The sequence below is a fragment of the Triticum aestivum genome, chromosome 5A (genome assembly GCF_018294505.1).
Source record: "Triticum aestivum cultivar Chinese Spring chromosome 5A, IWGSC CS RefSeq v2.1, whole genome shotgun sequence".
NCBI classification, from domain to species: Eukaryota; Viridiplantae; Streptophyta; class Magnoliopsida; order Poales; family Poaceae; genus Triticum; species Triticum aestivum.
Window position 1 is genome coordinate 437,258,063 of NC_057806.1, and position 142,533 is coordinate 437,400,595.

The following is a 142,533-nucleotide window of genomic DNA, read 5'->3' on the forward strand; positions in this document are numbered from 1 at the left end:
TATAATGCACGCAGATGAACCGGCAATGGATGTACGGTGACAGACACACCCGCGAGTACATTAAGGGCGTGCATGAGTTTCTCTATGCGGCTGAGGCAAACAAGCAGAATGGTTTTATGTGTTGTCCATGCACTGAATGTGGGAATACGAGGTCTTACTCTAACCGGAAAATCCTTCACTCCCACCTGCTTTACAAGGGTTTCATGCCACACTATAATGTTTGGACGAGGCACGGAGAAATAGGGGTTATGATGGAAGACGGCGAAGAAGAAGAGTACGATGACAACTATGTGCCCCCTGAATACGGTGATGCTGCAACGAGGGGAGCTGGTGAAGATCAAGAGGAACCAGACGATGTGCCCAATGATGCTGCCACGGGTGAAGCTGCTGAAGATCAAGAGTAACCAAACGATGTGCCCGATGATGATGATCTCCGCCGGGTCATTGTCGATGCAAGGACGCAATGCATTAGTCAAAAGGAGAAGCTGAAGTTCGATCACATGTTAGAGGATCACAAAAAAGGGTTATACCCCAATTGCGAAGATGGCAACACAAAGCTCGGTACCGTACTGGAATTGCTGCAGTGGAAGGCAGAGAATGCTGTGGCTGACAAAGGATTTGAGAAGCTACTAAAAATATTGAAGAAGAAGCTTCCAAAGGATAACAAATTGCCCGACAGTACATACGCAGCAAAGAAGGTCGTATGCCCTCTAGGATTGGAGGTGGAGAAGATACATGCATGCCCTAATGACTGCATCCTCTACCGCAGTGCATACAAGGATCTGAACGCATGCCCGGTATGCGGTGCGTTGCGGTATAAGATCAGACGAGATGACCCTGGTGATGTTGACGGCGAGCCCCTCAGGAAGAGGGTTCCTGCGAAGGTGATGTGGTATGCTCCTATAATACCACGGTTGAAACGTCTGTTCAGAAACGAAGAGCATGCCAAGTTGATGCGATGGCACAGTGAGAACCAAAAGAAAGATGGGAAGTTGAGAGCACCCGCTGACGGGTCGCAGTGGAGAAAAATCGAGAGAAAGTACTGGGATGAGTTTGCAAAGGACCCAAGGAATGTATGGTTTGCTTTAAGCGCGGATGGCATTAATCCTTTCGGGGAGCAGAGCAGCAATCACAGCACCTGGCCCGTGACTCTATGTATGTATAACCTTCCTCCTTGGATGTGCATGAAGCGGAAGTTCATTATGATGCCAGTTCTCATCCAAGGCCCTAAGCAACCCGGCAACGAAATTGATGTGTACCTAAGGCCATTAGTTGAAGAACTTTTACAGCTGTGGAATGGAAACGGTGTACGTATGTGGGATGAGCACAGACAGGAGGAATTTAACCTGAAGGCGTTGCTGTTCGTCACCATCAACGATTGGCCCGCTCTCAGTAACCTTTCAGGACAGACAAACAAAGGATACCACGCATGCACGCACTGTTTAGATGACACTGAAAGTATATACCTGGACAAATGCAGGAAGAATGTGTACCTGGGCCATCCTCGATTTCTTCCGACCAACCATCAATGTCGAAAGAAAGGCAAGCATTTCAAAGGCGAGGCAGATCACCGGAAGAAGCCCGCCATGCGCACCGGTGATCACGTGCTTGCTATGGTCAATGATTTACACTATGTAATCTTTGGAAAGGGTCCCGGTGGACTAGCTGTTCCGAATGACGCTGAGGGACACGCACCCATGTGGAAGAATAAATCTATATTTTGGGACCTACCCTACTGGAAAGACCTAGAGGTCCGCTCCTCAATCGACGTGATGCACGTGACGAAGAACCTTTGCGTGAACCTGCTAGGCTTCTTGGGCGTGTATGGGAAGACAAAAGATAGACCTGAGGCACGAGAGGACCTGCAACGTTTGCACGAAAAAGATGGCATGCCTCCGAAGCAGTATAAAGGTCCTGCCAGCTACGCTCTTACGAAAGAAGAGAAAGAAATCTTCTTTGAATGCCTGCTCAGTATGAAGGTCACGACTGGCTTCTCGTCGAATATAAAGGGAATAATAAATATGCCAGAGAAAAAGTTTCAGAACCTAAAGTCTCATGACTGCCACGTGATTATGACGCAACTGCTTCCGGTTGCATTGAGGGGGCTTCTACCGAAAAACGTTCGATTAGCCATTGTGAAGCTATGTGCATTCCTCAATGCAATCTCTCAGAAGGTGATCGATCCAGAAATCGTACCAAGGCTAAGGAGTGATGTGGCGCAATGTCTTGTCAGTTTCGAGCTGGTGTTCCCACCATCCTTCTTCAATATCATGACGCACGTCCTAGTTCATCTAGTCGACGAGATTGTCATCCTGGGGCCCGTATTTCTACACAATATGTTCCCCTTTGAGAGGTTCGTGGGAGTCCTAAAGAAATATGTTCGTAACCGCGCTAGGCCAGAAGGAAGCATCTCCATGGGCCATCAAACAGAGGATGTTATTGGGTTTTGTGTTGACTTCATTCCTGGCCTTAACAAGATAGCGGTATGAGGGGAGACTGACTGGAAAAGGCACTCTTGGAAGAGACTCAATAATATGCAGGGACGGATATTCTTGGTCTCAAGCACACTACACAGTTCTACAGAACTCTACCTTGGTGACCCCGTATGTCGATGAACACAAGAACAGTCTGCGCTCCAAACACCCGGAGTAGTGCGACGACTGGATTACATGTGAACACAGGACTTTCAGCAGTTGGTTGGAAACACGTCTCAGAGGTGACAACACTGTTTGTGATGAGTTGTACTTGTTGTCCAGGGGACCATCTTTGACTGTATTGACTTACAAAGGATACGCGATAAATGGGAATACATTTTACACGATCGCCCAAGATCAAAAGAGCACCAACCAAAACAGCGGTGTCCGCTTTGATGCAGCAACCGAGAGCGGAAAGGACACATATTATGGTTACATAGTGGACATATGGGAACTTGACTACGGACCTGATTTTAAGGTCCCTTTGTTTAAGTGCAAATGGGTCAATCTGTTAGGCGGCGGGGTACAGGTAGACCCACAGTACGGAATGACAACAGTGGATCTGAAAAATCTTGGGTACACTGACGAACCGTTCGTCCTCCGCAATGATGTGGCACAGGTTATCTATGTGAAGGACATGTCTACCAAACCGAGAAAAAGAAAAGATAAGGAAGCGAATACATCATACGATGAGCCAAAGCGCCACATAGTTCTTTCAGGAAAAAGGGACATCCTGGGAGTGGACGGCAAGACAGACATGTCTGAAGATTATGAAAAGTTTCATGAAATTCCTCCCTTCAATGTCAAGGCTGACCCAAGCATCCTGATAAACAATGAAGATTATCCATGGTTACGGCGCAATAAGCAAATGACACAAGCGAAGAAAAAGTGAAGACTTTCTCCCGCAACTATTATGATGATACCATGCCAAATTTGTAACAGACGAACATGCTACCATTGTCCGTTTTATACATGCACATGCTATGTGGGTGAAATTATGATACCATGCCAACTTTCAACCTTTTCAGAGTTCATTTTGAAATGCTTTCCAATTTCAGAGTCATTTACCTCAAATAATGAATTAATAGCAAACAGAATGAACTACAAAACTTTTATGAAAATAAAAACAATCAATTAAAATATTATGTTATGATCAACTAAAATAAAACTATAATATTGTTCAATAGCAAAAAGAATATAATTTTTGTGACCTAAAATCAAACTATAAGTATTTAATTGTAAGTATAAATAAAAAATAAATAGCAAAGAAGAAAAAAAATTCTATTTTTATAGTAAAGTTATTCATAAACTAGTGATTCACACAAATTTTATAAAATTCAAATTTAAACTATTCAAAATTTTAAAAGTAATGGCACTAACAGAAAGTTTATAATTTTTGTGACCTAAAATCAAAAAGAAATCACTAAAAAACTATAAGTATTTAGTTGTAAGTATAAATAAAAAATAAATAGAAAAAAAATTCTATTTTTATAGTAAAGTTATTCATAAACTAGTGATTCACACAAATTTTTAAAAATTCAAATTTAAACTATTCAAAATTTAAAACTAATGGCACTAACAGAAAGTTTATAATTTTTGTGACCTAAAAGCAAAAAGAAATCACTAAAAAACTGTAAGTATTTAGTTTTAAGTAGAAATAAAAAAATAAAAAACCAAAAAAATGTAGAAATAAAAAAGAAAAAAAGAAAAAAATGCCACCTACTGGGCCTCCACGGCCTGAATACGACTAGAAACCCTACATGGGCCAGGATTCAGGCCCGCAGAGGCCCAATAGGCCCACAGGCAGTAACAAGTTTAGGCCCGAAAGCCTGCATTAGAGAGGAGCTCGAATGGGGAGGCACAGCAGCGCTTATAAACAAGTAGTGTATATGTGTATGTATGTATATGTGTGTACCAGATAACTTCGACATGAGGGGGGTTGATATACCCCCTCCCCGATAACTTCGACATGATGGGATCGAGGGGGCGAGGGTCGGGAAGAAGAGGAGAAAAAAAGAAGAGGAAAAAGGAGAAGAAGAGGAGAGGAAGAAAAGGAAGAGGAGAAGAAGAAAGGAATAGAGAAGAAGAAGAAAAAATAGAAATTTTTTTCTATTTTTTCTTCTTCTCCTCTTTTTTTCTTCTTTTTTTTCTTCGATCTTCTCCCCCTCCCGATAGGAAAGTTTTATATAGAAAGTTACAATTTTAGAAAAGTTTTATATATGCAAAAGTTACAATTTTAGAAAAAGAAGGATAGGAAAGAAGAAAATAAGAAGAGGAAAGAAAGAAGAAGAGGAGAGGAAAAGAAGAGGAGAAATAAATAAGAAGAAGAAAAAAGAATAAAAAGAAGAGGAGAAGAAGAGAGGAATAGTGGAGAAGAAGAGAAAATAGAATATATTCTATTTTCTCTTCTTCTCCACTATTCCTTTCTTCTTCTCCTCTTTTTTTCTTCTTTTTTTCTTCGATCTTCTCCTCTAGCTATTCCTTTCTTCTTCTCCTCTATTGGTCGAGGGTCGGGAACTAGGGTAGAGGGTCGAGGGTCGTTAAGGGGTCAAGGGTCGAGGGTCGGGAAGTAGGGTAGAGGGTCGAGGGTCGTTAAGGGGTCAAGGGTCGAGGGTTTCAGAGCCGTCGAGGGTTCGAGGGGTCGAGGATCGCCTAGGGGTCGAGAGAGGTTTCCTGGTGTCAAAGTATTGAAGAAATCCATGCCTTCATCATTAGCCGGAAGTAACCAGGGCATGTTGGTACGAAGTTGTGCAAAGTTGTTCTGGAATGGAGTCCCGGATAGAATAATCCGCCTTTTGGTACGAATTCAGCAAAGGCCTTCCAAATAGCGATATTCGGAAGTCTCTTGCTGAACTTTGTACCAAAAAGCGAATTATCCTATCTGGGACTCCGTTCCAGAACAACTTTTAAGAGCTTCGTACCATCATGCACATGTTACTTTCGCCTAATGATGAAGACATGGTTTTGTTGAATCCTTTGACACTAGGCAACCTCCCGACCCCTCGGCAATCCTCTCGAACATGAGAGGAAGAAGTGGGTCGTCTAGGGGTCGAGGGTTCCAGGGTCGTCGAGGGTTCGAGGGGTCGAGGATCGCCGAGGGGTCGAGAGAGGTTTCCTAGTGTCAAAGTATTGAAGAAATCCATGCCTTCATCATTAGCCGGAAGTAACCAGGGCATGTTGGTATGAAGTTCTGCAAAGTTGTTCTGGAATGGAGTCCCGGATAGAATAATCCGCCTTTTGGTACGAATTCAGCAAAGGCCTTCCAAATAGCGATATTCGGAAGGCTCTTTTTGAACTTTGTACCAAAAAGCGAATTATCCTATCTGGGACTCCGTTCCAGAACAACTTTGAAGAGCTTCGTACCATCATGCACATGTTACTTTCGCCTAATGATGAAGACATGGTTTTGTTGAATCCTTTGACACTAGGCAACCTCCCGACCCCTCGGCGATCCTCTCGAACATGAGAGGAAGAAGAGGATAAAAAAAGAAGAGGAAGAAGAAAAAAAAGAGGAGAAGAAAGAATAGAGGAGCTCTTTTTTTCTTCTTCTTCCTCTTTTTTTTATCGGGAACGAGGGTCGTCGAGGGACATAGATGTAGTGTCGTCGTTGTCGATATATACCCCCTCCCGATAGCTTACTATGATTAGGTAGCTAGTTCTACGTTTGGCACTAATATATCCATCTGTCATGTTTGAATAATAATTGCCATGTTGTAAATATTTGTAGAAACTATGGACACCGCCCTAGATGAAGCAACAAAAGAAGCGTTGTTGAGGGACATAATCGCAGAAGGAAGTGATGCCATCTCGTTGTTTCTCAACGAAACCGATGGTCTGGAAGGAGAGGGTGAACAAGCTAGCTACGGTGACCTAATGCCGGTGCAAGAAGAAGAACATGAGGACGGCTCCGGTGAGCCAATGCCGGTGCAAGGAGACCGTGATGACGGCTCCGGTGACCGAACCGAGTCCGGCCAGGTATATATATTAGTTAAGCCTATGCTGACTAGCTGATTGATGCATTCATTGTTTTGGTATGTACACATATTAATTAAGTCTTTGTTCTTTTTTCTAGCCCTCCGGATCGAGCACAACTTCGATAAAGAGACAAGGCCCGAAGAAAAAGTTGAGCTCGGATGAAAAGTTTGAGATCGTAGCAATCGCGCCCGACGGCCAACCTATTGAACCCCTCCGGACAAAGAGCGCATTTGTTGCTTAGTGCGGGGTTCTGGTTAGGGACAAGATCCCGATAAGCATCCAGCAATGGTTTAAGCCGGCTACAGAAGACCCTGAGGTGTCTTATGTCAATGATATGCAGAAAAATGATCTTTGGACTGAGCTGAAGTCAAATTTCACCCTACCGCCTGAGGATAATCCAGAGAACCCAGTTAAAGAGAAATTAATCAAGTCTTTTGCTCTGAAGAGGATGGCAGAACTATTCAGGAGGTGGAAGAAAGAGCTGAATAAGTCTGTCGAAAATAATGAGACACCAGAATTCAAGGGCAGATATGAGAAGATCAGAGATCACTGGCCCGCATTTGTGGCCCACAAGACATCAGAAAAGAGTAAGAAGATGTCGGCGACAAACAAGCAAAATGCTGCGAAGAAGAAGCTTCACCATCGCACGGGGTCAGGTGGCTACCTCGTAGCCCGGCCTAAGTGGTCCAAGACTGAGAATGATCTGGTTCATAAAGGGATCGAACCAGAGACAATTAACTGGCCAGACCATTGCCGGACTTGGTTATTCGGGGCTGGCGGAACCCTGGACCCTGTAACAGGGACGTGCATTTGGACAAATGATCAAATGGACATACCAGTCAGTAAGCTTAAGCAGTATATCGAAGCAGCGCAGGAAGGGACGTTCTTTCCAGATAGAGAGAACGACGAGCTCACAATGGCCCTTGGGAATCCTGAGCACCCTGGACGGACACGAGGCATGCCAGGCTCCATTCCGTGGAAGGTTGGGTTTCCGGACGCAGGCAGTTACAAATCCCATGAGAGGAGGAAAAAAGTGCAGCAGACCCAAATGCAGGTGCTGCAAGCAAGGGTAGACGTGATAGAGGAACGAGAAGCAAATCACAGCAAATGTACTACCGAAGCCTCCCCCGAAGCTACCCCGCCATCTCAGCGCAGAAGCAGCATGGCTTCCACCGAGCTGCTTCAGCCGGAGCATGCCTTGACGGCTCCTGCTAGCTATCCCGTGGATGCTATAACGGAGCCTCAAAATTGCCACCTTATGACGCAATGGATGAATTTGAAGGTCAAGGCGGCTGTTGGCTCTGTTTATCCTACTGAACCTGGCGCAACTTTTCACTATCGGCCGATTCCAGAAGGATATGCTAGGGTGATGGTGGATGAGATAACGGAGGGATTTGAGGACCTCCAGCTTGACCACCCTACCGGTGAAGGGGAGACTCGGCTGGGGTCTGCTCTGAAGACTCCATGCCTATGGCGGAAGGAGCTCATCAACCTTCCGAACTGGACGCCTCCGCCTCCTCCTCCTCCTCCGGCGAGTCAGGGCACTCCGCCTCCACCGCCTCCTCCTCCAGCGAGTGACGATCAGGGCCCTCGGCCGGCTCCTTCTCCGGCGCGTGGCGGCACTCCGCCTCCTTCTCCGCCTGCGCCGACGCGCCCGAGCAGCCAGCCTCCTCCTTCTCCGCCTCGTCAGCAAGGGCGGAAGAGACCTGCCGCCGCTCCAGCTGCTCTGGCGCGTCGTAGTCCTTATCCTCCGCCTCTTAAGCAAGTAAAGAAGACAACCGCTCCGTCTGCTCGGTCGGCGTCTAGCATTACAACCAGAGGCGGGAGGACATACAGATTCGGTCCTTCTCTGAAGACTCCAGAGAAGTTACCATATGAGAGGACCCTGGAGGAGAACGTCGAGATCGCGCGAGAAGAAGTGAGGAACTTCTTTGAAGGGGTGAAAGCAAAGAAACATCCACCTCCGGAGGAGAAGGTAGATCGGGTGAAAGTGAAGCGCACTCTGGCTGCCCTGACAAAACCACCGAAGTCTGATCCACCGAAAGGAAACTATGAACGCATTATTGGAAAGGAATTTGCCGAAGCGGAGCGGTCGGTAAGTACTGTCAGTGATCAAAGGCTGAAAGAACGACAAGCTGGGAAACAAATTGCCCAGCTCGGCGAACAAGCGAAGCAATCGTGCCCCCCGCTCAAGGTGCCTAGCCACAACGTCGCTAATGATCCGAGGATGGTGCCCGGTTATAGCAATCTTGCAGATTACCTGCCCGACGAAGTACATTATGAACCCATGGACATCCAGATACAAAGATACGAGTACGATAAGCCTCTCGTCAAAGATGAAAGATCTCAATCAACGATGATGCGAAGATTGCATGATTGGTACTTGAAAATCTGCAGAGACTCTGGGGGGAGGAGTACTTTGTATGTGAAAGTTAAAAAGGAGCATGACCTCGTTGGAATTGATCTGTTGCCTGTTCCATTTGAGGAGTTCTATCAGTTTTTCAATCAATTGGCCCTCGATAAAACAACGGTCGCCTGCTACTGTCTGTAAGTAGTACTACTTCTGTCATTAAGTTTCTCTATATAGCTTAGCTCTTTCATTGCATGTATTTATAATCATCCTCACTATATTATGCAGATTGAAGATCGCCGAATTGAAGAAAAGACAAGTCGGTGATATTGGGTTCATTAACACATATCTCATAGATGCAACTCAGGTTAAATTGCATGCCGCAGATACCGAGGCCAACTTGCTACGATCGTTGGTAATAAATCAAAACAAAGATATAATACTCTTTCCTTACAACTTCAAGTGAGTGTTACTGTCTTGTGCGTATTCGGTTTCCCTTATATATTAGTCAAGGTTATAGTAATGTAATTGATGAGTTATGCATGCGTGTGCAGTTTCCACTATATTCTCCTACATATTAAGCTTGAGCAGGGACTAGTAACCGTCTTAGACTCAAGACGAAAAGATCCCCAGGACTATGCAGACATGACTCAAATACTCGAGAAGTAAGTTAAATCGATCATTATCCACCATATCAGCAACTTTGTTCATTTCCTGATATATCAAGTAATTGTTTTCTTTCTCCGGCAGGGTTTGGAGAAAATTCACCAGAAAAGCTCCGGGACTGCCGAAGGAGCTGCAATTTAGACACCCGAAAGTAAGTACTATAGTAGCATTTTAAGTGCATCTACTAGTCATTCAAGCGCTAGTTTCATCAATACCATTTTGCATTCTTGCTTATCAGTTTGATTAACCTCTATTTCTTGTAAAGTGGTTGTGGCAGGAACAAGGGAATGATTTCTGTGGATACTATGTTTGCGAGTCCATCCGCCACACGACCTGTGAGCGGGGCTACACTGAAGAACAATATGAAGTACGTAAATAACAGCATTCACAATTTTATTATTACCATCATTTGTGTTGAGTTTCATTCATTCATATATATATATATATATATATTGACCCCCTTCTTTAAATTAGATGTTTCTGAAGCGGGATGAACTCCTAGCACCAGCTCGCATGCGAGCAATTCAAGAGGAATTGGTGGCATTCTTTCTTGACCACGTGATCCCTGAAAACGAAGAATTCTATGTGGACCCTGAGTCCGTATGATTATATTTGTAAGAGATAATTATTGTATATATGTAGCCGGTAGTGTCAGATAGATATACGAGAACTTGTTGTTCGACCAATCTCTCGGAGAAAGAGAGGTGGTCGATATCACTTCTCTCTGTATGCATATATGTTCATCACGATCTTCTGTTTCCTTCGTTTGCTTACTAGCTAGCCAGCGTGTCTAGTCCTCTCTATACATATGTATAGTATGTAGCGTCGACCAAGCACGGACATAAGAGAGGACACTTCTCTCTATTAATTATAGCTAGCTAACACAATATATGAAACACCTAAATTAACCCCCCAAAACCCCCAACCCCCCCCCCTTTCAAAAAAACAAAAACCCCAGCCACAGAAATGCTGACGCGTGGATGCCTATTGGTCCCGGTTGGTGCCACCAATCGGGACCAAAGGGTCTCCTGACTGGGCTCTGCGCACTGCCCACGTGGAGGCCCATCAGTCCCGGTTCTGGATTGAACCGGGACTAAAGGGTCGGGGCATTAGTACCGACACTTTAGTCCCGGTTCAGGAACCGGGACTAAAGGCCCTTACGAACCGGGACTATAGGCCCTTTTTCTACCAGTGATGCTAATACTACCAGGACTAAGTTCATGATAAATTAAAGTTCAATTAATCATATTACTTAAGAACTCCCACTTAGACAGATATCCCTCTAATCCTCTAAGTGATCATGTGATCCAAATCAACTAAACCATGTTCGGTCATCACGTGAGATGGAGTAGTATCAATGGTGAACATCAATATGTTGATCATATGTACTATATGATTCACGCTTGACCTTTCGGTCTCCGTGTTCCGAGGCCATATCTGTTATATGCTAAGCTCGTCAAGTTAAACCTGAGTATTCCGCGTGTGCAACTGTTTTGCACCCGTTGTATTTGAACGTAGAGCCTATCACACCCGATCATCACATGGTGTCTCAGCACGAAGAACTTTCACAATGGTGCATACTCAGGGATAACACTTATACTTTGATAATTTAGTGGGGGATCATCTTATAATGCTACCGCTGAACTAAGCAAAATAAGATGCATAAAAGATAAACATCACATGCAATCAATATAAGTGATATGATATGGCCATCATCATCTTGTACTTGTGATCTCCATCTCCGAAGTACCGTCATGATCACCATCGTCACCGGCGTGACACCTTGATCTCCATCGTAGCATCGTTGTCGTCTCGCCAATCTTATGCTTCCACGACTATCGCTACCTCTTAGTGATAAAGTAAAGCATTACAACGCGATTGCATTGCATACAATAAAGCGACAACCATATGGCTCCTGCCAGTTGCCGATAACTCGGTTACAAAACATGATCATCTCATACAATAAAATTTAGCATCATGTCTTGACCATATCACATCACAAAATGCCCCGCAAAAACAAGTGAGACGTCCTCTACTTTGTTGTTGCAAGTTTTACATGGCTGCTACGGGCTTAGCAAGAACTGTTCTTACCTACGCATCAAAACCACAACGATAGTTTGTCAAGTTGGTGTTGTTTTAACCTTCGCAAGGACCGGGCGTAGCCACACTTGGTTCAACTAAAGTTGGAGAAACTAACACCCGCCAGCCACCAGTGTGCAAAGCACGTCGATAGAACCAGTCTCGCGTAAGTGTACGCGTAATGTCGGTCCGGGCCACTTCATCCAACAATACTGCCGAACCAAAGTATGACATGCTGGTAAGCAGTATGACTTATATCGCCCACAACTCACTTGTGTTCTACTCGTGCACAACATCAACACATAAAACCTAGGCTCAGATGCCACTGTTGGGGAACGTAGTAATTTCAAAAAAAATCCTACGCACACACAAGATCATGGTGATGCATAGCAACGAGAGGGGAGAGTGTTGTCTACATACCATCGTAGACCGGCAATGGAAGTGTTGACACAATGTAGAGGAAGTAGTCGTACGTCTTCCCGATCCGACCGATCCAAATACCGAACGTACGACACCTCTGAGTTCTGCACACATTCAACTCGGTGACGTCCCTCGAGTTCCGATCCAGCAAAACGTTGAGGGAGATTTTCGTCAGCACGACGGCGTGATGAAGGTGATGATGTTTTACCGACACAGGGCTTCGCCTAAGCACCGCTACGATATGACCGAGGTGGAATATGGTGGAAGGGGGCACCGCACACGGCTAAGGAACGATCACGAGGATCAACTTGTGTGTCATGGAGTGCCCCCTTGCCTTAGTATATAAAGGAGGGAGAGGGGGAGGTGCGGCCGGCCCTATGAGTGCACCTGGAGGAGTCCTATTCCAACCGGGAGTAGGACTCCCCCCTCTTGCCTTGTTGGAAAAGGAAGGAGGAAGGGAGAAAGAGGAAAGGGGGGGCGCCGCCCCCCCTTCCTTGTCCTATTCGTACTAGGGGGAGGGGGCGCGCGGCCTGCCCTGGCCGGCCCTCCTCTTCTCCCTTATGGCCCATGTAGGCCCAATAACCCCCGGGGGGGTTCTGGTAACCCCCCGGTACTCCGGTAAAATCCTGATTTCACCCAGAACATTTTCGATATCCAAATATAGGCTTCCAATATATCAATCTTTATGTCTCGACCATTTCGAGACTCCTCGTCATGTTCGTAATCACATCCGGGACTCTGAACAACCTTCGGTACATCAAAACACAAAAACCCTAATTACGATCGTCACCGAACTTTAAGCGTGCGAACCCTACGGGTTCGAGAACTAGGTAGACATGACCGAGACACGTCTCCGGTCAATAACCAATAGCGGAACCTAGATGCTCATATTGGCTCCTACATATTCTAAAAGATCTTTATCGGTCAGACCGCATAACAACATACGTTGTTCCCTTTGTCATCGGTATGTTACTTGCCCGAGATTCGATCGTCGATATCTCAATACCTAGTTCAATCTCGTTACCGGCAAGTCTCTTTACTCGTTCCGTAATACATCATCCTGCAACTAAATTATTAGTTGCAATGCTTGCAAGGCTTGAGTGATGTGCATTACCGAGAGGGCCCAGAGATACCTCTCCGACAATCGGAGTGACAAATCCTAATCTCGAAATACGCCAACCCAACAAGTACCTTCGGAGACACCTGTAGAGCACCTTTATAATCACCCAGTTACTTTGTGACGTTTGGTGGCACACAAAGTGTTCCTCCGGTAAACGGGAGTTGCATAATCTCATAGTCATAGGAACATGTATAAGTCATGAAGAAAGCAATATCAACAAACCAAACGATCAAGTGCTATGCTAACGGAATGGGTCAAGTCAATCACATCATTCTCCTAATGATGTGATCCCGTTAATCAAATGACAACTCATGTGTATGGTTAGGAAACATAACCATCTTTGATCAACAAGCTAGTCAAGTAGAGGCATACTAGTGACACTCTGTTTGTCTATGTATTCACACATGTATTATGTTTCCGGTTAATACAATTCTAGCATGAATAATAAACATTTATCATGATATAAGGAAATAAATAATAACTTTATTATTGCCTCTAGGGCATATTTCCTTCAGACGGCGACGAATCCCCCTTCTCAGGAGCCCCGAACGGACTCCGGATCAGCCCTCCCGAGAGGTTTTAGGGCTTGGCGGCGGCTCCGTATCGTAAAACGCGATGATTTCTTCTCTCTTATTTTTTTTCTCTCCGAAAGCAAATATGTAGAGTTGGAGTTGGCGTCCGAGGGTTTCCAGGGGGCCCACGAGGTAGGGGGCACGCCCTAGGGGGGGCGCCCCCCACCCTCGTGAGAAGGGTGTGGGCCCCTGGTCTTCATCTTTGGCGAGGATTTTTTATTGTTTTTTCTAAGATGTTCCGTGGAGTTTCAGGTTATTCCGAGAATATTTGTTTTCTGCACATAAAACAACACCATGGCAATTCTGCTGAAAACAGCGTTAGTCCGGGTTAGTTCCATTCAAATCATACAAGTTAGAGTCCAAAACAAGGGCAAAAGTGTTTGGAAAAGTAGATACGACGGAGACATATCAGCGGAGTCCGGGAAGTGAACACGGTTCTTGTGTTATGCTTGAACGTAAGTAGTTTCAGGATCACTTCTTGATCATTTCTAGCTTCACGACCATGCTTTGCTTCTCTTCTCGCTCTCTTTTGCGTAAGTTAGCCACCATATATGCTTAGTGCTTGCTGCAGCTCCACCTCACTACCCTTTCCTACCCATAAGCTTAAATAGTTTTGATCTCGCGGGTGTGAGATTGCTGAGTCCTCGTGGCTCACAGATACTTCCAAACAGTTGCAGGTGCCGATGATACCAGAGCAGGTGACGCAACCAAGCTCAAGTGGGAGCTCTATGAAGATCTTGATCGTTGTTTTGTTTCGTTTCCTGTTGATCAGTAGTGGAGCCCTGTTGGGACGATCGGGGATCTAGCATTTGGGGTTGTCTTCCTTTATTTTGGTTTTGTAGTCGGACCTTGATTGTATTCTGGATGTTGTATGTTTAACTTGTATTGTGTGAAGTGGCGATTGTAAGCCAACTCTTTATCCCTTTCTTATTCAGTACATGGGATTGTGTGAAGATTACCCCTTTTGCGACAAACCTACCATGCGGCTATGCCTCTAAGTCGTGCCCCGACACGTGGGAGATATAGCCGCATCGTGGGTGTTACAAGTTGGTAATCAGAGCCTTCCTCGACTTAGGAGCCCCCTGCTTGATCGAATCGCTGACGTTGTTGAGTCTAGAACAAAATGTTTTGAGTCTTATAGGATTATATATATCGGATAGTAGGATTCTTTTTACACCTCGGTCCCTTCGTCGCTCTGGTGAGGCCTCCTGACGTAGAGTTTTGACTCTTCTCTCCTCAAATTTCACGATTTTTTTAGGATCACGTGAGTATCTTGGAATCGTTCCGATGGTTTTGTGATGAGAACATTGTTCTTGGTGCCTCCTAACATTTAGGGGTTGTGGCAGTGTCCCGGGGAGTTGAGCTCCAAGGTGTTGTCGTCACAATTTTATCGATGCAGTTCTGGAATACCCGAGTTTCGTCGACATCGAAAATCTCTTTTATGCAGTTGTTGGTGAGATAACCTCGACGCCACCCAGTACTGGGGCGGAAGTTCGGGAGTATTGCCATAACTCGTATAACGGATGCTTTTCAAAGGTTGAGGTAAATGATTTTCGAAGGTTTCTTGGTTATGTGTTGAAGGATGGATACAACTGGATGTAGGATTTGTTAGTTTTGGGTGAGATATTATGCTTCCCCTGTATCCCCAACACCTGATTGCATAACCAGAAAGTTTTGGGAGTTTATAAGTGGGAATTCAAGTATATCATAGGATATCTTTCCAACAGACACATGATACGATATGGGGTCTATCATATGTTTGTTTCCGGCTTATTTTGCAAGCCAATCTTTGTTTGTTTTGTTGTGGTATTCGAGTTGCTTCGAAGTCAAGTGTTGAATCCATACATTTTTTCTTAAGCGGTGTTCTCACATTTCCATGTGAATACCAATCCTTCTTGATAATCGAGATTGTCATGTCAATCCTTTTCAACCGGCGTGTTTCTCTTCAAGTGGATCCGATCATTTTTTTCCCATCCGCAAGATCAACTCAAAGTCTTCTCAATGTTATTTGTTTCATTCGTCCCAAGTTGCCTTTGTTTTACCCGCCCTCCCACCCTTTCTCTTCAAGGACTCAGATTTCTTAATCAAGTATCATGTTATTGATGGGAAGTCTCTCCATTTTTTCTTTCAATGTTCTTATCCGGTGATTCTCATGAAGATACTAATGGAGCTTCAAGTTCATCATTTTTCGTTCTCTTTCTTCTCCAGTGGAGTCAATTCAAGCCTTGTCGATCATATCATTTCCTCGTTTCAAATGTTTTCTCATGCCGGTGCACCTCTTAATCATTCCCCGCTTGCTATTCAATTGTTCTAGAGTGCTGAAGATATCTCAGGAGATTCACGTTTCCATTGCTAATTCGCTTAAGCTATCTCGAGGTTGTTATCTTATTCAAGCCATTTAATTCAACCAGCGCAATCTATCTTTTAAATTGTTCAACAATGTTTCTTTTGAGTGGGCCCTAACCCAAAGGTCTTTTCCCAGGATCTTACCCAACTCTTCTATTTTCTCGGAGCTACTCTCAAATTATTTTCATAGTTTGACGTAAGAATGAATCATCATCAGTCACATGACTTCTCCAAGATCGCTCTCAAATCATTTCATTGTTCGTTCAATCTCTTCGTTTTTCATTCTCCCGGAGTATCTCAACAATTTTGGTGGTGTTTCTCATCGTCATTCTTGGGTTTTGAAGACTGAAGAAGAGTTTCTCTCAAATCTTGGTCTGTTCTCTCGAAGATGCGTAGTTCAAGCTTGACGCCATCCTCTCATAATTGTTTTTGATCTGAGAATTCTTTTCAACCATCCGGAGCAATTTAGGAGTCTTTTCAGTTTGATTCTCCGAAGACCACCATTGCGGGTTTATTCATTCTCAGCTTTCAGCTCTCATTCTCCAAATCTTACCAGCGCATCATTCAAGTATTCTCAAATCACCTCGTGATCTCTTCGTTCTCATGTATCTAAATCCCCTCAAGTATCTTCATTCGTTCTATAATTCTTACCGGTGATTCACCCCTTAACTTCGTTTGTTTTTCCATCCTTACGGTGGTTCGTTCAAGATTTCTCTTTCTTCATTATCATATCAATTCATTCGCTCTTTCCAAATCATACCGGCTGTTCATTGAAGTCCTACTCAAGTTTGCGCTATATCTCTCTTAATCCTTTCTACCGGAATAAGTTGTATGCAATCTGTTGCGTGTCATCAATTTAAATTGGTGAAGGATACGCATAACATAATTCTTACTCTTGCTTCATCCTAATGATGGATTCATTCTTCCGGAGTTTGTTCACGATGAGTAAATTCTTGGTTCAAGTGCTTCATACTTTTCCCGGAGTTCCAAGATCTCTCAACTATATCACCACGAAGCTCCATCTAAATCTTCGCAAGGCTTCACCTTGTGTTTTCAACTTCTCTTTCTTTTTATCATCATTTTGTTACCGGACTTCTTCATGGAGGTTCTACATGGTGGTTTGTCAAGGATTCATTCCATTCTTCAATTGTTCTTTAAGATTTCTCTCAGAGCTAAGATCCGCCAAGCTATACTCTAAATTAAACATGGTGCTCAACACATGTTTTGTTTTGGAGGAGTTCAAGTATTCTTCATCATGCATTCCAAAGTGCACTTCTTCCTACCTTATCTCTTGAGGTGGTGTTATGTCATTCTTGACAATTTCCCTTCATGTTTCATGATTCGCAAGTTGTTAAGAATGAGATATTTAAACCCATCATTTTCTTCCTTGGAATTATCTTGGGTTATATTTCACCTAAAGCTTTCCCTAAGGATTGTTGCTATCTATGGTGCTAATAAATGACCCAAGTTCTTCATCTATCCTCCCGATGAAATAAGCTTCTCGTCTTCTTGTTGATATCAATCTAATCTTTTGTTTCCATAGTGGCAGAATTCCGCCTCAATTTTGAGAAGTTTTCCATAAGCCCACTACAAGTTTATTCGTTTCGTTGTTTTTTTCCAACAACTCCGTTACAACCTTCTTGGAAGGGTGTTATCCAAGCTCTTTTGTGGCAGAAGTTGGCATTTTCTTCTCCATTCTTTCATTCCAATGATCTATCTTCTATTCTTTCTTCCGGAGGCATTGTGATGATGCTCTCTTCACTCTTCACTCATCATCTCGTATTGCGAAGATCATGTTCTTTCTTTTACTTATGCATTCAACCAAAGTGCGTGTCCTTCATTCTAGTTCTCTCATCTTATCAAGTTTTGCCTCCCTTCTCAACCGGAGTGCTGTCTGAAACCTTTCTTACCCCTTGTGCCATTCTTCCAATAGTTCCGGAGGCAGTGTGTTGTTGTTTACGTCAAGTATCCTCTCATCTTGTCAAATTCATGTTCAATTCCTTCCATTTACAGTCGGAGTGCTGCCCAAATTATATCATTCTTATTCCTTCTCTATCTTGTTTTAACCGGAGTGTTGTGGCTATCATTCCTCTTTTAACCGGAGTCTCATCCAAGTGCTTTTGTTTTGCCAAGCTCATATTCCTTACCTTCCATTTCCAACCGGAGTGTTGTTGTAATTGGTCTTTATCGTCCCTTGTACATCTCGTTTCAACCGGAGTGCTTGCATATACTTCTTGTCCATTGTAACCCTTTCCTTATGTCTTTCAACCCACAAGGTTCTAGTAATGTTCCTTGTTCCTCTTTTCTAACAGAGTGTTTTCAACTTTGTCCATCTTCATTGCATTCTTTCTTTCAATTTGTTCAACCTCTCAAGGTTCGTGGTTTCACTCATTTGTCCAAGAAGTAAATTAGTTTTACCTCTTCTCTTCCTCTTTCGTTTTCCCTCCGGTGCCATCCTAGATCTCGGGACGAGATCCTCTCGTAGTGGTGGAGTGTTGTGACGCCCCGTGACCGATGCGCCAGGTGTCTTCCAGTTATTCGCTGTTGTTGCCTTGTCATTTGTTTGCGTGTTGCATATTACCATGTCATCATGTGCATTGCATCTTCATGTTTTCAAAACTTGCATCCGTCCCGGTCTCCTCATTCTCCCCGTTGTCTGTTTTGAGTCCAGTCACACTTGCATGCGCCCGCGGCACGTCCAAAATAGTATTTTATAAGTGGCCGAAAAAATGTTCTCAGAATGGGTTCAAAGTTGACATGCGGTGTTTTTATAGTGTAGATAGAACGCTTGTCAAATTTCATCGCATTCGGAGATCATTTGATGCCCCAACGGATAACTATAGCGGCAGTATAGCCGGTCTATCGTCGGACATTTTTGGTCTTCGGAAACCGTTGTCGGGCTGCTATTCTCTTCTCTCCTCTCAGCCCGAGGCCTTCTGCACAACCACATTCAGCCCACCTACTTATCCCCTCTGCTCCGGACCGTCGGATCGAGATCTGATGCACTGAAACGGAGCAAAACCCCTCCTAACCCTAACCCTAACCTCCCTTTCCTATTTAACCCCCTTGCCATTTTAGGCAGCAGCTAACCTCCCCTCCTCTTTTTCCGCGCCTCCACCTGCCTCCAACAGCCGCCAGCGTCGTTTTTAGTTTTAGCGCTGACAAGCATTGCGCCGCCACTTGGCGTCGCGCCAATGGTCAGCCGCCACTTAGCCGGCGCCCCGGGCCAACCGGAGGCCGCCACGTCGCCTCACCACCACCTCCCACCGCCGCAGCCCTCTAGAGCCCATCTGGAGCCCGCCCCGAGCCCATCTGGGCCCGAGCTCCTCCCGAGCGCCCCTGCCTACAAGCGCCTTGCACCGCTGCATGCATGCCTCCGCCACGCCGCCTCGTCGACCTCGCCGCTGCGCCTACCGCGGTTTCCGCACTCCGGCGAGCCCCATCGCCGACGACCACAGCCCAGGTCCTCTCCGGCCTCCCTACCTCTCCTCCCTCTTAATTTGTTGGGGTAGTTTTCTCTCTAACCTTTAACCCTCTCTCTGCCATGGAAGCCCCGCCATGGGTGCCCGAAGCTTGGTCTGCCACCATAGTTGTTCCAACTCCGGCCAGATCCGGCGCCCCGAGACTGGATCTATCCTTTTCCTGCACGGATCCCGCCGTCACGGCCTCCTCCCCGACACCGGGACCTCGTCGTCCCTTGCCATGGCCGCTCCCTTCCTCTACTCGTGCGAGAGGATGAGGAGCACGACGAGCGGCCTCCCCGCTTGCTCGTGTGGCCCGGCCCAGCTCCAGCGCGTGGACGGCCCAGCAATCGGCCTGCCTGGGCCTCTCCACCAACCGACTGGCCCTGGCCCAGCTGAGTGAGCAGCCCCAGCCCTCTCCTGTGCACTATGGGTCCGGCCAGTTTCGGCCCATGTTGTTTTTTTCCTGAACGAATTTGTCTATTGTCGAGTGAGCTGCAGTTTTACAGATAGGTCCCTCATATTCATGCATATAATAACTCCACAAGCGTGCATCGGATCTAAATAAATTATATATGTAACTTGTTTAGAATTTTGTCTAGTTTCATAATTTGCCACTTTCATCTATTTTTAAAATGTTTAAATGATGTTTGCATATAATTTTCCTATTGCCATGTTAAATGATTTAATTCATAACTAAATAACCGTAGCTCCAAATCTAATAAACTTTATATGTAAACGGGGTATAAAAATGCCTAGTTTAACATGGTGGCATCATCTTGTATGTTTAACAACTTTAAAATTGGGTTTAGAGAAGAATAGTACCAAATTCATAATATGCATGTGGGGATTTTCCGGAATTGTTGTTTGTTATTTCGGCCTCATTTAAATTTGACTAGATAGCTAGTTTACTTATGCTTCACCTCTTGCCATGCTAACCAACATTTAATATTGTTGAGTACTTAAACGGGAGAGAAATAAATAAGTCATGTGGTGTTTCGTCAATATGCAACTCGTTGCATATTGAGCTCCACTTAATTTGTAGTTTTGTTTGTGCATATTGCCATGCCATGTCTCATTAAACCGGACATGCATCATACTTGGTTGCGCATCATGCCATGCTTATGTGATGGTTGTTTACTATGTTGTTTGCTTCTTTCTAGTGTTGCTTCTTCGGGTTAGTTCCGATAACGTCGCGTTTGTGAGGATTCGTTCGACTTCGTCCGTTTGTCTTCTTCATGGACTCGTTCTTCTTCCTTGCGGGATCTCAGTCAAGATGACCATACCCTCGAAATCACTTATATCTTTGCTTGCTAGTTGCTCTCTCTATTGCTATGCCGCGATACCTACCACTTGCTATATCATGCCTCCCATATTGCCATGTCAAGCCTCTAACCCACCTTTCCTAGCAAACCGTTGTTTGGCTATGTTACCGCTTTGCTTAGCCCCTCTTATAGCGTTGCTAGTTGCAGGTGAAGATGAAGTTTGTTCCATGTTTGGAACATGGATATGTTGGGATATCACAATATCTCTTATTTATATTAATGCATCTATATACTTGGTAAAGGGTGGAAGGCTCGGCCTTATGCCTGGTGTTTTGTTCCACTCTTGTCACCCTAGTTTCCGTCATACCGGTGTTATGTTCTTTCATTTTGCGTTCCTTATGCAGTTGGGTGTTATGGGAACCCCTTGACAGTTCGCTTTGAATAAAGCTCCTCCAGCAAGGCCCAACCTTGGTTTTACCATTTGCCTCACCACCACCTACTTTTCCCTTGGGAGTCGCGCTCCTGAGGTCATCTTTATTTTAAGCCCCCTGGGCCAGTGCTTGTCTAAGTGTTTGTCTGAGCCGAGTAGACTGCGGGGCCACCTCGGGGAAACTTGAGGTTTGGTTTTACTCGTAGGATGTCTCATCCGGTGTTGCCCTGAGAACGAGATATGTGCAGCTCCTATCGGAATGTCGGCGCATCGGGCGGTCTTGCTGGTCTTGTTTTACCATTGTCGAAATGTCTTGTAACCGGGATTCCGAGTCTGATCGGGTCTTCCTGGGAGACGGAACATCCTTCATTGACCGTGAGAGCTTGTGATGGGCTTAGTTGGGACACCCCTGCAGGGTTTTAAACTTTTGAAAGCCGTGCCCGCGGTTATGGCAGATGGGAATTTGTTAATATCCGGTTGTAGAGAACTTGACACTTGACTAAATTAAAATGCATCAACCGCGTGTGTAGCCGTGATGGCTCTTCTCGGGGAGTCTGGGAAGTGAACATGGTTCTTGTGTTATGCTTGAACGTAAGTAGTTTCAGGATCACTTCTTGATCATTTCTAGCTTCACGACCGTGCTTTGCTTATCTTCTCGCTCTCTTTTGTGTAAGTTAGCCACCATATATGGTTAGTGCTTGCTGCAGCTCCACCTCTCTACCCTTTCCTACCCATAAGCTTAAATAGTTTTTGATCTCGCGAGTGTGAGATTGTTGGGTCCTCGTGGCTCACAGATACTTTCGAATATTTGCAGGTGTCGATGATACCAGAGCAGGTGACGCAACCAAGCTCAAGTGGGAGCTCGATGAAGATCTTGATCGTTGTTTTGTTTCGTTTCCTGTTGATTAGTAGTGGAGCCCAGTTGGGACGATCGGAGATCTAGCGTTTGGGGTTGTCTTCCTTTATTTTGGTTCCGTAGTCGGACCTTGATTGTATTCTGGATGTTGTATGTTTAACTTGTATTGTGTGAAGTGGCGATTGTAAGCCAACTCTTTATCCCTTTCTTATTCAGTACATGGGATTGTGTGAAGATTACCCCTCTTGCGACAAACCTACCATGCGGCTATGCCTCTAAGTCGTGCCCCAACATGTGGGAGATATAGCCGCATCATGGGTGTTACACGATAAATCCAGTGACCGACAAGAGTTAGGGGAAGAACTCTACAACAAACAAAACCAATGATGCGCGTGTGGCGGGCCTCCTAGGGGGGTCTCGCCAGGCGCAATGAGTCTACTCGTGTGGAACTGTCGGGGGGTTGGCAAGCCGGCGACAGTTTGAGAGCTTCGTGACCACACGAGGCAATTTTCCCCCTCTATTTTATGCATCCTTGAAACTCAAATAGAGGGTAGTAGAGTTGAAAGTCTAGCTGGTACTTTAGGGTACAATAAAAGTTACGCTGTTAGTAGCTCTGGTAGGAGTGGAGGCCTTGGAATATTCTGGAATGATGAAATAAATATTGAAGTTTTGGGTTACTCGAAATATCACATTCATGTGCTTGCTAATGAACTTGTGGACTTCCCTGCTCGTTTCACCTTTGTCTATGGTGAAGCGCAAGTGAATGAGAGGCACTTGACTTGGGATATGCTCCGAAGTATTGTTGGAGCCAATGACATTCCATGGCAGTCATCGGAGATTTTAATGAAGTACTCCATGGTTATGAGCATGATGGAGTGGGGAACCGGAGTCAGGCGCAGATGGACGGATTCCGTGATGCCCTTGATACTTGTGGGCTAACTGACATTGGGTATGATAGATGATACGTCTCCAACGTATCTATAATTTTTGATTGCTCCATGCTACTTTATCTACTGTTTTGGACTATATTGGGCTTTATTTTCCACTTTTATATTATTTTTGGGACTAACCTATTAACCGGAGGCCCAGCCCAGAATTGCTGTTTTTTTGCCTATTTCAGTATTTCGAGGAAACATAATATCAAACGGAGTCCAAACGGAATGAAACCTTCGGGAACGTGATCTTCTCACCGAACGTGATCCAGGAGACTTGGACCCTACTCCAAGAAGTTTCCGGGGAGGTCACGAGGGTGGAGGGCGCCCCCCCTGGGCACGCCCCCCTGCCTCGTGGAACCCTCGGAGCTCCACCGACGTGCTCCTTCCGCCTATATATCTCCACATACCCTAAAAACATCCGGGAGCAACATAGATCGGGAGTTTCGCCGCCAGAAGCCTCTGTAGCCACCGAAACTCAATCTAGACTCGTTCCGGCACCCTGCCGGAGGGGGCAATCCTTCTCCGGTGGCCATCTTCATCATCCCAGTGCTCTCCATGACGAGGAGAGAGTAGTTCTCCCTCGGGGCTGAGGGTATGTACCAGTAGCTATGTGTTTGATCTCTCTCTCTCTCTCGTGTTCTTGAGATGATACGATCTTGATGTATCGCGAGCTTTGCTATTATATTTGGATCCTATGATGTTTCTTCCCCCCTCTTCTCTCTTGTAATGAATCGAGTTTCCCCTTTGAAGTAATCTTATCGGATTGAGTCTTTAAAGACTTGAGAACACTTGATGTATGTCTTGCCATGGATATCTGTGGTGACAATGGGATACCACGTGCCACTTGATGTATGTTTTGGTGACCAACTTGCGGGTTTCGTGACATTGGGAACCTATGCATAGGGGTTGGCACACGTTTTCGTCGTGATTCTCCGGTAGAAACTTTGGGGCACTCTTTGAGGTTCTTTGTGTTGGTTGAATAGATGAATTGAGATTGTGTGATGCATATCGTATAATCATGCCCACGGATACTTGAGGTGACATTGAAGTATCTAGGTGACATTAGGGTTTTGGTTGATTTGTATCTTAAGGTGTTATTCTAGTACGAACTCTAGGGCTGTTTGTGACACTTATAGGAATAGCCCAACGGATTGATTGGAAAGAATAACTTTGAGGTGGTTTCGTACCCTACCATAATCTCTTCGTTCGTTCTCCGCTATTAGTGACTTTGGAGTGACTCTTTGTTGCATGTTGAGGGATAGTTTTATGATCCAATTATGTTAGTATTGTTGAGAGGACTTACACTAGTGAAAGTATGAACCCTAGGCCTTATTTCCTATCATTGCAATACCGTTTACGCTCACTTTTATCATTAGTTACCTTGCTGTTTTTATATTTTCAGATTACAAATACCTTTATCTACCATCCATATTGCACTTGTATCACCATCTCTTCGCCGAACTAGTGCACTTATACAATTTACCATTGTATTGGGTGTGTTGGGGACACAAGAGACTCTTTGTTATTTGGTTGCAGGGTTGCTTGAGAGAGACAATCTTCATCCTACGCCTCCTACGGATTGATAAACCTTAGGTCATCCACTTGAGGGAAATTTGCTACTGTCCTACAAACCTCTGCACTTGGAGGCCCAACAACGTCTACAAGAAGAAGGTTGTGTAGTAGACATCAAGCTCTTTTCTGGCGCCGTTGCCGGGGAGGTGAGTGCTTGAAGGTATATCTTTAGATCTTTCAATCGAGTCTTTTAGTTTCTTGCTTTATCACTAGTTTAGTTTATAAAAGAAAATTACAAAAAAAATGGAATTGAGTTTGTCTCATACGCTTCACCTTTTTAATATCTTTTGTGAGTATGATGGAAAGGATAATTGTGCTCAAGTGCTAGAAGAAGAAATCTACAAAATGTTTGGCACTAAATCTTTGAATGATGAGCATGATTGCAATGTTGTTAGTACGAATTCTTTGAATATCCATGATGCTAATGATGATTGCACTAGTTATGATGAAAATACCTCCTATAAACATGTCAATTTTTATGGAGTAGATTGGGTTTGCAAGTACACACCGAATAGGGAAGATAGATATTGTAAGAGGCATAAGTACTTAGAAACTAAATTAATGCAAGAAAGTCTAGATGAATGTGCTGAAAGATTCAATATTTTTCGTGCCCCTTGTGAACTTTGCAATGAACATGGTCATTTAAAGCTCCAATGCTATTTGTTTCATGATCAAGTCGTGTCCAAACATTGTGATAATTTGATTACCCTTGAGCATCATAAAGAGCTTAGCCTTCTTTGGGTTATGAAGAAATGAAACGTATAACTGAGGGTATTTCAAAGTTTAATATTGATAGAGTTCTTGATTTTAATCTAGAGAATATTTATATGTATTGTGCGGTGAATTGCATTGAAAATCCTTATATTGCCAACTACATAAAGAAAAGGAAACAAATAGAAGATGAAGAGAATACTAATGAAAGGGAAGAGACTTCCCAATATCCTCCTATTATCTCTTATGATGAATCAGGCAACGAGGAGGAGCCTCCTATTCAACCAATCTCATTAATAAGGAGCTCCAAAAAGAGGATTGAACCCACACACGATGTGGTAAAGAAGAAGAAAAGAAAAAGGAAGAGAGGTAAAAAGGTATCTCTCCCAAATAAAGTTGCTCCTATTATTGCTGTGCCTCATGAAAATGAAGATGATACACTTGATGATGATCTCGTTATGCCTATTGCTTATTGTGATGATTATGATTGGGAAGATAATGATACTTCTTATGATCTTGAAAATCTTTTTGGCACATGCTTGGAAGAATATAATAATTGCTATACTATTGGTGCTATCCATGCTATTAATGATGAGAGTGATTATGCTTATGATACGAAAAGGCCCAAGCTTGGGGAAGCTATGTTTGATGAGGATGACATATTTGAGAATATATTTGCTGCAATTAATGTCTGTCCCAAGCTTGGGGATTCTATGTTTAATAATGATGATATTTTTAGCCTTCCATGTTTTGATATGCAAAGTGATTATGATGAGAACAAAGTTGCTACTTATGATGATTATTGTGATGAAACTTATGCTATAAAAAGTAGTGATGATTATATTTATAAAACTTGTCATGATTATGATTACCCCTTCTCTGAACATTACTCTTTTAATATGGAAACAATTTATAGTATTCGACTTTCCTATGATACTCCCACTATTCCGAATGAGAAGAATTTTGCCTATGTGGAGAGTAATAAATCTTCTATGCTTGTAGATCATGAAAAGAATGCTTTAGGTGCTGGTTATATTGTTGAATTCATTCATGATGCTACTGAAAATTATTATGAGGGAGGAACATATGCTTGTAGGAATTGCAATAATATCAAGTTTCCTCTCTATGTGCTTAAAATTTTGAAGTTATGCTTGTTTTACCTTCAATGCAAGTTGATTCTTGTCCGCACAAGTTGTTTTCTCACAAAATACCTATGCATAGGAAGTGGGTTAGACTTAAATGTGCTAGTCATATTCTTCATTATGCTCTCTTTATGTTACAATTCTTATCTTTTATGTGAGCATCATTGAAATCATCATGCCTAGCTAGGGGCGTTAAACGATAGCGCTTGTTGGGAGGCAACCCAATTTTATTTTTGTTCCTTGACTTTTGTTCCTGTTTAGTAATAAATAATCCATCTAGATTATGTTTATATGTGGTTTTATCTTTTAATTAGTGTTTGTGCCAAGTTAAACCTATTAGATCTTCTTGGAAGATAGTTACTTGATCTTGCTGTAATTTCCAGAATCTTTGCGCTCAGTGCCCGAATTGTCAAAAATCACCAGAACGTGATAAAATAGTGATTCCAATTGCTGCTGATCAACAAGTAAATTTCCCAGGTTGTATAATTTTGGTAGAATTTTTTGGGTTCCAGAAGTTTGCGTTAGTAACAGATTACTACAGACTGTTCTGTTTTTGACAGATTCTGTTTTGCGTGTGTTGTTTGCTTATTTTGATGAATCTATTGCTAGTAAAGTAATTTATAAACCATAGAGAAGTTGAAATACAGTAGGTTTAACACCAATACAAATAAAGAACAAGTTCACTACAGTACCTTAAAGTAGTCTTTTGTTTTCTTTCTCTAACGAAGCTCACGAGATTTCTATTGAGTTTTGTGTTGTGAAGTTTTCAAGTTTTGGGTGAATTCTTTTGATGGATTATGGAACAAGGAGTGGCAAGAGCCTAAGCTTGGGGATGCCCATGGAACCCCCAAGCTAATCCAAGGACACCAAAAAGTCAAAGCTTGGGGATGCCCCGGAAGGCATCCCCTCTTTCGTCCACTTCCATCGGTAATTTACTTGGAGCTATATTTTTATTCACCACATGATATGTGTTTTGCTTGGAGCGTCTTGTATTATTTGTGTCTTTGCTTGTTAGTCTACCACAATCATCCTTGCTGTACACACCTTTTGAGAGATCCATGTATGAATTGAAATTTGTTAGAATACACTATGTGCTTCACTTATATCTTTTGAGCTTGATAGTTTACTCTATGTGCTTCACTTATATCTTTTTGAGCATGATAATTTTTGCTCTAGTGCTTCACTTAGATCTTTTAGAGCATGATGGTGGTTTGTTTTAAAGAAACTTGATCTCTCATGCTTCACTTAGATTATTTTGAGAGTCGTTAATAGCATGGTAATTTGCTTAATGTTAATATACTTGGTATTCAAGATATGTGAAACTTTATTTTTAGTGGGTTGAATACTAAGATAAGTTTGATGCTTGATAATTGTTTTGAGATATGGAGGTGATAATATCATAGTCGTGCTAGTTGAGTAGTTGTGAATTTGAGAAATACTTGTGTTGAAGTTAGCAAGTCCCGTAGCATGCACGTATGGTTAAAGTTGTGTAACAAATTTGAAGCATGAAGTGTACCTGGCTTGTGCATCCTTATGAGTGGCGGTCGGGGACGAGCGATGGTATTTTCCTACCAATCTATCCCCCCAGGAGCATGCGTGTAGTACTTGATTTTTGATGACTTCTAAATTTTTGCAATAAGTATATGAGTTCTTTTGACTAATGTTGAGTCCATGGATTATACGCACTTTTACCTTTCCGCCATTTGCTAGCCTCTTCGGTACTGTGCATTGCCCTTTCTCACATTGAGAGTTGGTGCAAACTTCGCCGGTGCATCCAAACACCGTGATATGATACACTCTTTCACACATAAACCTCCCTATATCTTCCTCAAAACAGCCACCATACCTATCTATCATGGCATTTCCATAGCCATTCCGAGATATATTGCCATGCAACTTCCATCATCATCATGACATGCTTTACTTTTGTCATATTGCCATTGCATGATCTTGTAGTTGACATCGTATTTGTGGCAAAGCCACCATGCATTATTTTTCATACATGTCACTCTTGATTCATTGCACCATCCCGGTACACCGCCGGAGGCATTCATATAGAGTCATATCTTGTTCTAGTATCGAGTTGTAATCATTATGTTGTAATCAATAGAAGTGTGATGATCATCATTATTAGAGCATTGCCCAATCAAAAAAAGGGAGAAAGGCCAAAAAGAAAAAAAGAAAGGCCCAAAAAAAGAGAAAATAAAAAGGGCAATGCTACTATCTCTTTTTCCACACTTGTGCTTCAAAGTAGCACCTTGTTCTTCATGTAGTGAGTCTCATATATTGTGCTTCAAAGTAGCACCATGATTTTCATATAGTGAGTCTCATAATTTGTCTTGTTCATACTAGTGGGAATTTTTCATTATAGAACTTGGCTTGTATATTCCAATGATGGGCTTCCTCAAAATGCCCTAGGTCTTCATGAGCAAGAAAGTTGGATGCACACCCACTAGTTTTCTTTTGTTGAGCATTCTTAGCTCTAGTGCATCCGTTGCAAGGCAATCCCTACCCCTTGCATTAACATCAATTGATGGGCATCTCCATAGCTTATTGATTAGCCTCGTTAATGTGAGACTTTCTCCTTTTTTGTCTTCTCCACACAATCCCCATCATCATATTCTATACCACCCATAGTGCTATGTCCATGGCTCGCGCTCATGTATTGCGTGAAGGTTGAAAAAGTTTGAGATTATTTGAGTATGAAACAATTGCTTGGCTTGTCATCGGGGGTATAGAAGTTGGGAACATCTCTGTGTGACGAAAATGAAGCATAGCCTAACTATATGATTTTGTAGGGATAAACTTCCTTTGGCCATGTTATTTTGAGATGACATAATTGTTTGATTAGTATGCTTGAAGTATTATCATTTTTATGTCAATATGAACTTTTGTCTTGAACCTTTCGGATCTGAATATTCATACCATGATTAAGAAGATTTACATTGAAATTATGCCAAAGTATCACTCCACATCAAAAATTCTCTTTTTATCATTTACCTACTCGAGGACGAGTAGGAATTAAGCTTGGGGATGCATGATACGTCTCCAACGTATCTATAATTTTTGATTGCTCCATGCTACTTTATCTACTGTTTTGGACTATATTGGGCTTTATTTTCCACTTTTATATTATTTTTGGGACTAACCTATTAACCGGAGGCCCATCCCAGAATTGTTGTTTTTTGCCTATTTCAGTATTTCGAGGAAACAGAATATCAAACGGAGTCCAAACGGAATGAAACCTTCGGGAACGTGATCTTCTCACCGAACGTGATCCAGGAGACTTGGACCCTACTCCAAGAAGTTTCTGGAGAGGTCACGAGGGTGGAGGGCGCCCCCCCCTGGGCGCGCCCCTTGCCTCGTGGGCCCCTCAGAGCTCCACCGGCGTGCTCCTTCCGCCTATATATCTCCATATACCCTAAAAACATTCGGGAGCAACATAGATCGGGAGTTTTGCCGCCAGAAGCCTCCGTAGCCACCGAAACTCAATCTAGACTCGTTTCGGCACCCTGCCGGAGAGGGCAATCCTTCTCCGGTGGCCATCTTCATCATCCCAGTGCTCTCCATGACGAGGAGAGAGTAGTTCTCCCTCGGGGCTGAGGGTATGTACCAGTAGCTATGTGTTTGATCTCTCTCTCTCTCTCGTGTTCTTGAGATGATACGATCTTGATGTATCGCGAGCTTTGCTATTATATTTGGATCCTATGATGTTTCTTCCCCCCTCTTCTCTCTTGTAATGAATCGAGTTTCCCCTTTGAAGTAATCTTATAGGATTGAGTCTTTAAAGACTTGAGAACACTTGATGTATGTCTTGCCATGGATATCTGTGGTGACAATGGGATACCATGTGCCACTTGATGTATGTTTTGGTGACCAACTTGCGGGTTTCGTGACATTGGGAACCTATGCATAGGGGTTGGCACACATTTTCGTCATGATTCTCCGGTAGAAACTGTGGGGCACTCTTTGAGGTTCTTTGTGTTGGTTGAATAGATGAATTGAGATTGTGTGATGCATATCGTATAATCATGCCCACGGATACTTGAGGTGACATTGAAGTATCTAGGTGACATTAGAGTTTTGGTTGATTTGTATCTTAAGGTGTTATTCTAGTACGAACTCTAGGGCTGTTTGTGACACTTATAGGAATAGCCCAACGGATTGATTGGAAAGAATAACTTTGAGGTGGTTTCGTACCCTACCATAATCTCTTCGTTCGTTTTCTGCTATTAGTGACTTTGGAGTGACTCTTTGTTGCATGTTAAGGGATAATTTTATGATCCAATTATGTTAGTATTATTGAGAGGACTTACACTAGTGAAAGTATGAACCCTAGGCCTTATTTCCTATCATTGCAATACCGTTTACGCTCACTTTTATCATTAGTTACCTTGCTGTTTTTATATTTTCAGATTACAAATACCTTTATCTACCATCCATATTGCACTTGTATCACCATCTCTTCGCCGAACTAGTGCACCTATACAATTTACCATTGTATTGGGTGTGTTGGGGACACAAGAGACTCTTTGTTATTTGGTTGCAGGGTTGCTTGAGAGAGACAATCTTCATCCTATGCCTCCTACGGATTGATAAACCTTAGGTCATCCACTTGAGGGAAATTTGCTACTGTCCTACAAACCTCTGCACTTGGAGGCCCAACAACGTCTACAAGAAGAAGGTTGTGTAGTAGACATCAATAGACCATGGTAGACTTTTGAAAAAAAGGTTGCTGGGGGCTCTTATACACGTGTGCGGCTTGATAGATGTGTGGCGAGTCCAGCGTGGCTATTGGCCTTCCCAGGCGCAAGACTTGAGCACAAGACATCGGCCAGTTACGATCATGCATCCTTGCTTCTTCACCTACGTGAAGTGCATGCATGCAGTCAGGCCCCGCGTAGCTTTAAATACGAATTGTGCTGGGAACGAGACCCGGATCTCGAAAATGTGATTACAGCGGGCTTGCAGAAGCGACAAGGGGGTTCGATGGAGGAAGTTCGAGACAAACTGCTGTCACTATCGGCTGATCTATCTAGGTGGGAACACTCACATTTTGGTAACATAAAGCGGGAGATAGCAGCACTGAAAAAGGCGCTGTAGGATATGCGAGCTGCACCAAACCGAACTGGCCCGACACACGCTGAGCATAAAATTGTAGATCATCTTGTTGAGTTGTTTCACAGAGAAGAGATAATGTGGAGGCAAAGGGCAAGACTAGAGTGGCTGGCACATGGCGACAAAAATACGTATTTCTTCCACTTACGCGCAAGCCGGAGGCGGAGGAAAACCAGATAAAAGAATTGCAGTGGTCCGATGGGCAAATGACAGATGATGTGGCTGAGATGGAGGGTTTAACAAATGAGTTTTATAAGGATTTGTACACGTCGGAGGGTGTGAACAATATGGAGCAAGTCCTTGATACAGTACCTACTAGAGTGACCCCGGAGATGAACGATGCCCTTAATGCACCCTACAGCCAAGATGAAGTTAAGAAGGCACTTTTTCAAATGTTCCCACTAAAAGCTCCAGGCCCGAATGGCTTTCCCGCTCACTTTTTTCAGCAAAATTGGGGCATATGTGGTGATGAAGTAACCAAAGCAGTATTGCAAATAGTTGAAGGCAAGGAGTCGGCTGAGAGCATTAATGAAACGGTGTTGGTATTAATTTCCAAGGTAAAAAAACCCCACTCTATTGTCTCAGTTCAAGCCAATCAGTTTATGCAATGTCTTATATAAGATAGCATCAAAGGTGATATCTAACCGGTTGAAGCTAGTGTTACCTGATATCATATCAGAAGAACAATTAGCTTTTGTTCCAGTCAGATTTATCACTGACAACATCATCACTGCCTACGAATGCCTACATTTTATGAAAAGGAACAAAGCAAAAAAGCACCAAGCATGTGCGCTGAAACTTGACATGATGAAAGCCTACGACAGAGTGGAGTGGCCGTACCTTCGGGCCATCATGATAAAGTTGGGTTTCAGTGAGAGCTGGGTCAACATAGTTATGAACATGGTGACGACAGTTCATTTTCCAGCCATGTTCAATGGAAAGAGACTTGAGCAATTCAAACCATCATGAGGAATCAGACAGGGAGACCCAATATCTCCATACTTGTTTTTATTGGCAGCAGAGGGCCTTCCGTGCCTCCTTAAATCTAAAAGTGAGTCATCCAATCTTGAAGGTTTACAAGTTGCACCCACGGCGCCATGAGTAAACCATCTCGTATTTGCTGATGACAGCCTGCTGTTCTTTAAGGCAAACAGTTTGGGTGCTACTGAGGTCAACCACGTGCTAGACATCTATATATAGTCAGGCAACAGGGCAGCGTGTGAACTATGCAAAATCATCGATCTACTTCAGCAAGGGTGTGCCAGACAGTGTTCGGCATGACATTAAGAGTTTGCTCAATGTGCCCAATGAGACCCTGAATGAGAAATACCTTGGCATGCCTTCAGATGTTGGGAGCTCTAAAAATGGGGCTTTTAAATACTTGAAAGATCGCCTCTGGAGCAAGGTACAAGGATGGATTGAGATGACGTTATCCATTGTGGAAAAGGAGATACTTGTTAAATCAGTGGCCCAGGCAACCTGTTTTCTCCATGTCTTGTTTTAAGCTACCCCGAGGTCTTTGCCAACACTTGAATTTGCTTATTCGAAAGTTTTGGTGGGGGAGCAAGGGAGGTAAACGTAAACCACATTGGGTCTCATGGGAATCAATGACACAGCCAAAATCCATGGGTGGTCTAGGTTTTAAAGATTTCGAGTTATTCAATTTGGCCATGTTAGCCAAGCAGGCATGGCGCCTCCTCCAGAATCCTGAATCGTTAAGTGCCAGACTCCTAAAAAGTGTCTATTACCCCAACAGCAACATTTTGGAGGCAAACCTAGGAGGACATCCAAGTCAAGTATGGAGAGCCATTGTGGATGGCCGTGATATTCTGAAACACTGAGAATAGTTAAGCGCACTGGCAACGGTCAGACTACACGTATATGGGAGGATAATTGGATTCCCCGAGATGAAATGCTGAGACCGTATGGGTGCCGTGTTGCAGATCCTCTGGAGATGGTGGCTGATCTTATAGATGCTACGTCGGCAACATGGAATCGACAACTCGTTTAGCAGGTTTTTATGCCCATGGATGCTGAGATCATATTATATATTCCCTTATGTACACGTAACCTGGCAGATTTCTGGAGTTGGCACTTCGAGCGTCATGGAAATTTTTCAGTTAAAATAGCATACAACGTGTTGGTGGCAACCAAGCTGAGGCGCGAAGCATGGCTACATGAGGAGGCAGGTCCTTCGAATTCAAATGCCGAACAAAAATCATGGAAGTTTCTGTGGAAAACAGCTGTACTGGGGAAGGTGAGAATGTTCCTATGGCGATTGTCTAAGCATTCACTTCCGACAGAAGATGTGAGGGCCCATAGACATATGTCAACTACATCGTCGTGTGGCCTCTGCGGAATGCCGGATTCATGGAGACACTCACTCTTGGAATGCACCTTGTCGAGGTGCACATGGGCTCTTGCTGATGATGAGCTACTACATAAAATGTCAACCAACACTGAACCTAGTGCAAAGACGTGGCTTTTTAATCTGATGGATGTGTTGTCCCATGATCAGTATGTGCAGCTGTCAGTAACGCTCTGGGCGCTTTGGTCGGCTCGCCGCAAAGCTATACACGAAGGAATCTTCCAGAGTCATCAGTCCATACATGCTTTCATCAATAGCTTCATCAGCGAGCTAAACTTGATCAGGGAGAACCAACCTATACGTGCGCACCTGGGCGGACCAAGGGCCACCCATCCTCTCCGACCCAAAGCACCACCTGCTGGTTTTGCGAAAATCCATGTTGATGCGGCATTTCTAAAAGGAAGAGGGGGAGCTGCAGCGGCTGTTTGTCGAGACAGCCTAGGCAACTTCCTGGGAAGTTCGACATTGGTTATACAGGGAGTTGATGATCCCTCTACTCTGGAGACCATAGCCTGAAGAGAGGCATTGGCATTGGCACAAGACCTCCAGCTACAACGTATGATCATAGCATCAGATGCCAAGCAAGTTGTCCAGGAGATAAACACCAGATCCAGAGGCGGAAACTGGGCTATTATTAGCGAGATTAACTCTTATTCCAGTTTGTTTCAATGTAATTTTTCTTTTGAAAGTCGTAGGGCGAACATAGAAGCTCATTAACTAGCCAAGCACTCGTTGTCTTTAGGTCTGGGGCGCCACGTTTGGTTTGGCCAATCCCATGATCTTGCTTGTATCCCACAATCTGTAGTATTCACTTAATAAAGCTTGGTGATCCTAAAAAAACCAAATCATTCCCTATGGAAGAGAGGCCATGTCAATGTACTAGATTGTTTTATAAATGTTCTATGGCATCCGGTGCACCTGTGGCACCAAGTGTTGGTGCACTAGATACATTCCCGGGTGGGAGGAGGGGAGGGGGTTGGGGTGAGAGTTTGCTCCATGTTCCCTTCCCTATACGCGGAATAGGAATTCTTCATATACATTTGTGAGTTTTTACTCTGTTAGATTGGGAAATGGCTCATTGGGCCATGACGTATATACTCCTATATATTTGGACCCAAATTATCCTTGTTTATAGAGATGTGGCCCGGTTTCACTTGTGTATGAACAGTTTTTAAAAGTTCACCTCACAATGTGTGAGAGCACTTTCAAAGCCGAACTGGACTTATTTTCAGAATCTTAGCGAAAGAACACACTTTTCAGTCTCAAAGCATGTGGATGGTGCTTGCCACAACCAAATTTAAGTGGATTATCATGTAGTTTATGTCCGGGTTTAACGGCCTGTCAGTAACATGCTTATGCATGCTACAGAGTTGTCCCTTCTTTGGTAGGTTCATATTAGTTGGTTAATATTTCAAATATTTCCTTCCTTTTAGTAGGATTAAAGTTTGATTATCTGTAAAAACGAAATACAATAAAGTTGTCTATATGTATCTTAGGTGCAAAGGCCATGGTAATAAAAACTTTCATTTCTAAAAATTGCCGTTTTTATAGAGAACACTCATTCGTGATATGTGTGAAGAAATCACAAAATGACTTTTCTCTAGAACAAGTTACGGTTCAAGCTGTGAAATTTGTGCTCCACAAACGCCGTTTATATTTTTACCTGGGAATAGATTCGTTTCGCTTTTGAGTGAGCGGTTGTAGCAAAGAGATATACACGTTTACATGTGCTCCGTGTACCAGACCCTTCGATGTAATATTGCTTTCTAACACACAAAGTCTCTCCTGAAAGAGTTTTTATTTTGCGGTAAATTCATTGCATTACTCAAATCACAGTGCCCATACAATCATCATTGGCTGGCTCTAAAGAAACTACCGGGCCAGAACCAACCCAAGTCATTGTTCTGCCTTCGAGTCTACCAAATTTAGCTAGCTATCATCAACCTTATTTTGATTGTGATTTACATGATTAACACAAGAATCACCAAGACACATAAGGTGTCTAATCCTAAAAGAGTTCCACAAGAGTTTAATTAGCAGGAACTTTTTGTTGTTGTTTCTTGTCATAAACAAACGGATATGACAATCTTCCTATGTGTTCAGTTCGATGTGCACCCGCATCAAGCACGCACCGCACCTGATCAATCTTGAAACAAGTAATAGCTCTTTGATGTAGCTGCACTAAAGAGTTCGACACCAACATATGGTAGGAATCGCTCGCTATGTTCTGTATATATGAATGCATGGTTTCCTCAAACTTATAAATTTGTAGTTATGTGCGAGTAACAATATATATCAAGCTTATGGTTTGTTTGTATCGATTTTTGCTTGGTTTTCATAAATTAACTGGGAAGTTCTCTTCCTCTTAATTAATAGATGATAAAATTATTTTGCCTCCAAAAGGAGTTCGTAAAACCAGAAGGGCATGTGTGGAATCGGTTGTACCACTATAAGACAAGCAGCTGGCAATAATTTTGTTCCCTTCGCCTATTAGAATCATAGGAACTCGTAGAATCAACCTGAGAGCAATACCAATTAATATATGGCGAATCGGAGATAGACACAAAGTGAATATTTGGACGAAGGCTTGGATACCTCAATCACCTTCGAGGCTCCTCATCACCTTAAGAGTAACAATTTGTTTTCCAAAGTTTTCGGCTTGGTTGATCTTGCTACAGGCCAATGGGACATTTTGTTGGTGAAGCAAACCTTTTGGCCGGTGGAAGCTCATCGGATACTAAATATACATACCATTACCATCTTTTGAGATGCCTGACTTTGTTGCTTGGCACCCTTCGAAACATGGCATATTTTCTGTCAAGTCAGTCTATCTAGAGGTGTGGAGGAGCCATTACGAATGTAAAGCTCCAAGGAGAAACTCCCCAAGCGTTGTTGCACCCAACCCAACTTGGTAATTTATATGGAAACTGCCATGTCCTGCTAAGGTGAGGATCTTCTTCTGGAGAACACTGCATGGTACTCTGCCCTGCCGTGTTAGTCTTGCGGTTGACACGTGAAAATTACCACGAAATGACTGGCGTGTGAAAGTGTTGAAAGTACGAAGCATATGTTATTCCAATGCAACAAAGCGAAACAAGTATGGAGGAGGCTAGGTTTGGAGAGCATCGTTGAGGTAGGATGCGCGGTCGATCAAGTGGGAGAAGCTGTTTTGGAATATGTACTATCCCTTTGGGCAGACAAAACTATAGTTCTTGGTCAGGGGAATGGTAACTTGATCATAGCTATCATCTGCTGGTTTTTGTGGCGGGAGAGGAGAAAATTATTGCATGGTGAAAGGACACAGCAACCAGCTCAGATTGTTCTTTCAGTCCACGCCCTTGCTGAGAATTTTCTTGCTGCGACTGCCAAATCAACGAGGAGAAGAGGAATCCATGGACGAGACCACCTTCGGGGTACAATAAATTAAATGTTGATGCCTCATTTGATCCAGACTTGCTCCAAGGTACAGTGGACACTGTTCTGCACGTACGATAGTGCTTGGAATTTTGTAGCGGCAAGCAATAATGTTGTCGGTGTTTGCATGGATGATGGATGTGTTCATGGCTAAGGCACTGCCTCTTCGGTCAAACTTGGAAAATGGCCTTGGGCCGCAACAAATTGATAGTCAACTCCAACAATATTGATGTAATCTCAGCAATGCAAGACGAATCATATGGCTAGGGATTTCCCTCATGTTCGGTATGAACATTGCCAGAGAGAAGCAAATGTCATTGCAGATGAACTGGCTAGATTTTGTAAATCTTGGTTTGATCAGGCACCTTCTGACCATCACTCTTATGCTTGTAACTGATACTTTTTTCTATCACTAGCTAATAAAGGGGTGTTGATAGGTTCACAAAAAAAAAGCAATGAAAGACGGTAAACAAGAGTACGAGTGATTCATCACACAAATAAAACTTGCTCTCTTAATTCATGAAGATAGTGACTGTATTCTTACAGGATAACACATATCAGACGATCAACTAATGAGCCAAAAGAGGCAGCAAAGTTCCAATAGACTCAAACAGTTTTTCAGTTTTTCTCTTTTTATTCTTTATTACATCTCCTAGTGAGAGCACTCGAGTAATAGTGTCACACAATAACAAGATACTTTTTCTTGAGACAACAGTAACAAGATATGGCAACGTATCAAGGGTTTGCAGCTGAACCAGACCCAAAACCACGGCCCTCACCAAATCCAAAGCCCGACCCACTCCCCGACCCCCGACCATACCCTCCGCCCTCGCCATACCCAGACCCCGAACCAGAACCACCGCCTGTTGGAATTGATCTATGGTTATAACAAACTGAGACAAAGAAGGGGAGGATTTGCATCCCCAGTACATGCCCTGATCGGGGGCATTGACCCAACTTTTGGTTTTGGTCCCTGTCCCCTTCGCACCACTTACAAAATGAGGAGATCGTACCCCTTGGGGGCAACACACGTACGGGTTAGCACCCGGTTACTCCTAACAGCCGATCCTGAAAGGGTGCTTAAGGGGATCAGAAGACCACCACCACCGCCGGCCACCTCTAGGTCCGTGCCGGCGGCATCCTTCGTGTCTGCTACATCGCCTGCTGATGCCCTTCCTCCCGACGATCTTCTCACTGCTGGAGATGCTAAGGTGGAGCCAGGGGCTATCCTGTTAATGGATCAAGATAATCACGGTTAGTAACCACTATTCTGCTTGATGGGTGTTCTAATCAAGAGATCCAGATCCTAGTTATCTTAACTCTAAAGTATTATTGCTAACATTGGTATCTTGAGCCAGTTTGATCTCTGTTTAAGAACTCCAATTAGACTCGGTTTATGTTATTTACTAATCATGGTCTAATTCCTTATGAATTTGAGTAATTTTCATGCATAAATCGCTTCCACTTACTCCCTCCGTAAACTAATATAAGAGTGTTTAGATTACTAATATAGTGATCTAAACACTCTTACATTAGTTTACAGAGGGAGTACATAATAATGATGATGACATCTGGGTTAAGTGCTAATTGCCCTGACTAATGTTTGCTAATTATGAAATAGCCGAAATTAAATTTTCGCCTAATATATTAGCACTGATTGTGGCCTCGGTTCAGAAAAGGATTCAAATTTTTTTTTAAGAAAAGATCCTGAGAAAAAAAAAGCAGTTTTTCCCCAAATCCCGAGCACTAGAAGCAAAGAATAAATCCTCAACGTGTTTGGGCTGGGGATGCTTACCCGCTCCAGATTGGAGATGTTGCCGTGCCGCACACACATCATGGACGCCTACGAGCATGGCCACCACGCCATGCGCGTCAACGTCAGTACCTCATGCTGCAGCAGCATCGTTGAAGGCGTGCCATCCGCAGCGGCGGACGAGCCGCAGGTTTACGACGCCTAATGGATGACGCCGAGTGCCTCGCGTCACCGCCGGCGGGCACTTATGGCCGACCTGGCACCACTGCTCTCTCCTCCGGCATCCCGCAATAAATGTCGTGTAGCTGCACGGGTGGCCATGCTCGACGGAGCAGCGCGCAGGATCCCTCCGTTGCACGCTGCTCCGGCGAGCGGAGCCGCCGAACCGCCATGGACACCGGGCTCTCGCGCCTTGCTTTGTGCCGCCGCCAGTGGTCGGTCGCGAGCGGAGAAAGCGGGGGAGGAGAGAAGAATGTGCTAGGGTTTGCCAGCGCGAGTTAGTTTTGTTCCGAAGGGAGCAACTTACAACCGTTAGATGGGATCGACGGCTGACGTTGATGCTCCGCTGCAGTCGGGCTGCGGGTGGCTTAGCGGGCCTAATCTGGCTGTAGGCTACGACCCAGGTTGTGTTGGCCCAGTATAAAGTTTTCTTATGTTAATGAATTTAGCTGCTGGATCGTTCCTTTTATGGGTTGCCGTTGGTTTTAGGCCGAAAATAAGTATCGAGTCGTTTTGTTTATTTTCAGTGCATTTGATGTGTTTCAAGTGGACTAAAAAAAAGGGTTGTTTCAAGTTTTCTTTTGATGGTTTATGCACTGTTTTATTAAGAAACAATATGCCCAAAAATGTCTAACAGGCAGTATTAATAATGATATTGTTTTTTCTTTAAAGGGCTACCGTGGGTTCCTATCAGCCAAATTATGTCTTTTAGGCAATTGGTATTTTTGGTGCTTTTGAATCATGTTGTTAATATTAGTAATAATTTTTTATGCACTGTTAATACGTCTTGATTGCCTAAATTATGCTAAAGATAATGTTTGAATTTTCTGAATAAAATGGACCAATGAGAAATTTTATTTCGAAAATATTAATGTGGTATAATGTAAATGCCATATATGGCATTTTTAGTGGTGGTATTTTATTTTTATCATTTTAAAGTTTAAATATTAATGTTATGAAATGACATTTGTCATGATCACAATCTATAATGTTTCATTTCGTAATGTTTCAAATATTTTATATGCAAACTTATTTGAGTGTGAATTTAATGTTGATGCCATACTTATGACTTTTTCTTAAAGATGTGGTAATTTCTAATGGGCTCGGGCCACCTCAAGGAAAATGATGATGGACGCGTGGTTCGGTTTTCCGCACCGCACTATGTGTCATAATAATGTTTGGGCATTATGTCTATTGGGCAAAATAAAGTTTTTTGCTTGGTGCATTTCATGTCATTTTATTATGATATACACCATTGAAATATGCATAAAGACTCAAATAATGTTTATTGGGTTATGATCAATCCCCTAAACAAAAAATTTGTTTTCGAAAGTACATGTTGTCATATGTTTGACAACTCTTATTTGCCAAATGTTGTTATTTTGTGAATCCTTGCGAAAAATTTATGTCCAATTTTTTTTTGGGAAAATGTTATGATATCCTGGCGATAATATTAATGGTATTTTCACTCTGAATGTCCTCTTTAGTGTTTACTCGGTGAGAGTAACATTTATGTTTATATGTTAATTCCAATGTCATTTTCATTGTATGTCATTGAGAATTCTAATGATAATTTTGACACTTATGTTCAATATTCATATTATCATTGTGAGATTTAGTGTCAAAAGGCATCAGTGTGCCTCATGGCACACATGATTATATTATGACATTGCTTTATGTTAATGATGGCAATTAATTTAGTCGTAGTTCTTGCTGGTCATTACAAGATTTTATATCTCTCTGGTCAAAATGGAACCAACGAGAAGTTTTGATTAGAGATTTAATGAGCAAATGTTCTAATTGCATATGATAATATTCTGGCCAACGTTGCTTGTGTTTCTCATGTGTCATTTACGAGTAAGTAAGGTTCTTTCTCATTATCTACCCAACGGTGATATAGATTAGAATAAAAATTAAGCATGTTCTTTATTCATCTTATTGCGTGGTTAGTTTATGCTTGATTCTCTGTTATGATGATCATACCGTTGTCTTTTTTTCCAACAATAATAATGATGTCAAACAAATGTTTGACATAGACGAACCTTATGCAAAGAACTTTCCCACATGGAGAGTGGAGATCATTGTCTCATGTAAGGAATCTCCCAATGTTTTTCTGCCACTAAGGTTGAAGGATGTTAATCATGATGATAAGGCAGACATTGGGAGAGATCTCAAGACGCATGTGCCATCATGCACATTACTAATGCAAAGGAGACTAAAGTCAAAACTATTGGATTTATTCCACTAGCTTTTGGAGATGACTTAATTTTTCCATCTTATTGATGATATTTTGTTCATGCTCCTAGTTATTGGAGAACCTTAACTCTCAAACAGATGAGGTGATTTTGTATGTTATTAAGTTAACTCCAATTATGTAATGTTAGTCCCACCTTGGTGAGATGAGTTATGTTTTCACTAAATAAATCTTTTGTAAAGATTATATGCTATGTTACAATTGAAGATGTAAAAGAAGTGTAACTAATGCGACCTCATCAAAATTGTGGTTTTAGACCACATTTCGAGGGGGAGAATGGAAGTCTCATTTAATATGAGATGTGACGTTCACTTCTCCTACTTAGACCATATCATGTACAACTAAGCAAAATATGTATCTCAATTCTCTAATTAAGATGGAACCAACGAGAAGTCTTGGTTGGAGAGAATGTATGAAAAGCACATTATAATGTTGGTTGTCTAATTAAGATGCAACAAGTCTTATTTAGAAGAATGAATGAAAATAACTCCTTTATTATGTTAATGTGTACTTAGTCCCTTATGAACATTATGAAGCACACATGAATGCTAAAGTGGCAAGCTTGCTAGTCTAATGACCGTCATGATGTAACATGTTGATTATATATCTGACCAACGTCGTTTATAATCATATGGGATACCCACTCAAGTGGCATGTTTGTCAGTATTATGTGGCTTGTGGTTATATTTCTGACTAACGTTGTTTATAATCATTTGTCACGGTTCATTAAGTTCTTTTCCATCTTCAGCCCAACGGTGTTGTGGTTTAGAGCTGAGATGATTGTTATTAATATTTTGGATATATTTTCCATCTTCTAAATAAAGTGATCATCAGGGAACCTGGAGCGTATGAACATTAATCTTAAGGATAACTTCATTAGATCTTTGTTCATATGCATCAGGTAAATTGAGGGGAATTTATTTTTCTCTAATGCAATACTTATTGTTGAGACTCAACAATTTCCCGACGATAGATAATGTGTGTGAATGATCATCTTAGTGGCTTTGTTGCCATATAGGATGAAGATTATGAGCCCTAATGATGTATGGAACTCCATAGAATTCCTCAGTGAGTTGTTGTGACATTTGTGTTATTACTATGACATGCTCTTGTGTTGACTTAGTTGATAATGTATGTATGACTCAACTGTACGATTTTGTCATGGGTGAAGTTGACATAAGGCATGTTATCTAAAGAAATACAATTATGAGATAATACAAGTGTTGGGACACTCATACCATAAGACGAGGGGGAGTAAGGTCACTACCTTGTGGAGATAGAATATTTTGGCAAGCCAAGTAATTTCTATCTTCTATTTGTAACATGAAGGATCTTGGTGATGCCTCATACTTTGCTTCTATTGAGTTTCGCCAAGATATAGGTTCAAAAGGAGTATAAGTTTTATTATGATGACATCATTGATAGAGTACGGAAGAAAATATTACATGGTAGTACGTACTCTATCTCACCTGCTACTAAATTCAAGGGCAATAAAGGTGGACAGTTTAGTGTCCAAGGAACCATTATGAACTGATCAGGTAATGTTAGTTCCTTATGCTTCAGTTGTCAGAAGCAATGCAAGTATTCAAATATCAACTTGCCCTATTTATGACCGGGATAATTGGCAAATATACAAGTCCAGAAATGGACAACCGGAGAAGCCGTGAAAAGTCTTGTAGATATGCAAGGCAATAAAAGTTTACATGCTCACTACTAACAAGTCTGATAACCTCAATATCCTTGGTTATTCAGACATTGTTTCTGCGAGGTGTGTGGATATTAAAGTTTCCACGTTATGTTACATCCTCACTCTCACATATGGAGCTATATCGTGGAAAAGCTCCATAATGACATTGATGGCATTAGAAATAATGCAATTTACGATGTGGCACGTTAAGAGGCTATTGGGCGGGTTGTATGTCAAAGAAGTTCTATTCCCGAAATTAAGGTGGTAGACAACATTTATAAAAACCACCTACTGCATTATGAACACACAGTTTTCTATGCGAGTAACAACAAGTCAAATGGTGTTGCCAAAACCATTGACAATATGTATCATGTTGTGAAAGATAGAATCCAAGATCAAGCTAATGATGTTAAGCATATAAAAATGATTTGTATGTATTACGGATCCGTTTACCAAAGAGGCTCACCACCCATACTCATGATTATGTTGCCGGCATGGGTTAGGAAAGCTTTTTGATCCTGGAAATTAGGACCATCTTATAAACCAACTCCCAAAAGGTATTATGTTTTCCATTTCGAGATAGAGTGATGTACTATAGGTAAAGAGGTTCAGTGGCTTCTCATTGGTCATTGCAACACTTTATTTTGGTGTGTTATTTCTATCGAGTGTGGGCTTATGACGTTTATTAACCATACGATCAAGGGGGAGAATGTTGGAATTGATCTACGGTTATAACAAACTGAGACAAAGAAGGGGAGGATTTGCATCCCCAGTACATGCCCTGATCGGGGGCATTGACCCAACTTTTGGTTTTGGTCCCTGTCCCCTTCGCACCACTTACAAAATGAGGAGGTCGTACCCCTTGGGGGCAACACACGTACGGGTTAGCACCCGGTTACTCCTAACAGCCGATCCTGAAAGGGTGCTTAAGGGGATCAGAAGACCACCACCACCGCCGGCCACCTCTAGGTCCGTGCCGGCGGCATCCTTCGTGTCTGCTACATCGCCTGCTGATGCCCTTCCTCCCGACGATCTTCTCACTGCTGGAGATGCTAAGGTGGAGCCAGGGGCTATCCTGTTAATGGATCAAGATAATCACGGTTAGTAACCACTATTCTGCTTGATGGGTGTTCTAATCAAGAGATCCAGATCCTAGTTATCTTAACTCTAAAGTATTATTGCTAACACCGCCACCTCCACCGCCATAGCCCTGCCCGCCACCGGAACCCGCCCCCGACCCGACCGAAGACCCCGCCCCAGACCCGGCCGATCCGGCGCTGGACCCAGCACTAGACCCAGCGGACGAGCTGGCGCCTCCAACAAAAACGGAGCCGGATCTCGACTCAGAGGTCGAGCCCGCTCCAGCCACGGAGCCGGAGCCGGAACCTGATCCGGACGCGGACACCCCTCCCGTGCCCGCTCCAACCCCGAGACCAAGGCCGAGGCCGAGCCCGGCGCCCTCCCCCTGCCCGCCGCCCAGGTCAATGCCGAGGCCCATCCTGGCCACGCGCCGGCTCTCCACCATGCCGCACCCGAACGCCAGCAGCACCAACGCGGCAGCGACGGCGGCGCTCCTCCGGCAGCTCGTCATCCTCATCTCGCACCACACACGCAAGCTCGAACACCTGTGCGTAGCTGCTAATGGCTGATCACCAGTTGTTCACCACCGTCACCGTGTGTCTCGGTTGGTTGCCTTGGGAGATGAAGAAAGTGGACGCGGCTGGCTGGTTATATAGGGCAATCCGAGTGCGCGATGCCAAGAGGAACAGGACGCGACGCGATCGTGTCGTCTTGGCACTGGCAGTGGGCGCGCAGGCGCGATCGACCGGGCAACCGGTGGTGGTGGTGGTGCGGCAAAGGTGAGTGTACGTGATCTGATAAGGGTTAGTGGTGGGAGTGGTTGCATCATTGCATGCATGTGATGTGCCGCGGCGTGCGCGCATGCCGCCGGCGGGGATGCCGCACGGTTTGGTTCGGCTGTCGCGTACGGCATCTCTCCCGTTTGGTTCAGCAGATCGACCGGGTAGGCCGGTCGATCGCATGCTCGAGATTCTTCGGCTTGTCGCCATGAGTAGGGCTCTTAGCCATTGTCGGCTTGTCGCCGGGACCTCGCCGTACCTCGTTCACAGATCTTAGTGTCATCTCTTGTGATTACCTATTCTTACATTTTTAAAAAGTTAGTCCCAATCCTTTCAACATGCAAAGTGTCCATCTCAACATCCACAAGGCCATGCATTTAAGTCTTCTCTCTCACCAAGACATGTAAACTCTGCCACATAAACGAACTTATAAATTACAATTATTTTTGCATTACTCTATGCATATAACGCTGCCACAACATACATGCATGTTAGCCATCCATCATATTTTTATTTGAAATGACATTTTTAATAGTAATTCAAAAGTTTTTATTCTATTTTTAGAGATTTATTTTTTAGCAATTATTCACGCATTGTTTAACAAAGTTACCGCAGCAACGCATGGGTATCCTCTAGTTCTATCAATAGAATCATCGCCCATCTCCTGATTCTAACAAGGTCGACACTCCAAAGTCCGAATTTTAGCTGACTGTCAGATGCTATGCAATATTTTTTTCCTAGCCGAAAAAGTTCCCGCAATCTGTCTATACCTACCTAGGAGTACTAATAAAAGACTCTGCGTTTCTTCAAAATTTATGTTCGTCCCACACATAGGATTTCTTCATCCGTCGCCAACAATTATGCGTTCTATAAAGTTTGTTAGCCGAGGTGGTACTAATCCATCCGTCCGCTGATCGATTTTTGGTTCTAGTTTAAGAGGGACTGTGGAAAAAAAATATTGTGGGATGGTATAGGCTGCGGCCAAAATATTCAAAGAAGAGAACATACATGGCTGATTGGCTCTAACTTAACCGGGATTCTTGCAAAAAAAAAATAGCAGGATTGTGGAAAAATATTCATGGAATAGGGTCTGGCAAAATTAATCTTTAAAGAAAAGAACGTGACCAGTGACAACCTGGTGATGGGTATTCAATTAAGAGGAGTGCTTCGGTACACCCCCCCCCCCCCCCCACCAAAACGTAGAAGGGCAGAAGGGTCATACGAAAGAAACGTATACCCACCTCGTACCGTAGACGTACAATCCCGGTCATACGAATACACGTTAGTTTTTTTTGAGGTAAAACAATACACGTTAGTAAGAAGAAAGAGGAAATAAAACTTGGACGACCAGTCGATCGATCCAGCCTGCCGCCCGAGACCCGCTGATCGATCAGGCCTGTTGCACGGCGATCAGGCGGCGGCTGATCTGGATCGTCGTGGGTGGGCTGTGGAGGGGAAGACCGCCGTCGCCAGTGGCCGGCCCGGCGTTGGACGTCGCCGTTCTCCGCATCGACGCCGCCTGTAACCATCCCGATCTCCCACGCCGGCGGTTGCAACCCCGTCGTCTCCCACGTCTCGGTCGCCGGTTAAGGAAGTGGGCGGCCACGTCTTGGACGTCGCCATCTTCCGCAACGACACCGCGTCCGCCGCCTGTAACCGTCCGGACGTCCCACGGCGCGTACAACACTCGTTCAATACGCCGACGTTGACCTAACTCGTCCGCCGCCGCGGATCCGTTAGGTACTCCCGTTTGTGGATTCGTCGTCTTCCACGTCACCGCCGTCTTGAATCACGCTGGAGGCCCGTGCCTGAAGGTCCCATCGGCGTTGACGGACGACATCGACAGCACCGCTGAAGGTTTGTCACCAGCACTGCATGTTTGGTACTTTGTTCTTCAGCTGAAGTTTAGTGTTACAAATTTCCTCACTGTCCACTTTCGGTTCAGTCCCCACTATGAATTCTTGTGGTCTTCAACTGTGTTAAGATGTACACAACGGTGGTGCTGTACTTGCCATTCATGAGTAGATGGATGTTTGTGTTCAGTTACACTGCACGCTCGCCATTCAGGTGGTGGTTCTAGAGTGGTTTTAATTGTGTTTGGTACCAAGAAAACAAATAAATTCTAGTTCTACATAAATCCCAGTGCTCTCTCTGCTTCAGTTTTGTTTCTTGCACTGGCCAAAGATTGGATCTCTACTAAGCTTCCAGTTCTTGTTCTAGCCGTATGGTAGAATATAACGTGGATAATGTGTTTTACAATTATGTGCAGTGTTGGTAGTAACGTGTGTTTAAATGGACGAAGAAACCTCATTTACGGCTGATGATAATGGTACAAATGATGTCGGTCGGACCGATAACGATCATAGTAATGAAGAAGATGACAGCAGCGATAACGATTCATGGTCATCATATGATATCTTACCTTCAGAGGATTTTTCAAATAATGAACATGGTGCAGACAGTGAAAACGTAAGTGAAGTTTATTTGATTCCAGTTTTCAATTGGCAGAGTACCATATGTGTAATAATTTGTCTGTGTTTTTAATTTACAGGAAGATGTGGACGTTGGGAATGAGCAAAATAATTTTGAAGAATCGTGGGCCGATAACTTGAGCCAGGTTTGTTCAAACATTTTGTACCGCGCGCGGTAGTTTGTAATAGATCATAAACACTGACATAGTTTCATATGTAATTTTGTAGGAGGGTTCAGATGGTCCCGATGGTGGTGACGACGAAGCAGAGATGGACATTGAGGAGGCTCAATACCAGCAGCGCGTGTTGGAGACACATTGGAAGGTCATGGCTATGACTTTTCGGTCACAAGGGGATGCATATATATTCTACAACAGGCACGCCAAAGAACATGGGTTCAGCATCAGGAGAGAGAAGGTGAAACGAGGGAAGGGTGCTTCAGGAATAATACGGTTCAGGCGGTTTGTCTGCTCTAGGGCAGGGAGAAGGCAGAGGAAATTCATAACCATGGAGGGTCGCACCCGCAGGCTTAGACCCGAGACTCGATGCGAGTGCGGTGCGCAGATGGTGGTGAAATTGGACAGGGCACGAGGAGTTTGGTTCGTCGCGTCATTCGTGGATGATCACAACCACGCGATGGCTCGACCCGACGAGGTTCCTTTTTTGTGGTCACACAGACGGATTGGAGATGGCACGAGGGCAGAGATACTGGCTATGCAAGGGGCTGGAATCAGGAAGCATATAATTGTGGACAACTTCATCAGTAGGTACGGTTCGTACGACAAATGCGGACTTATTAGGCGGGACGTGTACAATCTTTGCTGCAGAGAGAAGATGAAGCTCATAGCAAAGGGTGATGCTGAGACGGCAGTGGGCATTATGAGGAGCAGACAGGCGAAGGACCCAGACTTCTTCTTCGAGTACGAGCTAGATAAGGAAGGGCGGTTGAAGTGTATGTTCTGGTGCGATGCACAGTCGCGGAGGGACTATCAGGACTACGGAGATGTGGTCGTGTTTGACAGCACGTATAAGATGAACAGATATGGTATGCCGTTCGTCCCCTTCGTCGGTGTTAATAACCACCGTTGCACAACAGTTTTTGGGTGCGCCATTGTTTCCGACGAGACCGAAGCGACGTATGTGTGGCTGCTCCAGACTTTTATGAGGGCAAACTGTCAGCAGAAGCCAAAGTCAATTATCACAGACGGTGACGCTGCAATGCTCCGAGCGATTCGGAGTGTCCTTTCAGATGTGCTCCATCGTATTTGCTCGTGGCATATCGAGAAAAATATGCAGAGGCACCTACATTACAAGTCACTAGATGAGTTTAGATCGCTCCTGTACTATGCCACCTCTGAAGAGAACTTTGAGGAGAGATGGACCGCCTTTGTCAATAAATGGAAGACGGATAAAACTGAAGAGTGGCTGAGGAGGATGTATAGGAAGAGGAGACTGTGGGCAGCATCATATCTTTCGGATGGCTTTTTTCTTGGTATGCGTAGTAACCAGAGGAGCGAAAGCCTCAACTCCTCCCTTCACCTTCACCTCGACTATGGTATGACCATAGTTGATTTGGTAGTGCATTATGAGAACTGCATAGTTCGCCTCCGTGAGAACGAGGCGAATGATCACTGTGAGGCCAATCAGAAAGTACCACCGGCGGTTACTGAATATAAGGACATTGAGGAGCATGCAGCCAAAGTATTCACTCCTGCTAATTTCTACATTCTGCAAAATGATTTGAAGAAGATGGGAGAACTGGAGATATTTGAGACGCTGGTGGGAATTGAGCGCCAGACCTTCATCGTCACATGGCAGAATAACCACAAGTTCAGGTATAATGTTCTGTATGAACCAGGTAACTCAGAAGAAACCTTATCATGCACGTGTCGCAGGATGGTTCGGAAAGGGCTGCCTTGCAAACATATTCTCTTTGTTTTGCATCATCTTAAATTGTCTGAAATACCAAAGTGTTGTGTCCTCCATCGGTTGTCGAAAGATGCGAGAGATGGGTTGCCAGCGCAACGCAAGAGTGATCTTTTTGGTTGGGGCTGGTCTGGGCCTGAGGAGAGAGAACGGTACAGTCAAGTGAGCATAAAATCAGCAGAAGCTGCTCATGTTGCAGCAAATGATCCCTTCTTGTTTGATGAATTGATGAAGTGCCTAGACGGTATAATAGCAAGGAAGAAGATCCCGGAAGAGGAACTCATAGGACGCAGAAGGTGTGCTCTAATTGCAAAGCAGGCAATTCAAGCGGAAGAAGGTGCAACAGGTATACGTGATCCTGAGAAAGTTTCGACGAAGGGTGCACCTAAGAAAGGCCGGTCAAAGGGTGGCCCTGACGTTACGAAAAATGGTAGACCTAAAGATTTTAGAGAGAAGAAAAGTGGTCCGTTGTGCAGTCTTTGTCATTTTGCAGGTCATAACAAGGCGACATGTAGTCTAAACGAGAAGTAAGTTTTACATTTTTATTTCAGTTATGTTGTGTGTTCGGTTTTACCAACTATATTTTATCACAAGCGTTCTTTATATTTCTTTCAGGTACCGGGCGTAGAGAAGTGGCTTCGATCGTGGGAAGAAGAAAACTGGTTGCACGAGTCATGTTGGAAATTGTTATTTATTTATGTAAACATGTGTCCGGCGCCAGAAAACTTAATAAGTATTTTGTTTATGTTTCTCGAAATAATTATGTGAACATCTATTGTATGTACTGAATTATGATTGTCAACATATTTATGTGGACATCTATCCTATGTAGTGAATTAATTGCCATGATTACTGTAATGTTTCGTGTGAAGGAGTCCACAGTTTTAACATGCTGTATTCTCATTTTTTGTTTGTTCACTGTACTGTATATGTGCTGTTTAAATCATGTTGTATTCTCATATATTTTTTGTTCACTGTACTGTATATGTGTTGTTTAAAGGAAAAGTGTGAAAAAAAAGCCGACCAGCAAGCTGGACCCGCCAGTGTTACTTATGCCCTATTCTCTGAGGTGGCCTAGTCAATGGTAGATATTATGTATATTATCCCGTATATTATCCCCGCTCATTCTTCCCTGCATTACTTTCTGCTCATTTGTTACTGTAGGCATATATTTTATTCTCTAAACCAACATGTTTCCCTCTTTCATCATCATTTTTGTAGCACATCCGCTCTTGGTTGAATAATCTGTCCATGTTTGTTCATTGTACTGTATATGTGTTGTTTGAAGGAAAAAAGTGAAAAAAAATGCCCGACCAGCAAACTGGACCCGCCAGTAGGTATATCTTTTCACACAAATCAAGCACAACAATGCGACTCGGGCGGTGAAATCGACCACTACGGGCCCAGCGGCGAGGTCCAACGGGGCAGGATGGATATGTAACAGAGGAGTTCGACTCCTATGCCGCGCCGGGCTATATAAACAGGTCGAGGCGCCCCCCGCTTTCGAGGTGGTACTAAACCAGTGACCAGGTGCGGCGCGCGCGCGGGGGGCAGGGGCGACCGCGCGGGTGGACTATGGGCCGCCCCAGTTGGCGGGGGAGAGGTCGCGCGCGGGGCGAGGGGGCCGGCCGCGGTGGGCTTCAAATTTGCGCCGGCCCACGAACAAGGCAGTGCATGTTGTGCACGCCGTGCCGCCCGCACTTGTTAGGTTTAGTTCCACCTCGAAAGCGGGGAGGCGCCTCGACCGGCTTAAATATGCGGTCGCGGCTTACACATCGAACTTCTGTGTTATTTATCCTTCCAGCCCCGTTGGAACCTGCTACTGGGCCCGTTATGGGCCAATTTGATAGCGCGAGTCGATTTGTTTGAAATAATATACCTACTACGGGTCCAGCAGCTTGGGCATTTTTTCAGTACGTCATGACATTTTTTTCCTTTAAATAGAAAACTGTAGACATAAATTTCACAAAGGCATAAATATAAAATCAGTAGCGTCCTTTAAACAGAAAAGTGTAGGCATACATTTCAGAAATGCATAATCACTTCAAATAGAAAATCAGTAGCGATGCATAATCGATTGTAACAGTACCAACAATTGTCTCAATCACCAAACAGGCATAATTACAATAATAAATTTGTCCCAATCACCAAATAGCCATAATAATCTATGTGCGAAAAAAAGATATTGTGGCATTATTACAATATTAAAACAGATGGTACGAACCACCAAATAGGCATAATCATGTACGTGGCTAAAACCAAAATTCTGCCATTATTACAATAATGAAATGGTACCAAATAGGCATAATCATGTACGTGGCTAAAACCAAAATTCTGCCATTATTACAATAATGAAATGGTACTAAATAGGCATAATCATGTGGTGGGCAAAAACCCTACACACTTGCTGGCACTTATTCCTTCTCCATAATTTTCAGAATCTTCTCCTTCACCTTAGTCAGTGTGTTGCTCTCTGAAAAAAGTATTTCCGCGAGAATGCGTCCCCTTGAAGAATTGATCTCGTCCTGGTCAAAGTCATGTCTGAAGGCATCCCCGTCCCAGAGTTCGATGCATTTCATCACGAAAAGTCCGCAAGACACTCTAAAAATAAAAATGCTAGTCAAGTCATGATGGAAAACACAATTACATATGCAATCGGCTAAGAGCTTACCCGTCACTTTGTCTCGGCATTTTGTACTCCTTTATTGGCCATTTAGACACATCTGGATGATGTGTACCTATAGCAGAGTTGACCTGATTTGTATCTACAGCAATTTCTGCCCTCTGAAAAAAAAATTGTCAAAAAATATTAAGCATGTACAAAGTGATCATCTTACGAACGTACAAATGTATTCATGCTATGCAAAGTTGTTAAGTTACCATCAAAGCAATCTTCGCATGAACTGCCTTGCTTATTTTACCAGTAGAATTTAGAACTTGAAACTCTTTCTTCTTCGTGTGCATGACAATGGTTATCCAATGATTCTTGTTCACATTCAGAGGGAAAAATGCCTACAAAACAGTAAGCTTATGTACAAAAAATTTGCGCCGGCCCGTCAATAGTTGTGTGAAATGCAAATACCTTATCTTTTGCGAAGTACTCGTCAATTACTCTTGACACAGTTTTTGATTCTTTCGTGAAAAATTCCATGTAGTTCATGTTCGAGTTTTTCAGCTTCCCTTTAGCGCGCTGTATGAGGCAGTATGACACCCATGATGTTAGAACATGCCGATCAGCCATAGGAGTAGTAGTCAGCAAGTGGTTCGAATAACAATTGATGACCTATCAAAATTGAGAAGCCAAAAAATGACAGTTAGAAAATGTACTTAATACAACATAAGTGTATAAGAACGTAAAATAATGCGCATACTTACAGCGCCATTCAACCAGTCGCCCGAAGTGATAGCTTAAAGCATTTCCGCCGTACACGTTTCCCCACCTATTCCCGTCATGTGGACCACAGTCTGCTTACAATGCTTCGGCGAGTCTGCTAGCGTGTCGATATAAACCCTCGCCCCCTCTATGTGATTCTCATCCATAAAGTCCGTACTAAGGAGAACATCACGTATACGAAACAGACCTACAACAATGAGCGGACATGTAGTTAATTAACTACAAATGTTATAACATAAAAAGCTTTACAAATGTTTTACAATTAACTTACTTTTTTTCACATGTTTGCGTGGACCGTCCTCAATAATAAAGGGGGACCGACAATACTTTGACTGTTGGCGTTTCCGCTTCCCATCATGCTCCTCAGTCCCATTATTAATCGCGTCCTTACAGATTGTTGCCGGACTAGGGTAAGTACCTTCCGCTGAATTTTCAGCACTAGACCCGACTGATACTGCATTTTCTTTCTGTGGGTTTCTAGTAAGAGAAGGAAAATCATTCGTGCCTAATGATGGTGATGCTTCCTTGGGTGAACCATTATCCTCAATAATAAAGGGGTCGTTTTCAACACCTTTACCGGGTGTACTGGGCATGCCTTCGTCATTGGGAAAGTTCATACCATTTGGACCCGTGAAGGATGCATCCATCTCCTCCTCATCGCGTTCTTCCAAAGGAGATGAAGTAACTTCCGTATGATACTTTGGCTTGTACTTTCTCACCAACTCATCACTTTCGTCCTCAAAAGCGCGGTCATCACGGAAGTCCCAACTTCGCTTCACCAGCAAACCCTTCTTACTTAGCTTGTTGAGCAATATCTGCAAGAACACATGGAAGACAATAAGTACATGTAGTTGCCCACGTAAAATAAAGTACACTTTAATAATTACCTCAGCACATTTCTCAGGAATTAGACGTATCTCTTTCTGCATATCTCTTATGCATTTCATGAAGTGTTCTTTTGTACCGCCTCTGCTCGATGAAGCTGTGGGCTTACAACCTTTTCTAGTTCTGCCTCCACCTTTAGGTGAAGGTGGCTATTCTGGCATGTCTATATTGTTCGCTTATTAAATCATCAATCTGTGAAATGTTCAATGAATTAAAAATAAGTGATCCGTTATGTACTAGAATTAATGCATGCACTACAAGATATAAATATTTACCGTGCCATGACCACGGTCGTTCTCGTTGTCATATATGTCACGCTTCTTAGCCTCCATTTCGGACCAATTTACCATCAATGGGTACTCCGATAACAAAGGATCGAATGTTTCTACTGAAGTTGGTTGCACCTTCTCCCAGTACATGTACTGCAAAAACATCAAAAGCATTATTGTTCCTGCAGTAGATAACAAGTAAGTAATTCACGATAAAATTACGGTATACCTGGATGAGCGCCAGATTTCCAACAGGCCACTTGAATTTTTTAACATCTTTAACAGTCTTTGTGATTCCTTCAATGCAGACGCGTAACGTGAACGCATTCCAGTTATATGATTTTATGGCTTCGACGTCCTCCACCAACTGGTAAAGAAAATGTGGAACATGTCTGGTGGAGTGCGGTGCTATTATTGTGCCAATGAGGACTAATACCACTCGCCGCACAAAGTCGTCATCATACGTCCCACTCGAAACTATGTTGTTGATCAACTGATCGATCACTATTTCTCCACTTCGCGCGTCTACGAACTTAGAAGGAACCATTTCCTTCACGTACTCGTCCATTTTACCTAATGCCTTCATAACATCTTTGCCCTTATTCACAAGGCCAAAAATATGAAAGACATCATCCGTCCGCAATGATATGCCACCTTTTGTCGGACGCAACACGAATCTTTTTTTAATCGGGTCATATTTTTGAATGATGTTTGCACGCTAGGTATCTGCAAAAAATTCTGCAAGCTGGTGCCACGTAGCCGCGTTCGTTGCCTGGCGTTTAACTGGCTGACCAGCGTGCACCACTTCTCCACGGAGCAATAAACTTCTCCGTATTCTTCCATACTAGATACTAGATGAAAAACAACATCAACTATTAGCTATTTGACACAGTGATTTCACATACGTCCACGGCAAGAAACTTCACTTTACCTTCGGGGCCGGGGTTGTTCGTGTGGGGGACGGATCGTGGACATGACGGCGACCTGCGGATCGTCGACGTGGTGGGATCGGTCGTCGAGGCGGCGGCCGTTCGTGGACGCAGGCGCCCGTTCGTGTAGGCGGCGGGGCTGCTGGCGGCTGCCTGCTGGCGTCTTGCCGAGAGGGCCGGCTGGAGGCGGGCGGAGGGGCTGCTGGCGGTGGGAGGCGGGCGGCGGGCTGATGGCGGCGGGCGGCGGGCGACGGGGCTGGATGGCGACGGAAGGCGGGGCTGATGGCGGCTGGCGGCTGGAGTCGGGGCGTGGCGATCGTGGAGGAGGCGGGCGTGGAGATCGTGGAGTCGTATAAGGGTTTGACCCCCGATGGATTCTCCTGCATGTATCCAATGATTGATACGCCTGGCCCATTAAGTAATTCTGTTGCCTTTTTTTTGACAACTACGTTGATTTATCCAACTTTGTCTACTGGAGAGAGGGTTCCGAAGTACATTTTTTCCACACGCTAGCAACACCGTCGGCATCACGCATGCCAAGTTGCTAATTTTTCTGACTCCGCCAACCGGCCACAAACTTTTTTCACACGCTGGCATCACCGTCAGCATCACGCAAGCCAGGTTGCAAATTTTTCCCACGCTCCATGCATTTTCTATGATTTTCCAGGTGAAAAGGCCCCGAAACAGTGGCCGGACGTGACGCAACGTTGGTTTGGTGTCCGATTTCATTCAAACCGTGCGTGGTGGCCTATGTTGGCCACGCCCACATGTGTCCACACTTTCATGCACTTGCATGCATGCGATCACGTACACCATGTGATACCAGCACGGTTTCGGTCTACCGGAGGGGGTTCCGAAGTACTTTTTTTTCCGAGTCCGCCAACCGGCCCCAAACTTTCTCCACACGCTGGCATCATCATCGGCATCACGCACGTCAGTTTGCATATTTTTCCAACGCTCGATGCCTTTTTTACGATTTTCCCGGTGAAAAAGCCCCGAAACAGTGGTCGGACGTGACGCAACGTTGGTTTGGTGTCCGATTTCGTTCAAACTGTGCGTGGTGGCCTATGTTGGCCGCGCCCACATGTGCACACACTTTCATGCACTTGCATGCATGCAATCACGTACACCATGTGATACCAGCACGGTTTAAGTCTACCGGAGGGGGTTCCGAAGTACTTTTTTTTTCGAGTCCGCCAACCGGCCCCAAACTTTTTCCACACGCTGGCATCATCATCAGCATCACGCACGCCAGTTTGCATATTTTTCCAACGCTCGATGCATTTTCTATGATTTTCCCGGTGAAAAAGCCCCGAAACAGTGGCCGGACGTGACGCAACGTTGGTTTGGTGTCCGATTTCGTTCAAACCGTGCGTGGTGGCCTATGTTGGCCGCGCCCACATGTGTGCACACTTTCATGCACTTGCATGCATGCGATCACGTACACCATGTGATACCAGCACGGTTTCGGTCTACCGGAGGGGGTTCCGAAGTACTTTCTTTTTTCGAGTCCGCCAACCGGCCCCAAACTTTCTCCACACGTTGGCATCATCATCGGCATCACGCAAGCCAGGTTGCATATTTTTCCCACGCTCCATGCCTTTTTTACGATTTTCCCGGTGAAAAAGCCCCGAAACAGTGGCCGGACGTGACGCAACGTTGGTTTGGTGTCTGATTTCGTTCAAACCATGTGTGGTGGCCTATGTTGGCCGCGCCCGCATGTGTGCACACTTTCATGCACTTGCATGCATGCGATTACGTACACCATGTAATAACAGCACGGTTTCGGTCTACCGGAGGGGGTTCCGAAGTAGTTTCTTTTTCCGAGTCCGCCAACCGGCCCCAAACTTTCTCCACACGCTGACATCATCATCGGCATCACGCACGCCAGTTTGCATATTTTTCCAACGCTCGATGCCTTTTTTACGATTTTCCCGGTGAAAAAGCCCCGAAACAGTGGTCGGACGTGACGCAACGTTGGTTTGGTGTCCGATTTCGTTCAAACCGTGCGTGGTGGCCTATGTTGGCCGCGCCCACATGTGTGCACACTTTCATGCACTTGCATGCATGCGATCACGTACACCATGTGATACCAGCACGGTTTCGGTCTACCGGAGGGGGTTCCGAAGTACTTTTTTTTTCGAGTCCGCCAACCGGCCCCAAACTTTCTCCACACGCTGGCATCATCATCGGCATCACGCACGCCAGTTTGCATATTTTTCCAACGCTCGATGCCTTTTTTACGATTTTCCCGGTGAAAAAGCCCCGAAACAGTGGTCGGACGTGACGCAACGTTGGTTTGGTGTCCGATTTCGTTCAAACCGTGCGTGGTGGCCTATGTTGGCCGCGCCCACATGTGTGCACACTTTCATGCACTTGCATGCATGCGATCACGTACACCATGTGATACCAGCACGGCTTCGGTCTACCGGAGGGGGTTCCGAAGTACTTTTTTTTTCGAGTCCGCCAACCGGCCCCAAACTTTTTCCACGCGCTGGCATCATCATCGGCATCACGCACGCCAGTTTGCATATTTTTCCAACGCTCGATGCCTTTTTTACGATTTTCCCGGTGAAAAAGCCCCGAAACAGTGGTCGGACGTGACGCAACGTTGGTTTGGTGTCCGATTTCGTTCAAACCGTGCGTGGTGGCCTATGTTCGCCGCGCCCGCATGTGTGCACACTTTCATGCACTTGCATGCATGCGATCACGTACACCATGTGATACCAGCACGGTTTCGGTCTACCGGAGGGGGTTCCGAAGTACTTTTTATTCGAGTCCGCCAACCGGCCCCAAACTTTCTCCACACGCTGGCATCATCATCGGCATCACGCACGCCAGTTTGCATATTTTTCCAACGCTCGATGCCTTTTTTACGATTTTCCCGGTGAAAAATCCCCAAAACAGTGGTCGGACGTGACGCAACGTTGGTTTGGTGTCCGATTTTGTTCAAACCGTGCTTGGTGGCCTATGTTGGCCGCGCCCACATGTGTGCACACTTTCATGCACTTGCATGCATGCGATCACGTACATCATGTGATACCAGCACGGTTTCGGTCTACCGGAGGGGGTTCCGAAGTACTTTTTTTTCCGAGTCCGCCAACCGGCCCCAAACTTTCTCCACACGCTGGCATCATCATCGGCATCACGCACGCCAGTTTGCATATTTTTCCAACGCTCGATGCCTTTTTTACGATTTTCCCGGTGAAAAAGCCCCGAAACAGTGGTCGGACGTGACGCAACGTTGGTTTGGTGTCCGATTTCGTTCAAACCATGCGTGGTGGCCTATGTTGGCCGCGCCCACATGTGTGCACACTTTCATGCACTTGCATGCATGCGATCACGTACACCATGTGATACCAGCACGGCTTCGGTCTACCGGAGGGGGTTCCGAAGTACTTTTTTTTTCGAGTCCGCCAACCGGCCCCAAACTTTTTCCACACGCTGGCATCATCATAGGCATCACGCACGCCAGTTTGCATATTTTTCCAACGCTCGATGCATTTTCTACGATTTTCCGGGTGAAAAAGCCCCGAAAAAGTGGCCGGACGTGACACAACGTTGGATTGGTGTCTGATTTCGTTCAATCCTTGCGTGGTGGCCTACGTTGGTCGTGCCCACATGTGTGCACACTTTCGTGCGCTTGCATGCATGCGATCACGTACACCATGTGATACCAGCACGGTTGCGGTCTACCGGAGGGGGTTCTGAAGTACTTTTTTTTCAAGTTTGATGAACTTTTTTCAGAATCAATGAACTTTTTTCATATGTGATGAACTTTTTCTTGAATCCCATGAACTTCTTTCAAATCCGATGAATATCTTTTTCAAATTTGTGAAATTTTTTCAAATCCGATGAACTTTTTTTCAATCAAAAATGAAAAAATTCATCCATTTGAAAAGAGTTCACGAGTTTGGAAAAATTCATCATGTAAGGAAGAAAAAAGAAAAAACAGAAAAGAAAAATGAAAAAACGAAAAAGGAAAGAAGAACCTAAAAAGGAAATTAAGTGATTAAGCCTACTGTATGTGCCGTTGTGAGTATAGGCATTAGCGCGGTGTAACTTAGGAGAGTATGAGAAACTCAACTCTTTCTTTCGAAGCATAGGCATTGAGCATCATGTTTCGTGTCCACATGCACATCAACAGAACGGTTCTGCCGAACGTAAACACCGTCATATTGTTGAAGTAGGCCTTTCCCTTCTTGCTCATGCATCTATGCCTCTAAAGTATTGGGATGAAGCATTTATTGCTGCCACTTATCTTATCAATCGGTTGCCCAGTAAGGTTATTGGGAACACAACTCCCTTAGAGCGATTGTTTCATCAAAAGCCAGATTATAATTCTCTCAAGGTTTTTGGATGTGCATGTTATCCTAATCTTCGCCCATATAATCGCCACAAACTTGAGTTTCGCTCCACTCAATGCGTTTTCTTTAGCTACAGCAATCTTCATAAAGGCTACAAGTGCCTAGAAATCTCAACTGGACGCATCTACATCTCTAGGGATGTGATCTTTGATGAAACTATCTTTCCCTTCGCCAAACTTCATCCAAATGCCGGAGCCCTTCTTCGAGCAGAAATTTCTCTTCTCTCGGATCCGTTGTCACGTCCTGATCACGGGGGAGAATTAATAGAACATGATCATGTGACTAGTCCAAAAAAAAATTCAGATAGTAATGAAAAAAATGCAGTTTTTGGCTATGATTTTATGTGTGCAGAAGAGGACGAAAAATACAGTTTTTGGTTTGGTGTCCGATTTCGTTCAAACCGTGCGTGGTGGCCTATGTTGGCCGCGCCCACATGTGTAACTTGGGACAGGTGGCCGAGTGGTTAGCGCGGTGTAACTTGGGACAGGAGGTCGGCGGATCGAGTGACGGCGCACGTGCCAATTTGATTTTAATTTTTCTGTTGGGAGCCCTCCTTTTTTTGGGCTGGCCCGCTTCCCGTCGCTTGCGAGCGCCGTGCCAATTTGATTTTAATTTTTCTGTTGGGCGCCCTCCTTTTTTTGGGCCGGCCCGCTTCCCGTCTCTTGCGAGCGCCAGAAGCGCCAACCGGCGCTTAATGCGCGCGCGGATTAGGAGCTCCCAGTTAGCGCGCGCTTTTTTGTCGAATTAGAAAATAAACAAAAGGAAAGAAGAAAAGGGTTCAGAAAATGCACTTGGTCGCAGAATGGGGCGTGGCGTGGTGGTTATGGCGTGGCACACTTGAACGCTAGTGTGCGGGCTCGAATCCTTGTCGCCGCATTTTATTTTTTGCATCAGTTTAGAAAAAAAAAGGGTACGTGGGCTGCGGGTCGTCCAGGGTGCGCGTGGTCCAGCGGAGAAAAAAACAAGACGTACGCGTATACGGGGAGGCCTTTTCTAAATATGTCAATCGTGCCCCTGATTATGAAAAGGTATCGTGCGATCTCGGCCATCCTTGTATTGGGGGGGAGGGGGGGTGTACGGAAGCAAAAGTGTTCAATTAAATAATGCTACGATGGTAGTTTTAACTAGTGCACGGGCTGGCAATGATGATGGAGTAGTTTTCTAGCACGACAAAGAATGATATGCATAGATTATTTTGTAGAGCATTATTCAAGGTTAATTTCTGTAGTTGTCATTACCTCGTGTGTGTTTTTTTGCGAATAATCATTACCTCGTGTTATTCTAAGACTTTACTTATTTATTATATGTGAAACATGATCATGAAAATTGTGCACACGAACCCTTTCAAAGAATATGAATTGATCTTCCTCACTTTCTTGTTCATCTTATTTTATCTAAAAATCCCTGTTGTGTCTAACATAAATTGTTTTTCAGGTTTTTAAGGACTGATTTTTTTTTGTTGCAACGCACATGCTCTTTTCTGTAGATAGTCCTATATAGCAAGTCACAAAAAATTGATGAGACATAGAACTGAAACAACTAGCTTATGGTAAATACTCTTATTCCAAACTGTTTTTGCTTCCATCACTCATTACATGTTGGGATGGATTAATATGAAAGACAATTTGACTATGCTGGAAAAGGAGCGGCATTGCTGCTAGTATGTCTTCTGAAGATCAGAATTTTCGACAGTATTGCATGCACAGATCCATAGAATCGAAGCAATACGTGCTTGTCAGGCAACAGATGCAATCACCGGTGCATAAATGTTGTTTGGCGCACAACCCGTATGGTAGATTAAGCTTCTCGTTGTCCACGTCAGATATGGTTCGGCCTATGGTGTTAGAATAGAGTACGTAGGGATAGATGATATATTTAAATTGTTTCTGATTTTATCTCTTCTTCTGTTCTTCTTCTCCAAGTTGTATCGATCTCTCTCTCTGGAAGAATTCTAGCGATATTCCAAACCTTGTAAGCCACGGCAACTATTCTATAAATACACATGCAGCCCGAGCAAAGGGTTCAACGCTTCCTACCAAATCTTACATGGTCATCAGAGCCCTTTCTCTCGTACGTCTAGCTTTCCTGAGAGATCGATCTAGTTGATCGAGAGAGAAACCTGAACCTATCCAGAGAGACTTGTCGAGAGAGAATTATGTCAGGCACCAACGCCAGCACCGCTGCTTCCACCATCGCCGCCACCAACACCGCCCTGATTGGATCCACCATGAACACCTTGTCCACCCAATCTGCGCCTTCCATCTATGCATCTTCGTCTACCTCCAGCAACGTTTCCTCTCTCGGGTCTCCTCCATCTGAGAAACTCACGAGGACAAATTTCCTCCTCTGGAAGGCCATCGTGCTACTCCAAATCAAGGGAGCACAGATGGAGCACTTCCTTGACGCCGCAAGCCCGGCGCCCCCTCCTACCATCACCATCTGCAAAGACGGGAAGGAGGAGCAGGTCTTCAACTACGCCCGGTTGATCTGGCACCCCAGCAGCAACAGGTACAAGGATACCTTATGGGATCTCTGTCACGTGAGGTTCTTGCGCAGGTCGCTACCCTTCAGACGTTGGCTGAGGTGTGGAGTGCCATCCACGCCTCCTTCGCTGCCCAGATGCAAGCGCAGATCGTCAACACCCGCATCGCCCTCGCCAATCTCCACAAAGGAAGCATGGGCATGTCCGAGTACCTGGCAAAGATCAAGGCCTTCGCCGATGAGATCGCCTGCACTGGTGATCCCCTCTCTGAAGGAGAGATAACCTCCTATGTGCTCAAAGGGCTGGACATCGAGTATAACCTGGTGATCTCAGCCCTGGCTGCACGTATCGAACCGGTGACCGTCCAGGAGCTCTACAACCAGCTGCTAAGTTTTGAAGCCCGTATGAATCTCCTACAAGGTAATAATATCCGCCGGTCATCGGTTAATTCCCTCACACGTGGTCGCGGCACTGGAGGCCGAGGCCGTGGTCACCGCGGTCACCAGCAGGCGCGCGGACGCGGCAACAACAACAGCAGTGGGCGTGGGCGCGCCAACAACACTGGCCCACGTCCCTCTGGCGCCTCCTACTCCAACACCAGGCCACGGTGCCAGCTTTGCAAGAAGCCAGGGCACGAGGTGAAAGATTGCTGGCATCGCTATGATGAAGATTTCGTGCCCGAGGAACGCCACGTTGCTGCAGCCATCAGGGAGCAAGAAGAATCTAGGGACACCATCTGGTATGCTGACTCCGGAGCCACGGATCACGTCACCAGTGAGCTGGAGAAGCTTGCAAACTGAGAGAGATACTATGGCAATGAGCAAATTAACACCGCCGCAAGTGGAGGAGGTACATATGTCACATTGGTCAATCTTCCATTAATTTCCCTAATTCTAAACGTGATCTTCTTCTAAAAGATGTGCTTCATGTCCCTCAAGCCAACAAAAACCTTGCTTCCATGTCTCGTTTGTCAGCTGATAATAATGTCTTTTTTGAAACTCATCCCAAGTATTTTTTTCATTAAGGATCGGGCAACGAGGGAGCTCCTCCATCACGGTAGATGCGTCGGTGGTCTATATCCTATCACATCAAGAGCTTTTAGCCGCAAGCGTCATCGTCAAGTCTACTCTGTCGTCAAACCATCCTTAGAGAGGTGGCATCAAAGATTAGGTCATCCTTCATTAAAAATAGTTGATCAAGTAGTGAATAAAGGCAATCTTCAATTGTCTAGTAGTGAGAATAAAGAGTCTGTTTGTGATGCTTGTCAATGTGCCAAGAGTCATCAACTCCCCTATCCTAAGTCAAATAGTGTGTCTCATGCTCCGTTGGAACTGATATTCAGTGATGTATGGGGTCATGCCAGAGATTCTTTTGGAAGAAAGAAATATTATGTTAGCTTCATTGATGACTATACTAAGTTTACATGGATATACTTGCTTAAGTTCAAATCCAAAGTTTTTTCTATCTTCCAAGAATTCCAAAAACTTGTTGAGCGTCAATTTGACAAGAAAATCATTGCAGTCCAGAGTGACTGGGGAGGAGAGTATGAGAAACTCAACTCTTTCTTTCGAAGCATAGGCATTGAGCATCATGTTTCGTGTCCACATGCACATCAACAGAACGGTTCTGCCGAACGTAAACACCGTCATATTGTTGAAGTAGGCCTTTCCCTTCTTGCTCATGCATCTATGCCTCTAAAGTATTGGGATGAAGCATTTATTGCTGCCACTTATCTTATCAATCGGTTGCCCAGTAAGGTTATTGGGAACACAACTCCCTTAGAGCGATTGTTTCATCAAAAGCCAGATTATAATTCTCTCAAGGTTTTTGGATGTGCATGTTATCCTAATCTTCGCCCATATAATCGCCACAAACTTGAGTTTCGCTCCACTCAATGCGTTTTCCTTAGCTACAGCAATCTTCATAAAGGCTACAAGTGCCTAGAAATCTCAACTGGACGCATCTACATCTCTAGGGATGTGATCTTTGATGAAACTATCTTTCCCTTCGCCAAACTTCATCCAAATGCCGGAGCCCTTCTTCGAGCAGAAATTTCTCTTCTCTCGGATCCGTTGTCACGTCCTGATCACGGGGGAGAATTAATAGAACATGATCATGTGACTAGTCCAAAAGAAAATTCAGATACTAATGAAAAAAATGCAGTTTTTGGCTATGATTTTATGTGTGCAGAAGAGGACGAAAATAGCGCTGGATCCGATGCTGATCTTGTGCAGAAATGCAGCGCCATGGAAGGTGCGCGATCCCAGGTTGATAGCCGCACGCGATCCGAGGCTAATCCAGTCGCCAGGCGCGCAGCGGTGTCTCCCACGTCTCCCGTAGTGCCACATGGCGGGACCAGCCCACCTGCCGATCCAGTGGCCGACCAAGATTCGGGCGTGGACCCAGGCAGCGAGGGGTGCAGCCCGTCCGCGCGCGTCGCACGGGAACCGGTGCGCTCCGTGGCCGACAGCCCAACCGGAGAGGGGCCCATCAACAGTGCCATGCGCAGCCCTACTGCTGCTAGGGCGTCTGGCACGAGGAGAATCTCGTTGGATCTGGTGTCTACCTCGGATCTGGAGCCCTGTGGCGCGGTAGTCCAAGACGATTTGGCTGGATCTTCTGCGGCTTGTTCTAGCAATGAAGAAACTGCAGCAGCCTCTACACATGTGTCATCCGAGATACCTCAGTGACACACCATATCAAAATCTGGAGTATTCAAGCCCAAGGAATACAAGGACGGTACAGTAAGGTATGATCCTCGCAAGTTTGCTTTTCTCACTAGTTCAGGTGAACCTATTCATCTAGCCGAAGCTCTTGCTCACAAAGAATGGAAAGGGGCTATGGACAATGAATATCAAGCACTCATGAAAAATAAAACATGGCATCTTGTACCACCAAAAAAGGGAAAGAATTTAATTGATTGCAAGTGGGTTTATAAGATTAAAAGAAAATCTGATGGAAGTATAGATAGATACAAAGCCAGATTGGTTGCAAAAGGGTTTAAGCAAAGGTTTGGAATTGATTATGAGGATACTGTTGGAAATATGCCCTAGAGGCAATAATAAAAGTATTATTATATTTCATTGTTCATGATAATTGTCTTTTATTCATGCTATAACTGTATTATCCGGAAATCGTAATACACGTGTGAATACTTAGACCACACAATGTCCCTGGTAAGCCTCTAGTTGACCAGCTCATTGTGATCAACAGATAGTCATGGTTTCCTGACTATGGACATTGGATGTCGTTGATAACGGGATCACATCATTAGGAGAATGATGTGATGGACAAGACCCAATCCTAAGCATAGCATAAAAGATCGTGTAGTTCGTTTTGCTAGAGCTTTGCAAGTGTCAAGTATCTCTTCCTTCGACCATGAGATCGTGTAACTCCCGGATACCGTAAGAGTGCCTTGGGTATACCAAACGTCACAACGTAACTGGGTGACTATAAAGGTGCATTACAGGTATCTCCGAAAGTAGCTGTTGGGTTGACACGGATCGAGACTGGGATTTGTCACTCCGTATGACGGAGAGGTATCTCTGGGCCCACTCGGTAATGCATCATCATATTGAGCTCAATGTGACCAAGGTGTTGGACACGGGATCATGCATTACGGTACGAGTAAAGTGACTTGCCGGAAACGAGACTGAACAAGGTATTGGGATACCGACGATCGAGTCTCGGGCAAGTAACGTACCGATTGACAAAGGGAATTGCATACAGGGTTTGATCGAATCCTCGACATAGTGGTTCATCCGATGACAACATCGAGGAGCATGTGGGAGCCATCATGGGTATCCAGATCCCGCTGATGGTTATTGACTGAGAGAGTCTCGGTCATGTCTGCATGTCTCCCGAACCCGTAGGGTCTACACACTTAAGGTTCAGTTACGCTAGGGTTATAGGGATATGTATATGCAGTAACCCGAATGTTGTTTGGAGTCCCGGATGAGATCCCGGACATCACGAGGAGTTCCGGAACGGTCCGGAGGTAAAGATTTATATATGGGAAGTCCTGTTTCGGGCATCGGGACAAGTTTCGGGGTTATCGGTATTGTACCGGGACCACCGGAAGGGTCCCGGGGGTCCACCGGGTGGGTCCACCTGTCCCGGGGGGCCACATGGGCTGTGTGGGGGTGCGCCTTGGCCTAATGGGCCAAGGGCACCAGCCCCACATAGGCCCATGCGCCTAGGGTTCAAGGGGGGCAAGAGTCCTAGGAGGGTAAGGCACCTCCTAGGTGCCTTGGGGGGAGGGAAAACCCCCTTGGCCGCCGCACCCCCTAGGAGATTTGATCTCCTAGGGCCGGCCACCCCCCCTTGGCACCCCTATATATAGTGGGGGAGAGGAGGGACTTCATACCTGAACGCCCTGGCCTTTGGTTGCCTCCTTCTCCCTCCCCAACACCTCCTCCACCTCCATAGTGCTTAGCGAAGCTCTGCCGGAGTACTGCAGCTCCACCAACACCACGCCGTCGTGCTGCTGCTGGTGCCATCTCCCTCAACCTCTCCTCCCTTCCTTGCTGGATCAAGAAGGAGGAGACGTGGCTGTTCCGTACGTGTGTTGAACGCGGAGGTGCCGTCCGTTCGGCGCAGGTCATCGGTGATTTGGATCACGTCGAGTACGACTGCATCATCACCTTGCAAGCTTCCGCACGCGATCTACAAGTGGTATGTAGATGCAAACTCTCTCCCTAGACTCGTTGCTTAGATGAACTCATAGATGGATCTTGGTGAAACCGTAGGAAAAATTTTAATTTTCTGCAACGTTCCCCAACAGTGGCATCATGAGCTAGGTCTATGCGTAGTTCTCTTTGCACGAGTAGAACACAACTTTGTTGTGGGCGTGGATTTTGTCATCTTACTTGCCTCTACTAGTCTTTTCTTGCTCAACGGTATTGTGGGATGAAGCGGCCCGGACCAACCTTACACGTACACTTACGTGAGACCGGTTCCACCGACTGACATGCACAAGTTGCATAAGGTGGCTGGCGGGTGTCTGTCTCTCCCACCTTAGTTGGAGCGGAATCGATGAACAGGGCCCTTATGAAGGGTAAATAGAAGTTGACAAAATCACGTTGTGGTGATTCGTAGGTAAGAAAACGTTCTTGCTAGAACCCAATTGCAGCCACGTAAAAGATGCAACAACAATTAGAGGACGTCTAACTTGTTTTTGCAGCGATTGATCATGTGATGTGATATGGCCAGAAGTTGTGATGATGAATTGTGATGTATGAGATCATGTTCTTTGTAATAGGATTCACGACTTGCATGTCGATGAGTATGACAACCGGCAGGAGCCATAGGAGTTGTCATTATTTTTTGTATGACCTGCGTGTCATTGAATAACGTCATGTAAACTACTTTACTTTATTGCTAAACGTTAGTCATAGAAGTAGAAGTAGTCGTTGGCGTGACAACTTCATGAAGACACGATGATGGAGATCATGATGATGGAGATCATGGTGTCAAGCCGGTGACAAGATGATCATGGAGCCCCGAAGATGAAGATCAATGGAGCTATATGATATTGGCCATATCATGTCACAACTATATAATTGCATGTGATGTTTATTATGTATTATGCATCTTGTTTACTTAGGACGACGGTAGTAAATAAGATGATCCCTTATAAAATTTCAAGAAGTGTTCTCCCCTAACTGTGCACCGTTGCTACAGTTCGTCGTTTCTAAGCACCACGTGATGATCGGGTGTGATGGATTCTTACGTTCACATACAACGGGTGGAAGACAGTTTTACACAGCGAAAACACTTAGGGTTAACTTGACGAGCCTAGCATGTGCAGACATGGCCTCGGAACACGGAGACCGAAAGGTCGAACACGAGTCGTATGGAAGATACGATCAACATGAAAATGTTCACCGACGATGACTAGTCCGTCTCACGTGATGATCGGACACGGGCTAGTCGACTCGGATCGTGTAACACTTAGATGACTAAAGGGATGTCTAATCTAAGTGGGAGTTCATAATTTGATTAGAACTTTATTATCATGAACTTAGTCTAAAACCTTTGCAAATATGTCTTGTAGATCAATGGCCAACGCTAATGTCAACATGAACTTCAACGCGTTCCTAGAGAAAACCAAGCTGAAAGATGATGGCAGCAACTATACGGACTGGGTCCGGAACCTGAGGATCATCCTCATAGCTGCCAGGAAACAATATGTCCTAGAAGGACCGCTAGGTGACGCTCCCGTCCCAGAGAACCAAGACATTATGAATGCTTGGCAGTCTCGCGCTGATGATTACTCCCTCATTCAGTGCGGCATGCTTTACAGCTTAGAACCGAGGCTCCAAAAGCGTTTTGAGCATCACGGAGCATATGAGATGTTCGAAGAGCTGAAACTAGTTTTCCAAGCTCATGCCCGGGTCGAGAGATATGATGTCTCCGACAAGTTCTACAGTTGTAAGATGGAGGAAAACAGTTCTGTCAGTGAGCACATCCTGAAGATGTCTGGGTTGCACAACCGTATGACCCAGCTGAACATTAACCTCCCAGATGAGGCGGTCATTGACAGAATCCTCCAGTCGCTCCCACCAAGCTACAAGAGCTTTGTGATGAACTACAACATGCAGGGAATGGAAAAGACCATTCCTGAAGTGTTCTCGATGCTGAAGTCAGCAGAGGCTGAAATCAAGAAAGAACATCAAGTGTTGATGGTCAATAAGACCACTAAGTTCAAGAAGGGCAAGGGTAAGAAGAACTTCAAGAAGGACGGCAAAGAAGTTGCCGCGCCTGGTAAGCCAGTTACCGGGAAGAAGTCAAAGAATGGACCCAAGCCTGAGACTGAGTGCTTTTATTGCAAGGGGAAGGGTCACTGGAAGCGGAACTGCCCCAAATACTTAGCGGATAAGAAGGCCGGCAACACCAAAGGTATATTTGATATACATGTGATTGATGTGTACCTTACCAGTACTCGTAGTAACTCCTGGGTATTTGATACCGGTGCCGTTGCTCATATTTGTAACTCACAGCAGGAGCTGCGGAATAAACGGAGACTGGCGAAGGACGAGGTGACAATGCGCGTCGGGAATGGTTCCAGAGTCGATGTGATCGCCGTCGGCACGCTGCCTCTACATTTACCTACGGGATTAGTTTTGAACCTTAATAATTGTTATTTAGTGCCAAGTTTGAGCATGAACATTGTATCTGGATCTCGTTTAATACGAGATGGCTACTCATTTAAGTCTGAGAATAATGGTTGTTCGATTTATATGAGAGATATGTTTTATGGTCATGCTCCGATGGTCAATGCTTTATTCTTAATGAATCTCGAGCGTAATATTACACATGTTCATAGTGTAGATGCCAAAAGATTTAAAGTTGATAACGATAGTCCCACATACTTGTGGCACTGCCGCCTTGGTCACATTGGTGTCAAGCGCATGAAGAAGCTCCATGCCGATGGACTTTTAGAGTCTCTTGATTATGAATCGTTTGACACGTGCGAACCATGCCTCTTAGGCAAAATGACCAAGACTCCGTTCTCCGGAACAATGGAGCGAGCAACCAACTTGTTGGAAATCATACATACCGATGTGTGCGGTCCAATGAGCATTGAGGCTCGCGGAGGATATCGTTATGTTCTCACCCTCACAGATGACTTGAGTAGATATGGGTATGTCTACTTAATGAAACACAAGTCTGAGACCTTTGAAAAGTTCAAGGAATTTCAGAATGAGGTGGAGAATCAATGTGACCGAAAGATAAAATTCTTATGATTAGATCGTGGAGGAGAATACTTAAGTCACGAATTTGGTACACACTTAAAGAAATGTGGAATCGTTTCACAGCTCACGCCGCCTGGAACACCTCAGCGAAACGGTGTGTCCGAACGTCGTAATCGCACTCTATTGGATATGGTGCGGTCTATGATGTCTCTTACCGATTTACGGCTATCATTTTGGGGATACGCTCTAGAGACAGCTACATTCACTTTAAATAGGGCACCGTCTAAATCCGTTGAGACGACACCGTATGAATTATGGTTTGGAAAGAAACCTAAGCTGTCGTTTCTAAAAGTTTGGGGATGCGAAGCTTATGTCAAGAAACTTCAACCTGAAAAGCTCGAACCCAAGTCGGAAAAATGCGTATTCATAGGATACCCTAAGGAAACTATAGGGTATACCTTCTACTTAAGATCCGAAGGCAAGATCTTTGTTGCCAAGAACGGATGCTTTCTGGAAAAAGAGTTTCTCTCGAAAGAAGTAAGTGGGAGGAAAGTAGAACTCGATGAAGTACTACCTCTTGAGCGGGATAGTGACGCAGCACAGGAAACCGTTCCTATGATGCCCACATCAACTGAAGAGGAAAACCATGATAATGATCAAAGTACTTCGGATCAAGTTACTGCTGAACTTCGTAGGTCCACAAGGACACGTTCCGCACCAGAATGGTACGGCAACCCTGTCCTGGAAATCATGTTGTTAGACAACAATGAACCTTCGAACTATGAAGAAGCAATGACGGGCCCGGATTCCAACAAATGGCTTGAAGCCATGAAATCCGAGATAGAATCCATGTATGAAAACAAAGTATGGACTTTGACAGACTTGCCCGATGATCGGCGAGCGATAGAAAACAAATGGATCCTTAAGAAGAAGACGGACGCGGATGGTAATGTTACCATCTATAAAGCTCGACTTGTCGCTAAGGGTTATCGACAGGTTCAAGGGATTGACTACGACGAGACATTCTCTCCCGTAGCGAAGCTAAAGTCCGTCCGAATCATGTTAGAAATTGCCGCATACTATGATTATGAGATATGGCAGATGGACGTCAAAACAGCATTCCTTAACGGGCATCTTAAGGAAGAACTGTATATGATGCAGCCGGAAGGTTTTGTCGATCCTCAGAACGCTAACAAAGTATGCAAGCTCCAGCGATCCATTTATGGACTGGTGCAAGCATCTCGGAGTTGGAACATTCGCTTTGATGAGATGATCAAAGCGTTTGGGTTTATGCAGACTTATGGAGAAGCCTGCATTTACAAGAAAGTGAGTGGGAGCTCTGTAGCATTTCTCATATTATATGTAGATGACATACTCCTGATGGGAAATAATATAGAATTTCTGGACAGCATTAAGGCCTACTTGAATAAGTGTTTTTCGATGAAGGACCTTGGAGAAGCTGCTTATATATTAGGCATCAAGATCTATAGAGATAGATCGAGACGCCTCATAGGTCTTTCACAAAGTACATACCTTGATAAGATTTTGAAGAGATTCAGAATGGATCAGTCCAAGAAGGGGTTCTTGCCTATGTTACAAGGTATGAGACTGAGCTCAGCTCAGTCACCGACCACGGCAAAAGATAAAGAAGAGATGAGTGTCATCCCCTATGCTTCAGCCATAGGATCTATTATGTATGCCATGCTGTGTACCAGACCCGATGTAAACCTTGCCGTAAGTTTGGTAGCAAGATACCAAAGTAATCCCGGCAAGGAACACTGGACAGCGGTCAAGAATATCCTGAAGTACCTGAAAAGGACAAAGGACATGTTTCTCGTTTATGGAGGAGACGAAGAGCTCGTCGTAAAGGGTTACGTCGACGCTAGCTTCGACTCAGATCCGGATGACTCTAAGTCACAAACCGGATACGTGTATATGTTGAATGGTGGAGCAGTAAGCTGGTGCAGCTGCAAGCAGAGCGTCGTGGCGGGATCTACGTGTGAAGCGGAGTACATGGCAGCCTCGGAGGCAGCACATGAAGCGATTTGGGTGAAGGAGTTCATCACCGACCTAGGAGTCATACCCAATGCGTCGGGGCCGATCAAACTCTTCTGTGACAACACTGGAGCTATTGCCCTCGCAAAGGAGCCCAGGTTTCACAAGAAGACCAGGCACATCAAGCGTCGTTTCAACTCCATCCGTGAAAATGTTTAAGATGGAGACATAGAGATTTGCAAAGTGCACACGGATCTGAATGTCGCAGATCCACTGACTAAACCTCTCTCGCGTGCAAAACATGATCAACACCAGAACTCTATGGGTGTTCGATTCATCACAATGTAACTAGATTAGTGACTCTAGTGCAAGTGGGAGACTGTTGGAAATATGCCCTAGAGGCAATAATAAAAGTATTATTATATTTCATTGTTCATGATAATTGTCTTTTATTCATGCTATAACTGTATTATCCGGAAATCGTAATACACGTGTGAATACTTAGACCACACAATGTCCCTGGTAAGCCTCTAGTTGACCAGCTCGTTGTGATTAACAGATAGTCATGGTTTCCTGACTATGGACATTGGATGTCGTTGATAACGGGATCACATCATTAGGAGAATGATGTGATGGACAAGACCCAATCCTAAGCATAGCATAAAAGATCGTGTAGTTCGTTTTGCTAGAGCTTTGCAAGTGTCAAGTATCTCTTCCTTCGACCATGAGATCGTGTAACTCCCGGATACCGTAAGAGTGCCTTGGGTATACCAAACGTCACAACGTAACTGGGTGACTATAAAGGTGCATTACAGGTATCTCCGAAAGTAGCTGTTGGGTTGACACGGATCGAGACTGGGATTTGTCACTCCGTATGACGGAGAGGTATCTCTGGGCCCACTCGGTAATGCATCATCATATTGAGCTCAATGTGACCAAGGTGTTCGACACGGGATCATGCATTACGGTATGAGTAAAGTGACTTGCCGGAAACGAGACTGAACAAGGTATTGGGATACCGACGATCGAGTCTCGGGCAAGTAACGTACCGATTGACAAAGGGAATTGCATACAGGGTTTGATCGAATCCTCGACATAGTGGTTCATCCGATGACAACATCGAGGAGCATGTGGGAGCCATCATGGGTATCCAGATCCCGCTGATGGTTATTGACTGAGAGAGTCTCGGTCATGTCTGCATGTCTCCCGAACCCGTAGGGTCTACACACTTAAGGTTCAGTTACGCTAGGGTTATAGCGATATGTATATGCAGTAACCCGAATGTTGTTCGGAGTCCCGGATGAGATCCCGGACGTCACGAGGAGTTCCGGAATGGTCCGGAGGTAAAGATTTATATATGGGAAGTCCTGTTTCGGGCATCGAGACAAGTTTCGGGGTTATCGGTATTGTACCGGGACCACCGGAAGGGTCCCGGGGGTCCACCGGGTGGGTCCACCTGTCCCGGGGGGCCACATGGGCTGTGTGGGGGTGCGCCTTGGCCTAATGGGCCTAATGGGCCAAGGGCACCAGCCCCACATAGGCCCATGCGCCTAGGGTTCAAGGGGGGCAAGAGTCCTAGGAGGGTAAGGCACCTCCTAGGTGCCTTGGGGGGAGGGAAAACCCCCTTGGCCGCCGCACCCCCTAGGAGATTTGATCTCCTAGGGCCGGCCACCCCCCCTTGGCACCCCTATATATAGTGGGGCGAGAGGAGGGACTTCATACCTGAACGCCCTGGCCTTTGGTTGCCTCCTTCTCCCTCCCCAACACCTCCTCCACCTCCATAGTGCTTAGCGAAGCTCTGCCGGAGTACTGCAGCTCCACCAACACCACGCCGTCGTGCTGCTGCTAGTGCCATCTCCCTCAACCTCTCCTCCCTTCCTTGCTGGATCAAGAAGGAGGAGACGTGGCTGTTCCGTACGTGTGTTGAACGCGGAGGTGCCGTCCGTTCGGCGCAGGTCATCGGTGATTTGGATCACGTCGAGTACGACTACATCATCACCTTGCAAGCTTCCGCACGCGATCTACAAGTGGTATGTAGATGCAAACTCTCTCCCTAGACTCGTTGCTTAGATGAACTCATAGATGGATCTTGGTGAAACCGTAGGAAAAATTTTAATTTTCTGCAACGTTCCCCAACAGATACCTTTAGCCCTGTTGTTAAGGCAGCTACTATTCGACTTGTTCTGTCTATTGCTATTTCCAGAGGGTGGAGTTTACGTCAGCTAGACGTTCAGAACGCGTTTCTTCATGGTGTTCTTGAGGAAGAAGTGTTCATGCGGCAACCACATGGGTATGAGAACAAAAGCACACCTCATTTTGTCTGCAAGTTGGACAAAGCTTTGTATGGCTTAAAACAGGCTCCAAGAGCCTGGTACTCCAGGTTGAGTACTAAGTTGCAACAACTTGGGTTTATTCCAAGCAAGGCAGATACCTCATTATTCTTTTATCATAAAGGCAACATCTCTATGTTTGTTCTTGTCTATGTTGATGATATAATTGTTGCTAGTTCCAGTTCAGAAGCTACTACCTCTCTTCTTCGTGATCTCAATGTGGAGTTTGCACTCAAGGATTTGGGTAATCTTCACTACTTTCTTGGTATAGAGGTAAGACAGATCAAGGATGGAATACTTCTTACACAAGAGAAATACACCACAGATATTCTAAGAAGGGTAGGACTGGAACATTGCAAACCAGTAAGTACACCACTCTCCACTTCTGAGAAGCTTACAGTTGAAGGAGGTGAATTACTTGGACCAAATGATGCAACGAACTATAGGAGTGTTGTTGGTGCTCTGCAATACTTAACATTGACTAGACCTGATATTTCATATTCTGTCAACAAGGTATGTCAGTTTTTACATGCACCAAGTACAGTTCATTGGACTGCAGTAAAGAGAATTCTGAGGTATCTAAAGTTTACAATGAGACTTGGAATCAAGATTATTAAGTCACCATCCATGCTAGTTAGTGCATACTCAGATGCTGACTGGGCAGGATGCCCTGATGATAGAAGGTCCACAGGTGGTTTTGCTGTTTTTCTGGGATCAAATCTTGTGTCATGGAGTGCAAGGAAACAGGCTACTGTGTCAAGATCAAGCACTGAAGCAGAATACAAAGCTCTTGCTAATGCAACGGCTGAAATCATGTGGATCCAGACTCTTCTATACGAGTTGGGAATCAAGGCTCCACAAGCTGCAAGGTTATGGTGTGACAATATTGGTGCTACCTATCTTTCTGCAAATCCGGTGTTTCATGCACGTACAAAACACATAAAGGTTGATTTTCATTTTGTGAGAGAAAGAGTAGCACGAAAGCTACTTGATATCAAATTTATTCCCACAGAAGATCAACTTGTGGATGGCTTCACTAAACCACTTACCACGAGGAGACTGAATGAGTTCAAGTACAATCTAAACCTAGAGAAATTTTCATAGGTTTGGATTGAGGGAGGATGTTAGAATAGAGTACGTAGGGATAGATGATATGTTTAAATTGTTTCTGTTTCTACGTAGGAATAGAATAACAAATGAAACATTGTTATGCAAATTATTTTGGATTTCTAAACAAACAATCAATAGTAACAAGAAACAAAAGAAAGGCCAGGGAAATAACCATGCTCATGCTCATACATTGCACAGTAGTAGCATAGCATATGAGATGCAAGAGCAGGGCTAGTGCAAGGATGCGCCTAGTTCTGCGTTAATGATGGTTGTGGATGAGAAAATTATTGTCTCATATACTCACCAACACTGGACCGAGAGGACGAGCTGGCCCCTCCAACAGAAACGGAGCCGGATCTCGACGCGGAGCCCGTGCCCACTCCACGGCCGGCGCCCAGGTCAACGCCGAGGCCCATCCTGGCCAGGCGGCGGCTCTCCACCATGCCGCACCCGAACGCCAACAGCACCAAGGCGGCAGCGGCGGCCACGCACCGCCGGCAGCTTGTCATCCTCATCTTGCACGGCACCACAGACACACCCAAGCCCGAACGCCTAGCTGGTAATGGCTGGTCACCACCGTCGCCGACGCCCTGGCTGGTTGCCTTGAGGGATGAAGAAAGTCGACGCGGCCGGTTGTATAGGGCAAACCGAGTGCGCGATGCCAAGAGGATCTGTGTATCCGGTCTGATGAAGTTCGTTGGTGGTAATAATGCTGCGGCTCATACATGCGCGCAGTGAGACACGCTCTATCCTTGGATGTACCTCATGTAACTTTTGATGCCAAGAGGATTGGATGCCATGTCGTCTTGGCACTTGCAGTGGGCGTGCGGACGCGATCGACTGGGCAAGCGGTGGTAGTGCTGCGGCAAAGGTACGTACTCTACGTGCCCTGATGAGGGTTAGTGTGGGGGAGTGTTTGCATCCATGCATGTGATGTGACGCGGCATGCCGAGCATCGAGAACTGTAGTATGCCGTTAGCTTTTCCACTGCTAGCAAGAGATGATATGTCACGAAAACCATGTCATCGCTCCTGCGCACAACGTAGAATTAATTGTTGTTCTTCCCAGGCTGATTTTGTATCCATGAATTACAATAACAGCCAACAGGCACGCGGAAGTTGCTTGCGTACGGACGACTGGTGTTGCAATATCCATGGGTAGGGTTGGTGGACGCGAATACTCAATTCTTTCATTTGATAGCTAATGGCAAGCATAGAAAAAAGTGTATCTTTCAGTTTGAGCAAGACGAGGGCACTATTTTAGGTCAGGATAACCTAAAAACATATATTATCGACTATTATAAGCAGTTATTTGGACCTCCCGAAAATAATTGTGTGTCCCTCGATGAGTCCAGGACTGAGGATGTGCCCTAGCTATCGGCTGATGATAATGATATTCTGGTCGCCCGTTCTCGGAGAAGGAGGTGTTTGATGCTATTGCACAGATGAAAAACAATAAGACTCCCGGACCAGATGGATTCCCGGCAGAGTTCTATAAAAAGTGCTGGCACATTATTAAGGGGGATTTATTACCTATGTTCCATGATCTGTTCTCTGGACAGCTTTAATTATTTCACTTGAATTTTGGGACTATCACACTGCTTCCCAAGAAAACGGATGCTGTGAGAATTGAGCAATTCAGGCCGATCTGTCTTCTCAATGTTAGTTTCAAAATTTTCACCAAGGTCGGGACTAACATGCTCACACAGATTGCGCATTCTGTGGTGCAACAGTCCCAAACTGCTTTCATGTCGGATAGAAATATCCTTAAAGGGGTGGTCGTCCTGCATGAAACACTCCATGAAATCCATTCCAAAAAATTAGATGGAGTAATTTTTAAGGTGGATTTTGAGAAAGCGTACGATAAGGTCAAATGGCCATTCCTCCAACAGTCATTGCGTATGACTGTTGCATCCCAAGAAAACGGATGCTGTGAGAATTGAGCAATTCAGGCCGATCTGTCTTCTCAATGTTAGTTTCAAAATTTTCACCAAGGTCGGGACTAACATGCTCACACAGATTGCGCATTCTGTGGTGCAACAGTCCCAAACTGCTTTCATGTCGGATAGAAATATCCTTAAAGGGGTGGTCGTCCTGCATGAAACACTCCATGAAATACATTCCAAAAAATTAGATGGAGTAATTTTTAAGGTGGATTTCGAGAAAGCGTACGATAAGGTCAAATGGCCATTCCTCCAACAGTCATTGCGTATGAAAGGTATTGATGAAGTCTGGCGCCGACAGGTTGAATCATTTACGCAAAAAGGTATTGTGGGAATTAAAGTTAATGATGGCATAGGTCATTACTTCCAGACACATAAAGGCCTAAGACAAGGAGATCCGATGTCCCCTATACTGTTTAACATTGTGGTGGATATGTTAGCAATTTTGATAGGAAGGGCTAAGGAAAATGGTCAAGTAGGTGGATTGGTACCTCATCTTATTGATGGAGGTGTATCCATCCTTCAGTACGCTGATGATACAATCATCTTTATGGAGCATGACTTGGCCAAGGCGAGAAATATGAAGCTTGTGTTTTGCTGTGGACTATCTGGACTTGCAGAAATGACTTGGTTTTTAACAGAATATCATGTATACATTTTTTGCAGGTCATATTCCAAACTATGGCTCTGATCCGTTCGTGGTCGCTATTCACCCAGACGGAGGCAAGGGAGCGTTTGGTTACTAGGTCTTTCCGCTGGGAGAGGGTAGCTCGGGATATCTTCAACCGGTTTGGACGGCGGTCATGTAATAGGATAGGCAATTAGTTTCCCTATCTAGTTTTAGCAGTTGTGGCGTTTTTTCTTGGCTAGTTGGTGTTTCTAGCTCTTATTGGCTCTGTGTGAGCTTTCTGTGCTTTTTTATTACTTTTGGAGACCTTTGAAACCATGTTGCCACTATTTTGTTTGGTTAATAAGATGACCGTATGCATCTTTTTGATGCAGAGGCCGAGGAATCCCCCTTTTTTTTAAAAAAATAGATAGGGTTGGTAGTCATTGTCGCGGGGGCCTCGCCGAACCTCGTTAACAAATTTTAGTGTTGTCATCTTGTGATTGCCTAACTTTATCGATAGATCATCATGCGTGTCCAGATTCTAACAAGGCCGACATTCCAAAGTCGATTTTTAGCCGACTGTGAGATGCTATGAAATATCGCGTTCAGAGCCTGCACACACCCTGAGAACTCACCTTCGCCCACGGCCGTCTCCTGCCGGTCTGCGAGGCCGGGACAGCACGAAACCCATGGTGCAGGTAGGAAGCGTCCTCGTCGGCTCCGTCCGCAGCAGCAGCAGCAGCAGGAAGGAGTGTACTTGCGTCGCTGATTGTCCCTGCCCATCATCACCGTTTCTCGGATGTGCGTCTGATTTACTGAATTGTTCATCTAAATAACTATTCCCAATGAAACATCCAAATGGGACTTAGCAGATTGACGTAATTAAAATGTTCATGCTCTCCCCTGTCCACTCGTATCGCAGTCGAGGTGTGGGCGGACGGTGGATGCTTGCAATGGGATGTACTATTTGCTATTTGGAAACATGCGACGCAACTTAGTTGAGATAAGCGTATGCGCATGATACGCTAGTCTTTAGTGAGTGACTGAGTGGTACTCCACTAGTGTGGATAGTGGATTCGAATTCGCTTGGCTACGACACGTGCATGCATGCCCACGCACAGTAATGGTCGATGGAGCTTTTCCTTTGCACTCCGAAATGATCATGCTCTGGGCTGCTCAAAATGTTGATGACCAGGTGGTACATCTAGCATATTCGATTCCAAATTTAATTACGCACACAGGATTTTATTAGCATTTTCACTTATATTTCATGTGTGTTCCCATAACATAGCAACATCAGTTTTCATGCAAGTCGGACTAATGTATGTTGGACCAAGATTATAGAATAAAATATCTATATCTAAAATACAAAATAAATAAAATATGAAAATGCCTTTCGTGATGGATCAAATGATACAAAAATCTGTAGATATTGATTTTTTTTTCTAAAAATTTGGTCGAACATATACAAGTTTGATTTAAAAAATAATAATACACCTTATATTTTGAAAGAAGAGAGTATTTCCTATTTGTTTGGTGAACTTTTTTTCCTTGCAGAAATCATATTGCAAATCTGGAAATTTGGTCTGGTTACCACGTTATCAGTACTGGTCTTATAGCTGGCCAGATGGGTCGGGCCTGGCATGCCGAACCGCAAGCACGCTGGCACGACACGTGATGGGCCAGGCCCGGCACGCTCTAATCGGGCCGTGCCAGGCACGCGGCCCGCTCTAATCGGGCCGTGCCACGCACGGTTGCCAAGGGTTGGTTGTTGCTGTTGCACGGGGCTTCGGATCTGACCAGACGTGGCCAGTTCTGATCGGTGGCTCCGGGCTCTGGAGGTTGGTGGTGGTTCAGGCAGGCGGTGGCTCTCGTGTGCCGGTTCGAGGGAAGGGCTTCCTTTGGCTGCTCGGGGCGAAAGCCTTGCTCTGGCCTTGGCCGAAGCCGGCGGCAGCGACGCTTATGGGCGCCGCACACCTTCTTGGAGGCATCGTCGTTCGAGGGCATTCGACCTCTTCTCTCACACTCCAGGGGAAACCCTTGCTCCAGTTCTTGGAGCGGATGATGGCGGCGCTCCGGTGTCGCGGTCCTTCGTGGAGGCATCGTTCTGGAGTGGTCTTGGCCTGGGAGAGTCATCGGCTCGGGTGGTGCGCGGCCTCGGGGCCGGCGTGGAAGTCGGAGCGGCGGCTCCGGATCTCGTCATCTTGGAGGGGTGCCGGCATTGGTCACGTGGGTGGCAGTGTCGTTGGCCAGCCTGGTGCGCGGCCTCGGGGTGGGCGTGGATGTCGGAGCGGCGGCTCCGGATATGATGGTTGGGTGTCGGCTCCGGTTGCTCGGGTGATGAAGCTGACGGCTCGCCTGGTGTGTGGCCTCGGGGTCAGCGTGTGGGGTTTCTGTCTGTACGTCGGAGCGGCGGCTCCGGAGATGGTTGTAGGGTGTCGGCTCCGGTTGCTCGGGCAGCAGATTAGGCGGCTCGCCTGGTGCGCGGCCTCGGGGTCGGCGTGGATGCCGGAGCGGCGGCTTCGGTCTTGGTTGTTGGGTGTCGGCTATGGGTTGCTTGGGTGACGGAGCCGGCGGCTCGGCTGGAGCGCGGCCCTAGGGTCGGCGTGTGTTTCTTTCAGTTATCCCTGATTAGCCGTGAATGTTAGGTTTTCGGGTTTGGTTTTTCTTATAAACTAGACCAACTCTCTTCTTCTTAATGAAATGCAAGAACCCCCTGCCCCTTTTGAGGTGTTCTCGAAAAATGATCGTTGATCTTTAGGGAGCGGCGACTCGTTTTGACGACGATAGTGGTCGTTCGGTGGTCTCAGAATCTTGATATAATTTTTATTATGTTTGAGGTGCTTTGTACTTTCTGTGAATTTTGATAATAGATATGTGGATAAGAAAAATGATCGTGCGAAAAGGAATATTCGAAGGAAGCATTCACGTCGACAGACAATTACATCCGCTCTGCACGTATTACTGTAGTAGCATACAGTACTGTGCACTCGCATATATATGGTTGACATCGTTCAGCTAGTCACCACTCAGCCACAGCTAATTTCTCGCCGCTAAATAGGCGCTGACCACTTTCTTGGCGAGCGCATGCGGTATGCAGATGCATGCCACGGCGCCCACGAGCGCCAACTTTTCTACTCACCCAGACGCGCCCATCAGCATCGACGGTCTCATGATTTTCTCGACGCCGGGACGTGTCGCGCAGCCGCAGCTGTGGTACGCCAACGGTCGAATAGCTCACCGGCAGCAACTAAACCCGGCCGCCCACTACACACGCCGTCCGGGAGCACGATCGCCGCGTTGAATTCTCACCGATTCTCATGGAAAAAGGCACGGCTCCCTGGCCACACATGCACGGAGGCTAATCTGGAGCATACACGCGGATGATTCAACCACGCCACTTCGCCACCACGGACTTTATCGGTAGATCGGTAGCACAAGCGCACAGCCTCTCGCTCTCGTCGACCTATAAATTCCCAGAAGGTCTGTCGAACTCAGCATCGATCATCACTAGTTCACAATCACCTACTCACTGGTTCACTGTTGAGATAGAGACTAGAGAGAGCAGCGGGCACAATGGTTTGCATTAAGGCCATTGCTTTCGTAGTTGTAGTTGTCGCTGGTGCATCAATTGTCCCGGTGGGTGAGGGCCGCTCTGCTCGGAAGGACCTTGGTCTCAACCTCGGCCTTGGTGGGCTTGGAGTTGGTATCGGCTTGGGTGGTGGTGTGGGCGCAGGTGGTTCCGGCTCTGGCTCGGGTTCAGGCTCGGGATCCGGTTCCGGATCAGGGTCGGGCTCTGGTTCAGGGTCTGGTTCGGGGTCGGGCTCAGGGTCAGGTGGTCTAGGTCTTGGACTTGGTGTTGGAGTCGGTATTGGTGTAGGTGGTGGTGGTGGTTCTAGTTCCGGTTATGGGTCGGGCTCGGCATCTGTCTCTCGTTCTGGATCAATACCAGGCATAGGATCTGGTTCTGGATCGGCATCGGCTTCTGGGTCAGGCTCAACCTCGGGAGGGGGCGGGCTTGGGCTTGGGGCAGGACTCGGTATTGGATTAGGTGGTGGTACCGGTGGCTCTAGCTCGAGTTCAGGGTCAGGCTCAGCTTTGGCTTCGGGCTCTGGGTCGGGAAGCAGCTCAAGCGCTGGATCAGGTGCTAGCTCTAGTGCAGGATCCGGGGCCGGATCAAGTGCAGGCTCTAGTGCCGGATCAAGTGCAGGTTCAAGTGCAAGCTCTAGTGCTGGATCAGAAGCAGGTTCCGAAGCCAGAAGAGTGCAAGGCCACCATTGACGCGAGCTAGGATGAAGACACTATTCTCTAAATACTATGTTAATTCTACCCGCAAGGCCATACATACATAGTGATTTCGACCATGTTGAAGGAAATGATATTTGATGTATTTAATTTTGATAAAGATTAAACAATTTGGTTATATAAAAACTTGTGTATGCTTTGAATAAAGGATCCTAGATGAATCCCAAATGCATGTTGTTTTCCAATTTTTAAATTATATTCTCATGCTTGGGCTCTTGAGTAATTATGTTCGATGCATGATCTACTAACATTAACTTGAACACCAGAGTTGTATCCTTATGTAGTTAGCCAAGCACCAATATATACTATTGAGACTTCACTCTTTGTTAAACCAATACTCTACCATGGGCTCTCACCTAGTTGCAATAGCATCAAGATTATGATATTGCCACAGAGTATTACGGCGTATGTATAAATCTACTTGGAACACACACACACACACACACACACACACACACACACACACACACACACATATATATATATATATATATAATATGTGTGTTTCTGGTGAATCATATTCAACTTTAGAATGTCCTATTAAATTATGTAGTATGGTAAAGATAGAAAAATACATAAGGTCCAACTTTCGGTAAATAGTATTAGCTAACACACAAATAATTGTTGATAGCTTGCATGCACATTTTTTTAGATAATGGGTGATGTTTCCTTTGTCTGAAAATATAAGGCCTACAAGTTTTGTCCGAAGTCAAAGCTCTCCAAGTTTGGCCAAGTTTATATAGGAAATCAATTCATAAAAAGAAGTTTATACGAAATTTACATCTACAATAACAAACCAAATAAAAAAATATACAATGAAATATGTTTTTATGGTGTATTTATTGATATCTTATATATAGATGTAACTTTTTTCTGTATAAATTTGGACAACCTTCAGAATCTCTGACTTGGATAAATTTTATAGGACATACTCCCTCTGTATCAAAATATAAGACGTTTTTTGACACTATGATACGGAAGGAGTATATTTTGAAACATATGGAGCATATTTCTGTATCAAGATAAAACAAATTATGTTTGAGTTCTACAACAATTATTTACTAATGCTTATCATCGACTCCTAAGGGACTAAGGGCGCACGTGGTTTGGTGTTTACACACATGAAATACTTGGTTGATTCGGCATTTCAGTGACGAGGTATAATTAGTGAAGTTTTTTTTTGTTATGGACTAGATGATACCCCGTACGTTGTTGCGTGAATGTTTTGCAATAAATGTGATTGTGTGAAACATAGATATTTGAGGTAATATGAGAACTAGAACTGAAAATACATGTGAATTATTGTTTTTGATCAATGTATAGTTATAAATACTTGTTAAATATAAATGACATAATAGAATGAAAACTCTCATGCATGTTTACATGTTGAGGTGGATCTTTTTCCGTATATGATGTATGATGAGGTGGTATACTTGTATGTTGAGAGAAATATATTAGTGAGGACTAGCTATTTAGATATACTCTCTATATACACTAATGTAGGACTTTGTACAGTTTAAATTAAACTGCAAAAACAACTTATATTAGTGTACAAAGGTAGTAGAAGATAATGACAAGACCGCGTCCGAAACACTTAGTGTTACTATTTTATTTTATGTTCACTTAGTCAACGGTATATATTTATCTCACAATTAAGCTCACATGCAGAGAGTTTTTTTCTTCGGTGACCCGTGTAGAGAGAGTTGATGGAGATTATCTATAAATTAAGATCAAGACAGCCAACCTACCCATAGTTTTTTTTTTTGAAAGGACTAGTTTTATTCAACGAATTATATATGACTAGCACGTAATTTTAAATCGAAAAATTAGAGCCTCCTTCCGTGCCAGCCAATGAGTGTGACATATCTCATTGTGAAGCCGAACCATAAGTCATTATCGCCAGCAGATGATTCGTGCTCAGCCCACTGTAAACCTCTCACTACTCCGGCAATATGATAATAAGTGTAATAATCCAAGGAGCAAAATTTGAGATTAATGTAAGTCAACCACAAGGTCGACAGTATGGACATGGACATCCAAAGATGAAAAGGACTAGCGCTAGCACTAGCAAGCTGGGTGATAAGGCTCTCGCATCCACCACTAGCCAGTAGCCACAACCATCATGCATCCAGCTAAAAGATAAAACGGCAGAGCTAGCTAGCTTCTGGAATCCCCCATTGATCAACAAAAAAGCTGCTCCATTATACCAAATCTCTGCAGGTCACGTCAACTTCACGTACGCAGTGCAGCAACCATATTCCCTCTCACACAATGCATGCAGCGGCGCACTTGAAACGTGTCACCCCGACGCGCTACGAGGCCTCACATCTCCATTCCCTTTGCACCGCCGGCCACACACTGCGCGCCACTACCCGAGCGAATTCGGCCGCGCAGTAAGCCACAGCCACAAGTTCTTCCCACCAAGGAAGAAGACGCAGGCCAAACCACATTTGCGAAAGCCCACTTCTGGACCCTATAAATAGCACGGCATTGCTCCCAGTGTTCGCATACCAAGGACAAGGAGAAGCACATCCTTGTAGGCAAGAAAGCAAGCCAGTAGCAGAACATATTTGAATCACATAGAAGCAAGACCTAGTTCTTAGAGGTTCCGCGACAATGCGACAAATGACGATCATTTCGGTTGGCATTGTTGTGCTTGCCGCACTTGTTTTGGCATCCGAGGGTCGCATTGCCCGGAAGGACTTAGGCCTAGACCTTGGTGGTGTAGGCTTCAAGACCGGTACAGGTGTTAATATAGGGGGTAACATTGGCATAGGTGGTGCTATTGGTGGTGCCATTGGTGGTGCCGGCTCTGCATCAGGGTCTGGTTCTGCGTCTGGATCAGGGTCGGGATCAGCCTCTGGTTCGGGGTCTGGCTCGGGATCTGGTTCGGGCGCTGCATCATCAGCGGGTTCGGGTGCAGTTTCTGGTGAGGGGTCTTATGCTGGGTCTGGTGCTGGCTCAGGTTCAGGTGGAGCCTCTGGCTCTGGTGCTGGTTCAGGCTCTGGCGCTGGTTCAGGTGCAGGCTCAGGCTCTGGTGCTGGTTCAGGTGCAGGCTCAGGCTCAGGTGGAGCCTCTGGCTCTGGTGCTGGTTCAGGCTCGGGTGGAGCCTATGGTGGAGCTTCTGGCTCTGGTGCCGGTTCAGGCTCGGGTGGAGCCTATGGTGGAGCTTCTGGCTCTGGTGCCGGTTCAGGCTCGGGTGGAGGCTCTGGCTCAGGTGCTGGTTCGGGGTCCGGTTATGGTCAGGGGCAGGGAAAAGGCGAAGGCGAGGGCCAAGGATCTGGATATGGACAGGGTTCCGGCTCGGGCCATGGACAAGGTTCAGGCTCTGGTTCGGGTTATGGTGAGGGACATGGTGAAGGTTATGGTCAAGGACGTGGTGCGGGATCAGGATATGGTGAGGGCCATGGTGAAGGTTATGGTCAAGGAAGTGGTGCCGGGCAAGGATCTGGATATGGCGAGGGTCATGGCGAAGGTTATGGTCAAGGTAGTGGTGCCGGGCAAGGATCCGGATACGGTGAGGGCCATGGCGAAGGTTATGGTCAAGGAAGTGGTGTCGGGCAAGGATCTGGATATGGCGAAGGTCATGGCCAAGGCTCTGGTTCAGGCTCAGGCTATGGTGAAGGCTCTGGTAGTGGTTATGGAAATGGGGCTGGTTCGGGCTACGGTGAAGGTCATGGATATGGGTATGGATCTGGACATGGCAAATGATTAAGACGTGGACTACTGCAGTATTAATAATGTATGGTTGTCTCAAGCTTCATATTTACACTTGGACATCATCTATGTGTGTGTGGCTTCGATTCTAAGGAGCTGAGTCTAACTAAATTGGTGGAGGGTCAAATGTATAATCCTGCCATCTAGGTGCAAGCCTTTGACCCGAACTTTAGAGTGTATGTTCCACCCGTTGTATTAATAGTACATGTAGGTTCTCCTATATATACTTTAATATGTACTTATTTATTTTGTGCAATCTTATACTCCCTTTGTCCCATAATATAAGATCGTTTTGCAAGCTGATTTAGCTTGCAAAACAATCTATATTATGGGACGGAGGGAGTACTCAGCTAGGCTAGATTAATTAATCATCCCCCAACTAAATCTCAACACGAAAAGGATGATTGATGTATGCTGCCACTAACAACGTCCAGTATATACTTCAAAAGAGAAATAATAACTGGTTCTACCAATTACCATAGATAGCAGAAAAAACACTAAATAAATTAGCCGGAGATATGTACATGCACATACTGGATGAATAACCATGTTCTTTCGCCTGATCGATTGATTGTACACTACACATGGTTGGGATCTTATCTACCTTGTTAAGAAAAGCCACCGACCACCCTTGCCGTTTCTTCTAGGAAACTTACCGTGGTTTTTTCGTTTGTGGGAAAGATTACTTTTGTTTTGTTACTAATATCATCTGTGCCTATGAAGTATCATAAATTCAAGTGATTCTATTCCTCCTCAAAGCCATGGTGTAGGTTAGATACACCTTGTTAATGTGCTAGTATTTCATTGCGAGTTGTGTACACTGTAAAATCCACTTTCTTTATAGGCAATCTTTTCTTTGCTTCCTGGACTTTAGTTAGTTGGATGGGAAGATACCTCATTGATCTGGATAAAACATGGAACATATGTATTCTGTATTTTCATTTCTTGCATATGTTTTTCCTTTCTGTCATGATTTCTAATCTCATGCAGGTTTTTGATCTGAATAACTCATGTCTTTTGAAGTCAGCGAGGCATCATCCCCTTATTTCCTCTCATGCTACTTCTGGTTCATATATTGCATAAAATTCCGAGTTTTGTGTGAATACTTCCTATCATGTGGATCAGTGGTAGTTGGTTTAATTGGCAAGACTCTCTCATTTGAGTTCAGAAATATTTGTCGCTCGAGTCCTTGGTGTACTGCTTTCCTTGAGTCTTGCCAAGCTTGGTTTCCCATCAGTTGTGTCTCCTCCAGCTTTCGGTTGGATCAATTTTTCGATCCTCCCTTCAGAACAGTTGTTATAACATGAGCTGTCCTACTCTGCTCACACTGCAATCTTCTGATGCTCTCTTCTCTGGTTCTTGCTTGTTCTCTTTTGAGCTCCTCTCTCCTTAAGTTTGGTTGATCTGTAGCCTTGATTCTGTCTTTTGAGGACAGAAGCATTCAACTTTCTGGCAAACTTAATATTTCCCTGATTTACTGGTATTGTTAGTTGCATTATCTGGTGAAGCAATTCTGGTTGTGTTTCACCTCTTGTGTTCTTCTGTTGATACTGAGCAAAAGAAACCCACTCCGGTGATGTCTCAAACCTGCCTGCCGCCTGGCTTTCGTTTCCATCCAACTGATGTTGAGTTTGTTTCTTACTACTTGAAAAGGAAGATTATGGGGAAGAAACTTTTTGTCGAAGCTATCTCAGAGGTTGAGCTGTACAAATTTGCTCCTTGGGACCTCCTGGTAATTTCATCTATTGTTTTATTTTTTTTATTTAATGATTGCACCCAAATGAGTTGCAAATTAATCTAGAATTCTTGTAATGCTCTCTCTTTGGTTGAATTTGGTTCCTGCCTTTGTCGCGACCTTCTATGTTTCTGTGCAGATAAATCATAAATCATGTCTCCAGAGCAAAGATCTTGAGTGGTTCTTCTTTTGCCCCCATGACAAAAAAAATCCTAAAGGGTCTTGGACGAACCGTACCACACCGAATGGTTATTGGAAAACAAGTGGAAAAGACGGAACTATTGACCTGAACTCTCGCATTGTTGGGTTGAAGAAAACATTGATTTTTCATGAAGGCAAGGCACCCAAAGGCAATAGGACTGATTGGGTAATGTATGAATACAAAATGGAAGATGAAACCTTGGTGTCTACTGGTTTCTCAAAGGTACTGCTAACTCTTATCTGATGTTTTTGTTTGCTTCACTTTTTTGAAGTTTGTTCACTACAGTATATGAAAGATTCTACCATACTGGAATCTGTTTTGAGGCATGCTCTTTTGCTTGTGGCTGAAATTGTATGTGATAAGTTGCCTTTATATTTAGTTAGAAAGTTGTGATCCTAGTATTTCTTTCAAATTCTCTGCCAGTTTATTCAAATATATTTGTCGTTTGTTTGTTTCAGGATGCTTATGTACTCAGTGGGCTTGGCCCAAGGATTGGTGAGCAATATAGGGCTCCTTTTGATGGAAATGAATGGGAGAATTTAGATGTTGGAACTTATATCTTGTCTTTTGCACCATCGTCAGGTGTAGAGGATTCACAGGTCGAAAGTTCTGCCTGGGTTACTGCCATAGTTATTCGGGAACCATCCGCTCCTCAGCAGTCTGTTCAATTTTCTGAACATGTTAATATCTGTTCTGATGAGGTTGCTGGCTTAACTTGATTACTCTCTTGGCTAATTGTGCTGACGGGAAGTTGTGTTTTTGCTCCAGTGGACATAACGAATCCCGGGCAACCGTGGAAGCGAGGATTGACATGCACAAGGGGGTCGATGCGATGCTGCAAGACTTGGTTTCTGTGACGGTTGCGCAAAACATGTTCTTGTTCTCATAGCCTCCTGTTAGTAGCAGCCAACACTCAGGGCAATCATCTCCGTTAAATTGGTTGCTGAAGATAAGGACGTCGTCGGCGAGTACAAGCATGGATGGATGAATTCATCGGCATAGTTAATTAGGTTCCTTATTTCTTTTCCAGCAGAGAAGATATATAGATTGAGCTATGTTGTGGAACCATCCATTTTCTTTTGTTTCATGTCGTGGAAGGAACAAACATATGGTATAAAATATATGAATTCCCAAGAGCTTGATTCTATGTTGATTTGGAAATGCATGGATGAATAAACCAGGACATGTTATTCTTGTGAACAAATTTGACACCGGAATGATGAAATAAGAGAAAAGAGGACGCCCTTGTCATGAACCATCATCAGAGAAGATATTAGTACTCCCTCCGTTTGAAAAGGCTTGTCCATCAAATGACAAGCTAGTGCTAGATAGTTTTTTCGGACGGAGGGAGTAGTGACTACATCAATGAATTGCAAAGAAACAAATTGACACCGGAATGACAAGTCAAGAAAAATCCATTTTGAGTGAGTGGATGTGGATCCACTAGAAGCTGAGAATGCCATCAAAGAAACACTAAAAGCTGAGAATCAAAGAAAAGAAAAGTTAAAAGGTTCGTAAGGGTTGCTCCCTCCGTTTCTAAGAGTAATTCTAGATGGAGGGAGTATTGGTTTGCCATACATATTCCTATAAAGAAGAGTATACCTTAAAATAAGGCAGCATTAATTACAAGCAGTTATAATAGCTTGAATCGATTGGAAGCCCTTTTCCCTCGCGTCCTGCAAGTAGTAGCCCTTTTTCGCGTGCTAATCCTTCTTTCCACCACACACCGCAACAGTATCTCTCCATATGTAATGAAAGTAGTGGTCCTTCCGCGTGCGACTTGGTGGTCATGGCGTCCCCGTCGCAGCTCCGGCGACAGCTTCTTCCTTCCTCGTCGGTAGTAGGTGGGCATACATGTCCATGCCCTCGCCGTTGCCTGTGCTCGCCGGCAGGGAGAGACAACGGCCGCTCGTGGATCTGTCTGGTGAGTGAGTGCGTGCGTAGCTGGATTTGATTTCATCGGCCGGCGGCGCCGTGGAGAATCGGGGCCAAGGATCAACCTCTTCATGCCCTCCTCCTGTACAGCCGGGTATGCCGCACTAACGCCAAAGCCAGTTGGAGTATGTTTCTTTGTACACAGTCACACCAAGGCCAGTTGGAATGCAGGGACTCTTACGGTTACGGTGGTACTGCCCGCCCCTTCGCACGCAACACCAGCCGGCGGTTGCCGCCTTGCACTTGCAGTTGCACTCCCCGCCGCATTCTTCTTTCCCTCCCTCCACGACCATCTCCAGCAACCGAACGAAACGCATCCCTCCACGTCCAAAGCGGAAGCAAATCCATGGCGAACCGGGCCGCGCTCTCGCCGCGCCCGATCCTAGCCATCTCCCTCCTCCTGTGCCTGGCGCCGCTGCGCCCCACGGCCGCGCAGGAGCAATGGCCGCAATACCCCATCACGCCGCGGCCGGCGTTCATGTTCCGATGGGTGGACGACAACGGGTCGTTCCGGGCCGGCGACACCGCGACCGTCATGATCACCTCTTTCTACATCCCCGACGCCAACGTCTCCGAGGTGCGGCGCAAGGCGGCCTTCAAGGTCACCCTGCACGGCCACGGCGACAAGGCCGGCAACAGCAGCTACCTCACCGACGTCGCCGTGCACCTCGAGGGCGACCTGCCGTCCTGGAACATCACCCTCGTGCCCTTGCGGGCCGGGGACTTCGTCGCGCTCTTCGAGGAGGAGCGGTTCTTCCTCGGCGTGGACACGCTCAACTTCGCCGTCGCCGCCCGGGACGTGAGCCCGTCCGCCTCCCTGGCCTCCTGGACGCACCTCGGCGGCCGCCGCGTCGCCGCCGGGTCCAGGGCGTTCGTGTCTGTCTTCCCCAGGGACGCGCTCGGCAACGGCCTCCCGCGGGGAGCCGACATGCCCTTCGGCAACTGGTACTTCGCCGTGTCCTGGTCCTACGTCAACGGGACGCCCGTCCAGTTCTCGGGCCTCGAGTACAACGGCTGGACGGAGGACGCGTGCATGAGCATCGAGTTCGTGCCGACTCTCGCCGGGGACTTCCTGGTGCACGTTCATGCCGACAACACCAAACTGCGCGGCTCGCCATTGCCGCTCACAGTGAAGCCAGGTCAGTCCTCCTAACCTGGCTCGCCATTGCCGCTCACAACGCCTGCAGGCACTTCAAAATCAGATGCAACTTCTTGCAGGACTCATCGACATTGCGAAAAGCACGGCCGAGTGGAAGCATGGAACGAACGCCGTGCAGATATTCTCCAAGCTGGAGATCTTCATAAACCAGAGGGATTCGTTCGGAAACCTCGTCCCGGGGATCCACTCATTCGATGCTGCGGTGGTGGAGAGCGCCTCAAGGCTGTCGGTCCCGGTAGGGGGGCTCCGGATCGAAGCTGTCGCCGAGGGAATCCAGCGGCTCTCCTTCGACGTCGTGGAGCCCGGGGAGTTTGTGCTCACAATCTTTGAAACTCACCTCAAGCAGAGGCTTTCCGATACGGTGTACGTGTATCATGTCTTTGTAGGTACTATGTTTGCTTCTTCTTTTTTCTTCTGAGAAGACTATCTTGTATAGTTTTCATATAACTAATGCTGATATATAAGTGGAAATTGTTAGGGTATTGCGACGGATCGAAAAGCATTGTTAATGGTTCTGGTTTGGTGCAATCTGTTGCTGGCTCACCATCATCATTCATGGTTTACCTGGTGGATCAGTATGGAAGCCCTTCTCCGATTGATACCAAAATGCTGCGAGTGCAAATTCTGAGCAGAAATGGCACGTCTGGTGTAAACCCAGTTATAACACCTGTAAGAGAACCAAATGGTAAATGCTAGTATAAAACCATCTTTCCTAATTCCAGTTCAAAATTATTATTATACATTAACGCTGAATCCATCTACAGAGACGATATCCACGGATGGACAAACAAGTAATTTCAATGTCTCGTATGCTCCTGAAATTGCCGGCGAGTATGAAATTTGGGTGTTGTGTGGGAACGTAGCGCTGAATGATGGAAAACCCTATAACATGACAGTCTCACCAGGTTGTATATTTCTCCTATATACTCCCTCCGTTCCGAATTACTTGTCTTGGATTTGTCTAGATACAGATTTATCTAGACTCATTTTAGTGCTAGATACATCCGTATCTAGACAAATCCAAGACAAGTAATTCGGAACGGAGGGAGTATGTGTCATCATTTTTTTAAGATAATGGAAGAATAACACCAGGCTCTGGATTTGGAGATGCACACATCCATCCTATGTATCATCCTAGTAGCTCACTTCTACATTCACCCCATATACGATGATAATGCAGTAACTGTTCTTTACAACTTTTCGTTTCGTGCAAGTCTGTTTCCTTTTTCGCCCCTGGCTATGCAAATAATTTTGCATCAGAACAACGTTTCCTTTATGAAAAAACACAACGTAGTAGCTTCACCTACGTTATTTCAGTCAGAAAGTATCTTTACAATTTCAGCAGTATTACCTGAAGCAACTCACATTGGACGAACTCGAGGGTTGTTTCTGTCTTTCTAATGCTGATTGACCTCTGACTTTCAACAACATTTCCTTTTTGCAGGTGCAGTTGACACATCTTTATCAACCGCTCCAATATTTGATCCAAAAGCCAAAAGATCAGTCAGAAACAATGTAACCGTTCGACTTGTCGACTCATTCATGAACCCAGTGGTATCTCTGGAGCCCAAACTGAGGCTTCAGCTAACATCTGCAAATGTAACGGCCCCGATGAACGCGTCAAGTTTCACCGCGGGGGAATTTGTCAACAACAGAGATGGATCATATACTGCTCATTATGTGGCTAGGTATCTTGGTTTATATGGCATGTGCATTCTGTTTGACAGCAGGCAGCTGGCTCCTTGTCCATTCCAGGTCCTTGTTCTTCCCGGTAAAGTTTCCATTGCGCGGATGATATATTCATTAATAAAAACATAAAAATGTTGAAGAGTGTCGACTAACTGAAAATGCCTCCCTGCAGACGAATACTTCTCTGAAGTTCGGGAAGATCACATTTCAGTTTGGGAGGATGAATCTGTTTCCTTTGATATCTTGTCAAATGACTACATTGCAGTAGGACTAGCTGACGTAGTTAATTTATCTTCAGTAAGTTTATTAAACCACTTTTTGTAATTTAATTACTTGTTCCTTCGTACAAAAAACCTAAACAGTTCTACTTGGAATTTAAACAAGAAAACTTGTTACAAACACAAGTACAGTGACACTCCTTAGATTTGAAATGTCATTGTTCAATCTTACTACAACAAGAGTGACATTTTCAGTTGTTTCATAGTGCCATTACTTTCTTGTTTGATAACTCTAATCGCATAGTAAATTTGCTCCGTCTTACTGAAGCCACTCCATGGAGCAGTCCTACAGTACAACCCGGGCTATCGCTACACACCTTTTGAACGGTTTTTTGGGAATGACTCCTTTTCATACACAGTATCTGATAAGCATGGCAACGTTGTCAGTGGCACAGTGTTCATATCTGTTCTGTGCAGACCACCTCAGTTCATCTCTTTGCCCAAACAACTGCATGTTACAGAAGATATAATTGGCCCAAAGTTTGGGTAAGCTTCATTGCTTCAACTAGATGCTCTCTATTTTTTGTACTTTTTCTTAGCTTTCTGAACTGATCACGCGTTTCCATGTTTCGGCAGCGGGTTTCCGGGGATTGAAATGACATATTCAGACACATCAGAGAACATATCGGTTACAGTGAGAGCGCAGCACGGCAATGTTCTTCTTGCTCCAGTGCCAATGAAACTTCAACATCTATTAGATGATACGCTTTCAATCAGCAGGGTAGGCAGGTCTAGCCAAGCCTTGAAAATACAAGGGGTGGTGGAGGAAATAAATGGAGCGCTAAAATATCTTCAGTATATCGGGTACTAGCCAAGAATCTGAATCTTGCTAGTATTGTAGCAGGCCGGCGTTACAAGAATCTCAAATCCTGACATCATTTGCAGAAACCAAGACTTCTACGGAGATGATGTTATAATGCTATATGCGAGGAACAGGAATGGTAGGCATCGTGATGAGTTACACGTCTCCGTGGAGCCGGTCAATGATCCTCCGGTTATACTGGCTCCGAAATCAATTTTCTTGGGTGGAAAAGAATCAAGAGATGGATATCAAATCTTTGACAAGCAGAGAGACCCATTTGAGTTCTCAATCGTCGAACCAGATCTTCGTTGGTACCCAGGTGCTTTGTCTTACTCTTTTGGTATGAAACCATGGATTTGAAAATGGTTTTTATCCTGCTTAATTATTTTGAGATGTAAGATGATGTTTCCTAGCCTGACAGATTTGCATTGTTCTTAGGAGACATTAAAAGTAACTAAGAAATAATCTCATGTTGCAGGGAACAAGTCTCACCTTCTGCTAGTGCTCTCCTTGGAAGTCTTTGAAGGAACCTTGATGATGACATTGCCAGCCAGTCTCGTCGGCAGGGCAGAGCTCAAGACTGGTGGCAGTAACCAGTGGCAGTCGCTTCAGACCTATGTGGCCATTGCACATCACTTGGTCTTGAGAGGAACTGGCATCAGGCTCCGCTTGGATGTCGCTGACTGCAACAGCGCAATGCGCCGGCTCTTTTACCAGGTGTTTCCTCTTTTACCAAGTAAACACCCCGTCTTCACGGACTCTTTTGGCGATTCGTTCTTCATCCCATGATTTAATTCTCTTGGTTAACTAAGTGACTGATTGTCCGAGAGCTATAAATGGAGGTATTGAAACTAGAAAAATATGAGATTTTCTCTTGCAGGGTGGTCCAAGCCATGCCACAAGCTTATCCATCACCGTAAACGACCTGGGGAACTATGGGTGCTACCCAGATTGTTCAGAGATGATGTCAAGGCCATTGCAAGCAGAGAAGACTGTCCAGCTGAGCAAAAGGAAAGCAATGAACTCAACAAGAGCCATCTGTGAGTTTCTTTGTGCTTGGTTTGGTGCTGTGGCTTGTGTGGCACACCATTCCTATCCTTGTATTTTTATACTGTGATGAATACTTTCAGTGACCGGATCGGCAATCGCAATCGAGATCCTGGCAATGCTGTGCCTTGGCGGGGTTCTCCTGTATTTCCTTGTGAAATGCATGTGTGCCCTGAGGATTGAACGAACAAGAGGCCGCCCCGGCAATGAAGTTCGCACATCAGAACGAACCATGTCCCATCAACTTGTGAGTACATTTCTCTAATCCTCTTCGAAACATTCACCGCGCAAGTAGCATCTGCTCAATCATCACTCTGAGCTTCATCGTCTAAAAAGTCTCTGAGAAGATTTCTGTCGTTGTTCTTCTGCAACGTGAAAAAAGATGAGTTCGTCACCCTCGGATGATGCTGGATATAGCTCTGCACCTGCAGCGGTGCTCTCCATGGGTGGAAACAGATCGGGTTTTAGGCAGCGGTAAGCAATGTTGATTTGCACTGTATTCAGGAGTTTGCAATGCGCATTTTTGGAACGGATAAGAGTCTTAAGACTCCAGCTGTAGCAGTTCGGAATGGATGAAAAAAAGGATCTAATTGATACACTTTGTGCCTTCAGGTCTTGTAGGTCATGGAAGCAGCAAGAACTGGAAATGCAGCAGTTATCTGGGATCAGAAACGATGGAAACCAAGATGATCAGCCTGTCGTAGACAAGGACAAGTAGAACCCTTGCATGGAATCCAAATTTTCTTCTGTGAACTCCAAACATAATAAGTCCTGAATCTTGTTCGTTCAATCCTCAGTGCTCACTGCAGAAAAAAAATGTTTGGTTTGGCAGGGGGCTGTTTATAGGGTAGGCTCATGAAACTGGCAATAACCTGCACACGCATATAAATCATGAAAGGTAGGTTTAGTACAAATTGCCATCACCAGATGTTTTCTATTTTTGTCTGTCGTGACAGTTCATTCTTACCAGTTCAAAATAATCTGGTAAGCACAGCATTGATTGCAAGAGTAGATTGCTCAACATTGAGATAGTGTCAGTTACTTGCTGTTGGCAAAGATCACTGGATGGCAGTATAGGTGAATATTTTACATATCTTGAAAAACAACAGCAGATTTAATAAAATGAATATGCCAACATTTTTATTGACAACCATTACAGATGGTTGTTACGTTGCCTGGATGTATTTAGAAGACACACATAGTTGAAACAATATTGTACAGCGATATTGTACAAAAGAATCGCCTACTCACTTGGAGACTGATTCTTACGTCAGTCAAGAATAGGCACATCTTGATTTGCTCCCTGGCCTATTCAGTTGGATCCAATCTGTGTTGGTTTCTTCATAACCTAGCCGAATGCAGTGACAGTATGGAGTCCCATGGCCACAAACAAAAACCACTCTGTAGTGCACTACCATGGCTCTCCACAAGAAATGGATACAGTGAACTATGAGGTGCTGAACAAACTCGCTGGCACCTAGAACAGGAAATGTTCAAGAAATCATTCTAAGATCAGCAGCATCTCAATTCATCAGTATATCAAAATAAATGAAATGTAACTGCCCTAAAAATCAAGCCGGTTCTCTAAACATATATCAAAATAAACTGAACAGGTGAACACCACATAAGTGGGCGAATTTGAGCTACCTTTGCATTATGTGGCATGATCTTTATGTCGTGAGGTGGATGAAGCCATGATTCAGGGGCATATGACAAGAAGTTCTCAAGCTTGCTGGTGTAGATATCTGCATATTGATGAATGTGATAGGCAAATGATGATTCCTTTCCTGTGTCTGTGAGGAATGTTGCACCAAAAGAACTATTAAACAGATCTCGCATGCCAGATCGACATTGACGCCTTTCTGCATTCAACTCATCAAGCAATGTTCTGTAAACTTGGCCTTTCTCGGTGCTAACCACAGTTGCATGAACCTTCCCAAGTAGATCATGTATTATACCTAATTTTGCCTGCAGTGTAGGATAAATTTCAGGCAATTTGATAAAGCACCAATATGAAGTGGATGGAATAACATGGACTACGAAATTGTATAATTAATACTAGAATAAATTAGCATACTAATGAATAAAAATAGTACTGCCATCTTTCTGATGGACCAATTTGTGGGGCGACACTGCAACTGGTTGTCTCTGTGCCATGTTTAGAGGATATGTACCAGTAGGAGTGCAGGATAGACCTTTAGGATTTACCTCCACACTCCCCAAGTGCCATATGAAACTTCAGGCAGCTGTTATAACTTCCACAAATACCTACTGCCTAAGAAAGCCTCCTAAACATTTACCATAATGAAAACCTCCTAAACATAATTCCACAAGTTGATACAGTCAACCCTATTAGTTTTACTGATAGATATTCATTAGTTGTCTTCTTAGTTCTGATGACAGGTTCAAAATATTTGGTGTAAATTTGGAAGGGAACAACTGTTATTTGCAACTGCAAATGATAATAACAGCAGTGCTAAGTTCAAAGAATTGATGATGAATTAGAGGACATCACATACTAGAATGTAGGATCCGTTCCATACTAGGATCTAACTGCTAATCTATGTGAAATAGACACTTGCATATACCTACTATTTTGCAGACCAGATAACAAAATTATTGAGATATGATATTTAGCATCTTATCTAGATACTATGTGTAAAGAGATGATAATTAGGGTCTGTATTACTTCAGATTTTTTTTATCCAAATGGCTTAAAGTTTTCCTTTATTTAATCCAGCCAGGAATTGTACTGACTATTGGCCCTTCAAAATACATTTTTCTTGAGGAGTTGGCAGCTGCGCCATATATTAAGCAGGAGAAAAAAAATGAAACCAGTTCAGTACAGAGCTTGACAAAGATTACAACAGGTCATGGGTGAACAAGTACCGCATGCCTGGAGAATGGTAAAAGAGCAATCTACTATACAGCTGTGATGTATCTTAGTTCTTTGGGGCAATTACCGCATTGGAAAGGGCCAGATGGTGTAGGAAAGGCTGAAGAGGAGAGATCTTAGGAGAAAGATGACACTATGGACTCGCTGACTAGGTAGGGATCTTCATGCCTAATGCCAACGACTACAATAGCCCTTTCATAGCTAGAGGCTCTCCTAATTATAGACAGGTCAGTCTATTAATTTAATAACAATCCTAAAATATGAACTAGTGAGATAAGATACCAGCTAATACGAAGAGTTGACGAACAAGTTGCTGTTGCCGCTAGCTCGAGCAGCTGAGGCTGCTTTCCATGGTGCACGGCCCCTAATGGGCTAGACTAACATGCGCATGACAGTAGCAATGCTGTTGAAAGAGAAACTTTACATATTGTACAGGCATATTATATACAGACCTGTTGGAACCGGTAGCTGTCACCATTCTGGATTCCTATTTCATCCTGAAGTCAAGCCGTAAAATCTTAATATGTTAGATTGCTGGAAAAAAGATAGTGCTGCTTATACGTCACGGACTACTGGCATATGCAATCTTGCACCTACCTCAAGTTCACGAATTACGGCAGCTGTTCGCCAACCAGCTTTGGAAGGCCCTCTCAAGTCGCTGAAAAGATGATCACCAAAGTATATCACCTAACACATGTTCAAAAAAAGACCTGAGATGATATACTTGTGTCATATGTGGAGAACGTCCACAAGTCAGTATTGAGTAAACATGTGTTAGTGTGAAAGGGATCAGGTTATCGATGGTGGCCTCTGCAATAACTTTACAATATGATAAGGTTATGGCATTACCTAATTAGATTAAGCATGAAACATAGTAAAAAGACTAAAAATGTAACAGATGAATCTAAATCATGTGACAGCTTCCACTATGCAGTACGCAAATCACCATTTAAATGTGCAAATGTATGAAAAATATTGTGTTGATTTAACATGAAAAAAATGTCACTCTAGACAGAAGTTTAAGCTGGGTGAACATATATAGAGGAAACTGATACTTCTTCAGATTCGAAACACCAACCTCTGGGCCTCTCCACTTTGTAATCTGCAGAAAGGATTTTAAACATCCATGGTAATAGACTTCATTTGGCAGAAACTTGTCAACTGCAGTAAATGCTAAGGTGTCCTTTTCAGTGTCATACACCCTATAGATAGCCAGGAAACTTAATTAGGAATCCAGAATGGGAGTGGAATGATTGTGCAGAACATGTAACAACTTGCATCAATATGCAGCCTACTAAGACCTACTCACTCTGTTCCTAAATATAAGTCTTTTTTAGAGATTCTACTATGAGATTCTACTATGGACTACATACAGAGTAAAATGAGTGAATCTACACTCTAAAATATGTCTATATACATCCGTATGTAGATCACGTTGAAATCTCTAAAAAGACTTATATTTAGAAACGGAGGGAGAAGTTCTTTGCTAAGGATAAAATGAATATTTTTCTTCAGTAGTGTAGAAATGTTCCACATAACCTGAATGGGTGGTCTGAATTATAGAAACTTGGTTTATTTGCCTGCGCAATCACAACGTCAAAAAGCTCCCTCCAGGAATTCCCATCAAAATGCTGGTCCTGCTCAACCAACCAATGGACAGGTAAAGTTGACAATATGCGAATGGAGAAGAATGGCCAGAGAAACAGATCACATATGATACCCTTCATATTTGGAACAACCGTCTCATGAGGAAAATTACGAGAATGGCAGAACAAAATACACTACAACTACGATGTAGTAGTAAAACAAGCTATTAAAGAAATATGGAAACAAATGAAGAATTTGCATGCAGAAAATTGGCTTGACAGTTTCACAATCACAACTATGCTTCAATGGGTCAAGGCAGCATAAAACTCTCTTCTACTGAACAGAAATATTGGATATCAAATTGTCAACTTCAACTAGAATTATCTTTCATTTTAATGGTAAACTATGCATGGAGAAAGCACAAAAAACATATTTAAATATAGAAAGGACCTCTAGTAAATAACTCATCCCTCCATCAACAAAGTAGAAAGGTGAGTTGGTAAGAAGAAACAGCTTTTTCCCCTTCTCTCGTAGGGTCTTTAAGAAACGAAACACCTGGCTCTGCAAGTCACAAGACGAAATGAGGCAATGGTTTTAAAGTTGCATTGACTAAAAAAAACATGACCACATAAAAGAATGTCATAAGACGAGAAACAGTATCAGGTTAAAGTGTTAGTGAACAAGATTTTAGCTACAAAGAGGGGGGGGGGGGGGGGGCAGTATTCAAACGCCATAATCAGATGCAGTACCGCTTACATTTTTTAACAGAAATTTCTGAGGCTCTGAAAGAACTTTTCTGTGAACTAAACCACTTCTGTGGACATGCTGAATCGCTTGGTTTACATCCTCATATACATAAGGAGCATCAAACTCCAGCTTGGCATCTACGAAGTGCTGAACAATATCTGCAATGAGGCATGCCTGTAGAAATGAGAGTGTTTTTATTGTCAGAAACAGTTATTAAGCTGTGCATAGTACATGAAGCTATAACTGAGTGCAGGATAACTCTCAGTGTTTTATAAACAACCTAGGGCAGATTACTGTGGAATATATCTTTGCAAGGGAGGTGAGCACTCACAATGACATACACAATTATCTTCCCAACGAGAATTATCAGACACATCTAAAATGTGTATGAATATCCTACAGATAAAACATCCATCATCTATGCATCAAGCATTAACTACATGGGAGATATTGTGTGTGCACTACTTAGTCGAGATATGTGTACTGACCAGTGATAGTGCTTTGCTAGTTCAAAAGTATATCGTGTGTGTGTGCTACTTAACTCAGGCTATGTGTAACGACTACTGATAGTGCTTTACTACTTCAAGAAAATGATATAAAAAGAAGTGAACAAAATGAATATGAGAGAGGGCTTGGATCAATTCAAAATTACCTCGCTAAAACAGAAGACATCCATCAGCCCAACAAGCTGACGAGCTTGATCTCTTCCGATATGTCTTGTGCCGTAGAGTTCTTTTATCTCAGTCGAACTTAGCTGGTCAACAAACACCCACGTAAGATTTTCCAACACCAGGACGAATATATATCACCAACAGACAATGTTCATTTGTCTGCATTTAACTTCAGAATCAGCAAAATGAATAGTGGTGGAGAATCATATTCTTAACATTCTAGCAGCACCATTAAAGTTCCACTAGACCCAATGTCCAAGCTTGAATGGACACATTAGTGAGAACCTACATTTTACATGTGAATGCTCATAGAAAGTTTAGTGAACTCCTCACCTTCCGTCGTCCAAAGAAGCATCCATCGGGCTCAATAGAACCAAAGAAATCAAGCTTCAGAAGGCACCCTTTTAGTTTGTCATAGTAAAGGCCCCTGACAGGAAAGCTGCTGTCGTAGTCATACTGCAAGCAACTCTCTGGATACTTCAGCTGCACAGAGAATGACCACCATTCAGGCACTCACAGCACACATACCCACAGGTCACCAATCAAGCTATGCAATAAAAAGACTATCCAGAACCGGGAACAGCCAAACCTCATTGACCAAGTGCTTCTTGGCGAGATCATAGATCAAGCACTGAAGGTGGTCGGAGTAGTGCGACAGCGTGTAATCATAGTCGAAGCCATAGACTTGCAGGTCGTCCAGTTTGACGTTCTTGTTCACATAAATGCCTGGAGCCCCGCGAACCCAACCAGCAAATTCAGTATCCATTTTAAAACATTACAATAAAGCAACAAGACAGGGGCACACGGTGGTCGGGAGGAGCGAACGGCCAGACCTTGCGGGTCCATCTTGGGCATGTCCTTGATGGCGGCGGGGATGCTGAGGTAGTTGCGCTTGGCGTCCTCGAACTCGCGGCGGATGCGCTCGATCTCGTCCTCGCCGGCGCCCGACCCCAGCGTCGAGGAGAGCGTGCTCAGACCTCGGAGACCTGGAACAAGAAGAGAACACCCAGTCACCGGGTTGTAAAAGCCCCATCCCGCGGAGCGGCATTACGTCGAACGGGCTGAAGGCAGGAGCGCGGTGACGGGCAGGCTGACCTCGCCGGCACCGCGGCACCGTCCCGGAAAGCGCCGAGAAGAGGCGGCATGAGGCGAGGAGGCGGAGACGCGCGGCCGGCGCCATCTCGGTCGGTCGGCCGGTCGACGGCGAGGGGAGAGGAGTGGTGGAGACAGCGAGCCAATAAGGCGGGCGGGAGAAGGCTGGTTTTCCTGCGGGCGGTGAAAAGTGACGCGGTGCGGTGCCGCCGCTGACATGCGGGACCGGGTGCACGGGGGAGCGAGTTGGCTCGTGTCGGCCACGTGGGCACGGGGCTTTTCTCGGTGCTGTGCAAAGCCCGAACCGCCCCACACTTTCCGACGCCAAGGCCCGTGACCGTGAAAGCTAAAAGAACGGAAAGTAGCCACTACTCTCGGGTGTACTACACCCGAGTTTGGAAAAAAAAAGTGAAAAATCTGAACTTTTTGAACATTGATGATTTTGTTTTTGCTTTTAGTGAGAGCTCCTTGCATATTATTTTTGGCTGAAAACTTGCAAGAAGCTCGAACATTTGATAAGGTTTGATGTTTCAAATTTTCAGATTTTTTTTGTGATTTTGTGATCAGATTTTTTTTACCAAACTCGAGAGTACTGGCTACTTTCCTTCACTCTCGCTGTAATGTAACGTAGCCACTGCTCTTGGGTGTACTACAACCGAGTTTGAAAAAAAATTGATCAAACAAAATCTGAAAAGTTAATACATCAAATGTTCGAGCTCCTTGTAATTTTTCACCCAAAAATAACATATGTGGAGCTCTCGCTAAAAAAAACAAAAACAATGCTCAAAGTGTATGTGGAGCTCTCGCTAAAAAAACAAAAACAATGCTCAAAGTGCACACTTTGAGCATTGTTTTTTTAGTGAGAGCTCCTCAAATGTTGGCTGAAATTTGGCAATATGCTCGAACATTTGATATAGTTTGATGTCTCAAATTTTCAGATTTTTTGGATTTTGTTTTATCACGTTTTTTCATATATATTTTTCCAAATGAGGGTGTAGTATACCCTAGAGTAGAACATCCACTCTCCTAAAAGAAGTCCAAAAGAGAGTGTCCGTCCTGCTGCCAACACGCTTCTAACCCAACTGTGCGCTTGAACAATTTCTCATATCGTGCATGAATGTAACTACAGGGTAACGCGCACGCCGTTCTTCGGTCATGGAATTAATTTTAGTTTTCTCCCAAGAGTTATTATCGTAATTCACACTCCAAGCATACGGCGCGGATGTCCTGGGATTGCCCACGTAGGTGTATCCTTTCGATTTGGAGAAGGTTTCGTCTTGTTTTTTATGTTTTATTTTATGTTCATATTTATATTTGTTTTCATTTCATATTTTAATATTCATGAATATTTTTAAAACTATGACTATTTTCGAAATTTAAGAAAATTATTAAAATTCTTGAACCTTTTTCAAATTCAGAAATATTTTCTTCAAAATTCTGAACATTTTAAAAAATTCCATGAATATTTTTCCATATTCATGAACATTTTCTAAATTTACAAGCATTTTTAAAAAGCAATGCACATTATTCAAATTCATGACTATTTTAAAAAAATCACAAAAAATTATAAGTCATGGACTTTTTCTAGAATTCATTAATATATTTTCCATGTTCATGAAGAATTTATAGGTTTATGAACATTTTTAAATTCATTAATACTTCATAAGAAAATTGAACACTTTCAAAATTCCCAAAAAAAAATCCTTGATTTTTTTAAGTGTTCTAATAGAAATATTATTTCCGAAACTGTCATTTGCAGAACCCACGACCTAAACAAACTCTTATAGATAGGGCCTACTTAGAATAAAGAAATTAAGATCTCCCTGGCCTCTATTCCTAAGAAGTTTAGTAATTGTAAGGAGTTTATAATGGCTAAAAATTCTAGAACATAGGTTTTCTTTAGAAAAACATAACATTGTTGCCGTCGTTCTCAAATACATACATATGCTCAATCTTATAAATGCATGCACACTCTACACCAATGAGCACCTCGATGGACTATGGTTGTGCATCGCTTTTGGAGACGTTGCCTCCAACTAGAAGAATATTCCACCTTTACGAGACACCAAATGGTTAAATATGTGGTTTGGCATTTGATGGGCTAGGAGTGTCACTGCCCTCCTACCTATCCAGCCACAAGTTAGTCTGAGTCTAGAACATACTTGAGGGAGCTACTTTAAAGCATTATGTAAATATAGGAATTTCCTTGAACTCCAAATAGTAGCTAATCCACAATCACCCATGGTTTTTCTTTATTTCTTCGCTTACTTTTTCCGTTTGTTTGGGCTTTCATTTTTTCGTTTACTTTTCCAAATGATGAACTTTAAAAAAAATCATTTTTAAAGGTTACGTTTTTATATTGCATGGACATTTTTAAAACCTAACAAAAAATTAAATTGCTGAAAACTTTAAATTAAGAAAATTGATAAATTCATGAACATTTTAAAAAATCTTGAACTTTTTGTTAATTCAGTAATGATTTTTATGAGCGCAATTTTTTACAAAAAATCATGAATATGTTTTAAATCCGTGATCTTTTTAAAAGTAAATGAACTTTCTTTAAATTTATTAACTTACCTAAAATCATTAACTTTTGGAAATTCCTAAATTCTTTTTAGAAAATTTCTTAAAATCTGTGAACTTTTCTAAATTTTGCGAGCACTTTTAAAAAAAATTATAGGAGTTTTCATCTATAAAAAACCTGTTTTTTTGTAAACCAATACATGCTGGCAAGCGCGTCATCAGCAGCCACCTAGTGACTTAGGGGGCTGTGGCCCGCCTAGGGTGTGCTCGAGCACTAACGACGCTTCAGACGCGTGAAGCACCGAATAGGTGCTCCCGTAAACATATGGTCTTATTTATGTTATGTATGCACTACTTTTTGAGATGATCTTACGAAGTTTTATTCAACCGTCGTCACGTTTACAGGGACGAAAGGAAGATCCTCAGACTGACCTAACCAAACATGGCGGCCAGGGCCTAAAGTCAACTCATGCTTTGCTAAACCGTGAGCTTCAATGTTTGAATTCCTAAATTCATGGACTATATTGCAAGAAGTAAGAACTACTAAATGTTGCTAGATCTCCAGGATAATAGGACCGTAGGTAGCCGCACCTCCCTTCTTGATATCATCCACCACAGCCTTACAATCTGATGTGATGTGGATGTGCTGCAAATTTAGATCCTCGGCTAGAGCGAGGGCCTCTCTGGCGGCTAAGGCTTCTAGAGTAGTTGAGTCATCAATTTTGGTGAAGAAAATTGTTGAGGCACTCAAAAATACAACCAAATGATCTTTGGAGATAGCACCCACTGCTCCAAACATACCACCTCGTTCGACTGTTGGGTCCACGTTGAACTTGGAGAAACTCGAAAGTGGTGCTGACCAATGTGATGGTCGGGCCGCTGTTACATTCAAAATAACGCTGCTGGGTGTAATCACTTGCAGCTCGCACAAGTACGATGAAATAAAACCATGGATTGCAAAAGGACTCTGAAATATACCTTCATGTACTATTTTTCTGCGAGCACCCTAGATAGCCCGAAGAGTCACTACTAGTATGACAAGATCTTCTGTTTGCATAACATCATGTATGGTAAACAACATCTCTTCTCACTATCCTCTTGTACTAAACTTAGCTGATTGATGACTGGTTCCAAAGAAAGAGGCTACGTGATGCGCGATAGGGGGTAGCCAAGGAGGGCGTGCCTCCAAGTATCGTGCGCCCCACAGAAGTTGCATGTTGTTTTAGTTGCCATATTTCTACGCTGCAAAACCTCTCCAGAGGGGATAGAATGTCGTGCCAAACGCTAGATAAAAACTCGAAGTTTTGACGGGACTTTAATCTTCCATATAGAACTCCACTCATTGGCTTCTTCCTTAGTATGGGACGAACCCTTCTAACCAGTTCTCTCTGCGTATGTACTATAGGAGGTCTTCCTATGAGCTAGGGGCAGGTCCCACTCTACACCCTAACTCGGCTTTACCAGTTCAGCTCAACACCACCTTTAAGAGCGGGTCAAACTCGGTCTGTTCCTCTTGACCCACAAAAGCCAACCCACTTCTCTGTGGGGGAGACTAGTATAGGATCAGCCCTTTAGGTGAGATCGCAGGATCAACCCAAACATTTCATATTTATACAATCCAAAAAAATCTGAAAAAAATGTAGAACATACATGCGGGGCATGTCTATAACTACAAAAAAATTCAGCTCAAAACTCGATCTACAGTTAGAGATTCAAAAAAGACAAGTTCGACTATAAATAGTGTCAGCTTTGGGGTGAATAGTATTTGATACTATTCACATCTGATTTTGTCTTTTTTTGTCCAATAAGTATAGTTCGAATTAGGAGCTGGAACACCAACTTGTGTAGTCCTCAAACCGCATCTCTTTGCCACCACCACCATGGTCCTCGACATGGATGAGTTCGTGACCGATCACCATTGCACCACCAAATACGTTGACAATGTGCCTGACCGCCATGCTCTGCCCAAGCCGGCAACGAGTAGACAAGTTTGCTCATGGTCGTCGTGATCATTGTTGCGTCGACCCTTAGAAGGGGTCGAAGGGGTGGCCGCCCCGAGCCCCCAAAATCCAGGGGGCACCCATGTACGCAGACAGGCCATGATGCAAGATTGCTAAGGACTAGCATCGCAACCCACTATGCTAGCACATGCACACAACTTTTTTTTGAGCAAAACATGCACACACCCACGTAGTGTAAAATCCTACGTGACCCACATTGCACCGAAATATCGACATTTTCCACAAGGAACAAGCGACGAAAGGCGAGATGGGCCGGCCCATTTAACCTATTACACGTTTCTACCAATCCCTGTTTTAGGAACTTTCTCAAAGCTTCTAGCTCAGTTTAGACCGCTTTTAGGAACTTCCTACAAGGTTCTAGTTCGGCGTTTGTTTGCATTTTTTCTTTTGTTTTGTTCACTTTTTGTCTTTTTCGTCTATTTCCCTCTGTGGTTTTTGTTATTCTCTCTTTCAAAAATTGTAAAAAATAGTTGAATTTTTTAAAAAGTGTTGCTTTCTAAAAAATTGTTCTGACATTATTTTTTTTTGTGTTTTTCAAAAAATGTCAGAAAAAAATTGTTGTGTTTCCAAACTAAATCAAAAAATCAAAATTGTTCGCATTTTCCAAAAAATATATTTAAGATATGTTTGGCAAATCGAAAGATTGTTTGCATTTTTCAAAAACTATATGGAACTCCAAAAATTGTTTGCTTTTCAAAAAAAAATTCAAAATAATTGTGTTTAAAAAAATCAAAAATTGAAAAAATATTCACATTTTTTCAAAACAATTAATCTTCCCATGTTTTCAAAAAACCGAGTGAATACAAAACTCAGCTACAATTGCCGTCTCGCTACAGTGTGCCATGGGCCCTAAAAACGAGAAAGTGTCAAATACTAAAACTTAAACCCTAACCCTAAACCCTAACAAAAACTTAATATTATAAATTGAGTTGATTCATATGAAACTTGGCAAAAGCTTAATATTACAAATGTCAAGTTTCAATATTTGACACTTTGATAAAAAAATGCCAAAATGTATTCAAAAGTGGTCTTGTTTGAAAGCACTCATTGCAAGAAACACGAATACACAAACAAAACAAAATTAAACTTTTGGTTGAAAAGTATATAGATTCAAACTTGAAAGTCAAAAGAAAAAGTATGGGAGGTGGTTTGGATGGAGCATGTTGCATGCATTGACCCCACGTACAGTAATTAAGCACTAAAGGCATGCATGACACCCATCGAATTTCTGAATTGCGTGGCAATCCTACGCCTGCCAAGGTGCCTCGACATACCTACGTCCCCCTACGAAATTTTCAGCGTCCCGTTGCGTGTGCTATCGTGGTAGTAGTACTACAAGCTGCTGGTGGTCAGGTGCCTGCACGTATGGCGTGCAGAAAAACAAGCTGGTGGACTCGATTTCGATTCTCGGCGGGACTTGGATTTCGCACGTGGTCGCTTGTTTTTCTCCACGCAATACGTGCAGGCACCTGACCGCGTGCACGTACCACAGCATCTTTTCTGCTGCGAAGGTCCAAAATTGCATCTTCTCGCGTCGTTTACTTGACCCTAATTTCAAATTCAGGGGCGCGTGTACGCACGCAAGTGACTAACGGGCAAAGCAATCGGTCGCGCATGATAACGTACATGATCCACGTAAATCAAACCCAGCATTCAACATGCGTGGATTCTTTTGTCAAAAAGACAAAGAACATGCGTGGAGTACTGGAAGCCTGGAGTCAACATGCATAGACTCTAACTGGAAGAAGCCAGAAGTCGAGCTGTAGTGTGATCAAAGAGTCAACCGACGGAAATTGAAGGGAAATACGCGAATCAGCCGGCGGGCGGGGTAGGTGTGCTTTTTGTTACAAGTTGATTGTAAAGGAACGAGAGAGACAACCATCAGAGAGACAAATGAATCGAAGTATCCTTTATTGATGTTGGATTGTACACATATATACAGGGTGAACAGTCGCCTCGAAGGGATACGTCGGTTCCTAGAGGCGTCTTTCCAGGGAGCAACCGTCGGAGACGGTTACCATAAAACGTGAGACATCACGTGCGGCAGGAGCGGGGATTCCCCTAATAATCGTCAGATTATTATTTTAACACTCTCCCTAATCACCGCTTGACATATGAATCCATCATCATCATCTTGATTAAAGACTCCTCCAAAAACCCTGTGGGAAAAAATGGAGGGAGTAGAGTAGGATATGTTGGTAAAACTCCTTCAAACCCAGTGGAAAACTAAGGAGAAAATGATCCAACATATAATAATTATTGACTCTGTTTACTCAATGTGAAGTAATTCCACAGAATATAGAGGTCAATAAATATGTCGTATATACCTCCCTAAAAACCCCGGTGGGGAAAACAGACAGTATGACATATGACCTTATGTTGATATTACCTCATTAAAAACCTTTATGAGAACATATATAGTAAACTCATGAAGGAAAAAAGAGTATAATATGATGCATTGAGCAGGAACAATTCAGGAAGATACTCCCCCTGATTCTTGCAAATTCCGAAGTCGTCATATACCAATTCCATTTACACATTCATGGAATGTAAAAACTGGTAGAGACTTGGTGAACAAATCAGTTGCATGATTTGACTTGCAAGATATGCAATATAGTGATATTGCTTATTATGTAACCTGTTTGCATCCGGGCAACACAAGAAACATTATCGTTGAGATAATGGTTGGTGGATGTAGCCATGAGGTCTGTTTCAAAGACTTTTCATGAGAGGGCTACCACACCTAGTAGGAACACTAAGCTTGTCTACGATCTGACATAGTGGGGATCTGATCGATGTATCCAATGATATCGGTGTTCACATTTCTGTGAAACTGAAAAACCAGGACAAGATGTTTGATGCCTTGGAGATATCGAAAGATATTCTTGAGTACCAACCAATTTTGTTTGGTGGATCCAGTGGCACTATGGAACATTGAGTCCCAATATCTCATTTGCATCATCTCTTGGTCTAAATAGATCTTTCTCTACGTCTAGAGAATGAACTACCATGAGTTATGGATGGATAATATTTGTCCACAATGAATTTTTCCAATATATTTTGGATATAGACAACATAGCATACCATAATGTATGAATGAAGGTGCTCAAGTTGCAGTAACGAGCGGTGTTTTGGTTTACCCAAATCCTTCATTTAAACTTCATCATTAGATGATTACATGTGTCGTCATTGCAGACATACAAACATGGATAATCATCTTTGCAGGAGTAATCCTTTTGTATAAGGAACTCACTACGTCGGTTGTACCATATGTACCGACCACAAAAAGTCGTATGGTGACTTACTAGTTTTACACAATGTATGTTGCATTTTGTATTTCGATTCAGAATTGAGATTCCATCAGAAATCAATCATATATGTCTGAATCTAGTGATCCACATGCATATGTAATCACTACATCTATCAACTGCAGAGATAGACGATTTTGTACTGCCAATTATATAAGTTATCGGAATGAGATTCCACCTCCGGAGAATAGTTGGGTATCTGCGTGAACCCTTGTGCTACAATACTTGCTCTTTGTTTCACCACCTCATTGTTCTCAATTCTGTTTCCAGAAGAAAACTGGTGTAGGTATTGCTTATGAATACCTTCCCATTATTGAGCAAGATCATTTCTATCTAGACTATACCCTTTGCTTGAGTTCAGTCCGAGTGTTGTTCACACTTTGCCATGGCCATGGTCTTTGGATTTGAATCATTTGAAAGGTTTTTGCAATCTAGTTGAGAAATGTATGTCGACAATTGTAGACTTCCGGTTATATGATTCTCCAGAATCTATATATCAATATATAGTTGACGGAAATATCGTTACCCATGGTGACTGCTCGCGATTTCCCAATGCGATTGAGTCGGGTATTCCGATGTCCCGGTCATTGTGTGCACTATGACCTGGGTTGGTGGAGGTTTTCCGTCCACTGGGTGTATACTACCCATTAGGTGTCTGCCAACATGAAGTTGACTTGCATTTACTGATTCACAGGCCTTGATATCCTTGCTTGTGATAAGCTGAATCCCGACTTACTTCTGCCATACATCTCCCCCTGTTGCTTTGAACGGGGAGTGGAGTGGATTTTATTGGTACCTCCACTCTTTCAGGCGTACTTTTGTAGGATTGTAGGATTGTGTGACACCTTTATAGTCAGTAAATGAATCTGGCAGGTTATTTGCAATGTGTTGCAAATCTTCTGAACGCATAGTTCAGATCTTTGAATACATGGATTTGAGGTAGAAATGTGTTGAACATTCCACTAATTTCTTGGCATTCTTTATGGTACTTGAAATCTCCCCCTAATGCCTAGAAATATTCCTCATTAAATCAGCATACTGACCTTGAATAACTCCCCGTGCGGGGGCTTGAGGTATTGACGGAAATACAGTTATTCCTCACATAGATCCCAACTATATGTTGAGGGGCCAATGATGTATGCCGGGGTGGTGATATCGGTATGCAACCGAATTACCGCAGATAGGAAATACTTGATAGATATCCACATATCAAAGATAGAGGGGAATAATATTATGCAGTTCTGTCATGAGCGTGTAAAACTGCATGACTCCAACGTAAAGTTGGCAAGTTGCAATTCCAAAGTAAAGATAATGCAATGAGCTTAACTCTTTGGATAGGAGTCTACCAGACCATTTTGAGTCTAGACCTTAGGACAAATTGCTACTCAATCCAAGGGCCATAGAGAATGCACTCAAGGAGAATTCTGCAATGTTATCCATTCGATTTGCTTGAAATCGATGTCAGGATAATGAGCCAATGGTTTCGTGTGAATAAAGCACACATTTAAGACCATCATGTAGATATGTCTTTTAGAACCATGGAATACCTGAACAGTCTAGTCAATGGATGGGAAGAGCCACTTACCTCAACTTGATGCATTCAAGGAGTCTGAGTGGTTCAGCATAGACTTTAAGGTGTGCGAGCCTTAAAATTAGCTTCCCTTGTGTCACTTGTAGTGCACATAAAATCCAAATGATGTTAGAATTTAGCATCATAATAATCATAAACTATTGGAATTGCTGATAGTTTCTGTTTCAACCCAATGTCTCGATGACCAAGGCGAGTATGCCAAGTTTGTCATGTACAAGACACTCTGCAAAACTATCTCGTACACAACATGTGCTACGGGTTGAGTCTTATGTGTAGTATAATCCAGATGATACACATAGAATGTGCTTGCCATATCCGTTGCATATGGTAAAGAGAAGTTATTTCTCTTTGTTGTCATCATAAGTTTCGCTATGGAAACTATTTTTGACGGATACCTTCATAGTAGGGTACGAGTTAAACCTCATTGCGTCCAGCGATTTAAATATCTCCTTTCTCTCAATGAGAGTGGAAAAATTGGACTTCCCTGAGTATAAAGTTTGTGGTGCATATGTCCACAAGGCACATATCATTTTTCATCGGATTGACTCCCGTAGAAATCTATATATAGACATGAAGATTCTCAATATGAAAATCACTGTCAGATATATAGAATACATACAAATGTATTTGTATCAAAGTGCTGATACAGTATATTGTGATATACAATATATGATGACAACAATAATCATGTTCTTATTAGAACATCATAAATGGACATAAATAAATAGATCACTAAGAAGACTAAGGGACTAAATGTATAGTCTCCAAACATGTCAGTTGATGCATATTCAACCATCATGCTCTCCATGCTCATAGGGTCTCATGACAGCTTGATGGTGTCCGGTTGAGGGTTTGAAGTGAGTTTCAAACCATTACCCTTGAGGTCCTTTGCATCCCGGTGGCGTGTCTTGGATTGCACGCGCTATCCCATGGGATGCAAGACTGATCTTAATGTCCATGACCCGCTTAAGTAAGTTGTGGTCATTGAGGGCAAGTGCCTCAAATTGTTAGCCATCAATTACTTATAGGGGCAAGCCAGAGATAATTAATTTACAAGAAGTAAATTAAAAACCATCATGGTTTTGTAATAAGAAAGCAAAAATTTGACTCAAGTGTATAACTTGAAAATGCTCAACCTCAATTATGGGAACATAACACATTGAAGATCACTTAGATCTCATAGTAATAGGTTGCATGGCCATTACCTTGTGTATGCTACAATTTAGATATAAGGAATACACGTTGAAGGTAATCGCTTGTTGAGTTTGACAAAGCGTAGACCTCAGAGTAAGAGGGGATAGTCTGCAAATAAGCAGTAGATCCCAACTCATTACCTTATGATTCCAAATATAATGAGGGAGAAATATTCAAAATTTTGCAAGTTTGATATTGCAAGAGAAGTTGATCTCAATCGCAAAAACATGTTCAAGAGAACTTGATATGTGGTAAACACATAGAACATGCCATTATTCCCAGATGAAAATTTGGTACTCAGCAGAACAGTACTGATGTACTGAATTTGTCTTTGCAAGAGATTAAAAATCTCAATTGCAAATGGACGTAATAAATCTCGACTCATGATAAACGTGGAAAAATATTACATCAATTTAGGATCTGGAATACATCTGTACTCAACAGAAAACAATACTAAAATAGTTGTACTGAATTTAACAATCTAAACAGGAATAAAACTACTGCTTGAATTAGTGTTATTTGCTCACATACTGAACTAGTACTAATGCATCGATCAAGCAAGTAGCAAATAAAGAAATCCTGTTGATGCCTACTGTCGGCAGCACATGGGTGCCCAGCGACAACACATGGGCTCCAGGCCACGTAGGGCAGTCCGGTGCTAGTCAAAAGAGTGGATAAGGAGAGCCAACCGAAGGAAAAAAAAATCCCAGCGATTCATCCCCAAACTCCCGATAGCACCGAGACAGACATCACCATAGCCGCATCACATGCGACGGGAGGAGCTCCCACCGCGCCTGTCCTCGTCGGAGGATCCTCCGGGAAGTGGAGTGCCCGGCGCGACGCTGTTGGAGACGCCTTTCGCGAGCCCAAGCGCGGCCGGGCTCCACGCGCCGGCACGGCGGCCTCGGCCGCGGCCGCTTGAAGGCGAAGCCGACGGCGGGCTGGAGAGGGTGGCCGGCGTCAGGGACGGTAGACGCGGTGCTTCGGCATCAATAACCCCGTGGTTGGAGGAGCCAGAGGCCAGCGCGTCGCGGGCGGCGACCTCGACGACCGCGGGGTCGGAGATGGCAGCAGCGGTGGCGCGGCTTCCTCCACGACCGGCTCGGTCCTGACGTCCAAGTTGTACTGATGCAGGGGGCATACGACCCAGCCGTGTACCGAGCACTAAAACGGCGGCGGCGGCGCGGCCAGCTCCGGGTCATCCTCGAGCCTTGGTGCTGCCGGACCGGCGAGAAGCCAGGCGGGCACATCGGGCTGCAGATGCGCAGGTGGCTGCACAGGCTGGTTCGACGGCCCCACGCCGTTTCGGTGGTGGCGACGAAGATCCTGGTGGCGCTGGTTTCGACCTCCACGCCGGAAACGGCGAAGGTCGCGCACACGACGGTGGAAGCGGCGACGTCCGCCCACACCGTGGCGACAGTTGCGTGCGATGAAGCGGCGGCGACGGCTGGCGTCGCGAGCCAGGCGAAGAAGAAAAAAGACAGGAAACCAGGCATTTTTCTTCTCACCTTTTGCCTGTTCTTCCGCTTCTTCTCATCGGAATCGCTCTCGCGAGCAGTGCTGATAACGTGTTACAAGTTGATTGTAAAGGAACGAGAGAGACAACCATCAGAGAGACAAATGAATCGAAGTATCCTTTATTGATGTTGGATTGTACACATATATACAGGGTGAACAGTCGCCTCGAAGGGATACGTCGGTTCCTAGAGGCGTCTTTCCAGGGAGCAACCGTCGGAGACGGTTACCATAAAACGTGAGACATCACGTGCGGCAGGAGCGGGGATTCCCCTAATAATCGTCAGATTATTATTTTAACACTTTTTTCTGAGGAGGCATAGATTCAGAGAAAAAAATAGTTGTTGGCCCCTTAGATTTTCGTGATTTGCCTTTGGCCCCCAGAACCTTTTGCCTAGCTCTGCCACTGATTGGTCGGGATCATATATCGTGCCAGAGTTTTTAAAAAGGTCAGATCATGCACTTAATTTGATCAGCAAAACAAGTTCAAAACAATAATTTTGGTCTTTCTTACTAGTAGCAAAAACACACACAGTGAGGGCCTCTTTGATTCGTAGGATTTTCAAAACGTAGGAATAGGAAGAATGTGGAATTAGAGTGGCATGTCGTCTTGAATCCTACAGGATTATACAAGTATTTGATTGTGCATAAAAAAACGTAGGATTCTTTCAAAGAGGTTTGAGTGGATGAAAAAAAATTCTATGAAATCTAGTGCAAAGGAATCCGATGAAAAAATTCCTATGGTTTACAAACCTACGAATCAAACAACCCACATAGGAAAAATTCCTGAGGATTAGAATCCTTCAAAATTTCTTTGAATCAAATAAGCCCTGATTTTGGCCTCCAGCCACGCAAACGCTGCTCGCCCGACGGAGGAAATTGCACAAACCATCTACTTTTGGGGCTAGGGTTGCACAAAACACCCACTTTACAGGTTTGTTGCATAAAACACCCACTTTACAGGTTTGTTGCACAAAACATCATATATTGGGGTAATTTATTGCAGCCAGGTCTAATCCACCATTTAGGTGTGTTGACATGATTTCTGACAAGTGGATCTAGTTTGTAAGTGCACCGGTGAAAAAAAAAAGAAAAATCGGCCACATCAACATCCAACTAGAATTGTCAATGTCTCACAATCCTTTACTCCAATTGAGTTGAATTTTCCCTAGAATATTAGCGAGTGCATTTATGATTTATTGGATTATTTTGCATTTTTCTTGCACAAAACACATCGCACAGAAGAGTAGGCCGTGGCAGCCATTGGCAAAGTGGTTGCCGATGATGGAGCCTAGCCAGCTCTCCCACGTCGTCGGGTAAGCCCGTCTCCACACCCCCTCCCCACCCCATGGTCGGGTAGAAATTTTGTCATTGATCGACGTATATTTGCCAATGAACCTAATTTTTTGGGTGTTTGTGTAATAGCATGAAACAATCAAAATTATAAATATGTTTAAGACGTATCAGCGGCCGCCCCCTGCCCTCCTTAGGGGCGGCCCTGTATGCGAGATTGGTTGCGCACTGTAATGGAAAAGAATCCTAGTTCAAGATTTCATGTATGGACAACCCGTCCTATTAACAAACCTGAAAAAAAACCAAGGTTTCATGGTGTTTTCTTTGTTCCACATGCATAAATCAAAGGGTTTAAGAATGGATGCGGGCCTTTCATTGGTAAATATCTCACCCCCAGTCGAAGGGTTTAAGAATGGATGCAGGACTTCCATTGGTCAACTTTTTGTTCATAATTTAACATTTAGAAAATTAAAAAATAATCCAGTAAAACATAAATACACTCACTAATATTTTAGGGGAAATTCAGCTCAATTGAAGCAAAAAATTGTGAGATATTGACGGTTCTAATTGGCTGATGATGTGACCAGTTTCTTCTTCTTTTTCTTCTTCTTCTTTTTGCTAACGGTGCATTTAACAAATGGATCCACTTGTCAAGAATCATGTCAACACACTTAAATGATGGATTAGACCTAGCCGCAAGGGATTGCCCCAATATATGATGTTTTGTGCAATAAACATGTAAAGTAGGTGTTTTGTGCAATACTAGCATCAAAAGTAGGTGGTTTGTGCAATTTCCTCTCATATCGATCACGAGAGGCAAGCAGTAGCTTAGCATTGCAGCAAGAGGTAATAGCACGACAGATCCTTCAACTTGTCTTGTATGTGATAGTTTGGTCCTCAAACTTGCAAAAGTAGATTATTTGGTCCTCCAACTTGTCCTCGAGGTGCATATTTGGTCCTGGCCCAATCAGCAGCGGCCAAGTGGAGCTAGCTGGGCCGAGCCGGTCAGCGCTGCATTTTTTGCATTTAGCCCCCTGTCGTTTATCGGAATTAACCCGCGGGGCACCTCTGCTGGAGTGGCTAGCTAGCTCGCTATAGCCTCGCCTCGATGCACCCATGCCAGCTGCTCGCCGGCTTCATCGGCTCGACGGCAGGGACGCACGGAGGGACACGTCGACCGAGGTGCCTAGGCTCGGCCGGGGGCGGGTCGGCGGCACCGTCGCGTGGCGGCGAGAAGACAACCGGGAGGTACTCATCGGTGTAGCACGCGAAGGTGGAGCGGCTGAAGTGCCTCACCAGCCTTTGCCTGCAAAGACCAACGGCTCACAGTGTGAGAGAACAAACCGCATGAATGCATGCATGCATCGACGGCACGGAGGAGGCTTGTGCGTGCGTGCACGTTCGTTACCTGCATGTACGCCTTGCCGAGCGAACGGTTCCAGCCGCGGCCGTGTAGAGCGTAGTGCCGCCCGCGCGCCGCGTCGGCCGCGCACCCCTTGTTGTTGCAACGCTGCCTGCTTTAATTTGCCCGTTGCAAAACAGAAGAAGATCGTGACCGTTTTAACTCCGATTCATTCAGGCTGGAAGACCAAACTAAAGTTATGCATGCTTTCATTGGCTGTTTGTTTCCCCTCGCTTGCTTTGGTTGTTTGTCTTCTTCCAGGGGCTTTGTTGGAGATAGTACTACTAGTTTTTACAGATATACTAAAAGGCTGCACATATTTTTAGTTGGTAGTTGCACAGTTTGCAGTTTTTGCACATACGGTATGATTGATATTCTGCCATATTTATTTTCAGGTTTGCTATTTCACATCTAGATGTGAAATAGTATCTCACATCTAAGTTCTCCACCACACGATCTAATTGCTGAAAAAATCGTGTAAACGTCTTCATCTCTTGTCGCTGCCTGCTATCCCCAGGCCGCGCTTGCCGTGTTTGTCGGTTGCACGTTGTGTTCCTGTTGCCTGTTCGTGTCATGCGTGAGGGCCTTAGCCCATGTCTGCCTTTTCTTTTTCTTTTGGGAAGATAGCCCATGTCTGCTGCATGTGATGTGACTCTTTGGGCTTTTTTTCTTTGTTGGTTGCATGACCGTTGTACTAATAAGAACTGGGAGAATAATCAAGGCTTTTGTTAAGGGCCTCTTGCTAAGTTGTTTTTTTTTGAAGTTTTGCTAAGTTGTTTTCTGTTGGGATCATATTGGTGTAATTTTCACGCAAATTCTTGATCTCGCATCATCGGCTAATGTATTTCTGTGTCTCTTGTTCTGTTCTGTCCACTTTTTGTTGACCCGTTCGTGGTGCATGTCTGTTTTTTTGTTGGACTTTTGTTTTTTCTTGCGCACTTGTGGCCCACTTTTTATCTGGTTTGCGGTGTAGAAGTGGAAGAGGCAGGCTATGTCGCTTGTTGTTGTCTTTTGGTAGATGTGAAATACCGTAGTTACCTCATATCTAATTCTATCATCATAGGATGAAAGCCCTTTAAGATTTGTTCTCTTCTCTCAGCATAGTGCATTTCTTTTCTCTCATTGTTGTTCTTGCGCGGACTGCACCTGTACTAGCTTGTTTCACGTATCGGCCCATGGGACTTCATTGAACGTCTATTTTTTTCTTTTCACATCGTTTTGGGGATGTGACCGATGTTGCACGTATGTGTAGCTGCATGCATGGGCTGTAATTCGTGCAAACACACCCTGCAGCACACTATTAGTTGCATTTTTTCTATTTTAATTTTTTTCTTATTTGTTATCTTACCCCAAGAGGTGAAAATTGAAGAAAAAATATGAAAATGCCACGCGTATTTTTTGTTTGTTTTTGTTTTTTACTTTTATTTTAAATATCGTTATTTTCATATATTTTTTCTTTTGCATTTGCTAATTTACATCTAGATGATTTTACAACTAAGTTGTTCACCACTTGATCAAACATGTATGTTTCGTGCAAAAATGTTTTGTTCACATGCATGTACCTTGGGTCGTGTTGGTGTTTGCGTTGTCAGGCCGGTTTTTCGTGTCGTATTGCTGGTCGTTTTTCTCATTGTCTTCCATGTTTGCGTAAGTGTGAGTGTACGATCCTCCATAGACTGTGACTCATCGGGACGAGATTAGCAATGTCGGCTCTTCTAAATTTTCAAATATACAATCTTTTGTTGCTGAAATTTTCATGCAATGCTTTGATCTTCGTCACGTTGTCGACCCGTTTCACGGCTTCCATCCATTGTTCTCCGGTTATGTGACGTCGCACGTTGGAGGCGTTTCGCGACTCACATTTATTGTTGGGGTTGTGTCAATTTTCAGTTTGCGGGGCAGCAACTTTTCTCACTCTATGTGGTGGGTGCGGGTTCAATTTTTTTATAGAGTAACATGACTCGTTGCTCTCACTCTCTTCCGTTGAGCTATGGTTCAGTTTTTATTTTGCTTTTTTTATTTTTATTTTTATTTTTATTTCCTCTTTTCTTTTTAGTTGTGTAGTTGTCCCAATTATAAATTCACTCTTGACTGGCATTTAGGCCCGTAATTTGTTTCATTCCAGTTGCAAACCTATCCTTGACTCACAACTAGGCATGCGGTTTGTTTTTCATCCCGATCACAAGTCCACCCTAAACTCGCAACTAGGCTTGTAGTTTCGTAGTTGTATCAGTTGCAAGTCCACCCTCGCAACTCACAACTTGTATCGTAGTTTTGTGTAGTTATCTCAGTTGCAAGTCCACCCTCGACTCGCAACTCGTATCATAGTTTTGTGTAGTTGTCCCAATTGCAAGTATAGCATCGACTCACAACTAGACTCGTAGTTTGTTTAAACCTAGTTGCAAGTTCACTCTTGACTCGCAACTTGGCCTTTGTTTAGTTTTTCATCCCGGTGGCAGGTCCACCCTTGACTCACAATTGGGTCCGTAGTTTGTTTCATCCTAGTTGCAAGTCGATCCTTGACTCGCACTGGGCTCGTTGTTTTGTAGTTGTCTTAATTGCAAGTCTATCCTCGACTCACAATTGGAATCATAGTTTGTTGTTGCCCCAAATGCGAGTCCACTCTCGTCTCGCAACTGCGCCCATAGTTTGTTGTTTCCTGGAGAAATCAAAACAAATTCCCTCTTGCTACACACTGACGGCAGTCAACTGCTGTGTTGTTTCTCTACATACCAGAATCAAGCTTCTGCAGTCAACTGCAGTCAACTTCTTTTACAAGCAAGCAAGGTCTTTTTCTACTAATAACAAACAAGGGCCAGGCCCGTGAGCAAATTTTGAGACAAACAAACAGAAAATACAAAAGCCCAACTTACAAGGCCCACCAGGTGGGGGTAGTCGGGATGGGTGGGCGAGTGTTGACGATAGACAAGCAACAGGCCAGGTGGGAGATCGACAAACAAACAAGCCGAATTTTTTGTTTGTCAAACGAGGTGGGACAGATTTTTAGAGGACGATTTCACTTAGATGTGAGGTATTATCTCATATCTAGATGTGACATAGACTGACCCATTTATTTTTGCAAGACGGAAAGATCATTATACCTGACTAATAATAATAAAGAACCCAAAGCACACAAAACAAGTCGGTACGTACGTACTTTGTGAAACTGTGTCTCGCCAAAAGAAGAGGAACTTATTGAAAGTACGCTTCTTATTTTTCTGACTTACAGGATTAACGTTGGCTTCGTCCATTTGATGCTACTATACTTGATAAGAATCTGTTCCACTACCGCACAAGCATAAATGCAGGCAAGAGAAATCACCCTGTCAACCCGTGAGAGAAGAGCAAGCATGAGATGAATCACCTGAAATCCATGGGCAGGTAGAGGATATCGGACGCGGCGGCCACCGCTCCAGGGCCGTGCCGCCTGTTCACGCGGGTGCAGGGGTCGTCGAGGAGCTTCATCATCGAGGCGCGCCTGCGACGGCGCACGCCAAAAAGGCGAAAGATCCATCAGCTAAAACGCAGGCACGAACTGAACAGTACAACGGTGGAGAACCGGGAAGGCGTAGCGTGGCTGGGCTAGCTGGTCGCTTACACGGTCGTGCGGCTGCGGCCGTACCAGGCCCAGGCCGGCGGGGGCACCGGCCACGCCCTCCGCCTCGTGAGCGACTGCGACGGCGACCTCCGGCGTGCGCGGCCGGCACGTACACCTTTCTCCTGCCCCTGGCCCGCTGCCCCCGCAGCCCGCACGGCGGTGCCGCCGGCAACAGAGGGCGAGTCACGGGTCCTCCCTTGCCCTTCCCGGCCGCGGCCGCTCGCCCCTTATGCTTGTAGCTGAAGCTGTGCATCACCTGCGCGTACATCTTCTCAGGATCGAACATGACCCCGCGCGGGCGACGGTCGTAACGCGGCGCGGCGACGTGCTCACGGAAGAAAGGCCGCGGCGGGAGGGCCCCGGGGTAGTGGTGCTCGGGGAAGGTGGCGCGGGAGTAATTGGCGGCGAACGGGGAAGGCGGCGGGTAGCCGGCGTGGCCGTGGTACCCCAGCATCGTGGAAGGATGGGGCTTTAGCGGAGTGAGGTGGGCGCGGGCGGAGCGGCGGCTGTATGGCCGCGCGTACGCGTTCAGCCCTGTAGCTGCCATGGCTGGGGAGGCCTGGTGGGAGAAGAAGGATACGGCGAGGTTGGAAGACAGGCGTTCGCCGGCGGGGTAGCGCTCCCTGGCCGGGGACACGATCTGTCCAACGTGCGCCTCGCGGGCACCATCCCGGAGTCCATTGCGGCGATGCCCAGGCTGTCGTTCCTCGCGGTAGACCACAACCGCCTCTCCGGCACCGTGCCGGCCAAGCTCGCCGCGGTGCCGGGCATTGGCGCCATGTGGTGTCCCGCGAGTTAATTCCGTTAAACGGCAGGGGCTAAATGCAAAAGGTGCGAAGCTGACCGGCTCAGCCCAGCTGGCTCCACTTGGCTGTTGCTGATTGGGCCAGGACCAAATATGCACCTTGAGAACAAGTTGGAGGACCAAATAATTTACTTTTGCAAGTTTGAGGACCAAACCATCACATACAAGACAAGTTGAAGGACCTGCCGTGCCATTACCTCTTGCAGCAAAGCAGCACGCCATGCCCTGCCCTGCCCTGACCCGGTCTGACAGCACGCGAGTCCGTGACGAACGCTGACGCGACGGGCCGAATCTGCCGCGTCAGCGCGCGCGCACGCGTCCTCCGGCTCCGGCTCTGGCTCGCCCGTGCGTGCGATCTCGAATCTGACGGAGCAGCGTTCGGCGCCGCGCGCGTGAGGCCAAGCGGAGCAGCACGCGCAGCTCCCTCCTCCTCCCGTGACCTATCGTCTACCACGACCGTCCGCCGCTAGCTCGTCGGGTCCGCTCGGACCGGTTCTTGCGCGTGAGATTCTGCTACGTAGGAGTACCGGCTCTTCTTCATGCGCTTCCAAGGCTCTGACTTGTTGTGCTGTACATCTTGCAGATGCATGGGGATTGGGGAGAGAGGAGGAGACGAAGGCACGCAGCTGGAAACGAACTGCTCTGAACGGATCGAGCCCTCGTACCAAAGCTTCATGATACCTTGTTCCGACCTTTATTGGTTGGCCACTATCGAACGATCCGTCTTCAAGATACCGATGGGAACACCTCTTCATGTGATCATGTCCGACGTGAAAACTCTTGTTCCGACCTTTATTGGTTGGCCACAATGGCGACGAACTTAAGCCATTACCTTGTTGAAGGCGTTATCTACTTGCTGTTGTAGCAATCTTCATTGACTGATCTCGGTAATTAGGGTGAAAATTCTTGTCTAGGCCGTTTCTGGTCAGACGTGATGACGATAGCACAAGGGCGTTTATTCCTTCTTGGAGGCGTTGCCGCGGAAGAGATCGACTTAATCGTAGGTGTTTATTTCATATCTTATAATAGTTCGGGCACTAGTTGTCTTTTGTTTGTACTTTACTTAATAATTAATTAAAATAATTATGTGCATCGCTCGATGCAGAGGTCGATGGTTATCCTTCTTTTCAAAAAAAAAATTATATTAAAATATCTAAAACATCTTATATATAAGAGAGTACGATTTAGTATTAAGGTGAACCATGATAATCCGGCTTTTTAAAAAGTTTTTTTTTCCTTTATCGCGTTTGGCTAGCCCATTTCCCGCACTTTTATGTATATTTCTTATATCACATTACAAAAATAGGTTTCGTGTAGCACAGTTAGTTAATCGTATTCGTTGAAGCCGCAATGCTTTCTCGCACTTTGCCTCTGATCTGAGACCTTAGGGACAATGTGGTCGACTCTACGGCAAGCGGGCAGGTGGTGGTGACCCAACTCCTTGGTTGTGTGGACGGAAAGGAGCGGGGCGACGTGGAATCTTGGTGTGGCCATGCTTTAGCAGTGGCAACTCTCAGATCACAGTGTGGAGGTCTGGTTTGGTGGCGATGGACATGTTAACCGTGGTGCCTCGACGATGCGTGGATGAGACTTTGGACGAAAGCTTTGTGCTTTGGCGCTGGCGATGGTGATGTCCCTCTTGGCAGCGTCCTTGTGGCACCCCTCCCCACGCCAGAGTTATTTTAGCAACATTACAACAGGAGAGTATCGTACTGCTTCTTCATTAATCAATGAATATTTACACTGTACAGAGAGCCAAAATCCAAACTACATAGAACAAGGGGAGGAGATATACAAGAAAACAAAGGGCTGAGCAGGTGCATACCCGGGTTCGAGGTCGTGTATGCATCGTTAAGACATGATGTTATTTTGTTTAGAGGCGATGTTCTCGCTGGTGATCGTGTTAAATCTTCAATCTTTGTATTTTCAAATTTCTTTAATGTCCGTGATTTTAATTTTCAGTACATGCCTTGAGTCTGTGTGTGGATACATCTACTTTACTTAGTGTTTCTACAAGGAAAATGGAACCCATAGTTAGAGGTTTTTCTCCGCCGAGATATCCGACCAAAGACATGTTATATGCTAGCTTCTCCATAAAGAAAAGAACTTCCCTCTTGAAAGGGAATGGCCGCAAATTAAGATGCCAAAGTGCCATCTTCGTTTAGCCGTAGCCACTAGTTAATTCGCCAAACCTGGTCAAACTTTATGAAGTTTGATTTTCAGTCAAATCAAATACATCAACAACAATAATAAAGCCTTTAGTCATAAACAAGTTAGGGTAGGCTAGAGGTGAAACCCATAAGATCTCGCGACCAATTCATGGTTCTAGCACATGGATAGCAAATTTCCACGCACCCGTGTCCATAGCTAGTTCTTTGGTGATACTCTAATCCTCCAAGTCTCTTTTAACAGACTCTTTCCATGTCAAATTCGGTCTACCCCGACCTCTCTTGACATTCTCCGCACGCTTTAGCCAAATCAGTCAAATTCAGTCAAATCTAATATGAAAATTAAATAAAAACAGAGGGGGTGCCGGTTATATGCGATTAATTAGGGGTAATTATAATGAAATCACTCCTCTTATCCTTCCTTAATGCACGAGAGTAGTAGAGTACAACCATGATCGGATTGCCGCAGATAATTACGTTGTTGCCTCCCATGCGACCATGCTGACTGTTCGAGAGACCAGATCACACCGTGAATGCACGATTATATAAGTTACAAAGAAGATGAGGTATGTCTTTTATCTTCATCTATATTGGTAGTATATGTTGTCGTGGATTTGTCACGGCAGATGTTCTCGTGAAAGGACTTAGTCGTGGAGTCATTGCAACTAGGAAGCTTAAAGGGGTTAAGGTGGGACAAAGGACACGAAGGTTATACTGGTTCGGCCCCTTGCGGTGAAGGGTATAGCCTAATCCAGTTGAGGTGGAATTGCTAGGGTTTCGATTGCCAGGGAGCAAATCTGCTATGCCCGGCTCTCGATTTGGTGTTACTTGCCCTAAGCCGCCAGCGGGTCGTCCCCTTATATACACGGGTTGACGCCCTGCGGCCTACAGAGTCCCGGCCGGCTCATAAACAGTGTCCGGCTCGGTGACTAGTTAATCTTGCCTTATAACACAAGTCATGCCATTACGGCGGTTTACCACTACGGGCCGTAAGTCGCCTGCGGGCTTTAGGCCCTTTATTGAACCGCCAACTTCAAGCTTGATACTGGGCTTCGTATGATGATTCGTCTTAGCATAACCCGGCCCCTCCTGGGCGGGTTACGCTAATACTTATATCCTCAACATTAGACCCCAGATTGATTTGAACCGGTTCATGTCAATCTTCAATACCTTAAGAAAAAACCTTATGTCTTCTGTCTGTGCAAAAGTTATAACCCGCCATGACGTCATCTTCTGGATTTGTAATAACCCGCTATGACGTCATCTTCCATTAGATTCATAGTTTATTCTGTCATATCCCAACGGATCCTTATCTTAATGACCATCCCGAAAGTCGAGGCGTCAGAGTAGCTGGATAACCATGTCTGGCCTCCTCGTTTCTCGCGCCCTCTCTGTCAGTCTTTCCTTATAAATAAGCACGACCTTTAGGTCTTTCTCCATTCTCCCCTTTCTGTCATCTTCTTCCTCTCGCGACTCCGCTGCTACTCGAGCTCCGCCGCCGCCGCCGCAGCAGAGCACCCCATCTTCGTCGATCTTGGCCGCTGCATCAACCTGAATCGACCAGAGAACGGCGATAATCCTCCGCAGTAGATCTACAGCTGTAAGTCTTCACCTTCCCACACTTTAGATCTGCAGCTAGGGTTTTCGAGTTCCTCCATGTTCTTCATGGTTCTTCATCGTTTCTTCGCGGTTCCTCCACCGCAGCTTTTTCTGATCCAAAAAGAACATATAGCTTGTGCGGTAACTGTTTCGCATCCATTTCGGATGCCAGTAGATTCCTTCCTCTAGTTCAGAGGCCTCATTAGAGCTCGTAGATTCATCTGCACTAGATGTTTAGGTCTAGAATATTTTCTTTTCTGAACAATCGTTTGATCCAAAATAGCAATTGCAATCTGTGAAACTTGTTTGTGTGACACTTAGGCAAAAACTGTATCTGTTAGATCCGCCTAGCCATGGCAACTCTTATTGCCGGCTTAAAAAGATGATAATCAATAATTCCGACCACCCATGGTAGTTTAAATAACTTGACTGTTTATGATGCTCATGGCGTCTTGAATAATCTGATACATTTATCCATATGTCATTAGGCCCCTTGGTAAGCCGCCATCTTGAATATGAATTGAAATGTTTTCCTCCGGCTTAAATTTGAACCGGAATTTCCATCTTGTCATAGGCTTCCATCTCCATAATGCCGCCCAAGGATCCCAAAGCACCCGTTACATGCAACTGGGTTAAATCTATCGTCACAGATAACACCTTTAATGAGTTCATGAAGACTGGTTATCTGCCGAAGAAGGAAGTCATGTCCTATCGTGCTCCTGAACCGGCAGAAGAAAAACCTCAACCCAAGGAAGGAGAAGTTATTGTCTTCACTGATCATATGAACCGAGGCTTTGCTCCACCCGGCTCAAAAAATTTCAGAGACGTCCTGCACCTTTTTGACCTGCGACCTCAAGACATCGGACCTAATTCCGTGTCAAATATCTGCAATTTTCAAGTGTTCTGTGAGGTGTACCTTGGAGAAGAACCCAGCTTGCTACTCTTTAGAGAGCTATTTTATTTGAACCGTCAGAATGAACGCGTCAACGGGCCCAGGTTAGAACTCGGTGGAATCTCAATCCAGCGGCGGAGAGACTATCTCTTTCCATATGCCGAACCGCCGAGTCACCCTAAAGATTGGAACCAAACATGGTTCTATTATCAAGACACTTCTCCGACTAACGAGAATCCTCTACCCGGCTTTCGCGCCCTGCGCCTGGAGTCAACTCACCCCCTGCTAGATAAGTTATCTCCGGTTGAACGTCTAACACTCGCCCCCACCATGAGCAAGGTCAAGGCTCTTCTGGGGAACAACCTAAACGGCATTGATCTGGTCCGGGTTTGGCTTGCCTGGCGGGTTATTCCTTTGAGCAGTCGCCCCGGCTTGATGTGCAATTATACAGGCCAAAAGAATGACTCTCTACGGCATAGTCCTGATGACTTACCTGAGGATGTTGTCGATGACATGACCAAGTATCTTCTGAATGAGAGCCTGACACAATCCTGATGACTTACCTGAGGATGTTGTCGATGACATGACCAAGTATCTTCTGAATGAGAGCCTGGCAGATTGTGGGAAAGTAGGCCTAAGTCTCTTCTGCAAAGCTAACTCGGCTCCAGCGGTAAGCTATTGACTTGAGCATTTTTACCTTCAACTTTAGCAATTTCATCTTTACTCAAAACCTTTGTTGTAATTTATAGGCTGATGACGAATTTTGGAAGGTCAAATATGACCATGAGGCTGCAAAGAAAGCCCGAAAAGCCAAGAAAGCCGCCAGGAAAGCCGCTGCCCGGAAGAAAGGGAATAAACCCAGCGCCTTAGACCTGCTTCATTTGGACGATACCTCCGAGTCAGAGGTAACTCTTGACTCTTTAGGCTCCTTTTTAACCATCTTATTGACCTTGATTATCATCAGGAGGATACCGGAGCAAGTCATGTGGCGATTGAAGAGGTAACTATAATTTCCTCCGACTCCGAGCCTTTGCTGAGGCAGAAAATCCGAAGAGTAACCCGGAAAGTAAGATTTTTCCCATCCTTTAGCTTACCAAGATCCTCAATTTCTTTTGAAGCGACATATTCATGAGAGCCGGAGGCAGACCCGGACCAGCAAAGATGCGGAACTCTCCTCCGGCTTACCTGACGTAACAAGGAAGCGTCGGGCTGAGGTCATCTCCGATTTACATTCGTTTTACCGCTTGGCGGGTTTCATTCGTCAACCACTCAATTCATCTGACTAAAATTATCAGGGAACTTCACCTTCATCTGGTGAATCAATGCAGTCCAATATGCCGGCTTTCAAAACCGCTCCAGGGTAATAATAATCTGCTTATCTTGTGCTTATCTTACCACTATTTTTTGTACTAACCTTTTTGATTTGTACTAAGCGTACAAGTGAAGCCCAGCAAGAGGGCGAAGAAGAACAAGCCGACCGAAGGGCTGATCTTAAACCAACCAGAGCTCAAAACTGCTGCTCCTGATACCTCCGCTCATGAGCCGCCGCCTGAACCGATCCACGACATTCCAGCGCCTGCCACTGATCCGCCTGTCGAGCAAACCCTTGACGGCTCTAAAAACCCGGAGATCCCTAGCCCAGCCAAAGCGGATGACCCGGACATCGAAATCATCAAGACTGACTTTGTTGAATCGGGGAGACCCACCGTGCTAGCCAAGTGCTCTGCCAAGGAAGAACTTCTGGAACGCCGCAAAGCCAAGCTGGATGTCACTGATTATACTCACCTGAGTATTGGAGAAATCGTCTCTGGTTATATAAATCAAGTGCACAACAGCCGTGACCTGGAAATTGACATGGTGAAACAGATACACCAAAAATCTGAGGTATAACTCATGTCGCTATATGATACGTCTCCAACGTATCTATAATTTTTGATTGCTCCATGCTATATTATCTACTGTTTTGGACTATATTGGGCTTTATTTTCCACTTTTATATTATTTTTGGGACTAACCTATTAACCGGAGGCCCAGCCCAGAATTGATGTTTTTTTTGCCTATTTCAGTGTTTCGAAGAAACGGAATATCAAACGGAGTCCAAACAGAAAAATCCTTTTTGGAACGTGATTTTCTCACCGGATAAGACCCAGGAGACTTGGACCGTACGCCAAGGCATCGAAGAGGCGGTCACGAGGGTGGGGGGCGCCCCCCCCCTAGGGCGCGCCCCCTGCCTCGTGGGCCCCTTGAAGCTCTACCGACGTACTTCTTCCTCCTATATATACCCACGTACCCCCAAACGATCAGAACAGGAGACAAAAACCTAATTCCACCGCTGCAACTTTCTGTATCCACGAGATCCCATCTTGGGGCCTGTTCCGGAGCTCCGCCGGAGAGGGCCGTCATCACGGAGGGCTTCTACATCATCATAGCCTCTCCGATGAAGTGTGAGTAGTTTACCTCAGACCTTCGGGTCCATAGTTATTAGCTAGATGGCTTCTTCTCTCTTTTTGGATCTCAATACAAAGTTCTCCCCCTCTCTTGTGGAGATCTATTTGATGTAATCTTCTTCTTTTTGCGGTGTGTTTGTTGAGACCGATGAATTGTGGGTTTATGATCAAGTCTATCTATGAATAATATTTGAATCTTCTCTGAACTATTTTATGTATGATTGGTTATCTTTGCAAGTCTCTTCGAATTATCCGTTTGGTTTGGCCAACTAGATTGGTAGTTCTTGCCATGGGAGAAGTGCTTAGCTTTGGGTTCGATCTTGCGGTGTCCTTTCCCAATGACAGAAGGGGCAGCAAGGCACGTATTGTATCGTTGCCATCGAGGATAACAAGATGGGGTTTATTTCATATTGCATGAATTTATCTCTCTACATCATGTCACCTTGCTTAAAGTGTTACTCTATTTTTAACTTAATACTCTAGATGCATGCTGGATAGCGGTCGATGAGTGGAGTAATAGTAGTAGATGCAGAATCGTTTCGATCTACTTGTCACGGACGTGATGCCTATATACATGATCATACCTAGATATTCTCATAAGTATGCTCAATTCTGTCAATTGCTCAACAGTAATTTGTTCACCCACCGTAGAAAACTTATGCTCTTGAGAGAAGCCACTAGTGAAACCTATGGCCCCCGGGTCTATTATCATCATATCAATCTCTATCACTTTAATCTTGCTTTGTTTTTACTTTGCCTTTTACTTTTCACTTTGCATATTTATACCAAAAATACCAAAAATATTATCTCTATCAGATCTCACTCTCGTAAGTGACCGTGAAGGGATTGACAACCCCTAATCGCGTTGGTTGCGAGTAGCTATCGTTTTGTGCAGGTACGAGGGACTTGAGCGTGGCCTCCTACTGGATTGATACCTTGGTTCTCAAAAACCGAGGGAAATACTTACGCTACTCTGCTGCATCATCCTCTCCTCTTCGAGGAAATTCAACGCAAGCTCAAGAGGTAGCAAGAAGAATTTCTGGCGCCGTTGCCGGGGAGTCTACGCAAAAAGTCAACTTACCAAGTACCCATCACAATCCCTATCTCTCGCATTACATTAGTTGCCATTTGCCTCTCATTTTGCTCTCCCCCACTTCACCCTTGCCATTTTATTCGCCCTCTCTTTCTCCTTCTCCTCCTCCTTCTCCTTCTTCTTCTCCGTTTGCCTTTTTCTCGCTTGCCTTTTGTTTGCTCGTGTGTTGGATTGCTTGTTTGTCGCGATGGCTCAAGATACTACCAAATTGTGTGACTTCACCAATACCAACAATAATGATTTCCTTAGCACTCCGATTGCTCCTCTTGCCAATACCGAATCTTGTGAAATCAATACTACTTTGTTGAATCTTGTTATGAAAGATCAATTCGCCGGCCTTCCTAGTGAAGATGTCGCTACTCATCTGAATAGCTTCGTTGATTTATGTGATATGCAAAAGAAAAAAGATGTCGATAATGATGTCGTTAAATTGAAGTTATTTCCTTTTTCTCTTAGAGATCGTGCTAAAGCTTGGTTTTCGTCTTTGCCTAAAAATAGTATTGATTCTTGGAACAAGTGCAAAGATTCTTTTATCTCTAAATATTTTCCTCCCGCTAAGATCATCTCTCTTAGAAACGATATTATAAATTTCAAGCAACTTGATCATGAACATGTTGCACAAGCTTGGGAGAGAATTAAATTAATGATACGTAATTGCCCTACTCATGGTTTAAATTTGTGGATGATTATACAAAAAATTTATGCCGGATTGAATTTTGCTTCTAGAAATCTTTTAGATTCGGCCGCGGGAGGCACTTTTATAGAAATCACTTTAGGAGATGCTACTAAACTCCTAGATAATATTATGGTTAATTATTCTCAATGGCATACTCAAAGATCTTCTAATAAAAAAGTGCATGCGATAGAAAAAATTAATGTTTTGAGTGGAAAGATGGATGAACTTATGAAATTATTTGCCACTAAGAGTGTTTCTTCTGATCCTAATGATATGCCTTTGTCTACTTTGATTGAGAATAACAATGAATCTATGGATGTGAATTTTGTTGGTAGGAATAATTTTGGTAACAACGCGTATAGAGGGAATTTTAATCCTAGGCCATACCTTAGTAATCCTTCTAATAATTATGGAAATTCCTACAACAACTCTTATGGAAATTATAATAAGATGCCCTCTGAATTTGAGAATAGTGTTAAAGAGTTTATGAATTCACAAAATAATTTTAATGCTTTGCTTGAGGAGAAATTGCTTAAAGTTGATGATTTGGCTAGGAACGTTGATAGAATTTCTCTTGAAGTTGATTCTTTAAAGATTAGATCCATTCCTCCTAAGCATGATATCAATGAGTCTCTCAAAGCTATGAGAATTTCCATTGATGAGTGCAAGGAAAGAACCGCTAGGATGCGTGCTTCCAAAGATGCCTTTATTAAAGTGTGTTCTTCCAATTCCTATGAAAAGCAAGATGAAGATCTAAAGGTTATTGATGTGTCCCCTATCAAATCTTTGCTTTGCAATATGAATCTTTATGAAACTGAGTATGATCTTCCTTTACCTAGAAGGCGTTCTAAAAATTCGGAGTATTTAGATCTTGATGATGAAATTGATGAAAGTGGGATTGAAAGAAACAAAAATTTAGATGTTGCTAAACCCACTATATTGGATTTCAAGGAATTTAATTATGAAAGTTGCTCTTTGATTGATTGTATTTCCTTGTTGCAATCCGTTCTAAATTCTCCACATGCTTATAGTCAAAAGAAAGCCTTCACCGAACATATTGTTGATGCCTTGATGCAATCTTATGAAGAAAAACTTGAGTTGAAAGTTTCTATCCCTAGAAAACTCTATGATGAGTGGGAACCAACTATTAAAATTAAAATTAAAGATCATGAGTTTTATGCTTTGTGTGATTTAGGTGCTAGTGTTTCCACTATCCCCAAAACTTTGTGTGATTTGCTAGATTTCCGCGATTTTGATGATTGCTCTCTAAACTTGCATCTTGCGGATTCTACTATTAAGAAACCTATGGGAAGGATTAATGACGTTCTTATTGTTGCAAATAGGAATTATGTGCCCGTAGATTTCATTGTTCTTGATATAGATTGCAATCTTTCTTGCCCTATTATTCTTGGTAGACCTTTCCTTAGAACGGTTGGTGCGATTATTGATATGAAGGGAATATTAGATTCCAATTTCCATTAAAAAGGGGCATGGAACACTTTACAAGAAAGAAAATAAAATTGCCATATGAAACCATTATGAGAGCCACTTATGGATTGCCTTCCAAAGATGGCAATACCTAGATCTATCCTCGCTTTTATGTATAGCTAGGGGCGTTACACGATAACGCTTGTTGGGAGGCAACCCAATTTTATTCTTAGTTTCTTATGTTTTTCTTCTGTTAGGGAATAAATAACTCATCTACCTTCTGTTTGGATGTGGTTTTGTGCTTTAATTAGTGTTTGTGCCAAGTTAGACCTATTGGATCTTCTTGGATGATAGTTATTTGATCTTGCTTTAATTTCCAGAAACTTTGCGTTCAGTTCCCGAATTATTAAAAATCATCAGAACGTGATAAAATACTGATTCAAATTTCTGCTGATCAATAAACAAATTGTCTAGGTCGTCTAATTTTGGTAGATTTTTTGTAGTTCCAGAAGTTTGTGTTAGTTACAGATTACTACAGACTGTTCTGTTTTTGACAGATTCTGTTTTTCGTGTGTTGTTTGCTTATTTTGATGAATCTATGGTGAGTAAAATAGGGTATGATCCATAGAGAAGTTGGAATACAGTAGATTTAACACCAATATAAATAAATAATGAGTTCATTACAGTACTTTGAAGTGGTTTTTTGTTTTCTTTCTCTAACGGAGCTCACGAGATTTCTATTGAGTTTTGTGTTGTGAAGTTTTCAAGTTTTGGGTGAATTCTTTTGATGGATTATGGAACAAGGAGTGGCAAGAGCCTAAGCTTGGGGATGCCCATGGCACCCCCAAGATAATACAAGGACACCAAAAAGTTAAAGCTTGGGGATGCCACAGAAGGCATCCCCTCTTTCGTCCACTTCCATCGGTAATTTACTTGGAGCTATATTTTTATTCACCAACATGATATGTGTTTTGCTTGGAGCGTCTTGTATTATTTGTGTCTTTGTTTGTTAGTGTTCCACAATCATCCTTGCTGTACACACCTTTTGAGAGAGCCATACTTGAACTGGAAATTGATAGAATACTCTATGTGCTTCACTTAAATCTTTTGAGCTATGTAGTTTTGCTCTATGCGCTTCACTTATATCTTTTGAGTGTTATAATTTTTGCTGTATGTGCTTCACTTAGATCTTTTAGAGCATGGTGGTGGTTTGTTTTAAAGAAACTATTGATCCCTCATGCTTCACTTAAATTATTTTGAGAGTCTTAATAGCATGGTAATTTGCTTAATATTAATATGCCTGGTATTCAAGATTTGTGAAATTTTCTTTTGAGTGCGTTGAATACTAAGAGAAGATTGAAGCATGATAATTGTTTTGAGATATGGAGGTGATAATATTAGAGTTATGCTAGTTTAGTAGTTGTGAATTTAAAGAATACTTGTGTTAAAGTTTGTGATTCCCATAGCATGCACGTATGGTGAACCGTTATGTGATGAAGTCGGAGCATAATTTATTTATTGATTGTCTTCCTTATGAGTGGCGGTCGGGGACGAGCAATTGTCTTTTCCTACCAATCTATCCCCCTAGGAGCATGCGCGTAATACTTTTCTTTGATAACTTCTAGATTTTTGCAATAAGTATATGAGTTCTTTATGACTAATGTTGAGTCCATGGATTATATGCACTTTTTCCCATCCTTCCACCATTGCTAGCCTCTCTAGTACCGCGCACCTTTCGCCGGTATCATACACCCACCATATACCTTCCTCAAAACAGCCACCATACCTACCTATCATGGCATTTCCATAGCCATTCCGAGATATACTGCCATGCAACTTTCCGCCGTTCCGTTTATCATGACGCTCCATTATTGTCATATTGCTAGCATGATCATGTAGTTGACATCGTATTTGTGGCAAAGCCACCGTTCATAATTCTTTCATACATGTCACTCTTGATTCATTGCATATCCCGGTACACCGCTAGAGGCATTCATATAGAGTCATATTTGTTCTAAGTATCGAGTTGTAATTGTTGAGTTGTAAGAAAAATAAAAGTGTGATGATCATCATTTTTTAGAGCATTGTCCCAAGTGAGGAAAGAATGGTGGAGACTATGATTCCCCCATAAGTCGGGATGAGACTCCGGACGAAAAAAAGAGGCCATAAAAAAAGAAAAAAGGCCCAAATAAAAAAATTAGAGAAAAAGAGAGAAGGGACAATGTTACTATCCTTTTACCATGCTTGTGCTTCAAAATAGCACCATGATCTTCATGATAGAGAGTCTCTCGTTATGTCACTTTCATATACTAGTGGGAATTTTTCATTATAGAACTTGGCTTGTATATTCCAATGATGGGCTTCCTCAAAATTGCCCTAGGTCTTCGTGAGCAAGCGAGTTGGATGCACACCCACTTAGTTTCTTTTGATGAGCTTTCATATACTTATAGCTCTAGTGCATCCGTTGCATGGCAATCCCTACTCACTCAAGTTGATATCTATTGATGGGCATCTCCATAGCCCGTTGATACTCCTAGTTGATGTGAGACTATCTTCCCCTCCTTTTGTCTTCTCCACAACCACCCTTCTATTCCACATAGTGCTATATCCATGGCTCACGCTCATGTATTTCGTAAATATCGAATTTTTTTTGAAAAAGTTAGAGTATGAAACAATTGCTTGGCTTGTCATCGGGGTTGTGCATGATTTAAATACTTTGTGTGGTGAAGATAGAGCATAGCCAGATTATATGATTTTGTAGGGTTAACTTTCTTTGCCATGTTATTTTGAGAAGACATAATTGCTTTATTAGTATGCTTGAAGTATTACTATTCTTTATGTCAATGTGAACTTTTGTCTTGAATCTTTCTAATCTGAATATTCATACCGCAATTAAGAAATTTTGCATTGAAATTATGCCAAGTAGCACTCCGCATCAAAAATTCTCTTTTTATCATTTACCTACTCGAGGACGAGCAGGAATTAAGCTTGGGGATGCCTGATACGTCTCCAACGTATCTATAATTTTTGATTGCTCCATGCTATATTATCTACTGTTTTGGACTATATTGGGCTTTATTTTCCACTTTTATATTATTTTTGGGACTAACCTATTAACCGGAGGCCCAGCCCAGAATTGCTATTTTTTGCCTATTTCAGTGTTTCGAAGAAACGGAATATCAAACGGAGTCCAAACAGAAAAATCCTTTTTGGAACGTGATTTTCTCACCGGATAAGACCCAAGAGACTTGGGCCGTATGCCAAGGCATCGAAGAGGCGGTCACGAGGGTGGGGGGCGCCCCCCCTAGGGCGTGCCCCCTGCCTCGTGGGCCCCTCGAAGCTCCACCGACGTACTTCTTCCTCCTATATATACCCACGTACCCCCAAACGATCAGAACAGGAGCCAAAAACCTAATTCCACCGCCACAACTTTCTGTATCCATGAGATCCCATCTTGGGGCCTGTTTCGGAGCTCCCCCGGAGAGGGCCGTCATCACGGAGGGCTTCTACATCATCATAGCCTCTCCGATGAAGTGTGAGTAGTTTACCTCGGACCTTCGGGTCCATAGTTATTAGCTAGATGTCTTCTTATCTCTTTTTGGATCTCAATACAAAGTTCTCCCCCTCTCTTGTTGAGATCTATTTGATGTAATCTTCTTCTTTTTGCGGTGTGTTTGTTGAGACCGATGAATTGTGGGTTTATGATCAAGTCTATCTATGAATAATATTTGAATCTTCTCTGAATTCTTTTATGTATGATTGGTTATCTTTGCAAGTCTCTTCGAATTATTCGTTTGGTTTGGCCAACTAGATTGGTAGTTCTTGCCATGGGAGAAGTGCTTAGCTTTGGGTTTGATCTTGCGGTGTCCTTTCCCAATGACAGAAGGGGCAGCAAGGCACGTATTGTATCGTTGCCATCGAGGATAACAAGATGGGGTTTATTTCATATTGCATGAATTTATCTCTCTACATCATGTCATCTTGCTTAAAGCGTTACTTTGTTTTTAACTTAATACTCTAGATGCATGCTGAATAGCGGTTGATGAGTGGAGTAATAGTAGTAGATGCAGAATCGTTTCGATCTACTTGTCACGGACGTGATGCCTATATACATGATCATACCTAGATGTTCTCATAACTATGCTCAATTCTGTCAATTGCTCAACAGTAATTTGTTCACCCACCGTAGAAAACTTATGCTCTTGAGAGAAGCCACTAGTGAAACCTATGGCCCCCGGGTCTATTCTCATCATATCAATCTCTATCACTTTAATCTTGCTTTGTTTTTACTTTGCCTTTTACTTTTCACTTTGCATATTTATACCAAAAATACCAAAAATATTATCTCTATCAGATCTCACTCTCGTAAGTGACCGTGAAGGGATTTACAACCCCTAATCGCGTTGGTTGCGAGTAGCTATCGTTTTGTGCAGGTACGAGGGACTTGAGCGTGGCCTCCTACTAGATTGATACCTTGGTTCTCAAAAACTGAGGGAAATACTTACGCTACTCTGCTGCATCATCCTCTCCTCTTCGGGGAAAACCAACGCAAGCTCAAGAGGTAGCACTATACTTTACTTATCCTTATTACACCAGCCCCCAAGTCTATTGCTTATAATGAAATATGTTGTAGACTTAATACCAGCTTAGTAATACATGCAAGAAAACCAGCTTATCCTGTAGCACCCAATGGCCGGTTTAGACAACATGTTTGACCCAGTCCTTACCATGTTTTAATCAAGTAGTTTGAATAGCAATATGCATTAGCCCCCAAGTGCCAAGTACCTTTGCTTGCAAAGTGCTTGGGACTTTATTTTTGATGAACCACTATTGTAAACAGATTTCTTCAGCATACATTAGCCCCCAAGTGCCAAGTATCTTTGCTTGCAAAATGCTTTGGGATTTAATGTTGCATTATGATGATCCTGACTGTAACCCGACATTCATACAGACCGCCATGAATCAATTTGAATCAGAGATTTCTGATTTGAAGAATCGTCTGGAAGCTCAGGAGACTGAAACCCAAAAAGCCAACTCTAAATTTGAGTTCAGTGTATCTGAACAAGAGAAATTGAAAAAGAGCTTTGAAGCAGATAAGAAGGCTTGGGCTGATGAAAAGGTCGCCTTGATCAACCGGGCGGAGAAAGCGGAGGCGACTCTTGCAGAAACAACTGTCGAGTTATCCGGCTTAAAACGCCATATCTGTCAGATGGTCTCAGCAATCTTTGGTAAGTTATTCTGCAAGTGTTAGATATTTTAAATCTTTTTCAACAAATATCTAAACTATCACCGACTCACCTGATTTTGTAATACAGGCCCCAGGAGTTCCAACCTTAACCAAAGCATGTTAATCAAGCTGAACGCGGTTTATACACTGGTAGAACAACTCTATACCGGGTCACAACGAGCTTTATCTGCCGTGGCCTTGTCGAATGAAGTTCCTACTCTCCTGGCGGATGTATTAAGGCGGCTTGTCGTGCTGCCTCAACGGGTCCAAGAGTTAAGACGAGCCTCTACAAGAGCCGGAGCCATAGCCGCATTAAGCCGGGACAAGGCGTGGCTACCAGAGCTGGACCCGACCGACATCGCCCTTGGATATCCGAGCCTGAAGGAAGACGACACCCCATTTGACCAGAAGAATTTCGCCGCCTACATGAAGGAAATACGTCCTGTGGCCACTCTGATTGGTAATGACACGGACCTTACCAAGTACCAGCCGGGTTATGACGACCAGAATTAGAGAATCCCAATGCCACATTATGAAGCAGTCAGTCTGATCCCTCCAATTCGTAAGCATACCTTCGCCCCTGAAGTCGATCCGGCCGGGTTAATTGATGATGAAGCTGAATTTGAAGCTTTGAGTGGCATTGAATGGTCACCGTCAACCTTCCAGGACAGGGAAACAGACGGAGGAGCGGAAAGGGATGAACCGGAAGCTTCGGGCCAACAAAACGAGTGATCCATCGGGTGACTTATATTTATGCCTTGCTTAAAACAATGCTTCATTATCTGGACTCGGGGAGTCATGTAATAGGGTAAAAACACTTAATTTTGTTGTGCCATCGCACACATGTGTGGCGCTCAACATTGTTTAAGCCGCCATCTTATATTCCTCCATATTATGCTGATCCTCTTCTTTCCTTATGCGAAAAGAGCTGCTTTAATTGTCCTGCATAAATCTTCATGGAATTATGTGTAGTTTAGGCTTCCAAACCTGACCTGATGGCCAGGGGCATAGCTTTCGATCTGCTGTAGGTGGCCAAGCAAATTGGCCCGCAATGCGAAGCCGCCGAAGACGAAGATCTGTCCGGGGAGAAAAGTCTCACCCTGGACCGCATCGTTGTTGATGATCAAAGGAGCCATCGGGCCTAAAGGCGACCACACAGAGGAACTCTCAATGAAAGCACCAATGTCGGTGTCAATACCGGTGGATCTCGGGTAGTCCCGAACTGTGCGTCTAGGCCGGATGGTAACAGGAGACAAGGGACACAATGTTTTTACCCAGGTTCGGGCCCTCTCGATGGAGGTAATACCCTACTCCTGCTTGATTAATATTGATGATATGGGTAGTACAAGAGTGGATCTACCACGAGATCAAGGAGGCTAAACCCTAGAAGCTAGCCTATGGTATGATTGTTGTATGATGGAGTTGTCCAACGGACTAGAACCCTCCGGTTTATATAGACACCGGATAGGGTTAGGGTTACACAGAGTCGGTTACAATGGTAGGAGATCTTGAATATCCGCATCGCCAAGCTTGCCTTCCACGCCAAGGAAAGTCCCATCCGGACACGGGACGAAGTCTTCAATCTTGTATCTTCATAGTCCTGGAGTCCGGCTGAAGGTATAGTTCGGCTGCCCGAACACCCCCTAATCCAGGACTCCCTCAGTAGCCCCTGAACCAGGCTTCAATGACGACGAGTCCGGCGCGCATATTGTCTTCGGCATTGCAAGGCGGGTTCCTCCTCCAAATTCTTCATAGAAGATTGTAAACACCAAGAATAGTGTCCGGCTCTGGAAAATAAGTTTCCACATATTGCCATAGAGGGAATAGTATTAACACAAATCAAATCTGCTGACGTATTCCGCAGTGTGTCATCACACTTCGGCCAAGTCTTTTACTCGAATCGTTTTTACTTTTCCACCTCAGCACGTTTTTGCGAGGCGGTTTCCTTGGCACGTCTTGTCAAAGCAGAGATCGTGTCCCTCTTTTATGGGATTCTCATCAATACGGACGTGGGTAACCCAACCGCGCCATTTATCACGGCGCTTGGGAGGCAAGCGAGTTTTACTTAGGCCGGTGGGGACGCGCAACCGCATCCGCCCATATAAGGGGATAAGGATCCACCTTTTTACCTACGCCTTCTTCCTCCTTTGCCTATTCATCTCCCGCGCACTCGAGCTCCAGCGCCCAAGCCCGTACTTCCCACCTCAACCTTCTCCAGCAATGTCCGGAGCGGGAGGCAAGTGGATGGTCTCCTCCGTCACGGAGGGCCATGTCAAAAAGCTAAGGAAGGCCGGATATTTGTCTAACGACATCGCGCACCGGCTTCCTGAAAAGGGGCAGCTTCTCCCCACCCCTAGGCCCCATGAGAGGGTAGTATTTCTTCCCCACTTCCTCCGCGGACTAGGTTTTCCACTCCACCCATTTGTCCGGGGGCTCATGTTCTACTACGGCCTGGATTTCCACGATTTGGCCCCAAACTTCATCCTCAACATCTCGGTGTTTATCGTCGTGTGCGAGGCTTTCCTCCGCGTTCGCCCCTATTTTGGCCTCTGGCTTAAGACCTTCAACGTCAAGCCCAAGGTGGTGCGCGGCAGCCAGGCGGAGTGCGGAGGCGCCATGGCGGGCAAGATGGCCAACGTCCTATGGTTCGAGGGCTCCTTCATGGAGACCCTAAAGGGGTGGCAAGCCGGGTGGTTTTACATCACCGAGCCACGCGATCCAAAATGGGTCGCAGCCCCCGAGTTCCGATCCGGACCCCCCACGCGGCTTATGTCCTGGAAAGAGACGGGCCTGTCGTGGGGTAACGAAGAAGAGGTGACCGGACTGAAAACATGCATCCAGTCCCTGGTAAACAAGCCAATCAGGCTTGTCAATGTAGTCGAGGTCATGCTCGTTCGCCGAATCCTCCCATGTCAACAATGGGACTTTAATCTGTGGGAGTTCGACCCGGCGCAGCACCGAACCCTTAACAGGATCTTCGACACGACGTATGAAGACGTCTGGAAGGTGCTAATCAAAGGCGCCGAGGCCCCCACATCCGCTTCCGAGGACCGCGGATACAGCTCGGAGCGTCACGCTAGCGAGGTAAGCTATTTTCACCTTTTACAGGATGTTTAAATTCATTCATAGTTTGACTCTATGCGGGATCTAAACTCCCTGACCTTTGACAGGCTTGGCAGGCGATATCCGGACCGGTTAACTGTCCGGCTCCCTTGCCCGAAGACCCAGCCCCTGCTCTCCTAGTGAAGCTGCTGGTTCCTGCACCTTATGTGGTGCCGGAGAAGAAGGCCAAGAAGAAGAAGGCCACGGGGACTCAAAAGAGTGCCCGTAATGTGGTGGTGTCGGACTCGTCATCCGACGAGTCCGAGACGCTCTCCTCCCATGCGAACGAGGAGGAGGAAGAAGAAACCTCTCCCCCTCCATCGGGGGGAGGAAACAAAAGGAAGGACGCCCCAGCGGGGGAGGCCGAAGGGTCTAGGAAGAGGAAGACCCCTCCGCCGGACTACTCCCCCGACACCGAAGAGGACGAAGAGGAGTGGCCAGACAGGGCCAAGCGTCCGGCGAAATCGTAAGTTCGGATATCAGAGTAACTCATGACATTCCTTTATTGCACAACTTTCCCTAATGTCGATCATAATTATGTAGCCCGCCCCGGGCCGAACTCAACGAGTCATCGAGCGGCTCCCTGTATTCATCGAACATGAACTCCGTTCCGCCCGATGTCTCCCCCCGCACTGCGGACGACGCCGAAGTGGCGTCGCAACAGGCTCCGAGGCAGGAGGAGGTGGTCCTGGAGGAGCCGCAAGGCAACCTCCCGGACTCCAGGAGTAAAGGGGACAAGACCCCCCAGGGCTCCAAGTCCGGCTTTGAACCGGACACCGTGCCGGAATCTTCAACAGTTCCGAACCGCAGCAGGCGAACTCCTTCCAAGAGGAGCAAGCCTTCTGAGCCGGCAGCCTCCGTCCAACCGGAGGCGCCGGACAATCTACTGGAGGTGCTTGACGGCGCCTCCATCGACGAGGAGCACCGTACCATTGTGAGTACGGTGATCCAGAAGGTTCAGTCCACCAAGAGCGGACTGACTGAAGCTTGCGCTAGCCTTCTAACAGGCTTCGAGGCAAGTAAAAATATGTAAAAATATTACCGCATAGACAGTAGCCCGTGATGCGCTGTTTGGCGTTCGGAAAGAAAATCCAAATAGAGGATCTATTAAATTTCGCAGGAGTCTAACAATAAAGAGTCAATATGCATATGCAGGCTTCGCTGCTATCCACCGCCGCACTGACCGCGGAGGTGGGTGTCCTGACTCCTGCGACAGGACCTCGAGCGGACCGAGCTCAAGGAAAAAGAAGGTAAGAAATACCTTACAAAAAAAGTGGTGCCTATAAAAAGACGTGATTGCAAAAAATAATAGGATTGTACTGTTTATTATAGGGGCCACGACTGAGGTGGCGACCCTCAAGCAGGCACTGTCCGAGGCCGAAAAGAAAACGGCCGCGGAGCGCACCGAGCGAGAGAAACCTGGGGCTCAGGTCGGCGAGGTGCAGCAGGAGCTTTAGGCTCTCATGAAAATACATGAGAGTTTGGAGCTTGAGTCAAAGACGCAAGCGTCCGAGCTCGCGGCGGCCCTTGAGACTGCCAAGTCTGCCAAGGCCGAAGCCCAAAAGGCCCTCCAAGAGTTGGAGGAGATGAAAAAGATAGCGGCGGGTAAGGCATTCTTTATGCAAAACAGAAATATAAAAGTAAACTACTTGTCACTTACCCGAATCCGGAGCTCTCCAGGGGCATTCGCAGATCTTCCCCGCAGCGTATCCGATGCTGCCGCATTCTACCGAGCCGAAGAGGGCAGCTCGACGGAGAAGGTGTTCTGGTCTGAGTATGCTGAGGCCGGACACCCTGTGCCCTTGAGCAACCAGCTGAAACAGCTGGTCGAGCTCCACAAGGCGGCCGAACAGGCCATGAAGGGCTTCATAGTTCGGCTGTGGCCCGGAGAGGCCCTGCCTGGGAGCTACTTTGGGCTGGTGCAGCGGCTGGTGGAGGCCTGTCCAAGGCTCGAGGTCATCAAGCGGTCCGTCTGCATCGGAGGTGCCCGGAGGGCCCTTGCCCGTGCAAAGGTGCACTGGGGTAAGCTGGACGGTGAGAAGCTTGTGAAGGACGGGCCGCCGCCGGGGAAGGAGCATCGCAAGCCCGAGAACTACTATAAGGATGTTCTTGCGGGTGCCCGCCTTGTGGCGGATGAATGTACCAAGGATGTAATTTTTGAATGAACTCGCTCGTGTTTATCCTGTGCGCTGAAAACTTGTTCATAGGCGCTAAGCAATGCTTGTTGAATTTAAAATATTATTTTCTGTGCGGCCGTTTATCAAAATATTGAGAGATGGCCAGTCGTCGGCTTCTGCCCCCATGCCACTAGTGCTGGGGTGTTCGGGATAAAACCTGAGCGCTCTTTTTCCCATAGTTGGGTCCTTCGAGGGAGGCGCTCAGCACAACGAACCAGGCAATCGAACTATAATGCTTGAACACTCTCACTTAGCCATAGAACTTTATAATTTTAAATTTCGGTGAAGCCCCTAGTTCGGAAGACCGAGTTCGGGGCGCTATCCACGCCTTGGCCGGACAAAGCCGGCTCCTCGCTCGAAGCGGCATAAGTCTTTAGGGACTCGAAAAACCTCTCGAACAGCGACCGATCTCTCGCCTCATCATGACAGTCAGTTTTAACTTTCTCCACTGAGGTGCTTAACCTAGCTCAACTGGGGCACAATCGCAGTGGTTCTCCTAGTGCTACCTTAGCCGATATAGCGGAACGTAAGGCACCAAAACATAGGAGCCGGGCAAACCCAACTATTGACCCAAATCATGATTCCGAGCCGATGCATATAGTGCTATAAGTTCGGGGTGCCGCACTTGTGAAAGTGTACGGACTTCTCACACCATATTGAGGGGTACTGAAGCCCCTGGCGTGTTTGCCGTACCATGGTGTACGGGTGCAAAATGTCATTTAATAAACATATATATGAAAAGAGGGTAATGCAGAAAATAGACAAAAAGCTATGCATTGTTTATAGAAAGGCTGCTATCAAAGCCGAACGATACAAGTAGTGCGATAAGCAAAAGATATTGGACTATTTAATATGTCCTGGCCAGGGGCAGGCCACGGAATTGTATTCAAAATAGGTATACTGCTCGTAACAGAGACCACCTGGGCGTTCCATAATGCGGCATGGCTTGTCTGCCTCCCTGATCTTGCATCGTTTGTGCGGCAGTTGAGTTGCCGAACAGGTCGTCCGAAGTATGGAGTCCTGAAAGTAAGAGAAATAAAAGGAATCCGGCAGCCCCTAGTACGTTTTAAGTCGTATTTTGGGCGTGCCGTTATTGTGCCCCTTCCCCTGTGCCCATGGTATTTCAAGAGCGTAGTTATGTACGTGAGGCACTGGTTTC

General features: G+C 44.5%; 9 protein-coding genes and 1 long non-coding RNA gene across 15 annotated transcripts; 5 read left to right on the top strand and 5 right to left on the bottom strand.

The window, feature by feature from the left end:
• Positions 1-38,138: 38,138 nt before the first annotated feature.
• LOC123103828 (uncharacterized) lies at positions 38,139-39,485 on the bottom strand. The gene is made up of 2 exons (XR_006449992.1): positions 39,070-39,485; positions 38,139-38,503 (listed from the first exon to the last, which is right to left on the bottom strand). It is a non-coding gene; the product is annotated as an uncharacterized lncRNA (long non-coding RNA).
• Positions 39,486-43,418: 3,933 nt separating this feature from the next.
• LOC123107088 (putative glycine-rich cell wall structural protein 1) lies at positions 43,419-44,873 on the bottom strand. The gene is made up of 2 exons (XM_044529090.1): positions 44,354-44,873; positions 43,419-44,262 (listed from the first exon to the last, which is right to left on the bottom strand). The coding sequence occupies exons 1-2, from the start codon at positions 44,782-44,784 to the stop codon at positions 44,025-44,027; spliced, it is 669 nt and encodes a 222-aa protein (XP_044385025.1). The 5' UTR covers positions 44,785-44,873; the 3' UTR covers positions 43,419-44,024.
• Positions 44,874-46,387: 1,514 nt separating this feature from the next.
• LOC123103829 (protein FAR1-RELATED SEQUENCE 5-like) lies at positions 46,388-50,301 on the top strand. The gene is made up of 5 exons (XM_044525507.1): positions 46,388-46,903; positions 47,316-47,515; positions 47,598-47,663; positions 47,746-49,970; positions 50,059-50,301. Exons 2-5 carry the CDS (start codon positions 47,339-47,341, stop codon positions 50,069-50,071), a joined length of 2,481 nt encoding a protein of 826 aa, XP_044381442.1. The 5' UTR covers positions 46,388-46,903; positions 47,316-47,338; the 3' UTR covers positions 50,072-50,301.
• A 1,360-nt stretch (positions 50,302-51,661) lies between these two features.
• LOC123107089 (uncharacterized) lies at positions 51,662-55,453 on the bottom strand. Of its 3 annotated transcripts, XR_006451587.1 has the most exons (10): positions 54,923-55,438; positions 54,221-54,842; positions 53,998-54,144; positions 53,725-53,914; positions 53,109-53,652; positions 52,819-53,024; positions 52,526-52,726; positions 52,324-52,455; positions 52,115-52,227; positions 51,662-52,042 (listed from the first exon to the last, which is right to left on the bottom strand). XR_006451587.1 is itself a non-coding variant. In XM_044529092.1 (4 exons), the coding sequence occupies exons 2-4, from the start codon at positions 54,575-54,577 to the stop codon at positions 53,858-53,860; spliced, it is 561 nt and encodes a 186-aa protein (XP_044385027.1). In that variant the 5' UTR covers positions 54,578-54,842; positions 54,923-55,453; the 3' UTR covers positions 53,758-53,857. The 3 variants fall into 3 exon arrangements, 1 of the variants encoding a protein (XP_044385027.1); XR_006451586.1 differs by lacking the exon at positions 54,923-55,438 and having other exon boundaries at positions 51,667-52,044; positions 54,221-54,907; XM_044529092.1 differs by lacking the exons at positions 51,662-52,042; positions 52,115-52,227; positions 52,324-52,455; ... (1 more) ...; positions 52,819-53,024; positions 53,109-53,652 and having other exon boundaries at positions 53,758-53,914; positions 54,923-55,453.
• An 8,552-nt stretch (positions 55,454-64,005) lies between these two features.
• Positions 64,006-74,902, top strand: LOC123101358 (uncharacterized mitochondrial protein AtMg00810-like). The gene is made up of 2 exons (XM_044522849.1): positions 64,006-64,022; positions 73,665-74,902. Exons 1-2 carry the CDS (start codon positions 64,006-64,008, stop codon positions 74,893-74,895), a joined length of 1,248 nt encoding a protein of 415 aa, XP_044378784.1. The 3' UTR covers positions 74,896-74,902.
• Positions 74,903-80,723: 5,821 nt separating this feature from the next.
• On the top strand, positions 80,724-81,905 carry LOC123103830 (glycine-rich protein 5-like). Its single transcript, XM_044525508.1, has one exon. It carries the CDS (start codon positions 81,030-81,032, stop codon positions 81,732-81,734), a length of 705 nt encoding a protein of 234 aa, XP_044381443.1. The 5' UTR covers positions 80,724-81,029; the 3' UTR covers positions 81,735-81,905.
• Positions 81,906-84,259: 2,354 nt separating this feature from the next.
• Positions 84,260-88,373, top strand: LOC123103831 (fibroin heavy chain). The gene is made up of 4 exons (XM_044525509.1): positions 84,260-85,444; positions 87,129-87,207; positions 87,350-87,634; positions 87,871-88,373. The coding sequence occupies exons 1-4, from the start codon at positions 84,375-84,377 to the stop codon at positions 88,129-88,131; spliced, it is 1,695 nt and encodes a 564-aa protein (XP_044381444.1). The 5' UTR covers positions 84,260-84,374; the 3' UTR covers positions 88,132-88,373.
• Positions 88,374-89,082: 709 nt separating this feature from the next.
• LOC123103833 (protein GAMETE EXPRESSED 2) lies at positions 89,083-95,343 on the top strand. Of its 4 annotated transcripts, XM_044525511.1 has the most exons (15): positions 89,086-89,441; positions 89,519-90,486; positions 90,566-90,892; positions 90,985-91,191; positions 91,271-91,411; positions 91,951-92,277; positions 92,368-92,492; positions 92,742-92,959; positions 93,050-93,277; positions 93,359-93,594; positions 93,754-93,992; positions 94,156-94,315; positions 94,406-94,569; positions 94,705-94,796; positions 94,935-95,343. In XM_044525511.1, the coding sequence occupies exons 1-15, from the start codon at positions 89,419-89,421 to the stop codon at positions 95,038-95,040; spliced, it is 3,561 nt and encodes a 1,186-aa protein (XP_044381446.1). In that variant the 5' UTR covers positions 89,086-89,418; the 3' UTR covers positions 95,041-95,343. The 4 variants fall into 4 exon arrangements, 3 of the variants coding, with proteins under 3 accessions (XP_044381447.1, XP_044381446.1, XP_044381445.1); XR_006449993.1 differs by having other exon boundaries at positions 89,084-90,486; positions 93,754-94,011; positions 94,935-95,083; XM_044525510.1 differs by having other exon boundaries at positions 89,086-90,486.
• Positions 95,344-95,435: 92 nt separating this feature from the next.
• LOC123103834 (5'-nucleotidase domain-containing protein DDB_G0275467) lies at positions 95,436-101,546 on the bottom strand. The gene is made up of 13 exons (XM_044525513.1): positions 101,319-101,546; positions 101,057-101,209; positions 100,813-100,949; positions 100,557-100,706; positions 100,205-100,306; positions 99,562-99,726; positions 99,256-99,366; positions 98,758-98,855; positions 98,297-98,420; positions 97,816-97,905; positions 97,671-97,715; positions 95,970-96,290; positions 95,436-95,799 (listed from the first exon to the last, which is right to left on the bottom strand). The coding sequence occupies exons 1-13, from the start codon at positions 101,401-101,403 to the stop codon at positions 95,770-95,772; spliced, it is 1,611 nt and encodes a 536-aa protein (XP_044381448.1). The 5' UTR covers positions 101,404-101,546; the 3' UTR covers positions 95,436-95,769.
• A 16,672-nt stretch (positions 101,547-118,218) lies between these two features.
• Positions 118,219-121,061, bottom strand: LOC123103835 (uncharacterized). Its single transcript, XM_044525515.1, has 2 exons — positions 119,761-121,061; positions 118,219-119,640 (listed from the first exon to the last, which is right to left on the bottom strand). Exons 1-2 carry the CDS (start codon positions 120,785-120,787, stop codon positions 119,627-119,629), a joined length of 1,041 nt encoding a protein of 346 aa, XP_044381450.1. The 5' UTR covers positions 120,788-121,061; the 3' UTR covers positions 118,219-119,626.
• Positions 121,062-142,533: the final 21,472 nt, after the last annotated feature.

Excerpts from the sequence above, each read along its gene's own strand:
- LOC123103829 (XM_044525507.1), top strand. The coding sequence starts at position 47,339 with ATGGACGAAGAAACCTCATTTACGGCTGATGATAATGGTACAAATGAT. Across the intron at positions 47,516-47,597 it reads ATGGTGCAGACAGTGAAAAC|GAAGATGTGGACGTTGGGAA; the intron begins GTAAGTGAAGTT and ends TTTAATTTACAG. Across the intron at positions 47,664-47,745 it reads GGGCCGATAACTTGAGCCAG|GAGGGTTCAGATGGTCCCGA; the intron begins GTTTGTTCAAAC and ends GTAATTTTGTAG.
- LOC123103833 (XM_044525510.1), top strand. The coding sequence starts at position 89,475 with ATGTTTCTTTGTACACAGTCACACCAAGGCCAGTTGGAATGCAGGGAC. Across the intron at positions 92,493-92,741 it reads ACGTAGTTAATTTATCTTCA|CCACTCCATGGAGCAGTCCT; the intron begins GTAAGTTTATTA and ends GTCTTACTGAAG. Across the intron at positions 94,797-94,934 it reads AGATCGGGTTTTAGGCAGCG|GTCTTGTAGGTCATGGAAGC; the intron begins GTAAGCAATGTT and ends TTGTGCCTTCAG.
- LOC123103834 (XM_044525513.1), bottom strand. The coding sequence starts at position 101,403 with ATGGCGCCGGCCGCGCGTCTCCGCCTCCTCGCCTCATGCCGCCTCTTC. Across the intron at positions 99,367-99,561 it reads AGAAATTTCTGTTAAAAAAT|AGCCAGGTGTTTCGTTTCTT; the intron begins GTAAGCGGTACT and ends TGTGACTTGCAG. Across the intron at positions 97,716-97,815 it reads CCGTAATTCGTGAACTTGAG|GATGAAATAGGAATCCAGAA; the intron begins GTAGGTGCAAGA and ends GCTTGACTTCAG.
- LOC123103835 (XM_044525515.1), bottom strand. The coding sequence starts at position 120,787 with ATGGCGTGCTGCTTTGCTGCAAGAGGTAATGGCACGGCAGGTCCTTCA.
- LOC123103831 (XM_044525509.1), top strand. The coding sequence starts at position 84,375 with ATGCGACAAATGACGATCATTTCGGTTGGCATTGTTGTGCTTGCCGCA. Across the intron at positions 85,445-87,128 it reads GGTGAAGGTCATGGATATGG|GAAGATTATGGGGAAGAAAC; the intron begins GTATGGATCTGG and ends CTACTTGAAAAG. Across the intron at positions 87,208-87,349 it reads TTGCTCCTTGGGACCTCCTG|ATAAATCATAAATCATGTCT; the intron begins GTAATTTCATCT and ends GTTTCTGTGCAG.
- LOC123107088 (XM_044529090.1), bottom strand. The coding sequence starts at position 44,784 with ATGAGGATGACGAGCTGCCGGAGGAGCGCCGCCGTCGCTGCCGCGTTG. Across the intron at positions 44,263-44,353 it reads GTTAGCAATAATACTTTAGA|GATAGCCCCTGGCTCCACCT; the intron begins GTTAAGATAACT and ends ATCCATTAACAG.
- LOC123107089 (XM_044529092.1), bottom strand. The coding sequence starts at position 54,577 with ATGAAGGCATTAGGTAAAATGGACGAGTACGTGAAGGAAATGGTTCCT. Across the intron at positions 54,145-54,220 it reads GAAATCTGGCGCTCATCCAG|TACATGTACTGGGAGAAGGT; the intron begins GTATACCGTAAT and ends ATGTTTTTGCAG. Across the intron at positions 53,915-53,997 it reads ACGACCGTGGTCATGGCACG|ATTGATGATTTAATAAGCGA; the intron begins GTAAATATTTAT and ends AACATTTCACAG.
- LOC123103830 (XM_044525508.1), top strand. The coding sequence starts at position 81,030 with ATGGTTTGCATTAAGGCCATTGCTTTCGTAGTTGTAGTTGTCGCTGGT.